Consider the following 144,179-nt stretch of genomic DNA (forward strand, 5'->3'; position numbering starts at 1 on the left):
CCTTGTTATGATCCAATTAAGTTTGGAGTCATTTGTTTCTTGAACATAGCCTAGCTATCCTGACTCCTCAACTAGGACTAATTGAGTGCATTTAATGATATTAAGCTCAAAATAGATGCTTTGTGGCTACATGCTTTGGGGTGCCTCATTTCCAAAACTGGGTCCCACAGAGGGCTAAAGTTGTAGCAAGCATCAGTAGGATTCAGTGTTGGGGGTGGGGAGGAATTGATACTAGTGGATTTTTTTCTTTTTAAATATCTAAGAAAAAAAATCAAACCTGTAGCATCATGGGATAATTTATCATTAAGAAATGGTATGGCATTCCTGAGAATACTGCTATTGAGGGATAATATTGAGAATAATCTATTGGTGCTCTCCTTACTTCCCTCTTTCCACTCCAAAGTTGTACTTAAAAAACATTTTTTTTCAAAGTCGTATTTTCAAATCAAATTCCATCTCTTCGGCCTTTCGCCTCTCCCCCCACCCCAGGCAGCCAGATATGACCAGTCACCTTCTGTGCATGGACAGAGGCACTAAAGACAAGAAAATAAAGGTGGCATATTTGAGTCTTGAATTCAAAATATACTGGTGAAAAGTAGACAATTGTAGAGGTAGTGAAAAGCAGACTCGATAGAAAGAACTCATGGGATGGGGAGAAATATACTGGGAAGGATTGGGAGGAATTGTTTGAAAGGGATGCAGCATACAAGCGAGACACCATAAGTCCCCACCAGAATCAGCACAACCTGAGGTCCTCCAGAAGCCAAGCACAGGTTCATCTATGTTGCCTGTTGTGGTCCAAAGAGGACTACTGATGGACAGTCATCAGTATAGTGCTTGCCAATCATCCAGCAGGAGTGGTGGCCATCTGTGCTCTGAGATTTTTTTCAGGGCCCCTCTCTGACTCACCACAAGTAGGTAACAGCCCAGATGCTCAGGAACCCCCTGGATTATAGAGTGGGGTGTGGACGCTTTGTAGAAGGTAGGGTAGTGTTGGGGGCTTGAAGAGAAAGTTCCTGCTTGGACGAAGATGGGACCCAAAAAGGCCAGCTGGAAATCTCCCAGCATGTCCCTATTACCCAGAAAGTTACTTCCTGCTGATGCACAGATGAGAATGTTTAATCTGCACTTTGTAACAAGGGCAGAATTTACCCAGGTCTGTGTTCTGTATTTTGTCTTAAAACATATTTTTTGTCTTAAAATCTTAATTTGATCCAGGAGAACTGAAAACATATTATCACATAAAAGCTGGTACATGAATGCTTATAGCAGTATTATTCATAATAGCCAAAAGTGGAAATAACACAAATGTCCATCATCTTATGAATGGATAAACAAAAAGTGGTATATTCTTCACATAATGGAAAATTATTGAACCATTAAAAACGAATGAAGTACTGATTCATGCTACAGCATGGATGAACCTTGAAAACATTATGCTGAGTGAATGAGCTAGACATAAAAGATCACATATTGCTTAAATTCCATTTGTAAGAAATGTCCAGAAAAGGCAAACCCATAGGGACTAAGTAGATTAGTGGTTGCCAGGAGCTGGGGGCTGAGGGAAGTGGGGAGTGGCTGGTAATGGGAATAGGGTTTCCTTCTGGGGTGATGAAAATATCCTGAAATTAGTGGTGATAACCGCATGGTAACTAAAAATCATTCTAAAAGCCTGTGATATATCTTGATAAAAATTAATTTGTAATATTTAGTTTTGATTGCATGTAAAAATATTTATACTTTATAAACATGTTCTCTGTGGATCTGAAATTGAAAAAAGAGTTTTAAACAAAAAGCAGTCTTGATAGCTCACAAACTGTGTCAGTCTAAAACAAGCAAAAAGTGAAATGCTTCAAAGTGAAAATGAAAAATCACAGACTTTGTTTTCTGCAAAAAGAAGGAAGTGAGCTATTCAGGATGAAATAATTGGATTTTAGAGAAGCCTGCTTCAGTAGTCCCCAAATATAGCAAAGCACACTGATCATATTGTTCTTCATTTTCTGGAAAATATGAATTTTTTCAGATTATAATGTATTAAAGGCAAAATTTCAGAATAGACTGTATACTCTTTGATCAGCAACCTTGTTGCTGATATTAAGCAGGCTCACAACTTTTAAAAAGTCACATAAGAAAATCTGGATGAAACAAAATTGACTTTGAAAGTCAAAGAAATGGTCTCGATTTGTTGATTCTTAGCATAAAAATGACTTGTTTTTGGCTTTATTCTAAGACTAATAAGACATGCAAATCAAATTTTGATCATTGGCTCAATTAATTGATCTGTGCGACCTATTTTTTTCTGTCCTCACGAATATAGTCTATGCATTTTATCTCATGACTTCTAATTAATATCCTGTCAGTAAATTATACTTGCAAAAGTGTTCTGCAGTTAAGCAAGTTTGGGCAGTCTGCTGTGGCATCCTTCTCTGCACACCTTCACACCAGAAAGCTATATTTAAAAATAGGTTATGCTACAGGAATGAACAATCCCAAAATCTCGATTGCTTTTTTTTTTTTTTTTTTAAGTCTATTTTGAGCTCACATTCCGTATCTTAGGTGAGTCAGCAGGAGTCTCAGCTGGCAGTCAGCATGGCAGCAGTTAAGTCTTCATGTTCACCTCCACAGTTTCTTTGGAGGGCACTGCAGTGTCTTGCATGGGCAGTTACATGCACCGTGCAAAAGAGCACGTCTCTCACATTTCATTGGCCAAAGCAAACTACATGACCACACCTAATTTCCAAGGGGGCAGAGACCTGCAATTCTACCTTGTACCCTGAAGGAAGAGAAGCCAACTATAAACAGCCCTAATATCTACCCTCTAGTCCACTCACTGTCCAGTGGAAGTATAGCCCAAGCCCCAAATGTAATTTCCAGTTTACTAGTAACAACATTTTTTTAAAAAGTGAAAAAGCAGGTGAAATTAATTTTATTTTTTTTAAACGTTTATTCATTTTTTTTGAGAGAGAGAGAGAGAACGAATTGGGGAGGGGCAGAAAGAGAGAGGGAGACACAGAATCCGAAGCAGGCTCCAGGCTCGGAGCTCTCAGCACAGAGTCTGACACGGGGCTCAAACTCATGGTGAGATCATGACCTGAGCCGAAGTCGGACACTTAACCGACTGAGCCACCCAGGCACCCCTGAAATTAATTTTAATAATGTATTGTACTTAAACCAATTTATCTAAATATTATTTCTAAAATATTTCAACAATATTATTATTAATATTTCAACAAATATTTCTCAATAAGAAATTGAGAAGTTTTATCCTTTTTTTTGAACCAAGTCTTTCAGTTCAGGTGTGTATCTTACATTTGCAGCATATCTCAGCTTGTACTACCATATTTCAAGTGCTCAGCCACATGTGGCTAGGGGCTGCCTTACTGATGGCACAGTCTAGTGTTTATGGCTTGTGAACATAGCCCTAAACACTACCACAAGCTTGAATTTCCTTGAAGAGCTTTGTTTTAATAACAAAAATTAATATGTATATTTTAGTATAAAATAACATCTTATAGATTATTATTGCATAAAAATTGTTCAGGAAAAATAAGCCGTGTTAATCCTATAGCTCTGCTTCTTGCCAACATATTACCTTGAACCTCAGAAGGACTGGACTCGCACCTGGAGATTTCTGTTCCAGTTCCAGGGGATACTGATTAATTGGAAGGCTTTACATAAATCATGTGGCCTTACTGAGCCTCAGTTTCCTCATCTGTAAGATGGCATGCTTAGATGAGATCATCTCGAAAGAGCCTTTTAAAATCTCACATCTGAAGATTCTAGTTAGGACAACATGGGCTATCATGGAAAGAACTGGAATTTTTTTTTTTTTTTCCAAGAAAAAGGGACCTCTTGTACGGTAGCCTGTAGAGTAACGTGCTTGGCGCCACTTTTTTCCAAGGAGGAGAATCGCTAGCCATCTAAACTCCATCATTACTGAGCAGCCATTGGCAAAAGGAGGCCTTGCAGTCCCCTAAGTCAAGTGGCACAGGCAGCTTCTGAGAACTTAGGAAGACTTGCCTTTGGTTTAGGTTTAGTTGGCAGCGAGTGCCTGTAAATGGGGTCTGATGAATCCTCTCTTCTGTCATTGCCATTGGAATCCCACTGGGCATTTCACCTCAAGGCAGGGAAAAAGTCCAGTGTCTGTAAGATTAACAATCCACAGGGTGTTTCCAAAGCCAGAGTATTTCAACATAAAGGGAGGGGGGGTGGGAAATGAAAACTTCCTTCTTTCACTCCCTGGGCAGTAAACTAGTCTGGTTGAGGATGAAGCTAATACCTGAGGATAGGACCTCACTCCTGTACCTTCAGGGGGTTATTCACTGCGGTGGTCTTGATTACTCTTTGGAGGGATGTCCTGCACAGCAAGGAAGAGCTTGAAAGGGCCTCAGGCACAGGCTCTGCACAGTCCTGAGTTGCCTTGTTGCCTGACGTGTTCTTCAGACAAGGACACATCAGCTTCTTGCCTTTTCTCCTGTCGATTTTTAGAGCAACAGCAATGGCAACAGAAGTGTCTTCCTGTGGTCTGCTCTGAATTCACTCACAAGGCAAATTTCAGTTCCTCTAATTATTCTAAGTTTCTTCTCACATAAGACACCAGGATTAATTAGCAGAGTTCATTTACTGTCACTTGTGCACTTGGGAGTAAAGAATTTAGAATCAGGTCACTAGGTGAATATAATTCATTATGATATGGCAGGGCAAAAGGGATTACTTGGCGATATCAGCTATGGTATTTTATTATATGTCAATTGAAGATGTATAGTATCTTCTAGTCCCTTTCTTCAAACCCATGTAAAAAAGATACATTGAGTGTTTTTATGAGAATCTCTGATTTAAACTGTTGGTCTCTCTTTAGATCAAGGAAGTGAGAAATTGCAAACCGAAAACTTCCTGCTTAAATATTTGGACTCCAGAATCTGGGCTAGGACACCGGGATTTTGAAGCTTTGTGCAGAAACTCTAAACTTCAACATTTTTCTTACCCCTTTGGGCAGGAATTCATACCCAGGTTGAGTTTCCCCTTAAGAAATGGTCCTCATGTTTAAAAAAAAAAACAAAAAAAAACATGATAAAAGAGGACAAAAGAGTGTCCAGTTCAGCTTTCCTTCCAACTGAAACATCTTATCAGTAAATTCTTACATTCCTGGATCAATTTCTGGTGAGTGAGACAAAATGAAGTATGCAATGTGAGTTCAGGTGAGGTGAAGTGAGGGTGTTTACTTGAAAAAAACACCTGTGTTTTTGTTCTCTTACAGCTGGGTGTTTCTTTCTGGCTCTGTGTGCCACACAGGACTAACAGAGAAGGCTGGTGCTGCATTAAATGCTTGATGCATGTTGACTGGTTCTGATTCTTGCTCCGGCATTTTTGGTAACCTTATGTAGAAGATATGTCAGGACCTCCTGAAATAGAAGATAGGCAAGTCATTGAGGGTTACATCAGGTCTTCTGCTGGCCCATCTTCAAACCCGGGCCCACAGGCCTGGCCCTTGTTGGTTAGAGACCATCATAGGCTCCCAAACGCCACTTGCCTTTCCTGTCGGTCCCATCCCTGGTGTCATCCCAAGCCCTTCCCCACCTCTGACACCTGTGACCGCCCGGAATATGCTGTGCACTTTCTGACACCTGAGCTGTCACTCTTGGTATTCTCTCTGATTGGATACTCTCTTCTTGTTATTGGTTTTTCAGTTTGCAGCCTGAATATCTCTCCCCTTATGAAGTCCTTCTAAGATCCCTGCCCCCACCTGCCACCCTTCGAAAGTAACTGCCACTTCCCTTGTGCTTTCAAAGCACATTGATTGTTTCTCTCTCTCTCTCTAGTCTACCACATGGCTTTGACAGAGTTCAGGACAGCTTCCCCAAAATATAGTATCTTGTGCATTGAATATTTTAAAGTGAAGGAATATGAGAAATGGCAAGTACAAGAACTCTCTGACCTTCCCCTGAAACAGATCATAAGACCCTCATGTGAGAGGTGCCTTCCCTAATCCTGGAAGAAAGGAGCATCCTTATCTCTTAAGAAGAGGAACACCCAGAAGAAACTGAAATGGGTCTTACTAAGTTCCCCCCAGTTTACTACTCTTAGCTCATACCCTTGTCCTATCACATTTCCCTACAACTTTCCTCTGTTCATCCAACTGAGCTTAAAAGCCCTCAAGTTTAACCGCTTCTTCTGTCCTCATTTCCTTATAGAAGGTTCCGGTGTCATGTAAAACTTACATAAATTTGTATGCTTTTCTCTTGTTAATCTGTCTTTTGTTACAGAGACCCAGTTGGGAATCTTAAAGTGTACAAGGAAAGATAGTTTTCTTCCTCTACGGTTTCATAGTGTCACATGGCCTTAAACACGTGCCTTACTGCACCTCGGTTTCATCATCTGTAAAATGTGAGCAGAAACAGTGCCTCCACCATAGGGCTCTTGTAAAGACATGAAACTTAGCCCTAGCACAGTACCTGGCACACAGTAAGAACTCAATTAATGGCTGCTACTATCCTTATTACTGTAATTATCATCATAATTATTAATGTCACAGAACAATGTGGAATAGTGGCAGAATACCACTTGATCGGCAGGGTTTAGTGGGAGGACTGAAGCGACAGTATCTTCTAGCTCTACTCCATTCCTTTTTAAGAACTTTTTATTATGAAAAATTTCTAATACAGACAAAAGTAGGAGGCACAGTATAACAAACCTCATTACCCATCTTCAACAATTATCGATATTCTGTCTAATTCTTCATCATCAAGATAAGCATACTGTTTTGTATACCTAATACAGTTGTTTTAACCACCAAATTAAAAAATTTCTAAATATATCATAAACTGTACTGTACAAGATATTACTTACTATATAAGTAATGGAACAAGACCATGCATTTGTACTATTCTCTGCAGTTTATTAAAAGCTCTAATAATATTGAAAGAATATTACTCTTTCAATAAACCCATGGCTTAGATATCATTAACTTCATTTTACAAATGTGATCCTGAAGCTCAAAGAAGTTGAATGCCTCCCTATATCAGTCAGCTTGGGATTGTCATAACAAATACTATAGACTAGATGGCTTAAACAATAGAAATTTATTTTCTCACAGCTCTGGAGACTGTGAGTCCAAGGTTAGGGTGCCAACATGGTTAGGACTCTCTCTTCTAAACTTGTAGGCAGCCTTCTTCTTGCCATGTTCTCACATGGGAGAGAGAGAGAAAAGCAGGGAGGGAAGGGGGAGGTGGGAGGAAGGGAGCTAGAGCAAACTCTCTGCTATCTCTTCTTATTAGGGTACTAATCCCATCATAAGGATCTCCCTTCATGACCTCATCTAAATCTAATCACCTCCCAAAGGCCCCGTCTCCAAATGCCATCACACTGGCGATTAGGGCTTCACCATATGAATTTAGTCAGGAGGGACACAGTCCAATCCATAGCACTCCTCCTCTCTCTTTCAAGGTCACGTGGCTCATAAGTGGCAGAGCAAGAAATTAAACCCCTAGTTTTCCAAATCTTGAACTCTTTCTTTCCCTGAAACCAGAGGCATTTAACATTATTTTGAAAGTAATTTAGTCAGGACTTTAACCTGTTTTATTGGCTACTTCTTATGACAGACACCCCTTAATTCATTTACCTGGCTCTTGTGGAAATTGGATTTGAGAACATTTCTTCCTAGTGGTAATTTCTTTACAGGTACTAGATAACAGATCCTGGGTAGAGCCCAGTCGGACACTAGGGAGTTGCCAGAAGACCTTCAGGTTTTAAGGTGTGCAGTAACTTCAGAAATTATTAATATCATGGAAAAAATGAAACTTACAGAAATTGAGGTTTTGGTTCTTTATTTGAGCTATTGAATGTAGTGTGATTTTTTTTTTTAAACCTCTTTGATATAATATGGTTTTTCTTGGTAACCAGTGAAGTTTAGGAGAGTTTTGTTTTTCTCTTTCATAAAAAGCAGGGAAGCAATGATTTTATTTTCCTGGGGACTTTAATCTCCATAAGCTTTTTACCTCCAGTTGAATATAGTGATAACTGTTGTAATTAGAGTGGAACCAGAGGTTGTCCTTTGCTCTTTTTGTCTCCTGTAGATTCCTGCTGCTTCAGATTTTAGGATTTATTATTTTGTTGCTTAACTGTTATGTTTTGAATGTGAAAAGTGACCTTGAAGAGTTGAGTATTCTTAAAGTTTTAACTCGTTTTTTTTTTTTTTTTAATTTCTTACTCTATTCCTAAAGAGAGAAGAGACCAATTTGTTTTTCACTTTAACACATCGTTGGAGGTTATTTCTGGAATATTCCAGGGAAGGTTTAAGAAGATGTTGACATAAGAGAACCAGAATCTTTTTTTAGAAGTCTGATGAACAACGCAATTGCTAATAATAGAACGAACTCAAGGTTCTGAGGAGGCCTAGAGAGAGAGGCTCCCTATTCTGCTCCCTGTATGTACTGATACACAATCTGGGAAATGCTATAAGCATTTTGAGATGGTTAATTTTATATTTTAACTTGTCTGGGCCACAGGGTACCCAGATATTCGGTCAAATATTATTCTGGGTGTGTCTGTGAGGGTGTTTCTCAATAATATTAGCATCTGAGAATAGCAGGTTGCCCTCCCTAATGTGGGTAGGCCTCAACACATCAGTTGAAGGCCTGAAATGAATAAAAAAGCTGAGTAAGAGAATGTTTCTGCCTGACCACCTTTGAGCTGGGACACTGGTCTAATCCTATCTTCAAACTTGAAACATCAGCTTTTCTTTGGTCTTGAGCCTGCTGCCTTCCAGACTGGAACTTACACCATCAGCTCTACTGGGTCTCCAGCCTGCTGACTGCAAATCTTGATACTTGTTGCCCTCCGTAATTGTATGAGCCAATTCCTTATAAGAAATCTATCTATATGTCTGTCTATCTATCTATCTATCCATCCATACATCCATCTATATATCTATCCTTCCATCCATGCATCTATCTATCCATACATCCATACATCTTATTGGTTCTGTTTTGCTGCAGAACCCTGACTAGCACACTTCCATGTATCTCCTGTGGTAGCTTTATAAAGTGTCAACTTGATAACGCTGAATTACATTTTCCAGAATTTTCTTCCCTGTATGTTGAAAGTGGATCACAAGACACATTCTGCCCCAAATTTGGGAGCAGCAGCCATATTGCTTTCATGTGCAGGGGGCGGAGTTGGGGGATTATTTGGGCAGTCAGTACAGAGGCACCATGTGCTGCTGCGGCTCACACCTTTTTGCTACTTGCTGGCCCACTTTGTTGGTGTGGCACAGCAGCTGGGCCTGCAGCTTTTCCTTGCCCCTGGATCCTTCTTTGGCTGAGCCAAGCACATGGCTAGCTCTGTGACAAAAGGCACCAGCTACTACTGCAGGACACCTGGATTCCTGAACTTGGACGCAGTAAGTGACGTTGGTTTTAGTCCATCTTCATGGGCTCTGGATTACACTCGCAGGTTTTAGTTTGTTCTTCATTTTACATCAGAGTTTCTAAACCTTAGTACTTTTATTGACATTTGGGTCAGATTAGTCTTTATTGTGGGGAATTTTCCTGTGCATTCTAAGATGTTTAGCAGCATCCTTGGCCTCTACCCACTGGATGCCAGTACCCCATCCTACAGTTGTAACAACCTAAAATGGCTCCAGAAATTGTCAAATGTCCCCAGGACAGGGGCTAAGTGGGGTGGGAAGGGGGTGGGGCAGTGTTGGCCATGAATGAGAACTGCTGCTTTATATACATCTTCCCTTCCCAACTACCTGTGGATAACTTTAGGGTCTAACACCAGACCCAGCGTCTTACAGAGACTATACAACTGAATCCATTATTGCAAAGGTGAAATCCCTAAATAAATTCCTCATTGTATATCTCTCCTGGTGGTATATCTCCTACCGTATAACTCTCCTGCTTCACTGATCAAATTCTGAGTAATATCCTCCTTAGAATTGGTTGTGTCTTCCTGAATCTCTGGGATGATTCACTCATTTTCCTCATCCCTTTATTCCAACAACTTGCCACACCCCTCGGCACCCTCCCCTCCCCCCGGAAGAATGCTGCCTTGGAAAAGAGATGATCGGATCTGTAGGAAGTGTGCTTGGTGCAGAATCTAGTGTAAACTCTGATCTTTGCACTGCCAGGGCTTCCAAGGAGCTGGAGCTAAGGCAGAGCTGTGGAAAGTCTCAATGGGATTCAGAACCACTAGGGATTTTATTGCTTTATTGAGAGTCTAAGCCTAGAGGGAATAGTTACAGGCTCTGTTCTTAAAATCTTTCAACATATATATTTTTTCAAAGTGATTTATAAGAAGTATGTTGTATATTTGAACCAGTGAAAATAATTTGCTGTTCACCTAGTCTCTAGCTCCAGGAAACTTAGTAGAATGCAGTGTTTTATATAGAAATAGAAATTGTCAAAATCTAAGATCAAAGCCTTTATTTTCTGGGTAAGAAATTCCCCTTGAAAAACTGGTGAGAGTAAGATTGAGCGATGATATAATGAAGTCTATAAAAACCCAAAGGACAGTGCTTGGAGAGCTTTTGGCTTGGTGAACACATGGAGATTTGGGGAGAGTGGCGCACCTGGAGAGAGCATGGCAGCTCTGTGACCTCTTCCTGCATAACTTGCCTGTACATCTCTTCCATCTGGCTCTTCCTGAGTTGTATACTTTTATAATAAGTCAGTAATCTAGTAAAAAAAAAAAAAGATTGAGCTATAATAAAATCAAATCTATTCATTTTTTTTCTTTTTAAATTTATTTTATTTTATTTTGTTTTTTTAATTTACATCCAAGTTAGCATATAGTGTAACAATGACTTCAGGAGTAGATTCCTTAGTGCCCCTTACCCATTTAGCCCATCCCCCTTCCCACAACCCTTCCAGTAACTCTCTGTTCTCCATATTTCAGAGTCTCTTATGTTTTGTCCCCCTCCCTGTTTTTATATTATTTTTGCTTCCCTTCCCTTGTTCTGTGTTTTAAAGTCCTCATATGAGTGAAGTCATATATTTGTCTTTCTCTGACTAATTTCGTTTAGCGTAATACCCTCTAGTTCCATCCACATAGTTGCAAATGGCAAGATTTTATTCTTTGATTGCCGAGTAATATTCCATTGTATACACATACATCACCTCTTCTTTATCCATTTATCTGTCAATGGACACTTGGGCTCTTTCCATACTTTGCCTATTGTTGATAGTGCTGCTATAAACATGGGGGTGCATGTGTCCCTTCGAAACAGCACACCTGTATCCCTTGGATTAATACCTAGTGGTGCAATTGCTGGGTCATAGGGTAGTTCTATTTTTAATTTTTTGAGGAATCTCCATAGTGTTTTCCAGAGTGGCTGCACCAGCTTGCATTCCCACCAGCAGTGCAAAAGAGATCCTCTCTCTCTGCATGTTTGTCAACATCTGTTGTTGCCTGAGTTGTTAATGTTACCCATTCTGACAGGTGTGAGGTGCTATCTCATTGTGGTTTTGATTTGTATTTCCTGGATGATGAGTGATATTGAATATTTTTTCATGTGTCGGTTGGCCATCTGGATGTCTTCTTTGGAGAAGTGTCTATTCATGTCTTTTGCCAATTTCTTCACTGGATTATTATTTTGGGGGGGGGGTGTTGAGTTTGATAAGTTCTGTATAGATTTTGGATACTAACCCTTTATCTGATACGTCATTTGCAAATATCTTCTCCCATTCTGTCGGTTGCCTTTGAGTTTTTCTACTTGTTTCCTTCACTGTGCAAAAGCTTTTTATTTTGATGAGGTCCCAATAGTTCATTTTTGCTTTTGTTTCCCTTTTCTCTGGAGATGTGTCAAGTAAGAAGTTGCCGCGGCCAAGATTAAAGAGGTTTTTGCCTGCTTTTTCCTCTAGGATTTTGATGGCTTCCTATCTTACATTTAGGTCTTTCATGCATTTTTAGTTTATTTTTGTGTATGGTGTAAGAAAGTGGTCCAGGTTCATTGTTCTGCATATCGCTATCCAGTTTTCCCAGCACCACTTGCTGAAGAGACTGTCTTTATTCCATTGGATAGTCTTTTCTGCTTTGTCAAAGATTAGTTGGCCACATGTTTGTGGGTCCATTTCTGGGTTCTCTATTCTGTTCCATTGATCTGAGTTTTTGTGCCAGTATCTACTTTTTTTTAAGTTTATTCATTTATTTTGAGAGGGACAGAGACAGCATGAGTGGGGGTGGGGCAGAGAGAGAGAGGGAGAGAGAGATTCCCAAGCTGGCTCTCCACTGTCAGCATGGAGCCTGATGTGGGGTTCAAATTCATGAAACTGTGAGATCATGATCTGAACCAAAATCAAGAGTTAGACACTTAACTGACTGAGCCAGCCAGGCACCACAAATCTATTCATTTTTAAGTAAGTGTTATGAACCTGGCACTGTGTCTGAGGTTGAAGATCTAGTAGTCAACCAGACAGACAAAATTTCTGCCCCCATGGAGTATACAGTGGTGTAGGAAAAACATGTGTTGCACAGATAATCATATGGCCCAAGTTGTATGAAGGAACAGTGTGAGAATCTTAGGAAAGGCCAAATATGGATGGCAGGGGTGGTGAGGGATGGCTCTCCTGAGAGCTGAGACATGAATGGAAGAGAGTTCCAAGCAGGGACAGGAAAGAACTTAGTCCATTTACGAAACTAAAGAATGCCAGAATGGCTGGAGTATGGTGAGCAAGGAGGAGAGAGGAGGGCGTGAGGCTTCAGGGGAGGGAAGGGATCAGATTACTTCAAGGTTTGGAGGCTAAGTAAGGAGCTTGGACTTTACTCTTAGGGCAGAGTCACTAAAGGGCTTAAAGTCAAGAAGTGGCACAATCTGATTTATAATTTTAAAAGATCTCTCTGGCTGCCACATGGAGAATGGATTAGAAGGAAGCAAGTGTGGGAGGTGGGAGGACAGGCATGGGACTGTGGGACAGTCCAGGAGAGTCCAGAGGAGAGAGGATAAAGGCCTTGACAAGAATCATGGCAGTGGAGGTAGTGCAAAGTGCATCATCAGGAAGTAGGTTGGATACAACTTTGCATTGACTTCAGGGTGAGCAATGTATGAGAGGGAGCTGTGGAGGAAAATACCTGGCTTTTGCAATCCAGTGGGTGGTGGTGACAGAAAGGAAGGTGTGCTATTCATATCATTGCTGCTTTCACATGACGTTTATACCATGAGAATCAGAAGAATCAGCACTCATTCGTATAAACTCAGTGCTGAATCGCTTTACAAAATGGCAGTCTGTAATATGGATACAATATCAAGAAAAACACTAGGGCATTTATTCTTTTTATCTGTTGGTTTTTTGGTCAGTTATATTCAAATGAGCCTTTAAAAATTTTACTTTAGGCTTTATTTGTCAGTTGCAGTTTTTCAGCACTCATCCAAAGATGGACTTAGTAAAACTCAGTTTTGAAAGGTGGACACCTTCCCACTGGGTACCCACTTCTCTCATCCAGCCCATTATCCAGAGATGGGAAGAAGAATAGTGTCCAGAAGAAAACCACAATGGAAAGGATCAGAGCCCCTGATGGGCCTTCTGGCTGTAGAAGGGAAAGCAAAGGCATTGCCCAGTGCTACAACACCTAAACAGGGTAAACCTGTACACATAGTCATTCTGTGCTGTTTTTGCAGAGTGATTCAAGAGCACATAGTTTGTACCACAAAGCTTCCACAAAGTTTAATACTGTGGTTGGATCCACTTGCCAAATGTTTATGCTACATGTACCGGTTGGTAAAAGATGAAGTATCACCAGAGAATAATGAAAAGGAGGGCACAGGCTGGGACAGAGAAGTACAGAAGTAGGCAGTTCCAGGATTTGGCCCAGAGACTCAATAATATCGTCAAAGATTCAGACTTTTTGTGTCTTTCTGCTCTGCCATCCTCAAGGATGAAGGCTTGCTTTTTTAAGTTTGTCAACTCATGGTCACAAATTGCTGCCACAGCTCTGAACATTACATCCCAAACATCTGGGGATTTGAAGTAGGAAAGAAAGGGATGAAAGAGCTCTCTTTATCAGAGAGGAGAATGCTTCCCAGATGTGCCCCAACTGAGTTCCTCATGTATGGTAGGACGACATGGCCACCTGAAGGGGCCAAGTGACTGAAAAAATGAGTTTCTAGAATTGCCATAACTGGCTTAGACCCATTGTGATTAAACTCCTGGAGCTAAAGACACTGTCATTATTAACAAAACCAGAGTTGTATTAGCAAGAGGCAGGGAGGGAAGAGAAGACAATGGCTTTTATAGGCAATGAATAAAATTTGCTACAGTTCCTTTAGAAAATACATTTTAAATAGAGTAATGTGTGTAGGTGTGTAATAAGTTAAAATTCCCTCAAACTTTTTTTAACAGTCCAGCTTTTGACAGAAAATGATCTTTTTTTCTTTTTCTTAAAAAAACCCCACACATTCATTAATATCCAACTAATATTTTATGAGCACCTATTATGTACCAGACACTAGGTTTACAGCAGTGAGCAAAACAGACACAATCCCTGCCCTCGCAGTACTTCCATTTCAGCAAAGGAAGACAGATATTATACAAAATAATTATATTTCTAGTTTTTTTTTTTAACTTTTTAAAATGTTTATATTTTTGAGAGAGAGAGAGAGCACAGGGGAGGGGCAGAAAGAAAGGGAGACAGAGGATCTGAAGCTGGCTTTGTGCTGACAACAGTGAGCCCAATGCAGGGCTCAAACTCATGAACCATGAGATCATGACCTGAGCTGAAGTTGGATGCTCAACCCACTGAGCCACCCAGGTGCCCCTGTTTTATAGTTTTTTCAAAGGCTATAAGTCCTATGAAGAAAAATTGGGCAGGGAAGTAGGATAGGAAATGATGGGGCATGCAATTTTTAATTGAGTGACCAGGAAGATTTCTTTGGGGAAATGACTTTAATAAAAGAGTAAATTACATAGTTATATGAGGTGGAGGGAGAGGGAGAAGGAGTAGTCCAGGCAGAGGGAACGGCAAATCTGAAGCCCTAGAGTCCACGGCGTGTCTAGTGGTTTAAAAACAGGCCAAGGGGCTGGTGTGGTTGGAGTGGAGAGAACATTGGGAGGACAGTGGGAAATAAGTGGGGGCTAGAACTTCTAGGGCCACATATGTCATCTAAGGATTTTAGCTTTTGAGTACAATGCAGAACTATTGAGTATATAGGGAACAAGAATTGACTTACATTTTATGAGTATTATCCTGGCTGCTGTGTTGTAATAAACTGTAGGGGTGGACAAGGGTAGAAGCAGGAAGAACAGTTAGGAGGTTATTATAATAATTGAGGCCAGATGATGGTGGCTTGCACCAGGATGGTAGGAGTGGTGCTGGTAAAAAATGGACACAGTCTGGAGATACTCTGAAAGTTAAGTCAAAGATTGGAGGTAGATTAAATATGGATAAGAAAAAGAGAGGAGTCAAGAATGATTTCAAGGTTTTTAGCCTAAGCAACAAGATAATGGACCTCCCTTAAACTGAAAAGTGGAAGGTGTTGGTAGATAAAGTTTTGAGGAGAAGATGACTAGCCAGTTTTGAACATGTTGAGTTTTGAGGTGCCCCGCAGATATTTAACTGGCTGGATAGCAGTCTGGGATCTGGGGAAATGTTAGGTTTGGATATGTATATTTGAGTGTCATCATCATATGGAATTTTTTTAAGTTTATTTACTTTTGAGAGAAAGAAAGAGAGCACAAGTGGGAGAAGGGCAGAGAGAGGGGCTGGGGGGGTGGTGCGGGTGGGGAAACACAGAATCCAAATCAGGCTCCAGGATCTGAGCTGACAGCAAAGAGTCTGACAAAGGGCTCAAATTCACAAACCATGAGATCATGACCTGAGCCGAAGTTGGACACTTAACCGACTGACCCACCTAGGTACCCCTATCGTATGGATTTTAAAGTCGTAAGGTAGTTGAGCTCACTGAGAAGACACTGTAGATCAAGAAGACCTGAGGACCAATGACTGACTGGTACTTGAGTACAGGAGGAGCCAGTAAAGGGGACTGAAAAGTGGCCCATGACATAAGCAGAAAACCAAGAGTCCTAAAAGTCAAGTGGAGGAAAGTGTTTCAAGGATGATGCAGCAATCAGTACATAAAGTAAGATTAGGACTGAAAACTGACCATTGGCTTTACCACCATGGTGGTCATTTGGTGACCTTGACAAGAACAGTTTGGGTTGGTGGATGGGGTCAGAAGCCTGATTGCAAAAGGTTATGAGAGAACTGAAAGAAGGGACTAAGAGTCAGCAAATACAAGTAACTCTTCTGAGGGATTTTGTTATAAAAGGTAGTAGAGAAATGGAGTGGTAGGTAGATAGAAAGATCAATGGGAATCAGAGAATGTTTGTTTGTTGTTTGCTCTTAGGATAAGATAAATAATGTATGTTTTTGTGCTAATAGGAGTGATCCAGTAGAGGGGCTGGAATTTAGACACCAGAAAAAGTACTGGCCTTGGATAGAGGTCATGGAGTATTAGGAGGGAAGGCAGAGTACATGGGAACCCATGCTTATTGCTTGGTTGATGTGATGGAGGAAATTTGCAGGTCTCTCTTGTTACTCTATTTTCTCAATGAAAAAGGTCATTGGCTGAAAATGTGAATGGGAGAGGTGGAGCCAAACACTGAAGGACAAAGAGGTATGAAATTGTCGTGTAGTAGAGTAGCTGAAGAAAAAGACCAGGGAAATGTACAATTGGTGGGCAACATTACAGTCCTACTTGGAAGTGTGTTTGGGACCCACAACTATATGGTCAACTAATCTTCGACAAACAGGAAGGAATAGCCAATAGAAGAAAAACAGTCTCTTCAACAAATTGTGCTGGGAAAACTGGACAGCAACATGCAGAAGAATGATACTGGACTGGGGCACCTGAGTGGCTCAGTCGATAGAGCATCCAACTTCATTTTGGCTCAGGTCATGGTCCCAGGGTTGTGGGATGGAGCCTCACATCTGGCTCCATGCTGAGCATGGAGCCCACTTGAGATCCTCTCTCTTGCTCTCTCTCTCTCTCTTTCCCTCCATCTCCCTCCCTTCCACTCTCTTCCCCTCTCCCCTTGTGTGCTCTCTCTCTCTAAAATAAAATAAAAAAATAAAACTAAAACATGAGTTTCCAAAAAAAAAAAAAAAAAAAAAAAAAAGAATGAAACTGGACAACTTTCTTACACCATACACAAAAGTAAATTCAAAATGGATGAAACACCTAAATGTGAGATAGGAAACCATCAAAATTCTATAGGAGAAAACAGGCAGCAACCTCTTTGACCTCTGCTGGAGCAACTTCTTACTAGACACATTGCCAGAGGCAAGGGATACAAAAGCAAAAATGAACTATTGGGACCTCATCAAGATAAAAAGTTTCTGCGCAGTGAAGGAAACAATCAACAAAACAAAAAGGCAGCCTATGAAATGGGAGAAGATATTTGCAAATAACATATCTGATAAAGGGTTAGCATCTAAAGTCTGTAAAGAACTTATTAAACCTAACACCCAAAAAACAAATAATCCAGTGAAGAAATGGGCAGAATACATGAACAGACACTTTCCCAAAGAAGACATCCAGATAGCTAACAGACACATGAAAAGATGCTCAGCATCACTCATCATCAGGGAAATGAAAATCAAAACCCCAATGGGATACCACCTCATGCCTGTCAGAATGGCTAAAATTAAAAACACAAGAAACAACAGGTGTTGGCAAGGATGCAAAGAATGGGGAACCCTCTTGCACTGTTGGTGGGATTACAAACTTGTACAGCCACTCTGTAAAACAGTATGGAGGTTCTTCAAAAAGTAAAAAATAGAACCATCCTATGACCCAGCAATTGCACTACTAGGTATTTACCTAAGGATACAAAAATACAGATTTGGGGTACATGCACCCCAATGTTTATAGCAGCAATCTCAACAAAGGAAAACTATGGAGAGAGCCCAAATGTCCACTGACTGATGAACAGATAAAGAAGATGGGGTATATATACAATGGAATATTACTCAGCCATGAAAAGAATGAAATCTTGCCATCTGCAACAATGTGGATGGAGCTTGAGTGTGTTATGCTAAGTGAAATAAGTCAGAGAAAGACAAATACCATATGATTTCACTCATATGTGGAATTTAAGAAACTAAACAGATGAACACATGGGAGGAGGAAAAAAGAGAGAGGGAAACAAACCATAGGAGACTCTTAAATGATAGATAACAAACTGAGGGTTGATGGAGGGAGTTGGGTGGGGCATAGGCTAGATGGGTGATGGGTATTATTAAGAAGGGCACTTGTTATGATGAGCATTGGGTGTTGTTTATGAGCGATGAATAACTGAATTCTACTCCTGAAACCAATATTGCACCATATGTTAACCAACTAGAATTTAAATAAAAATTTTCAAAGAAAAAAAAGGAAGTGTGTTTGCTCTGGCCATTTGTTTTAATGGCATGGATGCAGGTGCAGAGCAGGCAGAATTGGATTCAACCCAGCTCTTTGAGGTTTTGCCAAGGAAGAACAACAAAACAAGAGAGGGGGACAAGGGAGTTGAAGATATATGAAAGATGTGATTACAATTATTGATCATGGAATTCCAGCCGGGTAAGAAGGGAAGTGAAGATATGAAGCAAGGTGACAGAAAATTCTAAGTTGTAGGAACAATGAATTTTAGGTCATAGGGGGTAGAAGCATTACTGGAGTTGAGACCTGTGGTAGGCAGAATAATGTCCCCCTTACCCCTCCCACCCTAAGATGTCCATGTCCTAATTCCTAGAACCTGTGATTATATTCAATTGCATGACAAAGGGGAATTAAACTTGCAGATAGAATTAAGTTTGCTAATTAGATAACCTTAAAATAGGAAGATTATCTGGGTGGACCCCATATAATCACAGGATCCTTATAAATAGAAGAGGATGATAGAAGAAGAGTCAGGACAGACATGACTATAGAAAGTGGTTAGGATGATATGATTTAACACGGACTCAGCTTGCCTTTGATAGTTTTGAAGGTGCAGAATGAGACATGAGCCAAGGAATGCAGGTGGCCTCTTATAGCTGGAAAAGGAAAGGGATCCTATCTAGAGCCCATAGAAAGGAACACAGTCCTGCCAATATCTTGATTTTAGCCTGGTTTGATTCATGTCAGATTTCTGAACCACAGAACTGCAAGGAAATAAATTTGCATTGTTTAAGATGCTGAGTTTATGATAACTTGCTACAGCAGTGATAGAACAATAATCTAGGATACTAGAGGGAAGGAGCTAGACATTCATAAAGTGAACTTAAGATTTTAGCGGGTTTATGGTTTTGGTAGTGTCAAGGTCAAGGATGACGCCATAGGTGGGGGTCTGAGGGAAGGTAGTCAAGAGATTATTGAAAGAACATACCTCATAGAACTAGACAGTTCAAAACCAAAATTGTTTCCATATATAAGTCAAAATTAAATAGCAAATTGTGAATGTATTAGAGTTTGGGACTTGTTTTTTTTCACTAGCAGGCATACCCAGCAGAATTTTTGGCCCTCCCATTCCTGCAGCTGATCTTTATTAGTGTTTACTGCTCACTGGTATAAACTGTGCTGCTCAGAATTGGATTAGTGGGAGATCTGGTCTAAATTAAAGCCTTAATAAATGAGCACTGTTTACATTTCCTCACACCCGCCCTTCTCCACACACACATCAAATTATTCTGGAAATGAAATGCAAAATAAAACAAGGAGGGATTCTGTTCTTCATTAACGTGTAATTATAAAATGCTGGGGCTCCCCTGCTGGGTGGAGAAGCAAAGCCCATAGCAAGGGTGGGAACACTTGAGGGTGGGACATTCTTCCTGGCTTGTAACTATGGGTGAATTATTATTTTCACATCTTTACAAAGAGATGGATAAAAACGAGGACTTAGATAAGAACTGTAGTCCCCTCCTAGAACCATAATAAGACAAGGAAAACAAGAGAACAGAACTGTTTGTCTTGCAAGACTAGAACCAAATAGTCTAAAAGACGATTTGATTTGATTTGATTTGATTTGATTTGATTTGATTTGATTCGATTCTCCTGAATTCACTATTTTTTTTAAATAAACTACAGCATTGATAAGTAACTTCTCATAAGCTTTATTCCCAATCTCTGAGTACTTAGTCTTTTCTGTAGAAGAAGCAAAAATGATAGAGATGCTCTCAATTTATTTCAGTTTATTTTAAAGATATTTGGAGTCTCTGAGCTGAGAGAGGAGGGTGAAAGGTAGCACAGCATAGGGCTAAAGCTCCGGATCAGACAGACTCAGTATTCCAGGCTGGCTGTGTGGAGGAAGTTGTGCTTTCACAGGCTCATCTCTCTCTGTGTTGAATGGAAATGTCAACAGTTTAAACAGCCTCACAGGACTATGTGAAAATTTGATAAGATTATTGATTAAAACACAAACCAGTAATAGATATGCAAAGAATAAAAAGAAAAGAATCCAAGTATACCACTAAAGAAAGTCAGTAAACCATGAAAGAGAGCAAGAGAAGAAAGGGAGAAAAACTACAAAAACGACAAAATAAATAACAAAATGGCAATAGGTACACATCTATCAATGATTACTTTGAATGTAAATGGACTAAATGCTCCAATCAAAAGACACAAGATGACAGAGTGGATAAAAAAACAAAACTCATCAATATGCTGCCTACTCATATCAGACCTAAAGATGCCTGCAGATTGAAAGTGAGGGGATGGAGAAACATTTATCATGTAAATGGATGTCAAAAGAAAGCTGGAGTAGCAATATCTATATCAGAGAAAATAGACTTTAAAACAAAGTTTGTAACAAAAAACAAAGAAGGACACTATATAATATTAAAAGGGACAATCCAACAAGAAGATATGACAATTATAAATATTTATGCATCCAACATGAAAGCAACCAAATACATAAAACAGTTAATAGCAAATATAAAGGAACTAATTGATAATAATACAGTAATAGTAGGGGACTTTAACACCCACTTACATCAATGGACAGATCATCCAAATAGAAAATCAACAAGGAAACAGTGGCTTTGAATGACACACTGGACCAGATGGATTTAACAGATATATTCAGAACATTCCACCCTAAAACAGCAAAATATGTATTTGTTTTCAAGTATGTACATGAAACATTTCCAGAATAAATCACATATTAGGCCACAAAACAAGTCTCAACAAATTCAAAAATATCAAAGCCATGCCATGCATCTTTTCTGACCATGATGCTATGAAACTAGAAATCAACCACAAGAAAAAATCTGGAAAGAGCACAAATACATGGAGGTTAAATAACATGCTACTAAACAATGAATGGGTCAGCCAGTAAATCAAAGAAGAAATAAAAAATTACATGGAAGCAAATGAAAATGAAAATACAATGGTCCAAAATCTTTGGGATGCAGCAAAAATGGTTCTAAGAGTGCAGTTTATAGCAGTACAGGTCCACCCCAAGAAGCAAAAAGAAATCTCATACAACTTAACCTTATACCTAAAGGAGTGAGAAAAAGAAGAACAAATAAAACCCAAACCAGCAGAAGAAAGGGACTAATAAAGATTAGAGCAGAAATAAATGATATAGAAACTAAAAAAACAATAGAACAGATCAACAAAATTAATAAACCTCTAGCCAGACTCACAAGAAAGAAAGAAAGAAAAGAAAGAAAGAAAGAAGAAAGAGAAAAAAAAGAAAAGAAAAAAGAGAGAGAGGACTCAAAGAAAGAGGAGAAATAACAACACCACAGAAATACAAACAATTGTAAGAGAATATTATGAAAAATTATATGCCAACAAATTGGACAACCTAGAAGAAATAAATTCCTAGAAACATATAACTCACCAAAACTGAAGCAGGAATAAATAGAAAATTTGAACAGACTGATTATTAGCAATGAAATTGAATCAGTAATCAAAAAACTCCCAACAAACAAAAGTTCAGTACCAGACAGCTTCACAGGTGAATTCTACCAAACATTTAAAGAAGAGTTAATACCTGTTCTTCTCAAACTATTCCAAAAAATAGACGAGGAAGGAAAACCTCCAAGTTCATTCTGAGGCCAGCATTACCCTGATACCTAAACCAGATAAAGACAACACAAAGAGAGAGAGAGAGAGAGAGAGAGAGAGAGAGAGAGAGAGAGATGATTACAGGCCAATATCTCTGATAGATGCAAAAATCCTCAGCAAAATACTAGCAAACCAAATCCAGCAATACATTAAAAAAAATCATTTACCACGATCAAGTAGGATTTATTCCAAACATGCATGGGTGGTTCAATATTAGCAAATCAACCAGTGGTATACATCACTTCAATAAGAGAAAGGATAAAAACCATATAATCATTTCAATAAATGCAGAAAAAGCATTTGACAAAGAACAACATCCACTCATGATAAAAACCCTCAATAAAGTAGGTTTAGAGGGAAAATACCTCAACATAATGAAGTCTTTATATGAAACACCCACAGAAAACATCATACCCAGTGGGGAAAAACTGAGAGCTTTTCCCCTAAGATCAGGAACAAGACACGGATGTCCACTGTCACCACTTTTATTCAACATAGTACTGGCTGGAAGTCCTAGCCACAGCAATCAGACAATAAAAAGAAATAAAAGTCATCCTAATTGGTAAAGAAGTAAAACTTCACTGTTTGCAGATGGTATACTATATATACAAATTCTAAAAACTCCACCAAAACTAAAACTGATAAATAAATTCAATAAAGTCACAGGGTACAAATCAATGTACATAAATCTGTTGCTTTTCTATACACTAATATGAAACAACAGAAAGAGAAATTAAGAAAAACAATTCCATTTACATACAATTGCACCAAAAGTAATAAAATACCTAGAAATAAACTTAATGAAGAAGATGAAAAGACCTGTACTCTGAAAACTAAAAGATTGATGAAAGAAATTAAAGATGACACAAAGAAATGGAGAGACATTCCATGCTCATGGATTGGAAGAAAAAATATTGTTAAAATGTCTATATTACCCAAAGCAATCTACACATTTAATGCAGTTCCTATGAAAATGCCAACAGCATTTTTCACAGAACTAGAACAATCATAAAACATGAAATTTGTATGGAACTACAAAAGACCCCAAATAGCCAAAGCAATTTTAAAATAGAAAAACAAAGCTGGAGGTATTACAATTCCAGACTTCAAGTTATATTACAAAGCTGTAGTAATCAAAACGGTATGGTACTGGCACAAAAACAGATATAGATCAACAGAACAGAATAGAAAACCCAGAAATAAACCCACAATCATTTGGGCAATTAATCTTCGACAAAGGAGGAAAGAATATTCAATGGAAAAAAGACAGTCTCTTCAACAAATAGTGTTGGGTATACTGGACAGCTACATGCAAAAGAATGAAACTGGGCCGCTTTCTTACATCATACACAAAAATAAATTCAAAATGGATTAAAGATCTAAATGTGAGACCTGAAACCATAAAAATCCAAGAAAAAAACAGACAATAATTTCTCTGACCTTGGCCACAGCAGTATATTTCTAGGTAGGTCTCCTGAGTCAAGGGAAATAAAAGCAGAAATAAACTATTGGGACTACATAAAAATAAAAGCTTGTGCACAGTGAAGGAAACAACAAAACTAAAAGGCAACCTTTGCGAATGACATATCCAATAAAGGTTTAGTATCCTAAATACATAAGAACTGATATAACTCAATACCTAAAAAAAAAATAACAATCCCATTAAAAATGGGCAGAAGATATGAATAGATGTTTTTCCAAAAAAGACATACAGATGGCCAACAGACACATGAAAAGATGCTCAACATCACTCATCATCAGGGAAATGCAAATCAAAACTGAAAAAGATATCTCACACCTGTCAGAATGGCTAAAATAAAAACACAAGAAACAAGTGTTGCTGAGGATGTGGAGAAAAAGAAACCCTTGTGCACTGCTGGTGGGAATGCAAACTGGTGCAGCCATTGTGGAAAACGGTATGGAGGTTCCTCAAAAAGTTAAAAATAGAATTATCTTATAATCCAGTAATGGCACTACTACATATATATCCCCCGAAACATAAGAACACTAATTCAAAGGAATTATGGACACCTATGTTTACAACAGCATTATTTATAATAGCCAAATTATAGAAGCAACCTAAGTGTTCGTCGATAGATGAATGAAGAAAGGAGAAGTGGTATGTATACAATTAAGCCATAAAAAGAAATTAAATCTTGGGGCGCCTGGGTGTCTCAGTTGGTTAAGCGTCCCACTCTTGATTTTGGCTCAGGTTATGATCTCACGGTTCATGGGACGAGCCCCATGTCAGGCTCTGTGCTGACAGTGAGGAGCCTGCTTGGGATTCTCTCTCTCCCTCCCTCTCCACCCTCCCCCCTGCTCGCATGCTCTCTCTCTCTCCATCTCAAAATATATAAATAAACATTTTTTAGAAAGGAATGAAATCTTGCTATTTGCAACAACGTGGATGGAGCTAGAGAGTATAATGCTAAGTGAAATAAGTCAGTCAGAGAAAGACAAATACCATATGCTTTCACTCATATGTGGAATTTAAGAAACAAAACAAATGAGCAAAGGAAAAAAAGAGAGAGGCAATATAAGAAGCATACTCTTAACTATACAAAACAAACTGATGGTTATGGGAGAGGTGGATGGAGGGATGGATAAAATAGGTGAAGGGGATTAAGACTATTTATCATAATAAACACTGAGTAATGTATAGAATTGTTTAACTAAATTTTACACCTGAAACTAATATAAAACTGTATGTTGACTATACTAGAATTAAAATAAAAATCTTAATTAAAAATTCATCAAAAATAGATTATTGATGGAAAAAAAGTGCTTGCACAGTGCTTCAGGAATGGAAATGGTTATCATCATTTCTGTTCTTGGCAGTGAAAATGGAAAAGAGATAGGAAGAAATCTGTGTCTTCATTCCAGTCTCCTTTTCCCCCAAACTGGGCCATCTCTGGTTTAATTTAAAACTTTGCATGTTGGGGCGCTGGGGTGGCTCAGTCGGTTAAGCGTCTGACTTTGGCTCAAGTCATGATCTCGTGGTTCGTGAGTTTGAGCCCCACATCAGGCTCTGTGCTCATAACTCAGAGCCTGGATCCTGCTTTGGATTCTGTGTCTCCCTGTCTGCCCCTCCCCTGCTGTGCTCTGTCTTGTTCTGTCTCTCAACAATAAAAAAGTGTTAAAAAACAAAAATAAAAAAATAAAAGTTTGCATGTCACCTAAAATTTGAGTCTCAATAAGTCACTTCTTTCTACAATGCTGTACCCAATTCTGAATAAGAAGGGTTTTCTTCTTAATTCATATGATGACAAATGAGGTATTTGTAAGGGCACTGTGTTAGGAAGACATATTTTTCCTTAAAGACCTTATAAATGTTCTTCAAGGATGAAGCTACACTTTCACTAGCTATGTGTAGTTATTTAAATTTAAACCAATCGGATTAAATTAAAAATTCAGTTCCTCAATTGTGTTAGCCTCATTTCAAGTGCTCAGTAACCACATGTGGCTAATGGCTACCACACTGGACAATGAACATTACTTCATTACAATGAACACTGGGACATTTCCATTACTCTACTATTGTGTTCATCCTAACTGGCTTAAGCTTGTGGTCAGTAAACACAGGAGAGAAGGTGAGAGATGGGGACACAGTGTTCAAAGACAAAGTGGGAAGATAAAGAAGAGAAATTTTATCAGTTTCATAAATTTGTGAAGAACTGGTCTTTCATTTTGTTGTAATAAAACTACTAAATGCTGAACAAAATTGACCATAAATTGCCTTTGGAGGGTCTGAGAAGGAATGTGCAACAAATATTTTTAAGTTCTTTTTTTTTTTTAATCTTTTTTTTTTTTTAGTTTATTGTCAAGTAGCTAACAGAGAGTGTAGTCTTGGCTTCAGGAGTAGATTCCCACGATTCATCACTTACATATATCACCCAGTTCTCATCCCAACAAGTGCCCTCCTCAATCCCCATCACCCACTTTCCCCTCTCCTCCACCCCCCATCAACCCTCAGTTTGTTTTCAGTATCCAAGAGTCTCTTATGGTTTGCCTCCCTCTCTGTTTATATCTTATTTTTCCTTCCCTTCTCCTATGGTCTCCTGGTAAGTTTCTCAAATTCCACATGAGTGAAATCATATGATATCTGTCTTTCTCTGACTGATTTATTTCACTTAGCATAATACCCTCCATTTCCATCTGCATTGTTGCAAATGGCAAGATTTCATTCTTTTTAAATGCTGAGTAGTATTCCATTGTGTATATATACCACATCTTCTTTATCCATTCATCAGTTGATGGACATTTGGGCTCTTTCCATGATTTGGCTATTGTTGATAGCACGCTATAAACATTGGAGTACATACTTTTAAGTTCTTGAAAATTTTATTGTTGTACTTTATTTTTAATAAAATAAAGAAATTCATTCATTTATTCATCAAATATATTTTGAGTGCCTCCCATTTGCCATGTGTCAGGTAAGGGAATGAGTGAGCCATTTAGCTATCTGAGGGAAGAGTGTTCCAGGGCTATGGGGGGAAAAGTAGATCTAGATAAGTAGGATCAAGAATGTGGAGGTGGGAAATAGACTGGAAAGAGAAGGTAGGATTGAATAGATTGATCAAAGGAGGCACCTCTGATTGAGAGAAGGGGAGATTGAGCAAGTCTGGAAAAAGGTGAAGGAGTGAGACTACCTAGTGTGGCTACCTAGAGGAAGTGTTCTCAAAGGCATGGGTCCTTAAACAAGGACATGCCAGGCTCAATCAAGACCGAGGAACTGCACAGGCCAGTGTGCCTAGAGCAGAGTGAGTGAGGAGAGTGAAGGAGATGATGCCTGAGAGGAAATGGGGGAGATGGGGCAGGTCATATCCAGTTTTATAAGGCACTGTTAGTTCTTTGGTTTTTACTCAGTGTGAAATAGGGAGTCATCAGATGGTTTTATGAGCAAGACAGACTGGTCTGACTTAGGTTTTAGAGTCTTCTGGATCCTGAGTTGAGATAGTGGTAACTTGGACCAGGGTGGTAAAAGGAATGCTGGTGAGAAGTAGCAGATTCTGAATAGAGCTGACAAGATGTGTTGACAGATTGGATGTGTGGTGTAGGAGAAATACAGGAATCAAGATGATTAAAATTTTTGGACTGAGCAACTTCAAGGATGGAATTGCCATCAACTGAGATGCAGAAGACTGTAGAGCCAGTTTTTTCTTTCTTGGTGGGGAGGAGGAGATGAATAAAACATTCAGTCTTGGGGGCACCTGGGTGGCTCAGTCGGCTGAGCATCCAACTCTTGATTTTGGCTCAGGTCATGATCTCACGGTTTGTGAATTTGAGCCCCACATCAGGCTCTGTGCTGAGTATAGAACCTGCTTAAAATTGTCTCTCTCATTCCCTCTGCCCCTCTCCTCTGCTCTCTCTCTACAAAAAAAAAAAAAAAAAAAAAAAAAATCAGTTTTGGACATGTTGGGTTGGAGATGGCTTAAGTAGTGAGGTTGGACAGATGGTTGTATATAAGAATATGGATATCCCTCCAAAAATAAAATGTTTGGAACTAGAGTAATATAAAATTTGACAGAGTATTTAAAGAAACCATATAAAAGGTAAATCTAATTATCCACTAAATTATCAAAATCATTCATAAACATGGAAATACTGCATGTCTGGCTATGAGTGGAATCCTTTCCTCCAAGGTGTTTGCAATTTGCTTGAGAGTAAGTGGAAATAATAATAGTTATGTGCTGTTTTTATGTGAATCCTGAATTTTATTGTCAAGGTCTGCACAAAGCACTGTATACATATACTGACATTAAGCAACATGTATTCCTGTCTTGTTGAGAACAATAGCCGTGAGTCACATGTTCCTCAGAGCACTTCAAATGTGACTAGTCCAAATTGAGATGTGCTGTACTTATAAAATACACATCTGAGTTCAGAGATTTGATGTGGAAAAAAAAAAAAAGAATGAAGAATAGCTCATTAGTAAACTTTAAAATAGTGATTACAAGGACACCAGGGTGGCTCAGTTGGTTAAACATCTGACTTCAGCTCAGGTCGTGATCTCATGGTTTGTGGGTTCGCTCCTCGCATCAGGCTGTGTGCTAACAGTTCAGGGTCTGGCGCATGCTTTGGATTTTGTGTCTCCTTCTCTTTCTGCCCTTTTCCCACTCACGCTCTTTCTCTCAAAAATCACAAAAAAAAAAAAAATTAAAAAAGTAAAATATTGATTACATGTTGAAATTATGTTTTGGCTACATTGGGTTAAATGAAATACATTATTTAAACTAGGCACCTGTTATTCACCTGTTTCTTTTTACCTTTTTTTAACATGACTACTAGAAAAGTTAAAATTACAAATGTGATCTGCATTATGTTTCTATTTGACAATGCTTCTCTAAAGTACATCCCTTAGGCTTAAAACTTTTAAAAACAAATGGCTTTTCTTAGGAAGAAAGTAGTTTCTGTTTTTTGTTTTTTCCTTTTTAATCTTTATTTTTGAGAGAGATAAAGTGTAAGAGGGGGAGGGACAGAGAGAAGGTGGGACAGAGGATCCAAACTGGGCTCTGTGCTGACAGCAGAAAGCCCAGCACAGGGCTCAAACTCACAAACCATGAGATAATGACCTGAGCCAAAGTTGGATGCTTAACTGTCTGAGACACCCAGCTGCCCCTCCCCATTGTTTCTTCCACTGTGAAGAAGAGGATCCAGAATCATTAGTGACATGGACTGTATCCTCTGGGAGGCTTCCCCACTGTAGCAGGAGGCTCTGAAACCTGTCCTAACACTGAAGCCCTATTACAAGATTTGCGATTGGTTGATTCCCCCACAATGACCAGATTGAAAGTGGTAACGGTGTCCGATGTCCACATTGTCTGACTAAATGCTCCTGGTATGTGACAGAAGAGCTGGTTTCAGGCAACTCCTAGACAGCAGCTCACTGTGTCCCTGAATAGACAATGAAGGTTGGGGCTGCACCTCCACAGCTCTCCTGTGTGGCTTGACACCTCCACACCAGCTCAGACTTGCAAGATAAGAGGGAAGAATGGTTCTGAGAACCCCTGGGAAGTTGGGGGGAGGAGGGGACGAGACCCCTGCTGGTCTCTAAGAGGCATTCTAAGAAAAGACTTCACAGAAAATCAATTGCTATCACTTAAGACCTTTAACTCACTATATTCCATTGTAAACTTAGTTTTTTCTTGGAAGGGCACAAAGCAATGTGTGAAAAATTGTATACTGTTCCTGTGGTGTCTTTGAAGGAAAGTTTATAAATTCCTAATATGCATTCCTGTTAGTCAGGAGTCTCAAAGAGAAGAGGGTGTCAATAAAAATCATCCACAGGCCAGATGATGGTTTTTGAAGCAGGAAGAAAGGGCATTGTTGGAACAGAATGATATGGGTTCAGGAAAGATGAACTGAATTTGAAGAAAGGAAAAGTGTTGAGGTGAAACACAAAGCTGCCCACCCCCAACCCCGCAAAGTTTCTGAATAAGTCTCCCTGGCCCTTTTCACGCTTTTGCTTCCCTGTGGCTTGAGGCTTTCATTCTGCAGGGGAACCAAGGAAGGCTTTCTCCTGGAAAGACCAGACCCTGTTAGTTCACGGACTTCCTCCTTTTACTCTGTCTGCCCCTAATACTCTTTATTTTTAAATCTTTTTTTGTATGTCAGCCACTTTCCCCCAGCATGCCTTGTGGTCAACGGCATGGTTTCTAGAGGCAAAGCCTGGAGTCTAACCTTGGTCTGTTACTTCCTAGCTGTGTGACCTCAGCAAGCTGTCTAATCTCTCTGGGCCTTCCTTCCTCCTCTACAGTTGAGAGCCCTGGTAGTCTCTGCCCTGTGGGTGGCTGTGGGAGGGAATAAAGTAGCATGTATGTGTTGGGCTGAGGGTCTGAAAGTGCTCAGAAATGTTAGCTATTATTATAATTATTGTAATAAAAAATTGTGTGTAATTTTAGGGAACAAACTATAAAATAAGCATGTCTATAGTTCATAGATATTAGAATTTCAGATTACTCAATTTGTCTATTTTGGCATAAGGCATTATCAGTCTATATCAGATACTTGGTTTATAGGCACGTAGGTTAGCCAATTGGTCATTTCTTAGGTGTGGATAATTAAGAACAGGGACAGTATACTTCTAATACACACACACACACACACACACACACACACACACACACATGCACACACCATCCCTTCCTATATTAAAATAGCAGAGTGTTAATATAATAAATCACTAATTCCCAAACATTTATATATGGTACAAAATGTAGCTGGATGCTACCAGATGGATTTAAAAAGCAAGCCCCCTACCTAGCTGGGGCTGAGGAAAAGTTGTACATGCATCCATATGGAATAAGGATCTCTGTTTCCTCCTCTGTAATGGTACTTTCTAGGGCTCTTATGGCTCATTAAAGGGTTAATGGGTATAAATGTTACCTCAGTGGCTGGCATATGTTACTAAATATTCTTAATATTCTTGCTGTTAGAAACTCCTGACTGACTGATTATAACTGGTTTCTCCCAGAGCCACTGGCTGCATAGACTCAAGAGACTCTGGAATGAGCATCTTTGGTATTAGGTTGCAGTCCTGACTTGGCCCCAAATCACTCATGGGAGCCTGGGTCTGAAGATTACAGAAATCCATGCCTACCTCTAGACTCCTGGAATGTATGCTCTGGGGAAACCTGAGAACATTTCCTGCAGGTCTAACTCAAGCCCGCACGGGTCAAGCTGTCTGAGGTCCCTCAGCTTGTGCTTGCCAAATTTAGGCCTGTAACACAGGGAGTGGGTTATCATTTGCCTATTAAAATCTTTGCTTTGACTTTCCAGAGATGGGCTTTGTCACTATACAATATTTTAGCAGAAAGAGTGCATTATGGATCATCGGAACAAAACCAGGCCAAAATCTTCAGTCTCTGGTTGGACCTTTATGGACAAAGGAGAGGGGAACTCTTCATTCCTGTCAGCTCCTGCGTAAAGTGAGCAGGCTGGGAATAGGAGTAAACAAAGGGCCTGGGAGGTCCTCGAGCTGCTCAGTGGCAGCCGACATCGGGGCAAGTGTGATGACTGGATCAGATGGGGCGCAGGGGAGGTGAAAATCATGCTCTGTGGGATCTAAAGGGAAAGCCGTCCGCTCTCTGCAGAAGACAAGCTGCAAATTGAAACGGTTGAGTTTGAAATTAGGCTTGTCCTCCTTTTCACCCTGGCTCTTGTTCCAGTCCCCTCCTTTCCTTGGGGCATACTGGGAGCCAGAAGGAGAAGGGAGGGAGTCTGGACAGAAGGTGGGGGGGATAGAACTGTGGCAGTAGTGGACCCTGGCTGGCAGTGCCTACAAGGGAAGGGGGTGAGAACAAAGTAAGGGGGAGCAAAACAGATTGGAACAACATTCATTTATTAAGAGATTTGTTGGAAGAATAAATATATAAAGCACTTCCTATGTATTTTCTCACTCTGTCAGGGGCGGGTGTGCAATGACCTCCATTACACAGGTGAATAAAAAAAGACAGAAAGCTTAAGGCACTTGCTCAGTCACAGATGCACTAGGTTGGAGAGCTAGGTTTCAAACCAAAGACAGTCATCTCCCAATGGAGGCCAGAAGGGGGAGCTCTGATGCCCTGCCACTCCTTGTCACTTGCACACCCACCAGGGAAAAGAAGTACTTTGCAAGTCCATACTACTTTAGCAACTACTTTACCAGCCGGGCTGGGGAAGAAGAAAGATTTCCTCCTTGCCCAACAACAGCCCAGCCAACCAGAAACTGTCCCAACCAGCCGAAGAAGCCACTGTACGTGGAACTCCCAGTTTACTTTTTGTTTGTATGGACTTTTTGTTTGTTAACAGCCCCTCCCAAGGCCCCCCCCCCCTTTCTCTAAAAAAGCCTGTTCCTTTGCTTTGTTCTCCACCTGCCAATGGTTTTGCTGTAGATCATTTGTCCCGAATTACAATTCGTCTGTTATTCCTGAATAAACCTTTTCTTTTCTTTCCTTTCCTTTTCTTTTCTTTTCTTTCTTTTCTTTTTTCTTTCTTTCTTCTTCTTTTTTTTTTTTTTTTTTTTTTTTTTTTTGCTGGTAAAATAGCTGACAATTTTATTTTTAAAGTCCACATACCCAAGACAGACTCTGCTTTTCTTTCTCTCAGGAATGACTTGATCAGGCAAGAGAACGAAGAAGGAAAAGAAGGGGAGTGCCAGTATATGCCAGACACTGCTAGGAACATCGCCTATGTTATATCCCTTAACCCTGACAAGGCAGCAAGGCCAACATTTTAATTTTTTTTTAACATTTATTTATTTTTGAGATAGAGAGAGACAGAGCATGAACGGGGTAGGGTCAGAGAGAGAGGGAGACACAGAATCTGAAACAAGCTCCAGGCTCTGAGCTGTCAGCACAGAGCCCGACGCCGGGCTCGAACTCACGGACTGCGAGATCACGACCTGAGCTGAAGTCAGATCCTTAACCGACTGAGCCACCCAGGTGCCCCAAGGCCAGCATTTTATTTTTTTTATTTTTTTATTTTTTTTATTATTTTTTTTAAGGTCAGCATTTTAAATTCCATTTCATAATGAGAAAACTGAGGTACGGAAATGTTTAGTGTGTAGGGAAAAATTAATCTCACCCAAAGAGAGAGGTCTGGCCTTTGTCTCAACTCCTGGCAAGATGGTGTTGGTGTACATTATATACCCTGATTGCTTCAGAGCTTTGTTTTTGATGCTCTAACCAAGATTTTGTAACTCAAAACTGTGCCCTCTCTCAAAAAGCACAGCTTTTGTAAAGGAAAACCTTGTTATTTTGTCATGAATTTCAAAGGCCTGCTTAGAAACTCAAAAGGCATGGAATCAGACTTCAAATTCTTTGCAGTCACCATCTGAGGCAGAAACCCACAGGCCTCAGCCTGCCCTCACCATGCAGTGAGGATAGGGGAAGGTGTAGGGTGAGAAGAAAGTCACTACTGGGTATGGAAAACAGCAGTTAGTATATAGGTATATACATATACATATATACACATACACACACACACACATATATATATATATATATATATATATATATATATATATATATTTGAATGTTTATTTTTGAGAGAGAGAGCATGAGCAGGGGAGGGGCAGGGAGAGAGAGGGGAAGAGAGAATCCCAAGCTGACAGTGCAGAGTGCAATACAGGGCTCAAACCCACAAACCATGAGATCATGACCTAAGCCAAAGTGTGACACTTAACCGACTGAGCCACCCAGGCACCTCAGAGTAGCTAGTATATTAAAATAATACCCCCTCTCTCCCATATCTAGCAGAAAACATCCCAAAGAAACCAACTCTCCCCACATCCTCCATGCTATGGCTTCTGAGATATACAAATGTCAAACTTTGGATGCAAATGGTCACATCCAAAGATTTTCTCTTAATCTCACTTCCTAATGGACAGAAAGACCTGTAGATACTGTCTGTTGTTTTCACTGCCCAATAGTATTTCCTAGGAAAACAACAATTTTCTTATAAAGACAAGAGTGGGGCACAGTTCCGGAAAGTAACATAGATTTTTTCCTAGCTTTTTCCCCTTGAAGTAAGGATAGTTAGCAATTATCAGAGCACCTCACAGTTCAGGCTTGAGAAGCTACTGAGCCATTTCAGTTGCAAGCCCATGTATTAGCATCCCCTGTGGTTACATGCTCTTTTTCCTTAGGCTAGTTAACCCAGTTGATTACTGCATGTTGCTGTTGATGTCAAGGTTAAGTCTTCAGTCTCCACAGGGTCTAATTACCTTTGCTGTGTTCCAGCCCTTTCTAAAATACATGCACTTAGTCACCAGGGGGATGAGGCAATGTAATAGGTTGAAACAAAACTTTCTGAGAAATTCCAAGCCTTTGTGAGGGAAGAGGCAAGAAGACACATGTTTTCCTTTTCTGGAAGCCAAATAACAAATTTTGGAAAAATTACAATATTTACCTAATTTTTTGCTTTTCCCCAGCATTTTAAATTTTTTAAATTTCAGACATGCAGAAGAGTTGAAAGAATTTTAAGTTAGCACCCATGTACCCATCACTTAGATTCTACCATTAACACTTTGCTGTGTGTGCTTCATCACACATCTATGTACCTATCTACCCCTCTATCGGTCCCGTAAACCTTTTACACACACACACACACACACACACACACACACAGACACACACACAACATATATGTGTGTGTGTGTGTGTGTGTGTGTATCTTTTTTTTTTAACTTTATTTATTTTGAGAAAATAAGAGAGAGTGCAAGCAGGGAAGGGGCAGAGAGAGGGAGAGACAGAATCCCAAGCAGGCTCTGTTCTATCAGTGCAGAGCCCGACGTGGGGCTTGAACTCATGAACCCAGTGCAGAGCCCAACATGGGGCTCAAACTTACAAACTGTGAGATCATGACCTGAGCTGAGATCAAGAGTCGGATGCTTAACCAACTGAACCACCCAGGCACCCCAAACCATCTTATATTTTTGATGCGTATTGAAGAAAGTTTCAGCAATCAGTATACTTCACTTCAAAAAATTCTGGCATATTATTAGTTTTTCCTGTTGTTGCTATAACAAATTGCCATAAGCTCAGTGGCTTAAAATAACACAAATGTATTATCTTACAATTCTGGAAATGAAAAGTTTGAAATGGGTCTTCCGTGGGCTAAAATCAAGATGTTGGCGGAGCTGTGTTCCTTCTGGATGCTTTAGGAGATAATCCATTTCCTTGTCTTTCGCAGCTTCAAGAGGCCACCTGCATTCCTTCACTCATGACTCCTTCCTCCATCTTGAAAGCCAGCACTATAGCGTCTACAGATCTCTCTCAGATCTCTGCTTCTACCATCCCATCTTTCTGACTCTGACCCTCCTGCTTCCCCAGAGAAGGTACTTTGTGATTCCATTGCACCCATTTGTATAATCTAGGACCATTTACCCATCTCAAGATTCTTCATTACATCTGTAAAGTCCCTTTCACCATGTAAGGTAGTTGTATCAATCTGGTTGGGCTGCTATAACAAAACACCAGTGACTGGGTGACTTTAACAATAGAAATTTATTTTTTCAAAGTTCTAGAGGTTGGGAAGTCCAAGAGTGAGGGGTTGGTCAATTTGGTTCCTGTAAGAGTTCTCATCCCATCTTGCAGATAGCTGCCTTCTTGTTGTGTCCTCACATGGCTAAGAGAGAGAGCTCTCTGATGTCTCCTCTTATAAAGGTGAGTACCTAGTCCTATCAGATCAGGAGTCCCCATCATGACTTTATTTAACATTAATTACCTTATTTTAGGCCTTATCTCCAAATGCAGCCATATTGGGAATTAGGATTTTTTGTGTGTGTTTGGGGAGATACAATTGTCCACAGCAGTAACATATTTGTAGGTTCCAAGGATTAGGACATGGACATCTTTGGCGGGGGGCATTATTCTATCTACTACAGCATGTGCAACTTTTTCATTTTTTAAAAATGTTTATTTATTTTTGAGAGAGAGAAAGAGCATGAGGTGGGAGAGGGAGGGGCAGAGAGAGAAGGGGACAGGATCTAGAGCAGGCTTCAGGCCCTGAGCTGTCAGCACAGAGCTGGACATGGGGTTTGAACTCACGAACCATGAGATCATGACCTGAGTCAAAATCAGACACTTAACTGACTGAGCCACCCAGGTGCCCCATCTTTTTCATTTTTAACACTCTCTAAGGCCAGTCAGATGAAAATTTGGGAGTCAACATATAGGTAGAAACAAATATTGATACAAAAAGAAGTCTAAGGACTAAGTCCGGGGGCACTTCCGGAGATGAAGGAAATAAGGAAGAATCAGCAAAGGAGTCTCAGGAGGAATAGCTAGGTGAGGAAGAACCCCAGTAAGTGTGGACTTCTGGGAGGCAGAAGAAGAGAGTATTTTTAGAAGGGGCTGATCAACTGGATGTCACTGCTGCTGATAGATCAAAGAGATGAGGGTTGAAACTTGGCCACTGGTGCCTTGGTGGGGTAATCAGGGGGAGTGCTTGGCTAGAGTGGGAGAAGAGGAGGAGAGGACCTGGAGAAGGTACAGTTGTGAATGGAGGAGAGGAGAACACATCAAATAGCTTTCTCAAGGAATTCTGATAAAAAGAGGAGTAGAGGAAGGGATGGTATCTGATGTCATCAGCACTATCAATTTCATATATTTGCACATATATTTGCAAATATATGACCAAATTTTTTCATGAGCTCCAGAAATTAGAGAATAAAAGAAGGGTAAAGTAAGAGTCTGCAAGTGTTTCATTTGTAAGTCATCTCTACTGCCCCAATTTAGCAGGGAAACTTCTGAAAGAATTCAAAGGGCACTGATGCCCTGAATTCTGATAGTATTATCAACACTCTTTCCTTCTTCCTTCCTTCTTTCCTCTTCCCCTTCTTTCTTTCATCGTATTTTTTACTCGTTTATTCATTCTTTCCTTCATTCATTCCACAAACACATATAAGCCACTCTACCTTTGACACTTGGATCCACAAAAGGGATTAGTATGAATTAGCTAACTGTAAAAAATTCTTTCCATTTTGAACTGAAATTTTTCATTTTTTATCTTCTCCGATACTTGAGAATGAAGATATTCTTAAATTTCAAAACCAGTTGGTTTTATCTGCCAAAAACGCACTCCCTGATTTAGTTGCAGACGTTCCTCTAAATAATTTTTCATGCAAATGTCCCTATTATATAGTTTTTAGGAGTAATTTTTGGAGAGCAAACACTGGGCAGCATTATGCAAATAACTTAGATCATAAATTTCATTCACTTAAAAAGATAATCCATTCTTTTTTGGTTTTCAAAACTTCCCTCAGAAATGAATGGGGAAATTTTATGAATTTTCCTTTTTTTCCCCCCAGGACTTCTCATTTCTGAATCTAATTCTTTCTTGATTTTCCCCAAATCCAGAATCTTCCTTTTCCCCATTCATATACCCACACTATTTGTTTTTGTTTTTGTTTTTGCATTTCATTGTGTCTTTTCCTTAGTCTCCTTGTGATTTCTCTGTCCCAGGCATGTCTGATAATGATACACATGCCTAAGAAGACTGCTTCATATTGTTCTTTTAATCATTCTGTTCCTACCAGTTCATTCCTTCAAGTCCATTCTGTGATTAGAACAATCTCACTCTCCTTTGCTAGGATGATTTTCTCACATTTTAGGATTCCCTCTCAGAAGCTTAACAATTAAACTATTTTACTGGAAACTTCCAGGTTTAAATAAAGAAAAAAAAAGAATTTTTACAACCTTGATATTCACCTGGCCAAATGTTATATGAACACCCAAAACATTACATTCTGGTCTGGACACACATCTTAAGATGGACAGTGACAATTAAAATATGCCCATTGGAGAGTGATCAGGAGTTTCAAAGCCATGACATAAGGAATGACTGAAGGATTTTCGAATGTTTTGTTTGGGGAAAAATAAGTCTTAGGTGGGAGTGAGGCTTGGGGCAGTCAGAGATATCAGATTGAGAGAGAGTTTGATTGAGATGGTGACTACCACTATGAACCAAATTGGCTGGCTGTCCCATAAGAATATTGGTAGTTGGGATGAAGGGAAAGGGCAGTACCCTGAGAGGCACCCAGTGGAAAACTGGGTGTTTTTAAGCTTGGTCGTTGCTATAGCTCCCAGGTAGATCCCAGAAGCAGAGGTGGTTAATAGTCTCAACAGACTGAAGATAAGCCCACAGCCAAAAATCATGGAACAATTTAAGAAAAACAATTACTGTGAGAGAATAACCACAAACAGAACAACCGAAATCAGAAAAAGACCTATTGATAGGATATGAACAAGAATCTTAATCCTAAGTAAGACATTCCAAATATGAAACAAGAATTGGTGGTTTCAACCAAGGATACTGGCTTTAAAAAATGTAATTGCTAGCCAACTTTGGTTCAGGTCATGATCACACAGTTCATGGGTTCAAGTCCCATGTTCCATCCCTGCTTTGGATTCTGTGTTCCCTGTCTCTCTGCCCCTCCCCCGCTCACACTTTGTCTCTCTCTCCCACTCAAAAATAAATTAATGTTAAAAAATATAATTGCTGAGGCGCCTGGGTGACTCAGTCGGTTTCTCCCTTTCTCTCTGCCCCTCTCCCACTCACACTCTATCTCTCTCTCAAAAATAAACGAACATTTAAAAAAATTTTTTAATGTAATTGCCAAAATAAAGAATTGGTTGAAAAGCTGAATAGGTGCCAAATGGATAGAATGTAGAAACCAACCCATATGTACACATTTGAGTTTGGTGTATATAGCACCATCATAACTTGGTAGGGAAAAGATGGATTATTCATCTGTAGTCTTTAGAAAACTGACTCACTATATGGAGAAAACTAGGATTAAATCTCTACCTTGTCTACACACAGAAATGAATTTTAGGTAGGTTAAAAGCCAAATATGAAAGACTTAGAGCAGGACACCTGTGTGGCTCAGTTGGTTAAGTATCTGACTCTTGATTTCAACTCAGGTCGTGATCTCATGGTTTGCGGGATTGAGCCCTGCATTGGACTCTGTGCTAACAGCATGGAGCCTGCTTGGGATTTTCTCTCTCCTCCTCTCTCTGCCCCTCCCCCTGCTCATGCTTGTGCACACTCTCTCTCTTTCAAAATAAATAAATAAACTATACAAAAGAAAGACAAAGCCATTTATCTATTAGAAGAAAATGTATCTTTTATGAAATTGGAATGGAGAAGAATTTCTTAAGATGTCAAAAAGTAAAAACCATACAGGAAATAACTGATGAAGTTAATGACACCAAAATTAAAGATTTCTGGTACCATAAACAAAGTCAACAGATGGGTGATAGACTGGAGGTGACAGAGCGGTAATAACTTACAAGGAAGTGATACATAAAATATACAGAGAATTCCCACAAATCAGATAAAGAAAAGAAAAGAAATGGATAAAGGAGATTATAGCAGACCCTGCTGATGTCTTGCCCACATCCCTTGGCATACCTCTGAGCTCACCCGCAGCTGTGGTGAGCCGATGGTTCCCTGCATCACACAAGCTTCCTGCCTCAGCGTGGAACCTCTCTCGGTCTGAAGGTTCTCTGAGGTACTGTGGGGCACCCTTCATTTAGGTGCAGTGCAAACTGGAAGTTCTGGTGGCTGAATACCCCCCAGGAACAGCTCTCAATCAATGAGGACCAGGGGGTGGTATATAAATAGCTCAGCTTCCCCATTTCTTGGTGGGACAATTCTGAGGAATGTTCAGCACACTTCCTCAGAGAGTCCGCATCAAGACTGAGCCTGGTTGCCTACTCATAACCTACCTTTTTTGTTTGTTTTTTGGTTTTTGGTTTTTCTCCTTTGTCTCCTTGTTCTTACTCCTTCACTTGTGCTTCTGAATAAATGACCTTCTCTCATGAATGGATATTCTAGGCAGGGAGACATAAAATAAATGTGAAAATATGCAATCTGTCAGGAGGCTAGATGTGCTAAGAAGAAAAATAAAGCACAGTAAGAAGGAAGAAGCCAAGGTGGGGATGGGACTGTTACTTTAGACGGGTGGACAGGGAAGGTTTCTCGCTGAGGGATATTTGAGCAGAGACTGTAAGGATTGAGGGAGCATATAGCAGGTGCAAAAACCCTGCAAGTGGGAGTGCTCTTGGCCTGTTCAAAGAACAGCAAGGAGGCCAGTGTGGCTGCTGCCTGGTGAGCAGCAAGGAGGAGAGTGAGGGAGATGAGGTCTTCAAGAGAATAGGGAAGGGAAGGCAGACCATGGAGGGCCTTGCAGGTCTCTGGATTTCCCACCCCCCCCCCACCCCCCAAGTGATAAAGGGAACTTCTGCACACAAGTAACATGATTTTACTTTTGTCTTTACAGGCTCCCTCTGGCTTCTGTGCAGCAAAGGGACAAGAGTAGGAGCTGGGAGCCTGTAGGATACATACAGGTAAGAGAAGGTGCTGGGTGGGACTGAGGTGGTGGAGGGTAAGGAGGAGTGATCTGACTCGAGATGTATTTCAAAAGTAATGTTAACAGCCTTCTCTGAGCCCCTCATCAAAACCAGGTCAGATTCCCTTGTTATATTTTCTCACTGAATCATTGACTTGGCGTTCATTCCGTTAGTAATTATATATTCTTTGTGTGATTGGGTGGCGAGATAACATTTGAAACTACTTTCTGTCTCAGGGAAAGAATAGACCGCTCAGAAAAAGGAATCTTCTCTTAGATTTTGAGATTGAAAAGTTTAGGCCCTGCCTAGAAGGGCCTGGCAAAGATAATAGGTTTGGAAGAATATAGAATGAGGGTCATCAAGACCTCCTACCTTCAGAATGAGCTAAGGATTGCCCAGGTCAGCAGCTGAGGAGAAATATGGAAAGGTAGGAAAAAGATCATCCCAAAAGACTGAATTTGTGCCATTTCTCCTAAGCCAAGGCCTGAAGGAAAGGAGGGAACAGATATATAGATATATCCATATGCTAGGTTTAATTAATGTCTGTGTGCCCAACTGAATGGTGAACTCCATCAGAGCGGGTGTATCAGTAAAGGAACATTTCTGGCTACAAGTAAAAGAAATGTAAAGAGTTCTATGTTTGGTGCTGATACTGGTTCACTACTCAGTGATATAAAGGATGGTGTCTCAATTATTTTCTTTTTGTCTGTATGATTTTCCCTCATGGTTGCCATTACTCCAGCTGTCATATCTGTATTCAGTGCAGAAAGAAAGGGAAGGTATGGCTCAAGCTATATCTATCTCCCTTTATTAGGAAGGTCATGGCTTTTCCAGAAGTCCGCCAACATATTTAGCTTTATAGTTTTGTATCTCACTGGCCAGAACTAAGTCATACAACCTTACTGCAGAGGGAAGCTGGGAAAGTGGGGAAAGGAATTGCCATTATTATCAGAGACCCATAATGATTCATCAGCAGTGACTGGATACATTGCTGCCCTGAACAAAAACCGGGGTTCTGTCAGCAAGGAAGAAGGGGCTCACTAAGAGTGTAAGTGAAAGCAGAGATAATGACTGAGTTTATATGCCCAGTACTCAGCACATCTTAAATGGAAATTCAGTTCTAAAGCCAGGATTTAAGGTATAAATTTCATACAGTTAAAATTGCCCTTGAACACTTCCTTAGAATTTTGCTATGTTGGAGGCCAACATGCCATCTCTTTAAAAGACTACGCTGTCATTTTTACCCTAACATTGGAACGGATCACTATTTCAGCAGGTGAACTAGCTAGTTTATGTTAATGCTTCAACAGTAGGATCTTTAAATAACAGCATCAACCTCAATGCAGCAAGATACACTTATTCTAAGAGGCACAGGGAACCCCTCTCCCTAAGCTCATTAAATAAACTGGTAGGTAGAAATGAACTCACTATTTAAATAGTCATCCACATGCTAGGAAGCAGATGGTGTAGAGGTACGGTTCAGAGCCTGTCCACCGGAGACAGGCTGCCTAGGTTTGAAGGTCTGTTCCATCACTGACTACTTAGTGTCAGACTCTGGACAAATTATTTAACTTCTGTGTGGCTGTTTCCTATCTGTAAAATGGTGATAACAATGGCGCCAACCTTGGGGAGGTTGTGAAAATTAAATGAGTTAATACTGGTAAAGCCTGTGTGTCTGGCCCATTATAAGTTGTGCAGAAGGTTTAGCTATTACTATTGTTGTTACTCCATAGTTGTGTTAACTTCTGTTAAATGTGCATATGATGCCACTCCCAAGTAGAAGGTATTCAATAAATATTTGTTAGGCAGAAAATTACCAACTTCAGGGTCTAGGTTACATCAAGGAGACTTCCCTTAGGCAGAACCCCAAGTGTTGGAAGAAAGTCTGAATTACAGCTAAATTGACTGTCGCACGAAAGATGTTGCTTGCAATTTGCCTCAACTGAAGCCAGTTTGCACCGTTTCCTCCCACTGCAGCGAGGTTTATGGGCTGTGAAACTATCTCTCATAATTCATGTAGGTAACATCTACTGGGCCTCCACTGGACCCAGTGGGAAAGTGGAGGAAGCCCGGAATAACTAGACTAGGGCATCACCTGCAGGACTCACTCAGCTGTAGGAAGAGACCAGCAGGAGGTGACTAAATATCCAAATCTGTGTCCATAAGAGAAGAGCAGCTCAAATCCCACCCAGACTGACATTGCTCAAAGCAAGTACATCTGGTAGGGACAACGTGGTCCTGATGCTTCAAAGCCAAGGTGGGCAAATCTATGCAAGCTGTCCTACATTTCCCACTCTGGCATGTGTGCAGTTTCATGATGAGCTTGGGCATGGCCCCAGAGCTCCAAACACCTATCAGCAAGTGATCAGAGTTCACACTCAATTACCATCCCAAGTCTGGGCTTAACTATTCGCAGAGTGATGTGGGTGGCAATGCTGGTAGGCATCAAGGTCTCATTTATTTATTCAATCATCCTGATATTGAGGAGATAGAAATATGTGCCTAGCACTGTAGTAGGCTTTGGGGACACAATAGTGAACAAAAATAGGCATAGTCTCCACACATTAAAAACCAGCTAAACAGGGACACCTGGGTGGCTCCGTCAGTTAGGTGTCCGACCCTTGATTTTGGCTCAGGTCATGATCTCATGGTTTGTGGGTTCAAGCCCTATTTGGGATTCTCTCTTTCTCCCTCTCTTTCTGCCCCTCCCCCCCAAAATAAATATACTTAAAAAAATAAACATGTAAATACAAATTGTAGTGAATGCTACTGAGGGTCCGGGAGGCTAGAAATTAAGTCACTGACCCCTCCGCCGCCCCCCCCCCATTCACATCCCTCCTTGGTTTAGAAACTAAGAGACACAGAAGTAAAGGAGATAGAGATAAAAATGTCATCTTCATTGCTGTTCAAATGAACATGGCTGAGGTATAGCCAGCTCAGCTTGTTAATGTTTCCCTCCTAAATTGGACGTATCGCCCTTCTGCCTCAAAACCTCAAGCAGCAGGGGTGAGCCTGACCCATCAAGCCTACCTTGCAAGCATAGAGGAGTTTAGAGAAGCAACCTCTTCTGGTGTGAGGAATAGGGCCAGGCGTGCCCAGTTCCTTCTCTCAAACCCACCAGTCGGAGGAGTTGTTGCTCCTCCACTAGGGGTGGGATAAGTGGTGACACATGTTAGTCTAGTAGAAGTCCTTTTACTTGGAAACAGGAGGAGTGCAGAGTAAGCGATCCATGGCCTCCTCCACAAGGGCTATGATAGGCAAGTAAAGGACACAATGAGGGATTCTAGGAGTTATTCAGTTAGGATCTGGATGTTGGAAAGGCTCCTCCAAGTGGGATATTTAAAATAAGCCCCCAAGCAGTTTGGTTCCAGAACCTAAACCATTTACCTTCAAGAATAGATCTTCAGGGCTTACTTTTAAGAAATTGGTATTCCCCACCCCCCCAAGAGTAATGACACAGTATTGAACAATTTAAGCATGGGATCAAAGTAACATGATCAGTTTGGCATTTTCAGAAGCTTACTCTGCTGACTGTGAGGACTGGAGACAGACAAGAGGCAGGGTTGCAAGCGTTAGCAAATAAAACTACAAGATTCCCAATTAAATTTGAAATTCAAATTAACAATAGGTAGGCATGCCCCAAATATTCTATGGGATATACTTAATACTAAAAAGTGTTTGTTGTTTATCTGAAACCAGTGCTTATCAGTTGCCCAAGTTTAACTGGGTGTCAGTGTTATTCGGCAAGCCTGGCAACGGGAAGACACAGAGAAACCAGGTAGGATCTCATCACAGAACTGGTGATGATGGAAATGAAAAGATGGGGTGGATCCTACTCCTGTTTTGCAGGAAGACTCTTGGTAATGAATTGATGTAGTGGGTGAGGGAAAGAGTCTTGGGTCAAGGGTGACTCAGACTCTGGGTGAGCCTTTGGATGGATAGAGATTGCAGTATAGTCAATGTCACAGAATGAGAATAATATTAGTTTTTACATTTCAATCTGCCATTGTCTTGTAAAGCTGTGCACCCTATGTAGTCATGTTTATTACAATACTTACCTGTTTATTAACTAACTTCAATATAACCTGGTATTGAACCTGAGACAGAGGGAAAAGGCTTGTGTACTGCAAATAAAAGTAGCATAAACACCTTGTGGTGTTAGCATTGCCATACCTAATATGACATTGCATGTGGCTGAAAAAATTATTAGAAGCCTCTAGGCTCATAACACAATGAAATTAGTCCAGAGGTGAGGGGAACACTGACTGTGTCACTCTGGGAAAGTCCCTTAAGGTCTTCTGGATTGTGTAATGTGATATAAATGTAGCCTCCCCTATACATGGCTGTTATGAATGTCATGAATTAAAAATATAAAAAATCCTTTAATAATATTCCAACACTTATGTATAAAATATTTGTGTCCACTCCTCCCCAAATTCATGTGATGAGGCCCTAACTCCCAATGTGATGGTGTTTGGAGATGGAGCCTTTGGGAAGTAATTAGGGTTGGATTAGATCACGAGGCTGGGGCCTTCATGATGAAATTGGTGGCCTTATGAGAAGAGGAGGAGACCCTCCACCCCATGTGTCTCCACAAGCACACAGAAGAAAGGCCATGTAAGGACACAGTGAGAAAGTACCTTGTTGCAAACCAGGAAGAGTCCTTGCCAGAACTTGGCCACACTGGCCCCCTGATCTCAGTTTTCTAGTCTAGAGAAATGTGAGAAATAATTTTCTGTTGTTTAAGCCATCTGGCCCATGGTATTTTGTCATGGCATCCAGAGATGATTAAAATAGGTACTATTATTTTTACAAAAGTAATCAGGTGTAAGCAAACTAGAATTTTAACAGTAAAGTAAAACCTCTTGCTATTTTTAGTCTTCAAGTGAATGTTCTGAATTTATAAGCTAGGCCACCCCTCACATACAGTCTCAAGTCTTGAGGTAAATTACATTTCATGTATTTCCATGTCTTCTCCTTTTCTTTCTCCCAAATGCACACTTTAAAGGTAGCTCAGTCAGTTGAGTGTCTGAGTCTTTTTTTTTTTTTAAATGTTTATTTATTTTTGAGAGAGAGAGAAAGAGAGACAGAGTGTGAGCAGGGGAGGGGCAGAGAGAGAGGGAGACAGAATCTGAAGCAGGCTCCAGGCTCTGAGCTGTCAGCACAGAGCCCGACGTGGGGCTCCAACCCACAAACTGTATGATCATGACCTGAGCCAAAGTTGGATGCTCAACCAACTGAGCCACCCAGGCACCCAGGTGCCTGAGTCTTGATTTCAGCTCATGGGTCATGAGTTCAAGCCCCGCACTGGGCTCCATGCTAGGCGTGGAGCCTACTTAAAAAAAAAAAAAAAGTAGGGGCACCTGGTGGCTCAGTCGATTAAGCATCTAGCTCTTGATTTCAGCTTTGGCCATGATCACAGTTTGTAAGCTTGAGCCTGGGTCAAGCTCTGTTCTAACAGCATGAAGCCTGCTTGGGATTCTATTTCTCCCTCTCTGTCTGCCCCTTCCCACACTTGTGCTCACTCTCTAAATAAATAAATAAATAAATAAATAAATAAATAAATAAATAAATTGAAAAAATGAAAAAAAAAAAGTAGTCTTAAAGGAGATGTCACAAAGGTGTGTCAGGAAGGGGAAAGGGAACTTGGTTGCTAGAAACCAGGCTAGCTAAACAGTGCTAGGTGTTCAGGGGCTGTGTGGATTGTGCTGACTACATATATGTGAGCATCAGGGGCATTTCTCTTTTAGCCTCAACTGGAAAACTGGAACATCCAGCCCTCCAGTCAGAAATCTGGCTCTGACATCAGTTGTAAAAAGATGCTGAATAAAGTACTAAACCAGTAAGGCTTTCCATTACTTGAAAACAGAGAATTTTTTATATAACTGGGAAGTCCAGGGGTGGATATTACTTCAGGCAGGGCTGCATCCAATAAGTGGAATTATGTCATTAGCCCATTTTGAATCTCTTTCTTTTGTGCAGTGCTATTCTCACTTATTTTTCTGCCTCTGAGTGGGCTCCCTGCAGGTACTAGGAAAGAGGTACTTGGGCTTGAGAGAGCTCCATGTTCCTATGTCTCAGGGAACTACCCCCAGGCAGAGAAAGGTCCTCTGTTTTCCACCATCCATATGTAAAATCCCATGGAAGGAATCTGATAGCTCTGCTTGGGTCAATAGGTTCTGTTTGACCAATTACCATGACCCAAGTAGCAGGGTACTCTGATGTGCAGCCCCACCAGAACCATATGGAATAGGGAGAGGCAATTCCCCCAAAGAAAAATGGGATCTGTTATAGGAAGAGGAGGGTACGTAGTGGGCAGATCAAACAGCAGATACCCACTATCCACTACATACCTGTAAGGACATAGTGACATGTGACGTTTATCCACAGGGAAATTTTTATAAAAAATTACTTATGAAGGATGCCTTCTGAAACATTGTTTGTAATGAAGGAAAACTGGAAACAATTCCAAAGTACACCTTTAGAGAAATGGCCAAATAAATGGTTACATTCATACAGTGTAATACTAAAAAGAAATTACAAAGGAGGTAGAATTTTATTTACTGACTTAAGAATGTGATTTTGATATATGCTAAGAGGAAGAATAAATTGCAAAATATAAATTTTACAGTATGTAACCGTATGTAAAATGTGCAGTTTTGATAAAAAATTAATATTTAGAGAAATAACCCTAGTGGCATATGCCATCCCCCACCAAATTACTCTTCCTTGTGGGAACTTATTATTGGATTCTTTTTTTTGTGTTAGGAACTTTTGAAAGTATGACATTTTACATAAGCATATATTACTTTTATAGTTAAGAAAGATGAAAAAATCAATATGGACGTTTAAAAAGTGACAGCTTTGGGGCGCCTGGGTGGCGCCGTCGGTTAAGCGTCCGACTTCAGCCAGGTCACGATCTCGCGGTCGGTGAGTTCGAGCCCCGCGTCAGGCTCTGGGCTGATGGCTCAGAGCCTGGAGCCTGTTTCCGATTCTGTGTCTCCCTCTCTCTGACCCTCCCCCGTTCATGCTCTGTCTCTCTCTGTCCCAAAAATAAAATAAAAACGTTAAAAAAAAACAGTTAAAAAAAAATAAAATAAAAAGTGACAGCTTTATTGAGCTATAACCCATGTATCAGAAATGCATCCTTTTAAATATACAATTCAGTAGGGATTTTTTTCGTATATTCAGAGTTGTGCAAACATTACCACTGTCTAGTTTATTACCACTATCAGCACATTTTCATCACCCCAAAAAGGAACTCCATAGCCATTTGCAATCACTAGCCAGTCTCCCCTCTTCCACAGCATCTAGAAAACTCTAATTTACTTTCTGTTTTTATAGATTGCCTATTCTGGGTATTTCCTACAAACGGAATCATGCAACATGTGGTCTCTTGTGTCTGGCTACTATCACTTATGATAATGTTTTCAATATTCATCCATGTGATAGCATGTATCAGAGCTTCACTCTTTTTTATTGCTGATGAATATTCAATTTTATGGATGTACCACATTTTTAAAAATCTGTTCATCAATTGATGGACATTTGGATTCATTCTGTTTTTGACTATTATGAATAACACTGCTATGAATATTCATGAATAGGTTTTTGTGTAGACATGTTTTCAGCCCTCTTGGGTATATACCTAGGAGTGGAATTGCTGTGTCATATGGTAACTCAGTGTTTAACTTTTTGAGGAACTGCTGAAACATCTGCCACAGTGGCTATACCATTTTACATTCCCATCAGCAATGTATAAGGGTCACAGTTTCTACATATCCTTGTCAACACACTTTATTGTTTGTTTTTTAATTTTAGCCATTCTAGTAAAATGGCTTTATCCACATTTTACAGAAGACGACATCCATGTTTTCTTTGGAGAAATGTCCATCCAAATCCTTTGCCTATTTTAATAATTGGATTATTTTCTCTCTCTTTTTATAAGTTTATTTTTATTTATTTTGAGAGAGAGATAGAGAGGAAGTGGGAGAGGGGCAGAGAGAGAGGGAGACAGAATCCCAAGCAGGCTCCACACTGTCAGCACAGAGCCCAATGTGGGGCTCAAACTCATGAACTCGTGAGATCATGACCCAAGCCGAAGTCAAGAGTTGGACTTACACTTAATCAACTGAGCCATCCAAGCGCCCCATGGTTATTTTCTCTGGAGAGGGGCAGAGGGGAGAGAGAGAGCAAGAGAGAGAGAGAATCTTAAACAGGCTCCCTGCTCAGCATGGAGCCTGACGTAGGGCTGGATCCCATGGCTCTGGGATCATGACCTGAGCTGAAATCAAGAGTTGGATGTTCAACCGACTGAGCCACCCAGGTGCCCCAAGGGTTATTTTTTCTTTATTGTTGAGTTGTAAGAGTTTTTTATGTATTCTGTATGTAGGTGGAATATTGTCTCCTATTTTGTGGATTTTCTCTTCATTTTCTTGATGGTGTACTCTATTTTTCCTTTTGTCACTTTTACTTTTGGTGTCATATCTAAGAAACCACTGTCTAATGCAAGGTTATGAAATTTTACACCTATCTTTTATTCTAAGAGTTTTAGGGAGATGAAATGATATTTCATTATGATTTTGATATACATTTCCTTATATGACTAATGTCAATGACTAATGACATTGAGCATCTTTTCATGTATTTGTTGGCAATTTGTATATCTTCTTTAAAGGAAAGTCTAGGGGCGCCTGGGTGGCTCAGTCGGTTAAGCGTCCGACTTCAGCTCAGGTCACAATCTCACGGTCCATGAGTTCGAGCCCCGCGTCGGGCTCTGGGCTGATGGCCCAAAGCCTGGAGCCTGCTTCCGATTCTGTGTCTCCCTCTCTCTGTGCTCCTCCCCCGTTCATGCTCTGTCTCTCTCTGTCTCAAAAATTAATAAACTTTAAAAAAAAAAAAAAAGAAACAAAGAAAAGTCTATTCAAGTCCTTTCCCCATTTTTAAATTGGTTTGTTTTTCTTTTGTTGTTGGTTTAGAGAACTTCTTTATATATTCTGGATATAAATCCTTGTTGGATATATAATTTGCAAATATTTTCTCCAATTTTGTAGATTGTCTGTTCACTTTTTTGATGGTGTCATTTGACAGGCAAAAAGTTTTCATTTTTATGAAGTCCGATTAATTTATTTTTTCTTTTGTTGCTTGTGTTCTTGGTGTCATATCTAAGAAAGCCTTGTCAAATCCAAGATCATTGAGATTTATACCTATGTTTTCTTCTAAGAGTCTTATAGTTTTAGTGCTTATATTTAGCTCTCTTATCCATTTTGAGTTAATTTTTGTGTATGGTGTGAGGTAAGGCTCCAACTTCATCCTTTCACATGTGGAAATCTAGTTGTCCCAGCACCATTTGTTGAAGGATAGTAAGCACTTTTTGACACATGGTTTTTGTGGCTGCATACTATTCCATAGAGTATTACTCTTTGGGTACACATTCTTCCCTCACCTAGTGGTATTTTACATATGCATATAATTTAAACTTTTCCCACATCTTTCTTTAAGGAACTTGTGCAGCTAACAGCTCTAGAAAAAGCAACACCTAGAGATTACATGATCATTACCTTTGGATATGGCTGATCAGACCACAGGTAGACTACTTAGCCAAAGCTGAGTCCATCAGATTTTTCCTTTGGGAATTTGACATTAGCTCCTAAAACTATGTCTGTTATATTTATGGATATGGGTTTAAGGGTAATATAAACTCTGGAGGTTGAGGTTATTACAATGAAGTCTGTATAGAGAGGACAGAAGAAGCTGGCTATAAAACAGAAAGAAATGCTATAGATACATTTAAAATAGAGACTATGTGAAATGGAGAGGTTTGTGGTGTGGTAACTGGTAACTGTCCAGTTCTCATGAAGCCCATAAGATCTTCTCCTTCCTTTGCTTCCTCTCTTTTTTGAAATTAATTTGAATGGATGTCTGCTTCTTTGCAAACAAACTTTCCCTAAGACAGGCCTTTTATTGATTAGGAATCTTGGTTTCAAGAAACAGAAAACTTAATTTAACTGGAGTAAGCCAAAAAAGGACTCTTGTTGGCACACATACCCAGAAAGTCCAGGAAATAGCTTGATCTAGGAACTCAAAAACATCATCAAGACCTGGTTCTCTTCATCCTTCAGCTCTACTGCCGACAGTGTTCACTTAATTCCCAGCTTCTTAGGAACTCTTGTCTTCAATCATTCAGACTATCAGTAGTCTCAAAAAAAAAAAAAAAAAAAAAAAAGAAAGAACTTATTCCCTAGCTCCTGTACAAATGTGAGACTCACTCTGATTGTGACCATATTGTATGAGTCATGGCCCATCCCTAAACTAATTCCAAGGGGGATCTGCCACTGGATCTGAGTCATATTTCCACTCCTGGTGCATAGGGAAACCTCATTGGAACCACATTGACTGAAAATGAGGAGGGAGGTTTACATAAAATAAATTCTGAATTCTGTTATGAAATAAAAGGAGAAATGGATGCTGAGTAGAGAAAAGAAAGAAACAGCAGAAGTTCAACACAGATATTTCGATTAATTCTATTATTTTACTTATGCAAACAGACTTGTACATTAATATTTGTTGATGTCTCTCATTATTTCTTTAGGATATTGTTTCAGTTCTGTTTGTGCATTACAGACCATCCCAAACTTAGTGGCTTAAAATAACAACATGATTTCTCACTATTCTGTGGGTTTATTGGGTTCAGCTGGGGAAATTCCTTGTGATATAGCCAAAGTCACTTATGTGGCTGCATTGAGCTCTTGGGCTGCATCGTCAAAGACAATCTCACCTCCTCCATGGTTCTACATGTGTCTTTCTTTTTTTCAATCCATAGTGAAACCTGAGCTTCTTTGTAGTATGGTGGCTGGCTCACAAGAAGGACAAAGTGGAAACTACCAGATAAGCCTTTTAAGACTCAGGCTTGGATGTCCCAATGCATCACTCTTTTTTTTTTTTTTTTTTTTCCTTTCTTGTTAGTCAAAGCAAGTCCTAGGGTCTGCCAAGGATTCAAGGGGAGAGGGATATAAATATATACATCTAGAAATGGAAATACTAAGAGAAAGAGTATGCATATGTTAAGACTCATGATGCAGATTATCAAATTGTCCCCCAGAAAGCCTCCTCCAATGTATAACCACAACCCCCAAGCAGCGTATAAGAACATGCTTTTCACCATGCAAATGCCAACCCTTAGCAGTTTCATAGATTTAAAGACAAGAGTGTGATTGTTGTTTTATTAATGTTGAAGAGTTTCAACTTTTTCGTATACTTATTGGCCATGAAAATATTTTAAATATATATGATATCAAGAATTACAACACAGCATACATACATGTACCACCGTCTAGTTTAGTAAAAAGCGTCTTGCTATAAAATGTTCTGTGGGTCCTTCCTTGTTTCCAATCCCTTCTCTCCCCCCCAAAGTTAACCATTATTCTGGATTTTGTGTTTACATTCTCTTGCCCTTATTTTTTCAGCTCTACTGAAGTATTATTGACAAAGTTGTAAGATATTTATCTTTTAAAAGATGTTTAAAACATGATTTGATACATATATGAATTGTGAAAGGATTCCCTCCATCAAGTTAATTAACACACTTATCACTTCACATATTTACCTTTTTCTTTTTCTTTTTTAAGTTTATTTATTTATCTTTGAGGGAGAGAGAGAGTGCACGAGGAGGGGAGGGAGAGAAAGAGGGAGAGAGAGAGAATCCCAAGTAGGCTCTGCACTGCCAGAGCGGAGGCTGATGTGGGGCTCACACTTACAAACTATGAGATCATGACCTGAGCTGAAACCAAGAGCCAGATGCTTAACTGACTGAGCCACCAAGGCACCCCTATATTTACCTTTTTCTTAATGAGGCTTGCCCTTATTTTATTATATCTTTTATAACAGCTTTTCTGAGATATAATTCACATACCATGCAATGAATTTATTTAATGTGTGTAATTGGATGGTTTTTAGTACATTCAGAATTGTGCAACCATCACCACAACAAACTTTAGAACATTTTTGTCATCCAAAGAGAAATCCTAGGCTCTTTTCCCCTTACTTTTCCATTCCCTAACTTGCCCTGTACCCTCCTTAGGCAACTATTGATCCACTTTATGTCTATTTAGATTTGCTTATTTGGGGCATTTCACATAAATGGAGTCATACACCACATGGCCTTTATGACTGGCTTCTTTCACTTAGCATAATGTTTTCAAGGTTCATCTACATTGTAGTCTGCATTAGTACTTCATTCCTTTTTATTGCTAATAAGATTTCCTCGTATTGATAGACCACATTTTATCCATTCATCTGTTGAAGGGCATTTAAGTTGTTTCCCTTTTTTGACTATTATGAATAATGCTGCTATGAACACTTGCATATGTATGTTTTACGTGGACTTGTTTTCAATTCTCTTTGGAGTGTTTCAATAACTCGAAGTGGAATTTCTGGGTTATGTGGTAATGCCGTATTTAACCTTGTGAGGAGCTGCCAGGCTGTTTTCCAATGTGACTGAACCATTTCACGTTCCCACCAGAAACCAGAGGGTTTCAATTTCTCCACATCTTTACCAATATTTGGTATTATCTATCTTTTTTATTATAGCCATCTTAAGGGTGTGAAGTGGTATCTTGTGGTTTTGATTTACATTTCTCTGATGGCTAATAATATTGAGCACATTTTCATGTTCTTATTTGTCCTTCTTTTGTGATGGTATAAGCATGTTTATATTTTTAAATAATATATTGATTAACTTTACATATTTTGAAGTTTGTGTTAATGGTTTCTTTATGCAAATTTGATTTATATAGGTATATATTAAATTTGATACTTTAGAGGTTCATCCGTGTTGATGCATGTTGCTACAGTTTATTTTTACTTCTGCATAAAATTTCATTATGTGTATCTAACACATAAGAAATTGTTCATTCTTTTTTATTAAACTTTTATTATTTTTTATTGTTTACTTTTGAGAGAGAGAGAGACACAGAGCACGAGTAGGGGAGGGGCAGAGAGAGAGAGAGAGAGAGAGAGAAAGAGAGAGAGAGAGAGAGAGACAGAGGATCCAAAGCAGGCTCCATGCTGACAGCAGAGAGACCGGTGAGGGGACTCAAACTCACAAACCATGAGATCATGACCTGAGCCAAAATCAACCAACTGATCCACCTGAGACGCTCGACCAACTGATCCATCCAGGCACCCCAAGAAGTTATTCATTCTTCTATTGATGCACATTTGGGTTATGTCCCTTTTTTTTTTTTTTTTTTGCTATTATCCACAGGAAGCTATAAATATTGTTATACACAGATGCAAGAAGTTCTCTAGGGCATATATAGAAGTAGAATTGTTGGATCATAAGGTATACAAAATTTCAACACTACTAAATAATATCAAAGTTCAATACGTTGTGCCAATTCATACTCCCCTAACAGTACTTGAGAATTTCGGTTGCTCTATAATCCCTCCAACATTAGATGTTACCAAATGTCATCATTTTTGCTAGCCGGTAGGAGTGGTGTGGTTTTAATTTATATTCCCCTCATTACTAATGAGACTGAACATCTATTCACATGCTTATGGGACATTCATATTTTCTCTTCTCTGAGGTGCCTAAGTCTTCAGTCACTTTTCCATCTAAATTTTTCTTACTGATTTGTAGAAGTTCTTTTTATAGTGTACCTTGTTACTGATACTTTGTCCATTGTATATGTTGGAAACGTTTCCAAATTTTAGACTCTCTTTTTATTCTCTTTCAGTATCTTTTGATAAACGAAAATCCTTGGTTTTAATGTAACTAAGGCAAACTATAATCATATTATATGATTTTTGTGCCTTTTGGCATCTTATTGAAGAAATCCTTTCCTTACTTCAAGGTCATAAGTCTCTACTCCTATATTGTCTTCTAAGCGCTTGGCATATGTCTGTTTTTTACATTTAAGTATTTGCTTGACCTAGAACTGATTTTCATGTATAGTATGAAGGAATATGTATAGTGTAGAGTAGATAACCAACAGTCCCAGCGCAATAGAAAAGCCCATTCTTTACCCACTGGCCTATTTTGCCAATTCTGCCATGTATCTAGTTTCCATATATGTGCAGATCTATCTCTAGGCTCTCTATTCTGTTCCATTGGACTTTCTGTCTATTCTTCTGTCAATTATATAGCGTTTTAACAACTATATCTTTATAATATGTATTGACATGTGATCAGGCAAGCCCCCATCTTATTCTCCTTTTGGGGAATATTTTGGCTCTTCTTGACACTTTGCTTTTTCGTATAAATTTTTGAATCTAGGTTGTTGAGCAAAAATTAAAGGCTTGTTGCAGTTTTTGTTAAAATTACATTGATTTGGTAGGTTAATTAGGGAAATTGATAAATTCATAACATCAGATTTTCCAATTCACCTGCATAGTGTAATTCCTCTCTTACTTTTGTCCTTTTAAATATATTTCACAAAAGTTGTATAATTTTCTCCATTATGCTTTGCATATCTCTAGTACAATTATTTCTAGGCACTTAATGGCTTTTTAATGTTACTGTAAATGGTGTCCCTTCAAAATTATTCTTTCTAAATATTGATTATATATAGAAATTCACTAGACTGTTATGTACAGATTTTTGTATCCAGTGAACTGGTTCACATCTTTAATGAACTCTAATATTTTTGTGTAGGTTCTTTGGGCTTCATGTGTAGATATCATATCGACTATAGATACTGTTTTATTGTAAATCACATCCTAACTTTATTCTTTAATATTTTTTTTGTATTGGCTAGGACATTTAGTATAAGGTTGAAAATAAGAGATGATGGCAGGACTCTGTTGTTTTGTTCCCCTCCTGAACTTAAAAGGAATGTCATCAATATTTCACAATTAAGTATAATGTTTACTCTAGGATCTTGGTACATAACATTTATTGGTTAAGGAACTTTCTTTGTACTAATAGTCTGTTAAGAATGTTTATCAGAAATGTATGTTTAATTCTAGGAAATATTTTTACTATGTCTATTAAAGTGATTGTATGATATTTCTCCTTTAAAATTATCTTTTATGTTTATTTCTTTTTAAGAGATAGAGACAGAGTGCGAGTGGGGGGAGGAGCAGAGACAGAGGGAGACACAGAATCTGGAGCAGACTCCAGGCCCCAGCTATCAGCACAGAGCCCGACGTGGGGCTTAAACCCACGAACCCATGAACTCATGACCTGAGCCAAAGTCAGACACTTAATTGACTGAGCCACCCAGGTGCCCCTGACATTTCTCCTTTAAACTAAGATTATAGTTAATTATATTAATTGATTTTATAATATTAAACTAACCTCTCATTCCTGTGATAAACCTGCTTTAGTCATATGTTACTACCTTTAAAAAAATCTGCTTTCTGTATTTAGTTTGCTACTGTTTTGTTTAGGATTTTTGTATCTGTGTTCACGACTGAAATTGACTTTCAAAATTTTTTTCTCACACTATCTTTGTCAGTTTTTACTATGAAGATTATGTCATCCTCATCAAATTAGTTGAGGTATATTCCTTCTTTCTCTATACTCTGGGATATTTTTCACAGGATTAAGATTTTTGTTACTGAATGTTTGCTAGAAAGCACTGGTAAAACGGCCTAAGTCTGGTTTGTTTTGTGGGATTAAAAATTTTTGCTTAACGTTTGTTTATTTTTGAGAGAGAGAGAGGGAGCGCTTGCATGCGTGCACGTGTCCGCAGGGGAGGGGCAGAGAGATCGGGGGACAGAGCATCCAAAGTGGGCTCTGCAGAGAGCCCCCCTTGGGACTCAATGTCACAAACCTTTGAGATCATGGCCTGAGCCAAAGTCCGACGCTTAACTGGCTGAGCCACCCAGGTGCCCCTGTTTTGCGGGATTTTAAAGTTTGGCTTAGTTTATTTCATAGTCTTAGAAATATTCAAGTTCTATATTTTTTCTTGAGCCAATTTTGTTGTTTTCTATTTTTCTAGGAATTTATACATTTCATTTAAGTTTTGAAATGTACTGGCACTTTTTTCATAATGTTATCTTATTTTTTACTATATATTTTATTAGAGAGAGAAAGAGAATGAGAGAGAGGCAGAAGCAGAGAGAGAGAGAGGGAAAATCCCAAGCTTGATCTCACAAATTGTGAGATTGTAACCTGAGCTGAAGTCAAGAGTCAGATGCTCAACCAACTGAGCCACCCAGGTTCCCCTAATATTCTCTTATTTTAATAACAGAAGTATTTGAAATTATCTCTTCATTTTCACTTTTTAGACTTGTCTTTTTTTTTCCTCTTTGATCAATCGAACCCGTTTTGATCTTGTTGATTTTTTGATTATATATATTAATGTTTACTTATTTTTAAGAGAGCACAAGCAGGGGAAGGGCAGAGAGAGAGGGGGACAGAGGATCCGAAGTGGGCTTTGCGCTGACAGTAGTGAGCCCGATGAGGGGCTTGAACTCACAAACTGCGAGATCATGACCTGAGCCAAAGTTGGACGCTCCACCGACTGAGCCACCTAGGTGCCCCGTTTTGATTATATTTTTGATTGTATCTTGACCAATGTGTAGAGTAGTATAACTACTGTGGCAATAAAGATATAGAGTATTTTATCACAAAAGTGTTTTTTCATGCAGTAGCCTGTTCAACCTGAGATTTTGTAGTCAAACCCTCATCCACCTCTAAACCCTGTTTTTACTACTGATATGTTCTCTCTCCCTATAGATTTACCTGTTCTGGAATGCCATTTAGTTTAAATCTTACAGTACACAGCCTTTTCAGTTTGGTTTCTTTCACTTAACATATTTTACTCTTAATTTTACTCCATCTTAATTCCTACTGACTTCTGAAGCAGTACCTGTGTTTAGAAGCAGAAATTATTGCAGAAGAAATAACCAAACTATTAGTAACTTGCTGCTTTACCATCCCAAGGACAATTTCTTTAACATTTATGTATATTTCTATCTAGTTTCTTGATCCACTCTTTTGTCAATTTTTTCAATTGCCAAATTAAAATTTCAAATCATAAAAGCAATATGTACTCATGGTGACAATTTATACAGTGTTGAAGGGCTATAAGAAGCTGTCAGTTTCTTGAGTGTTTTTTTTAAATTTTTTCTAATGCTTTTATTTCTGAGAGAGACAGAGCGTGAGTGGGGGAAGGGCAGAGAGAGAGGGAGACACAGAATCTGAAACAGGCTCCAGGCTCTGAGCTGTCAGCACAGAGCCCAGCACGGGGCTCGAACCCATGAACTGTGAGATCATGACCTGAGCCGAAGTTGGACCCTTAACCGACTGACCCACTCAGGGGCCCCTTGAGTGTTTCTGAGGACATTTTATATGGATATGCATATATTCTTTTCTTCACGTATAGTATCATAATATACAAGCTCCTCTCCTTCTTATTTACTTAGTGCAGAGACTTCTGGCTATTACCAGTACCTGTTTTCTTGTTCTTCCTTCATTAAAAAGCCTCAGACTTTTAGCTTAGTATTTGGCTGCCCAGAATAAAGACTACCTCTCATACCTCCATTGTAAGAACACCTGATCCTGTGGCTAAATTCTGGCTGATGAGATGTAAGCACAAGTACTATGTGGAATTTCTGATATTATCCATTGAAAGATAGGTGGTCAACACTCTTTTCTCCTTTTTCTTTTATCCTAATGCCTAGTATGCAGATGTTGTGTTTGGAGCATTAGCTCCTGTCTTGGACCATGAAGATAAAGGCTACCCCATAGGGATGACAGAGCATGGACCTGGGGAGAATCCTATGTCCTTGAGGACTTCATTGAGCAGAGCTGCTACACTACCTTAAATGCCTTTCTCCAGACATTTACATGAGACAGAAATAACCCATCATCAAACAGAGTTAAAGAATCCAAATTTTTTTATAGAATCCAAATTTTTAAGCACTGACATTGTCAAATGTTTCTCATTTTTTTCCATAAAAGTTTGCACCATAGTGTTTGAAAGTGCCAGTTTCCACATATCTTAAGATGTTTTCAAATCTTAAAGGAAGATCTTCATCTTAAGATGAAGAGTAACTATACATAGAGTTGGTTTATTGTGCTAAATTTATCAAGTTAGTACAAAGGGAAGACTTTACTCTTGCTGGAACTGGCTGGCACCCCCACGACTCAGAAACAGACTTGTTGGCTGTTAGGTGGAGAACTGTAGCCTGGCTTTTACAAAGAAAATGCCCTTGGAGACCATCTGCTAACACCCCTCATTCCAATTTATAGCTGAAGACATTGTTTCGCACAGAGCTTCATGTTGCCTGACTTAATGAACAGAACACATCTGGACTGCATGGTCTGGGTGAATCACATCCTCTTCAGCCTCAGTTTCTTTGTGTGTAAAAGGAGACAACACTCAAGTCTCACAGAGATGTTATAAATATTAAACAGGCTCTCCTATAATATGTGCCTTACACAATCCCTGGCACAGAAATGCTCAAAAATAGCCCTTCCTTCCCCTCTGCTGCCTGCTCACTCAAGACTGTAGCACACTGTCTTCTGTGGGCTTCCAGCCTCAGCTGGGGTATGCTCATAAATGGTCTTAAAGGATGGTTTGCTGAGGCATTTGGCTCTTCAACTTTACTTCTGTATATCAGATCAGGTTTCTCTCCTGTAAAACTGCAGCGTTAATTCTTTTTTTTTTTTTTTTTTTTTTATAATTTTTTTTTTCAACGTTTATTTTATTTTTGGGACAGAGAGAGACAGAGCATGAACGGGGTTGGGGCAGAGAGAGAGGGAGACACAGAATCGGAAACAGGCTCCAGGCTCTGAGCCATCAGCCCAGAGCCTGATGCGGGGCTCGAACTCACGGACCGCGAGATCGTGACCTGGCTGAAGTCGGACGCTTAACCGACTGCGCCACCCAGGCGCCCCAGCAGCGTTAATTCTTAAGTAAGATCTTAGCAACTGTGATAAACCTGTGACTGGGAACTAGCTTTGGCAATGATGATAAAACAGATTTCCTCAGCAGGTGTTCGAAGCCATGTTTGGCTGAGTTTTTGTTGTTAATCCCTGGTTTCAAAGGAGAAAATGATCTGTGCCTGTCTACTTTGCTTGAGTGTCTGCTGAGGTCAGCAGAATCATATTAATTATTGAATTAGAGAAGTAGTGTCTTCCTTTAAATCTCCCTGTTCTGAAACTTTGTGTTTTAGAGTTTGGGTTTAGATAGTTTCTGAATTGGAATGGAGCTTAGGCTATGTGGAGCCTTACAGGTACAATTAGACTCAATGTATGCTTGTTTTATTATCTCAGTGAGTTGTCCATGTTCTTAACATCAGCTTTTCTTGAGCTTTCTTCTTTGGTCATCCACATCTGTATTTTCAAATTAGATGTCCTTTTAGGGTAGGCATCAAATTATTTGTGATTTTTGTCCTCTACAACACCTAAGACAAGTACTTTGTCTGTAACAGATGCCAAATGATTAAGTTAATGAATAAAAAAAAATGAATGAATAAGCAGACAAAAGCTTTGCTCCAGTTTTCTTTCTTAGATTAAATATTCAAATATGTCATAAAAGTCATAGAAATTTGTGGCCTTAACAGATCATAATCCCACCATGAGAGAACTTTCTTTAATCTCCATTTTTATGAAATAAGTGAGTTCTGTATCAATTAAGAATAGGTTCAGCAGAGACTGATAGTCTTTTGTTTTTTTTTTAACGTTTATTTATTTTTGAAACAGAGAGAGACAGAGCATGAACAGGGGAGGGGCAGAGAGAGAGGGAGATACAGAATTGGAAGCAGGCTCCAGGCTCTGAGCCATCAGCCCAGAGCCCGATGCGGGGCTTGAACTCACAAACCGCGAGATCGTGACCTGAGCTGAAGTTGGATGCTTAACCGACTGAGCACCCAGGCGCCCCATAGAGAGTCTTGAATAAGAGTGGCTTGAATAGATGTGTACTTTAGTGTAATCTCCTCTCACATAGTAGAAGCCCAGAGGTATCCATCCAGAAGTAATATGGCTCCTCATGATGACAGGCAATCAAGTTTCATTCACTTTGTGGCATTGCTGTCCTCAGTATGTGTCTTCTACCTTCATGGTCCAAGGTGACTACTCAAACTCCTGCCATCCTATTAGCAATTCCACCTGAGAGAAGAAATAATACACCCTCTTCTTTAAAGATACTTCCTGGAAGGTGCTTCTATCATTTCTGTTTACACTTCATTGGCGAAAACTCAGTCACATAAGGGTCTGGGAAATGTAGTCTTTATTTTGGGCAGCTGTGTGTCTGGCTACATTCTGGAGTTCTATTGCTAAGTGAAGAAGGTGTGAACAGATATTGTGGGACAAACAGGGTCTTAGCCATAGTTTCCCTTTGCTATTTGGATAAAGTATGAACTCATTGTTATGGCCAACAAATCCCTGACTGATGGAGTCACTGCTTGGTGTCTGGCCTCATCTTTTATTTGTACTTATTTCTACTGCTTGGCTGTTTTCTCCCTCTCGTTTTCTCTGAAGGATCAGGCTCCAGTCCCCCTCAGCACCTTTGCACATGCTCTTATTGCTGGGATTTAGGAATCCTAGAATAGGTTTTCTCTGTCCCCATGACAATTTCTTACCATATCTTGTACTTCCCCTTTATAGGACCTACCACAATTGCAATTGTAAATTGTCATGCAATTATTTGTTTTCTATCTATCTTTCCCACTATTCTATAAGTCATATGAGTACAGGGACTGTTTTTTGGTTCATGACTGTATTTCTAGAACCTCACAAAGCATTGGGCACAGATTGGGCACTTAATAAGTCTTTGCTAAATGAAAGAATGAACTTTCTAATGGAACTTTCTTATTTTACAGGTGAGATAGTAGTTTAACCAGAGTATTCAAGGAATCTGGATTCTAGGTTTTTAAATCAGTTAAAATGAAGGTTTTTAACTGAAGTTGAAAATATTTCTGAGATGTTATTAAATAACAGAAATTTAACCAAGTGAAATTTGAAGACCTAATTGACTTTATTTAATGATTCATGAATCGGGCAGCATCCCATCTAGCAAGTAGAAAGGAGTTCCAAAGAACTGTACAGAATGGAAGGTTTTTAAAAGCAGAGAAGGGGTGGGATAAAAATCATCAACAAAAATAGAATTATTTCAGTCAAAGTCACCTTCCTTTGGGGGACAAAAGGGCCCTATTAGGTAGATTACTGGAAGGTGCTGACCAGGAAATTCTAGACTAAACACTTAAGATTGTGTTCCTAAGGAAGATTGAAACTCCAGTTAAGTTAGGTATTAAGCCCTGGTTTAGTGGCATGGGCCTAGCACAAGTGACTCCATTTGGGGCCTGTCATTTTCTTTTTAATAATGTTCTGGACTAATTTCTTGCCTTGATAAGGACATTGCATCTAACAATATTTATTTATTCTTCCTTTGATGGTCAGGATCTTTACATGTATAAGGGTCAACATTATAACCATTGATCAACACTGAACAAAACTAGAGATGCAGAATGAGAAAGAAATTGCTGGAATCTGCCCTGACTCTGGGATACAGCTTGGACACTTGCTTTAAACAAAGGTGCTCAACATTAGCCTGTTTTCGTATCAATCACCTCTTTCTCCCAGAGTAGGGTGCCAAAAATTTCTAGTGATTGTGTTTTCCAGTTGATGGAGGATTTATTTTATGCAGGAACTGTTACCCTTGTTTTGAAAGAAAAAAATAACTTTTAAAAGTGTCAGTCATATGTTGGGGCTGTGAGTGACAGTCATGTCTGAGTTCAACAATTCTTTTTTTAAAACAGTAGAGGAAAATGGCATTTCTTGTCATCCTCATCTTTAAATATCAGCTGCTAGAATCAACAGGAAGAAGGGAGGCCAGGAGAAGGATGGTGATCTTTGGAATACCCTGAATTCTGGTGATGGCCCAGAAGCTTACCAAATATCATGGTTTAGAAGTTTAAATTGCTTTGAAAGCTGTGAGTCTCAGTTTTTCTGGGATAAAAGACTTCGATGGATTGAGGAAACAAAATCTTTACATTTCTCCCAGGTTCCTCAAATTACAGTATTTTTTTTTTTGACATTTGCTTAAGGTTTTAATTTAATAAGACATGTCTGTCATCTTTAAAGAGTTTAGTATTTTTAATCTTTTTCTTTAATTCCCTGTAACTAAAAATGGACACTCCCCCCCACCCCCAAGCATTTAAAGTTTAAAGTAACATTTCACTGTTATATATTTTCCCCAAGGTCAGAGTCTCCTTTGCTTCCCCCAGTACCTCACTGCCTCTGTCAATGTTGGCATCTCTCACCTTTGAAATACTAGAGAATTAGCAAATCACACAGCTAAAAGTAGGAGATGAAAGGATGTAGAAGTAAAATGTATGATGGTGACAAACTTTAATTTGAACAAAAGCCAGTTCTATTCCCAAGCTGTTCCCAAAATAAATTATCATCTAGAGAAATTTAGTCGTCAAAGTCTAAACACCAACCAGGAGTAAAGGCTAAAATTTTATCCATTTAAAAATGTTACTTCACAGTGTATATCAGCAATTAACACTTCAGATGGGGTTGGTGTAGTTTAAAATAGGCACCTATCTCTTCTAGTTAAGAGAGTACTTGTCGACCTCATCTTAGTAGGGAGGTTTGAAATGATAGGGACAACTAAGCTTTCAGGCAAGGTAACTGTCAGTCAATGAATGTTCTAGCTACTTAATATTCAGTACGATATGATCAGGTAGAAAGGCAATCAATCAAATAGGGTGTCAGCTGGGGGTAGAAGAGAAAGGTGGAGAGAAGAAGTTCCCAGGGCAATGACAGGATACAGGTAGTGTCATGGCTACAGTGTTTCTGCCCAATGGGGAAATCTATTTTAGTCTTGGATGCCAAAGAGAAAGTGACACTTCCAGTCACGTAAATATTAAACAGTACCTCCCTTTGACCTGGCTGGGTGGCAGATACCACCCAAATGTAGGTGGAATAGAAAAGAGTCTTGCACAGCTCAGAATAGAAGAGTCTTGCACAGTACTGCCATTCCTGGGAGAGTAGGTAAAGCAGGGAGCCAGCATTTCTGGTAGGCAGAGCTTATCAAGGGAATCAAAACCTTCTTAACAATACTATGATGAAAGCACAATTCTGTTTCACAAATAGAAATAAGGAAGCAATCAGGGCCAATTCTGAGAGGATGGGTGGGAACAGAGCATGGGGCTCACAATAGAAAACCAGTGCACCATGGAAATTAAACAAGGGGGATGCTCTGAGTGCCACTCAAAGTAAAGATTGGTGGTGGTCTACGGACTATTGGTTACCGGTCTGCAACACAAGAAACAGAGATTTAGAAAAAGCATTCAGAAAAGATTATAGGAATTTGATATTGCTGCAACAACCAAATGTGGTCCTGGATTCTTGTCATTCATCTTGTACCAGAGTTATCATTTTGTTTTGGTTGGAGGCAATAAGAAAACATGAGAGGTATACACCTGAGATGATTCAAGCCATGCAGAAAGCCATGGGATTCTTGGCTAAATGTGTGGGTATATAAGAGTGAGACTAAGGACAGGTATGAGCCCAAGGGAGCAGAAGCAGGGTAGAAGAAACAGTGTACTTTTCTACTTGAACGAGGTATAGACCTGTTTGAGTGTTGTCAAATTCACACGTAAGTCATGTGCGGTGTAATAGCTTAAAGATTGTTTTGTCAATTTTAACCCAAAAGCATATAAAATCTACAATCCCATTGTTCACCATAAGATAATTTAAATTTACTACTTAAATGGTTAAATGGCTAGAACTGGCTACAAAAGAATTATGATGGGACCATAATTTTTTTAGTATAATAGTGATTCTCAATATTAATCCCACCTACATACATGCTTACAATGAAGCATGTGCTCAATTTTTGTAATTCTTTTCCTTTATCCCTTGATATATTTGTCAGACAGCTATCTGAACCACGTGGTCCTACTGGAATGTTTCAGAAAAAATGCTGTTACTTGGAATGGTCACAAATGGATGCTTTAAACCCTTCTGGAATATTTCTTTACCTAGTGAGACTGAGTTCTAGTGAGGTATGCCACAGATAAATCTTCCCAGTCCTCTGCACTTGAGAGGCTTACATTTCTTCCTCAATAAATTACAGTTTATAAAAAACAACCACCTACATTATCAAAATTTATGGCTTTGTTCCTGGATTCCTATAACTTATCTTGTAATAGCACTATGTTTGAGTTGAAGGCAACAAGAAAAACATGAAGATATACATCTAGATTACTCATGCCATACAAAAAGCTGTACATCTATTGAGGGAAACCGTTGCCTGAATGGATGAGTATTTAGGAGTTAAACTAGGGACAGGCATGACAAAGCCCAAGAGAGAGCAGAGACTGGGTGGAAAAAACACAGTTAAAGTCAGAAGAAGTGTATTTGATTCTTGTGCCTACCTTTCAACCAGCTGTGTAATCTCTGGCAAATAACCTAGCTTTTCTATGCCTTAATGTTCTCATCTATGAAATGGAAAAAACTTGCCTGGGCTCTTGTGCAATCTAAATGGGAGAATGTATGTGAGTTGACACTGTGACTGCAGGTGATGTGAGAGTTAGGAATTAGGGGATAAACAATGGCTTAGAACAGGACAGACATTTTCTGCAAAGGGCCAGATATTTGGCCTAATGATGAGATGAATGTCCTAATAAAAGTTTATTTATAAAACTAGGCAGCAGGCTGGATTTGGTCCAACTTACAAAGTTTGTCAGCTTCTGAAACTAGAAGCCTAGATACCTGAATTCTGGTCTCGACTATCTTTTTAGCTGGCCAGGTGACCTTGTGGAGTTATGTCTAGTTCCTGAACCTCTGTTTCCCCACCACCATTGGACTGTCCTAGGTGTTTTCAATGCTGTGACATGGGGAAAAGTGAGGCAGAAGACAAAGAACCTTGTAAAAGTGAAAGGATTTGAATGAACATTTTGATTAAAAATGAAAATTATTGTTGGGGCTCCTGGGTGGCTCAGCTGGTTAAGCGTCTGACTTTGGCTCAGGTCATGATCTCAGTTTGCCAGTTGAAGCCCCACATCGGGCTTTGTGCTGACAGCTCAGAGCCTGGAGCCTGCTTTGGATTCTGTGTCTCCCTCTTTCTCTCTGCCCTTCCCCCACTCACACTCTGTCTCTCTTTCTCAAAAATAAATAAACATTAAAAAAAATTTAAAAATATATAGAAATACAGAAGATAAGATGAAAAATTAACTGAAATGTAAGTACAGTGTGAGTAGGGGTAGGAAGAAGCTTAAAAAGCAAAGAATTGTGTGACTTCTTTATACCCTAATAGATCAAACAGAGTAATGACCTCAACCTCCCTGCTGTCAGGAAATCCCCCTTAGCCCAAGACCAGATGTTGGTCTGGATATCAGGGACTTGACTTCCTTTGTCCCCCAGCCACATGAGCAGAGCTTAGGGTCTAAGTGAGAGGGAACCAATAGCAAATGTCTCAGTGCCCCACACATAAACCCTCCCTCCCTTTGCCTGCATGGGGGGCAGGCCAGAAGTGCAGGGAGTTAACTTTCACAGGAGCTGCCCTGAACCAATCAATGGGAGATGGGATTTGGTGGATAAATACCTCTGCTCCTTCTTTTCTGAGCCAATTCTGAGATGTTTTCTATACTATGCCCCAGATATTCACACAGGTTTGAGCCCCAGATTCCTATAGCAGTAAACTCACTAGCACACCCTTTACTGGCTTCCTTCTCTTGCCTATCTTACTTCCCCTCTCTCCCTTACCAGTGCTTCCTGGGATGACCTCTCCAATAACCTACTAGTAACCAGGTCTTGTCTTAGGATCTGCTTCTTGGGAAACTCAAAAGAAGACTAAGCCACACAGATAGATATACAGCCATTAGGAGATAGCCAAAGACTTAAAGAGTTGTCTTCATAGGCAGGAGCAAAAGAAAGATTCCTTCTGTCTGACCACCATGGAGCACAGGGTCTTCTAGAAGAAAATTAGAACTTGCTCACAAGTCAAGGAAAATTTTAGTTGTGCAATAGGTGCTGAGTTCCTTCTCTGTGTAAGAAAGCTAGTCCTCTGTGGCCACAGAGATGAGAAGAACACAGTCCTGTCTGGCTAGGAACTTACAATTTGGTTCTTTCAGGACAGCAAAAAGACTTTTCAGCTAATAGACCTCTTTTTCAGTTCAAGTAAAAAAAAGGGCTTTTCTGTGAATCTTCACACTTGTTTATGGTTCAATATATGGTCCTATAGAATGTCTCTGTTTCTGAAGCTCTTCTGGCTTTAGCTTGTTTCTGGACTTTTGCCTGTGCTTTTCTTTCTGCCCAGAATACTCATCCCCATTCATTTTGCCTGGTTCCTCACTCAGCACTCCACATCATTTTCTATGGGAAACCTTCCTTGACTTCTCTAGATCAATGTGAGTATCTGCTTTTACCATGTTCCTACAGCGCCTTGTTCTTCTACTGTCATTGCACCATCAAATTGTATTTGATTATAAGAGGTCACAGTCACAACTTATTTATATCTTTATCTCTAGTGCTTAGCACAGGGATTGGTGTGCTTAATAAATATTTGTTTAAAAAATGAACAATATGCTTAATTGGTGGAGGATCCTAGGGCTCCACAATAGTTTATAGAGCAATTTTTAAGGAGGATAAGTTGATACAGAGGTATCAGAAGACCACTCATAAATGTCCATATTCTTTTTACTCCTCACCTACACATATTCAAAGGCTCTAGGCCAAAGTTTTTAAGTACTAGAATAGTAAGCCTCCACTGGAGTGATAGGCTAGCCTTCATATATCCAACAGGAAATGTTATCTGTCCATCCGTCTATCTACTCATCCATTCATCCATCCATCCATCTGTCCAGTCAGCCAGCCAGCCAGCCAGCCAGCCATTCCCTCTATCTACCTATTTATCAAAAAATTATTGAATTCCTGTTCTCTTTCAGGTATTATGTTAACCACTGAGAACATGAAGATATCAGATCCCTGCACTTTACACATTAAAAGTCAGCCCAATTGAACAAATAATTAAAAGCTATTGCAATAAATGGATCAATAGAGATATTATGAATAACTTGGAATACATAGGGCAGGAGCTGCTACACTATTATGGTTGCATTTTCCCCCATTCTCCCAACAATGTATAATTTGTTCACAAATGTGGCTCCAGGAGTCAGAGTTACCTCTTATCCGTGGCTAAATGCTTGGCTGTGATGTCACCTGCTTCCCACATATATTTATATATTCTTCCTCACTCCTTCTTATCTTTATTAGGAGAATATTCTTTGGAGCCTGGAATCTGATGTATAACTAAAGGTTCACACAGGGTGGATGGAGTAGTGGGGATTTATCTCGCCATCCAACGCAAGGAGGATATAGTGATGCTTCCACTGACCCTATCAGAATTATCTATCTATCTATCTATCTATCTATCTATCTATCTACCTACTTATTTAGAGAGAGCATGGGGGAGGGACCAAGGGAGAGGGAGAGAGAGAATCTCAAGAAGGCTCCATGCCAACACAGGGCTTGATCCCATAACCATGAGATCATGACCTAAGGTGAAATCAAGAGTTGGTTGCTCAACCAACTGAGTCACCCAGGAGCCCCCCTGCCCATTAGAATTATTTAGCTTCTTTCCTTGACTTTCAGCTACCTACCAATTTCTATTAAGTCTCTTCTTGTTGGGCCCATAGAATATACATTAATAGCAATACATGCATTTGCATAGTGTTTTATACCTTTTTAGGGACTTCATGGAATTTAGGATTGAAAAAACATTGGATGTCATCATTTATTTTCTTTTCAAAGTTTTATTTATTGAAGTAATCTCTACACCCAATGTGAGGCTTGAATTCACAACCCTGAGGTCAAGAATCACATGCTCTTCTGACTGAGCCAGCCAGGTGCCCCTAAGTGTCGTCATTTAGTTCAGTTACCCATGTGATGTTCAAATCCTTTTTATAGCATATGCTGAAGTCTACCCATTGGCTTCCAGGATAGCCTCCTCTGCCTCCTTGATCTGGATCCACTCTTTACTGCAAGGCAAACCAGGCTCTTTGGAAAGTAAATGCCTACTTACCACATGCCTAGAGTCTCCTGGTTCTCAGATTTAGTTCTCAAATTCTCTGATCCCATCTGTTCCATACCTTTCTTTTTACTTTATTCTCCCAATACCCTCGCCTATCTCTTGACACCCTGACCCCATCCTTCCAGGACAACCCATCATTCAGACTCTCTGCCTTATTCCTGGGTAGGGGGCCACAGTAGTCCTTGGGTAGAACCCCTCTGTTATAGTTACTTCGGTTGATATAACAAATTATCCCAAAGTATAGCAGCAGAAAAACACCATTATATGTTCATAGATTCTCTGGGTCAGGAATTAAGACAGGGTGTAGCCGAATTGGCTGACCCCCTCCTTCACAATGTCTGGGGCCTCAGCTGAGGTGTCAAAGGATGAGAAATATAATCTTCTCAAGTTTCATGCACTCACGTGTAGCAGTTGATGCTGTCTGGGAAGCAGTTGATGCTGTCTGTTGATGATGTTGACTGGGAAGACTTAAGTATCTAGGAGGACTTAAACAATAGCTAGAAGATCTACTGCATGTAGTGTTTCTGTGTGGCTGCTTAGCCTCCTCACAGCTTGGTGACTGGAATCCAAGGAAGAGAACAATGAGAGAGAGGGAGCCATGCAGAAGATGTATAATTTTTATGACCTATCCCCAGAAGCCACATAGGATTATTTTCTCTGATGATCAAGATAGTCACAAAGATCTTCTTACATTCAAGGAGCAAGAATATAGGCATTCATCCCTGATGTAGGAATGGTAACATCACATCTAAGAACATATGGGATGGAATATGTATTAGTATGACTGTCTTTGAGAAATATAATCTGCCATATCTCCCTAGTTCCCAATGGCTATTTTTCTATGCCCTGCCCCAAGGAAAGCTGCATGACATGGACAACATCATGGACACAGTTCTGTAGTAGCCAATATTCCTTTGTCATAAATAAAAATCTATTACCAAAAACATCCAAGGAAGATAGAACCCTAAGCTCATCTTGGCCTACCAGTACAACTAGATAACACCCACATCAGTATAAATAACCCAGAAAATGACCCAAAGACTGGCAGAACAGACTCTCCACAGCTAAATGTAGAGAAGAGGGAACATTGAAGAGGGAAGGAATAGTAGAGATGCCATCAGGAGCTAACTAGATCTATGGGAGTGTTCATAGGAGGGAGGGATGTCATGGGCATGGAGAGGGGAGAGAAACAGACCCTCTTACCAGGAACCCCAGGCATGGGGAGTTTGCACAAGCAAGATGAATCCCTGTAACATTTGGCTTTGAAAACCAGGGAGATGGGGCACCTGGGTGGCTTGGTCGGTTGAGCGTCCGACTTTGGCTCAGGTCATGATCTCACGGTCCGTGAGTTCGAGCCCCGCGTCGGGCTCTGTGCTGACAGCTCAGAGCCTGGAGCCTGTTTCGGATTCTGTGTCTCCCACTCTCTCTGCTCCTCCCCTGTTCATGCTCTGTCTCTCTCTGTCTCAAAAATAAATAAACGTTAAAAAAAATTAAAAAAAAGAAAACCAGGAGACATAATTTCACTAACTCTTACAGTCAGTGGGGCTTAACACTTGGAACTTTAAAAATTGGTGAGATTGGCTCTGGGGGGGGGGCAGCCAGGAGGGCAAGAGGGAACTGAGTCCCTGCCCTTAAAGAGACAGCACAACAAACAGCTCTGCGGAGATACAACATAGAAGCAGCAGTTTGAAAAACACCTGGGATAAATGGGAGGGAGATTTGTTTCCTAATCTCAGAGTACATGCTGGAGGTTCAGGAATCATTGGGAGATTTCTCTAAGAACAAAAGAGCTGGCAGATGCCATTTCCCTTCCCTGTCCCCCAGCCTGGACACACAGACACCAGAGGGAACCAGTGCAGTGCCAAAAGTTACTACCTAACTTGTTACTGTGTGCCCTGCCCCCACATTCTCCTGCAGACATACCTCCTCCAGCCCAGCTTCAGGTTCCCTCTTATAGTCGACCCACCTTGCTAACCTTGCTAACCTTGCTAACACCACATACCCTGCCTGCATGGTCTTCTGAAGATATGTCCCCTCCAATATACCCTTGGCTTGAGGCCATCCAAAGTGGTGCCACAAGCGTGGCAGAGTGTAAGCAGCCTTGACAGAGACCAGCATCACTCCTAAGTGACTCCTTCCCTAGGAAGAGGGGGAGATAACCACACACATCAGTTGGACTACAGCCCCAGCAGTGGGCTGGGGGCAGATATCTGGTCTGATTGAAGGCCTCACCCACCAACGTAAGCTTCTCAGGGGATAACACAGGGAAAGTGTCCTGCAGTTTGCTGCTACTGCATCTCTGGAAAACACCTAGTCTGACTCAATTCAAGCTCAAGGAAGCCCCAGTCTTGTCCATTAATACTACAGAGACCAAACACTTCCCACAACAGGCAAGAGAGCCACTGCAGATGACTAGACTGAAAGCAAAAGTGGCTCAGCCTCAGCAGTAGGGTGCATGCAACACAGGTGACACCTCTGAAGCACCAGGTTCTGGTGAACAGGGGACATTTTATTGAAGGGCACTACAGAATCTCTTATTCATAAAGTCACTACTTTCAAGAGCAGGAGATATAGCTGAATTTCCTAACACAGAGAAACAGAGACAGAGAGTAAGACAAAATGAGGAGATAGAGGGATATGTCTTAAATGAAAGAAAAGGACAAAATCAGAGCAAGAGAACTAAACAAAATGAAGATAAGTAATGTACCTGATAGAAAAATTAAAAGTAATGATCATAAAGATACTCACTGGACTTGAGTGGAGGACCTCAGTGATATCCTTAACAAAGAGATACAAAACATAAAAAGAACCAATCAGAGATGAAGAACTCAATAACTGAAATTAAAATACACTAGATGGAATAAATAGTAGACTAGTGGAAGCAGAAGAATGGATCAGTGACCTGAAGGACAGAGTAATGGGAACAGGAGAGAGAAATGATAGTAATAATAGTGATAATATAATATAATATAATATAATATAATATAATATAATAATAATAATAAATAAAAATAGACTTAGGGAACTAACTCAGTGACACCATCAAGTGTAATAACATTTGCATTGTAGGGATCCCAGAAGGAGAAGAGAGAGAAAGGGGCAGAAAATATATTTGAAAAAATAATAGCTAAAAACATCCCTAATCTGGGAAAGGAAACAGAAATCCAGACCCAAGAGGCACAGAGATCTGCCCCTCAAATCAACCCAAAGAAGTCCACACCAAGGCACATAGAAATTGAAATGACAAAGAGTAGTGATAGAGAATTTTAAAAACAGCAAGAGAAAAAGAAAACAGTTACATACAGAAGAAAACCCATAAGGCTATCAGCTAATTGTTCAGCAGAAACTTTGCAGGCCAGAAGGAAGTGGCATGATATATTCAAAGTGCTGAAAGGAAAAAAAAAAAAAACTGCAGCCAAGAATACTCTATCCAGCAAGGTTGTCATTCAGAACAGAAGAGATAAAGAATTTCCCAGACAGACAAAAGTTAAAGGAATTCATGACCACTAAACCAGCCCTATAAGAAATGATAAAGCAGGGGAGAGGTGGCTCAGTCAGTTAAATGTCCAACTTTGGCTCAGGTTGTGATCTCACAGTTCATGAGTTCAAGCCCTGCATCAGGCTCTAGAACCTGCTTCAGATTCTGTGTCTCCTTCCCTTTCTGCCCCTCTCCTGCTCATGCGCTGTCTCTCTCTCTCTCTCTCTCTCTCTTTCAAAATAAACATTTAAAAAAAATTTTTTAAAGTGATAAAGGGGACTCTGAGTAGAAAGGAAAGACCATAAGCAGGAGTAAGAAAAGTCTGAAGCACAAAAGCAGTAAAAGTAAGTATATCTGCAAAAAATCAGTCAAGAAATTCACAAAATAAAGATTGTAGCATATAACACAATATACCTAAAATGTTGGGGGGGTGGGTGGGGAGTAAAGAATTCATTCAAACTTAAGTGGCCATCAACTTAATATAGACTGCTATATGCATAAGATGTTATGTTTAAACCTAATGGTAACCACAAACCAAAAAACAAGTAATAGATACACAAAAAATAAAGAGAAAGGAATCCAAATATACCACTAAAGAAAGCCAGCAAACCATGAGAAAAGAGAGCAAGAGAAGAAAGGAACAGAGTAGAATTGCAAACCATGAGAAAAGAGAGCAAGAGAAGAAAGGAACAGAGTAGAATTACAAAAACAACCATAAAACAGAATAACAAAATGGCAATAAGTACATACCTATCAATAATTACTTTGAATGTAAATGGACTAAATAGTCCAATAAAAAGACATAAGGTGATAGAATGGATAAAAAAGCAAGACCCATCTATATATATGCTGCCAACAAGAGACCCATTTCAGACCTAAAGACACATGGAGATTGTAAGAGAAGGGATGGAAAAGCATTTAGCATGCAAATGGAAGTGAAAAGAAAACCAGGGTAGCTTCGCAAAGAATACAAAAATACTAATTTAAAAAGATATATTCGGGGCGCCTGGGTGGCGCAGTCGGTTAAGCGTCCGACTTCAGCCAGGTCACGATCTCACGGTCCGTGAGTTCGAGCCCCGTGTCAGGCTCTGGGCTGATGGCTCAGAGCCTGAAGCCTCTTTCCGATTCTGTGTCTCCCTCTCTCTCTGCCCCTCCCCCGTTCATGCTCTGTCTCTCTCTGTCCCAAAAATAAAGAAATGTTGAAAAAAACTTTTTTTAAAAAGATATATTCATCCCTATGTTTATTGTAGCATTATTTACAATAGGCCAAATTATGGAAGCAGCCCAAATGTCCATCAATAGAAGAATAAAGAAGATGTGGTATGTATACAAAATGGAATACTACTAAGCCATAAAAAAGAATGAGACCTTGCCATTTGCAACAACATGGATGGAGCTAGAGAGTATAATGCTAAATGAAATAAATCAGAGAAAGACAAATACCATATGATTTCACTCATGTGTGGAATTTAAGAAAACAAATGAACAGAGGAAAAAAAAGACAAACAAAAAGAGACTCTTAACTATAGAGAACAAACTGATGGTTACTAGAGGGGAGGTGGGTGCAAGATTGGGTGAAATACGTGATGGAGATTAGAAGTGCCCTTGTAATGAGAACTGAGTGGTGTGTGGAATTATTTAATCACTATATTATACACCTGAAACTAACATAACACTGTATGTTTTGCTTTTTTTGTTTTTTTAATGTTTTTTTCAATATATGAAATTTATTGTCAAATTGGTTTCCATACAACACCCAGTGCTCATCCCAAAAGGTGCCCTCCTCAATACCCATCACCCACCCTCCCCTTCCTCCCACCCCCCATCAGCCCTCAGTTTGTTCTCAGGTTTTTTTTTTTCAACGTTTATTTATTTATTTTTTTGGGACAGAGAGAGACAGAGCATGAATGGGGGAGGGGCAGAGAGAGAGGGAGACACAGAATCGGAAACAGGCTCCAGTCTCTGAGCCATCAGCCCAGAGCCCAACGCGGGGCTCAAACTCACGGACCGTGAGATCGTGACCTGGGTGAAGTCGGACACTTAACCGACGGCGCCACCCAGGCTCCCCTGTTCTCAGTTTTTAAGAGTCTCTTATGCTTTGGCTCTCTCCCACTCTAACCTCTTTTTTTTTTTCCTTCCCCTCCCCCATGGGTTTCTGTTAAGTTTCTCAGGATCCACATAAGAGTGAAAAATATGGTATCTGTCTTTCTCTGTATGGCTTATTTCACTTAGCATCACACTCTCCAGTTCCATCCACGTTGCTACAAAGGGCCATATTTCATTCTTTCTCATTGCCACATAGTACTCCATTATGTATATAAACCACAATTTCTTTATCCATTCATCAGTTGATGGACATTTAGGCTCTTTCCATAATTTGGCTATTGTTGAGAGTGCTGCTATAAACATTGGTGTACAAGTGCCCCTATGCATCAGCACTCCTGTATCCCTTGGATAAATTCCTAGCAGTGCTATTGCTGGGTCATAGGGTAGGTCTATTTTTAATTTTCTGAGGAACCTCCACACTGTTTTCCAGAGTGGCTGCACCAATTTGCATTCCCACCAACAGTGCAAGAGGGGTCTCATTTCTCCACATCCTCTCCAGCATCTATAGTCTCCTGATTTGTTCATTTTAGCCACTCTGACTGGCGTGAGGTGATATCTGAGTGTGGTTTTGATTTGTATTTCCCTGATGAGGAGCGACGCTGAACATCTTTTCATGTGCCTGTTGGCCATCCGGATGTCTTCTTTAGAGAAGTGTCTATTCATGTTTTCTGCCCATTTCTTCACTGGGTTATTTGTTTTTCGGGTGTGGAGTTTGGTGAGCTCTTTATAGATTTTGGATACTAGCCCTTTGTCCGATATGTCATTTGCAAATATCTTTTCCCATTCCATTGGTTGCCTTTTAGTTTTGTTGGTTGTTTCCTTTGCTGTGCAGAAGCTTTTTATCTTCATAAGTCCCCAGTAGTTCATTTTTGCTTTTAATTCCCTTGCCTTTGGGGATGTGTCAAGTAAGAGATTGCTACGACTGAGGTCAGAGAGGTCTTTTCCTGCTTTCTCCTCTAGGGTTTTGATGGTTTCCTGTCTCACATTCAGGTCCTTTATCCATTTTGAGTTTATTTTTGTGAATGGTGTGAGAAAGTGGTCTAGTTTCAATCTTCTGCATGTTGCTGTCCAGTTCTCCCAGCACCATTTGCTAAAGAGACTGTTTTTTTTCCATTGGATGTTCTTTCCTGCTTTGTCAAAGATTAGTTGGCCATACGTTTGTGGGTCTAGTTCTGGGGTTTCTATTCTATTGCTTTGGTCTATGACATACTACTGTATGTTAACTACACTGGGATTTTTTTAAAAAAATCTATTTCCCTGGCATTCTTCTCAAATGAGTGAATACATACCTCAGATGTGGTTCCTCCATTTCAGATTAGGAAAGGATGAACATACCTTTTGATCTAGATCTAGACTCCTTTTAATCAGCCCAAGTCGTCTTTGGCTTTTTTTTTTTTTTTTTTTTTGGTAGTCACGTGGTACTCTTGACTCATATCCAGCGTGTAGTCAACTAAAACTCCCAAATAATTTCATATGTGTGGCTACTAATCCCTTGTCCTTGTTGTGTACTTGAACTGGAATTATTTTTAGGCCAGAGTTCAAAAATTTTCATTTTCTCTGTTAAATTTCATCACATTAAATTTATCCCATCATTCCAGCCTGTTAAATGTTTTGGGATATGGAGCATTATCTGGTGTATTAGTTCTCTCTCCAAAGCTTCATGTAGCCTAAACATTCTATTATGCCATTAGGGCTTATATCCAAGTCATTGATAAAAATGTTGAATACACATAGGATTTTTCATTTGATGTATACATCAGAAAATCAACCAAAGCCATCCTGGCTTTTGAGATGAGGGCACTAGAACTCAGAGAGGTCCAGGGATATGCTCACAGTCGTATTAATAATAGATGTGACAAAAGAGGAATTTGAACCTATGTTTTCTGCTCTTTCTGCTATACTGGGATATTCGTCCTGCCCTGGATGCTTGCCTAAGGAGGGGATGGGGAAGAGCAAACAAAACATAAGCTATGACTAAATACAATTAGAATGATAAAAATGATGGGCTCTGACAATGACTTGTGGGAAAGATAGCATAGGACATTTCTTTTTTTTTTTAATTTTTTAATTTTTTTTACGAGAAAGAGCACGTGCTCACAAGCAAGCGGGGAGGAGGGGCAGAAGGAGAGAGAAAGAGAATCCTAAGCAGGCTCCACACTTAGCATGGAGTCAGTTGCTGGGGTCTATCCCATGACCCTGGGATCATGACCTGAGCTAAAATCAAGAGTCAGATGCTCAATCAATTGAGTCACCCAGGCATCCCAGCATAGGACATTTCTTTCTTACTCTCACTTTCTACCATTGCGCATTTTTTTCTCCTTACCTGCAAATATCTGTATTTCCAATCTCAACTTCAGAAAGCTATATCCTGAGCTGTCTCCTTGAACCACAACCCACATGAATACCAATCTCTTGCAAGAAGATGTTACAGTGCAAAAGTGGGAAGGACCTACTGTATCTGTCAAGGTCATAGTGAATCAAGAATGAGCCGAGTAGGTAGAGTGACCAGCCAACTGTGTTTGCCTCAGATAGTCCTAGTTTTAGCCCTAAAAGTCGCCGGAAATCCCTCAGTCCTGGAAAAACAAGATGTTTGGTCACCCTATGAATAGTTCAGTGCAGCATTTTGTTCTCCAGTCTTCTCTTTAATGGTGTGACAGAGTAAAGATGACCACAGAGTCTTTGACACCCTTTCTATTGAGAAGTGGGGCCTATATTTCCTTCCCTTAAACCTGGAAAGTTCTTTGACTATATAGGATACAGGGGAAGTGATGCTGTACCAAGTTTCCAGTTCAGGCTTTAAGACACTGGCAGCTTCCACTTTCCATTTCTTAGAACCTTTTCTGTTGGAGCCTCGAGCTACCATGTATGGAGTCCAGTTACTCTGATACAGCTCTGCTGGAGGAGTCACAAACAAGCACTCCTGTCAATGGTATCAGATGGACACAGCCTTCTATCCATCACCATGGTGCCAGATGCATACGTGAAGCTGTCCTGGACCATGCAGACCAGGCCATATGTACCAACTGAATATCACCACTGAAATCACCAAGTGATCTCAGTTGACGGCATACTGAATAGGAAAATTATGCTGCTGTGTTGTATTCAAATTCCTGGCCCACAGAATCCTAAAATATAATAATAAAATGGTTGTTTCCTTAGGTGCTATGTTTAGGGGTAGTTTGTTATGCAGCTAGAGATATCTGAGGTGAATAAACCATACCTAAGTAAACAGATATAAATAAACCACACCTAATTTTTTATTCACCATTATAAACAGTAGTAGCCCATCTCCAAATTAACATTTTACTTAAGATCTATGCCATCCTTGCCCAACCTCAGCAAGCCTCTTCTGGATGGGCAAATGGTGCAAGGTGAGCTGAAGTGCTGGCTTTGACTACCTACATCCATTCTTCTTGAACCACCTTGGCATGCCATATTGGCACATTTCTTTCCCTATGATGCTGGCTCATCTCTGTGCCATATGCTCCAAAGTCTCCTTGTTGATGAGATTTACATCTTTCATTCCAGTCTTTGGCATTTTGTTGGCAATAACAACCACACCCTGTAGGGCAAAGTCTCCACCAAGTGAATTTTCATGCAGCCTCACATTTATCTAGAGCAGCAAACACTTGACTGCTCCTTTCCAGTGTGGCTCCATGATAGAAAATCTGATTGATGAAACTGTACATTCCTGGAGGGCAAGGGCTGTGTTTTAAGTGTCCTTGGGTCCCAATAGCTTCTCTTCAGATGAATGGACACATTGTCACCATGCTGGCAGCTCCAGTTAGTTTTGCTTCTGCTACTTCCTTTGCTTATTATTATTTTTTTTTTTTCACTTAAGCTTGTACAGGGTCTCCTTATTCATAGAAACAATAGGTCTTAAAGAGCAGAGTCTACTATTGTTAGCAAGGGATTAGAAAATAAGGTAACAAAAGGATTCTGCATCAAGTTTGAGACCTCTCAGCTGAATAAGTTGCTTCTTATTTTCTCCCACTTGAAATCTTTGAAGATTCTTAGACAATGGGATAAAGGAAGGTGACATAGGTATTCATTTGTGATGCATTGGGGTGTCAGGAGAAAATGTCAGGGATAAGGCTCACAGAGTCAGCGGGTAGTGTCAGTTATGTGAAAAAAATATTCCCTAAAGAATCTTGGAATGTTGGATCTTAAATACAGAGAACAAATTGGTGGTTATCAGAGGGGGAGATGGGTGAAATAAGTGAAGGAATTAAGAGTACATTTATCATAATGAGCTCTGAGTAATGTATAGAATTGTTGGATCACTATATTGTATACCTGAAACTAATATAACACTGTATGTTAATTATACTGGAATTTTTTTTTTAATTTTTTTTTTCAACGTTTATTTATTTTTGGGACAGAGAGAGACAGAGCATGAACGGGGGAGGGGCAGAGAGAGAGGGAGACACAGAATCGGAAACAGGCTCCAGGCTCTGAGCCATCAGCCCAGAGCCCGATGCGGGGCTCGAACTCACGGACCGCGAGATCGTGACCTGGCTGAAGTCGGACGCTTAACCAACTGTGCCACCCAGGCGCCCCACTGGAATTTTTTTTAAATAAAATTTTAAATTAAAAAAATAAAATAGTATTTAAAAAAAAATCTAGGAATATTGGAGCTGTAAGGGACCAATAAGGAAAAAGAGTGTAAGAACATCGTGACATAGACAGTGGTGGAGTTAGGACAAGGGCATTAGTCTCTAGCCACCTTGTCAAGTGCCTTTGACACTTCACTGTTATAATAAGGTTTCCAGGTCAGGATGAGGGAGCCACATTCAATTGTCTCTCCATTTTCTTTCCAAATCCCATTGAAATTATGACACAGAAGTTCCAGAGGAAATAAACCCCCAACAGTGTGGAGAGTAGGAGCAGGTTTATCATTACATGGGAGTTACTAATGAATGTTTGGATGGCAGATGGTGAACAGGAACACATTGGCAGGTAAACATATGGAGGAACCCACCACTGTTAGGATGAAGACTGTGGTTCAGCCTGGAGCCCGTCTCCCCCAGGAGCCCCAGAAATGCTGGAAGCCTCCAGTCACCAGGTAGAGAGAGTTAACATGGGAGGTGGGATAAATTGTGCAGGAAGTGTTAATTGGAAGGCTGCCTGTGGTGAAGCTGTGCCAATATCCCCACCACCACAACCACTCCCCATGGAGCTACAGGAGAACTAGCAGCCACAGGTTCATCCCCCAGGCCAAACCTGGGAGCACTGTTAGCTACAGATGTCACAGGAGCTGCCTGGGGAGAGAGTGAGGCCTTCCAAAGTGGAGGACTGGAGTCCCAACGCAAATCCCCTCCAGATTCTGGTGCTTTGAAGGAGTTCTCAGTAGTGGCCAGCACCCAGTCTCACATTCTTGCTGTGTCCTCACATGGCTTTTTCTCTGTGTGCTTCCATGTCTGGTGTCACTTCCTTTTCCTATAAGGACATCAATCCTGTTGGAGTAGGGCCCCACCCTTATGACCTCACTGAACCTTAATTGCCTCTTTAAAGGCCTGATCTTCAAATACAGTTGCATTCTGAGGTACTGGGAGTTAAGACTTCAACATACAAACTTGGGAGAGACACAGTTAAGTCCATAACACCCATCCTTAGAACAGTTGTTGAATAGACCATAAGATACCCACACAATGGTATACCATGAAGTTGTAAAACCGGAAAGTATGAGGAAATTCTCTAAACTGATATGGGACAAATCCAAGACATATTCTTAACCAATAAAAAGCCAAGTGCAGAATATTTTATGTGTTATCTAGGAAATGTAAATACAAGGTTATAAGTGTATATATGCGGTATAATATTTGAATATTTTCTAAAAATTGACTGTTTTCATATTGGGTTACTGACCAGATCTAGTAGCAGTCCTTCAACCTTTAGTCCTTCCTGATTAATGAATCAACTAATTACCATACTTTCTTCCACTTAACTGAATTTTGATCTGTGGGCCTTCTCAAAACTTAAATTCTAGTTAACCAAAATTGTATTGATCAAATGATACTTGCAGTTGGTTGTCACTGTCACAAAATCACATGTATGAATGTTTTTTTAAAGGGCTTGGTAGATGGTATGTTTAGGATTTAGGAATGCTTTAGGCTACAAGTAACAGAAAACTCAACTTACGAGTTGCTTAAACAAATAGAGGTTTATTTTTCTCTGTAACACTCTCCCCAGGCAGCTCTGTAACAGAAAACTCAACTTACGAGTTGCTTAAACAAATAGAGGTTTATTTTTCTCTGTAACACTCTCTCCCCAGGCAGCTCTGTATCAGCAGCCCAGGATAATGCTTAATACAGACAAGCTCTTTCTTTCTTTTCTATCCACTCAGTCATTATTAGCATGTTGGCTTGTTGCCTCATGGTTGCAAGATGTCTGCTGAAGTTCCAGGCATCATATCTGCATTTAACTCACAAAAAAGAAGGGTAAAAATGGGGCACCTGGGTGGGTTCAGTAGGGTAAAGGTCTGACTTTTGATTTCAGCTCAGGTCATGATCCTGGGGTGGTGGGATCCAGCCCTGCCTTGAGCTCTGCATCGAGCCCCTCATTGGGCTCCCACAGAGTCTGCTTAAGACTCTCTCTCTGTCCCTCTGCCCCTCTCCCACTCGCACTCACATTCTCTCTCTCTCTAAACTAAAATTTTTAAAAAGGATAAAACAGTGATAGCCTATTCTGTCCCTTTTAATCAGGAAAGCAAAGCTTTTCTAGGATTTCCCAGTGAGGTTTTTATTATATCTCATAGCCTAGAACTAATCATATGGCAACTTTTAGCTGCATAGTAGGGAAACAGGGTTGCCACAGTTGACTTAAATCAATCAAGATTCATCACTTGTGGCTGGATATATTGCCACTCTAACAAAGATGGAATTCTATCAGTAAGGGTAACCAACATTTCTGCCATACATAATTTTAAAGAAGGGAAAAGTGAGAGACTGCTTTTCCTAGTGCAAATCCATCTTTATTTCAAACAAACAAAACACAAGCAAACTCATAGATACAGGAAACAAAATGTGGGTTACCAGAGGGGAAGTGGGAGTGAAATAAGAGTGAATGGGATTAAGAAGTACAAACTTCCAGTTATAAAATAAATAAGTCATGAGGATATAATGTACAACATAAGGAATATAGTCAATTATACTTTAATAACTCTGGATAGTGACAGATGGTAACTATACTTATTATGGGAATCATTTCATAATGTATAAAATATCAAATCACTATGGTGTACACCTGAAACTAATAGGATATTGTATGTCAATTATATTTCAATAAAAAAATCCATCTTTCTTTATTTCCTCTTGTCACCTTTATTTATTTATTTTTTTACCTGCCATTTTTTAGCTAGACTGTGAGCCACTTCTGATTCCTTTTATCTCTTTTCCCAGTACACATTTTTAGGGACTCTCTTCCCAACCAGTCCTGCAATAACTCTGCCTTCCTCACTCAAACCCACCTAGTCAGCATATCCTTTTTAAGTAGATAACTCTCTCAAATCTGTACAGTAGTGAGGGAAAAGGAGAAACTTGAACATAACCAATAAAACAGCAAAATGATTTTTAAAAACCTAATTTCCCACCTTCACAAAATAAAGCATTGTCAGAGCTGGTGCTAAAATGGAAAGATTGGTGAATGTTGCCCGAGTTTGGGTTCCCCAGGAAACCCTGGGACCAGGAACTGAATGCAAGTAGTTTATTTGGAAGATGGTCCCAGAAAACATGGGAAAGGGAATGGAAAAGTGGGACAGGGAGGGGGAAATTCTTATGAAATATGAATCCAGGATCACTCTAGGCAACCAGAGCTTAATCCCACTGAAGAACGCCCTATCAGTGTAGAACATGCGTCTCAGAGTTGTCACACCTGAAGGGAGAGGGAGCTGGGGTATTTATCCTTCAAATTTCCTTTGTTGTTGGCTGAAGGCTGCAGCAGGGGTGTTGACATTAATTTCCCAGCACTTACGGACTCCTGGGTTTGGGAAGAGTGAGTTTAACCACCCAAATAAGCCCTTAAATGGTTGGAAAGTCAGGCAGTTGTGCGCTAGAATGGTAAGGCCAAGAGGGCATTAGGGGCAGCTGCCATAGGTGTACTGTCTTGTAATTCTCAAATCCCATTGCTCATTGGACATGATAGCTATGAAAACGAATGGAAAAGAAGAACTTTTAATAATATGGAAACAGAATCATTGAGCATTGGCTGCTACTTTGGGATTTTTAGAGTTTCGTAAGACTGCAAGAATAGAGAAGAAGATTGTCTAGTCCTCCCCACAGTCAGGACACCAGTCCAGGGAGTACCTGGCACAAAGCTCCACTTATGGAATCAAATAAGAACTGTGACTCGAGCTAAGATAAAGAGCACTTGTGTTTAATCTGCTCTAAACAAACATATCTTCATTTCTAGTGATGCTACAGAAGACAGTGGTTGTCGTCTAAAAGGCCAGAAGCTTTTTGCCACCATATGGCTGGCTTGCTCAAGCCACGTAGAGAGGCAAGTTGCCTCTGGAATCCTGGGATCATTAGGACTAAATTGGCCAGGCCCCAGTGCATATTCTGTTCAATGACTCTGCACATTTGATTACTGAAATGGGGAGCAGGACTTGAGGGAACAGATTTTGATAAGGGGTTCTATGTTCAGAATAAATCACATTGTGCAACGAAAGAACCATTTTTCATCTTAGACCCACTCTGCATGCAGGGCTTTAGTTGAGCTGCCCTTGGATGACCTCTTAGGGCTGCCTACTGCCTCTGCCCTCCACCTACACTGTGCTCCAGTGACTCTGGCACATTCCAGACTCCAGATGTCTCTCAGGCCTCCATGCCTTTATCTCTATTTGTTCCTAGTTAAAGCCTTTCCATCTCTACATCTGACTCTTAACTGTCTTTCAAGGCCTATTGCAAGCATCACTTCTCCATAGTTTTCTTCTTCCTCTTTTCCTTCCCCATCTTCCATTTCTTAAAGTTTGAGTGTCCTCAAAAGCACAACTTATGACAAGGACTTGGAGACAGTTTATCTGCCCAAGTAAAGGAGAAAGTGAGATAGGAGGAAAACCAATGAAGTGTACATCAGTCAGTGGATGACTGCTGTGGGTTAGGGCTCAGCCCTACCAGAGCCCTCTGAGTGATTACATAGAATGAGCCTTGGAATTGGCCCACTAGATGTTTTTATCCCTCATTGTTTGAGAGTTACTTCTAAGGGTGGTAAATCCCCTGCGCTTCCAAGCTATCCCAAGCACAGGTTGAGTAAGATCCACACAGGTGCCCCAGGAAAGCTCTTCCACAGGCATCGTTGCAGAAAGGCTCAGGTCTGGAGGGGGAACGCTGTCAGCACGCACAGGAAATGTCTACCACAGCTTAGGTGGACTTCAAGTGAATATAGTAGGTACTCAATAAATGTCACTTGAATTGGATTATTCAGAAATCATAGTGGAAAGTAGACAGGAAGGCATGGCATTGAACAATGTCATTTTGAGAACAGCATTTCAATTATGAAGGACGTAGGGACAGATGGAATGATCGTTTTGTACAAACTGAGTTTGTCAGGAAATCGTCAGGAAGAAAGAAATCATGTTGTAAAACCACTCATATGCAAGCTCTCTGCTTTCCCTTGTTTTAGGATTAATCATGAGTTTTTAGTAACTCTACACCTGCATTTTTAAATATAATTACAAACCAAATTAACCTTCAGTTCTTACCCTTTGATGCAATGCTAAGGAATGGTTTAGAACACAATTTAGTCTCTGCCCAGCATATATTGAAAATAGCCCTACGTAGCTGTCAAAGCATAAACAACTCAGGAGGAAAGCATTGCTGTGGTTTTACTGAACAGATGGTCTGATGACGTTGGTGTCTCCAAATTACCTGCAGCCAAAGCAGATGGAAAAGCGAACATCACAGCCCAAGCTTGATGGCAGGCGGGGAGTCACGGAGAACTTCAGGGAAGGAAAGTCACATGGAATGCTTTCTTTCTTTCTTTCTTTCTTTTTTTTTTTTTTTTTTTTTTTTGCTTTGTTCTTAGGTTCTTCAGGGAATCTTGTCCAATTCACAAATTCCTCGAATAAATAGCAAGAATTATTTCAGCTGATCCCACGAACAGCCACCACCAAGACAGGGCTGGAAGATGGTATATGGTAATGTTACTGCCACTAAAAAGTGAGATTAATTCTAAAAAGAAGTTATTCAACGTGTAAAAGTATTATCTCTATGAAAAGAAACATCTCAGAGCTATAATTGAATATGATAGTTCTTTGAAAAAATCATCATACTGGCTGCATATTTAGCCCTGGGCACATTGTAGTTTGTGGGATTTACATTCCATCTTGCTTCAAGAGGCTGCATTATAATGAACATTTCACCCGGGACTGACTGCACAGCCCTTTATCTCTACCCATCTAATTTCCTTGTTTAGTATTGTGCTTTCACCTTTTCTTGCCCTGCTGGTGTCCCAAGGCCTTTATTTCTTTATGCAAAATTGTCGGCTTCAAAAAGGGATGCATTCCAGCCTTAACTATGGATGGGCCAATCCGTGCTGTATTACTTGAGTCCAAGATTTGAAATCTTAGAGGCAGAGTCAGAGAGTTTTCTGTTTACAAATGAAGAAGTAGAACTTTGGAGATTCCACCCTTGTTCGAGGGCTGAAGTCACTAAAGAGAAAACAAGAACCCAGAGGTCTACTCTATGAAGCCACATGGCCTGCACAGCTTTACAAACCCAAGTGCCCCTAACCCACCTCTCTCAAGGGGTACAGACCATAAGACAACTGGTTTATATACTTCAAACTCAAAGGGAACTCAGACCTGAGAAACATTTCTAATGTATTTTTCCACATCACTCCTGTCCAGTTTCATGGCAGGTTATCAGCATACAAGGTTGTTTTGGTTTCAGTTCTAGGAAACAGACTCTGAGGCAGGAATCTGAGTGCAAAGAATTTTCTTGGGATGTGATCCCAGGAAGCAAAGATGGAGGGCAGAGGAAGTGAGACAGGGAAGGAAAAAAAAAAAAAACAAAACATGCCTTAGCATATCCCAGCCAAGAAGTGAGGGAATTGGGGTATGTTTTCTCCAACTCCTATCTGTCATTACATTGAGAGCTGCTTCCAGGGGGCATTAGCTCTCTTGTACTTTTGGAACTTCTAATCTGTCCCAGTGGGGTGAGAGAAAGCCCTTGAGTGGAGAATGACTGATTCTCACAGTAGACTGCATTGAGACAATGAATGCCACACTGTGGGGGGATATGAGCAGAGCATAGCAGCATTTGCTGTGGTCAGATTGGGGTTCACATCTGAATCCACTGACCTGATGGATGACCTCAAACAAGTTACCTCTCTTCTCTAATCCTCAGCATCTTCATCTGTAGGATGGAGAAAAATACCATCATGAGATATTGTGAGTAGTAAATGAGAAATAATACATGTAAAGTGCCTAGCACAATGCTTAATACAGAGCGGCCCTTGATATGTGTGCTGTTACCATTAGTGTTATTTTCCTTTCTTGTTTCAAGATCCTGGGGAAAAGATAGAATTTAGGGTCACAGTGTGTTATTGCATTTAGAGACGTTAACTAGCACTTAGATCACTCTCCAGATTTCATAGAAGAGGAAGCTTGAGGATGAGATAGGAGACTGTGCAAGGTGGGGTATGTCTTCACTAGAGGATGGCAGAGCCAGACCTGGACACTGGGGCATCTGGTTCCATGTGTGGTGCTCTTTCCATCACCCCAGACTTAGACTGTCTCCTTCAAAACTGTCCACAGACTATAGATCTAGAAAGAAGAGTGAATTGTAGTCACATCCTGGGGTCCCTCACAGCTTTGATAAATTAGCAGCGGCTGTCTGTAGGGCTGTGTTGAGAAGGATTCTGGTGATGAGGTGAATTGGGCAAATGAATGTGATTGAATTTCCAACATCTGCCATTGATGTGGGCGAGCATGCTGGCCATACGTATGCTGGTCCTGTTGGTGTTAAGGTAATTGAGAAAGCTGACTGCTGGGCTTGGGAGTTGGCACCAAAAGAATGAAATAGCCATTTTATTTGTTGGTTGTATCACAATAATAATGCACAGTCATTGTGGAAAAATTCTAAAGATATAAATGAGAAATTAAAAATTACCTCTAAGTGTTGCAGGGAGTATGGCCGGAGTCTCAAAAGAGGAGTCCGCAAAGTGCAGTTAAGTGAAGGTCCTCATACTTGAGTGGGAATGAGGCCCCGACTCCAGAATGAAACTTCTTTTTATTAGTATAATTGCTAAAGACCACGTGCATAAAGTCAGCTAAGCAAGTGTGTTAATCAATCTAATGGTTTAGCTTTTCAAGGTTGAATTTCGAGTTAATTGGTTTCTATAACACTAGGAAGGGTCAGGTGTGAAGGAGGATCCGGACAATGTTAATGGCTCTATCCTTATGAGCAGCAGTCGCCTTCAGCTGTGTAAACATGTCCTAAGGCCTCGCACCTTCTCCAGCCCTTCCCTTTTGAAGTCTTTTCCTTTGATGCTTCTCTCCTGCATCTCCCACATCTAAGGTGTAGCAAAGAGGGGAACTGATCTCTGGAACGGAGTCTCTGTGCTCAGAATCAGATGACCTGGGAGCAGGAAAGGAAGCTCAAAACAGAGATTAATTGAGGGTCTGTCTGTATATAGTCATTGATATCCCCACAACTGGATGCAGAACAGCAGACAGCCAGGCATTTAATCCCAAGAATTTCTTCCCCCAAAAAAGAATGGAAAAAAAAGTCAGATTTCCCCGAGTGGATCTACAGATTCAATGCATTTCCAAGCTAACAAACTTCATGAGGGTTTTTCATAGAATTAGCAAGCTAATTCTAAAGTGTATCTAGAAGAGTAAGGGACCAAAGATGGTCAAGGCAGTTCTGAAGGAGGAGAGTAAGAAAGGGAGACTTGGGGCACCTGGGTCGCTGAGCTGGTTGATTGTCCAAGTCCAGCTCAGGTCATGATCTCATGGTTTGCAAGTTCGAGCCCCACGTTGGGCTCTGTGCTGACAGCTCAGAGCCTGGAGCCTGCTTCTGATTCTGTGTCTCCCTCTCTCTGCCCCTCCCCTGCTCGCACTCTCTCTCTCAAAAAATAAACATTAAAAAATTTTTTTTAATTAAAAAAAAGAAAGGGAGACTTAACTTGCAGATAACCAGACTTATTATGAAGCTATTGTAATTAAGACAATGTTGCACTGGTGCTGCAGTAGACAAGCTGATCAATGGAATACACTAGAGAGCCCTAAAACAGACCTATGTACATATGGAACTTTGATATATGATAGGAGCAGTTTGGCAGCGAGGGAAGGAGGGATTCTATCATAAGTGGAACTAAAAATATGCTTATCCAATGGATAAAAATGAAACTGGACCTCTGCTTTACAACATACCCCCAAATACCTCCAGATGAATTAAAGTCTTTATAAAAGCAAAACTTTAAAATTATTAGTAAGAAATACAGAGTGGGGTGCCTGGGTGGTTCAGTCAGTTAAGCATCCTACTCTTGATGTCGACTCAGATTATGATTTCCTGGTTTGTGGGATCGAGCCCCGCATGGAGATTCTGCTTGGGATTCTCTCTGTCTTTCTCTCTCTCTCTCTCTGCCTGTCCCCTGCTTGTGCATGCTGTCTCACACTCCCTCCCTCCCTCCCTCTCTCTCTCCCTCTCTCTCTCAAAAATAAATAAACATAAAAAAAGAAATACAGAGTAATATTTTCTGACCTTCAAGGAAAGAAAGGATTTCTTAAAGAAGACATGAAGAGTGGGAAAGATCAGAATAGGAACATCCCAGCTCTGGCACTCCCACCATGCTCAGTCATTCCCTGGAGACAGCTTGAGGAGAGTGTGGCCTCAGTGGGAATACTGTGAAAAATCCCAAGTGTGTGACAGGTTCATCCCGGTAGGCTTTCTTGTGAAGATATCTGAATGGCACATTCCCATGGCTGCCCCGTGCCAGGATTGAGATAAACTGGTTTCATCTGAACTCTGATAAATTCTGATGAACTATCTTGAGGATAGCACTCTACTGACCCAACTACTTACTAGTACAAATGTACCAGGGAGGGTTTTCCTTATAAACTACAGAACCTTCTTTAACGAGTTAAGCAGAAGTGGAATTTGTTAAAGGAAATTCAGGCAGCTCACAAAATCTCTGGCAGGACTAGAGAGTGCAATTCAGAGGGCCTGCAGCCTGCCCAATCCCCAGATGATCCCTCAGCATCGCTTCACTGGAAATCACCTGGGGCACAGATACCATGGACTACACCACAGATTTATAGAATTTCCACCCCTGCAGGCTCTGGCAGCTGGATATCTCTGTCTCCAACAGGGCTTCTGTGTGGTTCTGCTTCTTACAGCTTCAAGTCTCAGATGGGAGCCTCTAACTGAGGAAACCTGAGTTGCATGCCTCAGCCTGGGTCAAGCGGAAGCTGGAAAACCAATTTCTGTTTTACATGTTGCCATTTCATTTCTCCCCTTTTATTCCTGAAGACGTGCATGCCACATTAAGTTCCCACATTTTTGGATTATTTTTTAATAATTGGGTTTTGTGCTAGTTACTTTTCATACCAATAGGATTTCGGCTGCACAACTCCCTAAGTAAAACTATTCCAAAACCCCAAGTTTGGATTATTTCAGGTGCAATAGATGGCCCCAGCCTTGGCACATGGGTTCTTGTTAGCTTTTTTCTTAGAAAGTGGCTTTTGGGGCACCTGGGTGGCTCATCTGGTTGACCGTCCAACTTCAGTTCAGGTCATGATCTCACGGTTCATGGGTTCGAGCCCTGCATCAGGCTCTGTGCTGATAGCTCAGAGCCTGGAGCCTGCTTTGGATTCTATGTCTCCCTCTCTCTCTGCTCTTCCCCCACTTGTGCTCTGTCTCTCTCTCTCTCAAAAATGAATGAACATTATTAGAAAAGAAAAGAAAGAAAGAAAGAAAGTTGCTCTTTCTGAGTTTGCCCATAGATTTGAGTATATACCTTACTTTGGAGCACAAGTTCTTTGTTCACAAAGAGATTTGCTGCACAAGTCTCCATCAGACACTGGCTCCATGACAAAAGTATGTTTACTTCATGCAGTGACTGGAAGATTTGTGAAGTGAAAGATTAGAGAAGTACAGTCCAAGAAGAGGTACGTGAGGCAAATTGAAGGGAAATGGTGGTAGATGGTGTTATGGGCACAAAGTCATCCCATCCCAGTAAGCGTGGTCTTTTGTCATGTCACTTTGCTGCTCCTCCATCCAGAGGTATAGTCTATACCCTCTTAAAACTGGGCTGGACATGTGACTTGCTTTGACCAATGGAATATGGAGAAAGTGAGACTCCAAAGCCCAGGTCTCAATAGGCCTTGCAGCTTCTGCCTTTGCACATGTGGAGCACTGCCCTGTGGCCACTATGTTATCAAGAAGCCCAGGGGCGCCTGGGTGGCTCAGTCGGTTAAGCATCCAACTTCGGCTCAGGTCATGATCTCAGTTTATGAGTTCGAGCCCCGCGTCGGGCTCTGTGCTGACAACTCAGAGCCTGGAGCCTGCTTTGGATTCTGTGTCTCCCTTTCTCTCTGCCCCTCCCCCACTCATTCTCTCTCTCTCTCTCTCTCTCTCTCTCTCTCTCAACATAAATAAACATTAAAAAAATTAAAAAAAGAAGCCCAGATGAAGGGCCACATGGAAGGGGAGGCCAGCAGCCTAACTTTTCCTGCTGGGTCTAATCCCCAGCTGACATTCCATGAGTGAGACTGATGTAAGACCCAGTCAATCCCCAGAATTATGAAAAAAAAAATGTATTCTTATTGTTTTGAGCCACTCAATTTTAGAGTAGTTTTTTATGCTGCAAGGGGCAACTAAAATAGATATAATCAAGGTCTACTCAGATGGTAGAAAAACAAGGTAAAAAGTAGATGGAGAGTTTATTTTTCTAACATGTAGTGGGTGTCTAGCTAGGATATGCCAGTCACCTTATGTATAGAATTCATTTAATCATCCTAACAGCTTTATGAGATAGGCAGTATTATATAGGTGGAGAAAACAAGGCACAGATTGGTGAAATAACTTGCCCAAGGCTGGTAAGTGACAGGTTGGAGACTTGACTTTGTGTCTGCCTGATTCCAAAGTCCTTGCTCATGACCATACCAATACCACTGGCACTTATAACAAACCAATCCAGAATAATCAATGATAAATAGAGACAGAGAAATAACACTCGAGTTTTATAACTCTTTCTTTCTATGTGTATTTCCTAGCTAAAGAGAACTTTCATAAGAAGGGAAGAATGATTCTCGAAATGATAACCCACCTTCCTAGTCAGGCTTCAGTTTCAATAATTCCTTCCTTGAATTATTATTTTATAAAAGATGGATGTTGTAAGACTGACTTGGGTTATAAGAAATAGAAAAATGGGAAAATGTAAACACACTTGTGAAAAATGAACAGACTTGCATATACTAATAATTCCTACCAAGGCGGAATGCCTTCTAAAACATCACTGACATTCATTCATTCAACACAAGTATGTTGAGTAATTACTAGGTGCCAGACATTGTGCTAAGTGCCAGGAAGACAAATGTGATCTGTTTCTAGCATTCAAGTGTTGTGTAGTCTAGTTAGAATAGAAAATTAAACAAAAGCCCAACACATGAATTTTCTAGTCATTTTTCTAAAATTAAAAAAAAGTCAGTGATCTAAAGAAAAAAAGTTGCTTTCAGTTGGTTTTCTAATTAAGTGATAGAGTTGTACAAATTAAGGTGTTCTTACCAATCTCCCGTATGACCAAAACCTATGTGGTTATATACCATGTGTTTATTTCATTTCCAGTGAATACTAACTACTCTCCCAAATTTATAATCCAGAACTTGGTAGGAATTTATTTTTTCATGGAACCATAAAGAAGTCTCAAGTTATAGATGACTCTAGAAGAAAATAATTCAGAAATTCCTATAAAGCAATAAATTACCCTCCACCTCTTCTTTTTTGCCTCATGGATTGCATATAAACACTCTAGCTTAGAACTATATCCGTAGCTGATGAGTATAACTTTTTAAATGAGGACCATATGAGAAAATTGGCTTCAGAGGCATGTTCCATAGTAATGGGCAGGGATTATTCTAACCCCTGCTGAGTAGACTTGCACATGTTCCTTGCCTTCTCTTTGCCTGCGTTCCCTTATCTATAAAGTAAGGCCATGGGATGAGATGATATCTGGAATCTTCCCCAGATGTAAATTTGTATGTTTCTTTAAAGAGCTCTTGTTGGCTATTGACTGTTTTCTCTAGCTACCTGTGATATCTTCTTTGCAAATCAGAGACAAAATTCCTCAGGATTCCTATCATCAGCTTAATTTTATTTTTTTTTTTATCTTCACTTGGAATTTAAAATGTTTTGGAGGTGCCTGGGTGGCTCAGTTGGTTAAGGGTCCAACTCTTGATTTAGCTCAGGTCATGAACTCATGATTCATGAGCTCAAGCCTTGTGTTGGGCTCTGCGCTGACAGTGCAGAGCCTACTTGGGATTCTCTGTCTCCCTCTCTCTCTGCCCCTGCCCCCCCACCCCGCCACTTGCTCTGTCTCTCTCTCAAAATAAATAAATAAATAAATAAAATTTTTTTAATGTTTTGCAAAGCTGAATTTCCTATATTGTTTTGCAGGATGAGGAATATAGATAGTGTGTGTGTGTGTGTGTGTGTGTGTGTGTGTGTGGTGGTGGTGGTGGTAGTGTGGTTGTCCTTTCGAAGGTACAAGAGAAGATGGGCACAGTTGACCACAATGAGCCTACTTATTAGAATTTGGGAATTTTGTGAAATGTCTGGCTTCAGTGTTAGCCGTCTGCTGGGCTTATATCGCCCACCCAGCAGTACAACACTGTAAACACTGGGATCTTCCACGAATATTCTTCTCTGTCCCTGGGTGAAGGAGTTTGGTGTTCAGATATCTCTCGATTCTGATTCAGCACCAGCTAGTTATGTGAATGAAGAATGGCTTCCTTGATATAAGCTTCAGTTTCTTCATCAGTAAAATAAGCTGCTTTAGTAGATCATGGGATCTACTTAGGTGCATTTTCACACCATTTTAAGAGTTTAGATACATTTAGGTTAGAATAACACATTTAGCCCCAAAATGATGTTAGCATGTAATATACATATGTTCGAGTGCACTTTAGTGAATAAAAGAGAAGTTACCTGCCGAAACATGAATGACCAGGAATCATCACAATTAGTGCCTTGCCTGTAGGACCTTAGTGGTATCCCGGAAGTTGCCAGTCATGCTCCATGCTGCCCTAACTGAACACCAGCCCTGTCCCCTTTCACATCTGTAGCTGCAGGAGCCACACCATCACTGCACTCCCAGAAAATAACTTCTATTATTACAGGCAGAGGAGGAGCCGAGATGGCCTGGATGGTTCCTCTCTGTGAGCTTGTCCTCCGATAGTGGACCTTTATACAATTTTTAAGATAATGAGTTGAGCTGATGGTATGAGACATGTGGAGCAGGTAATCTAAGGCAGAGTCTCCCACCCTTGATACTACTGGCATTTTGGGCTGGATGTTTCTTGGTTGTGTGGCCTTTCCTATGGATTGTAGAATATTTAGCCCCTACCTGTCACATGCGCACAGCACCCCTCCCCTGGTTGTGACAACCAAAAATGTCTCCAGATTTCACCAAATTTTGCCAGAGTAAAATCAGTCTCCATTGAGAACTAGTCCATCCAAAGGGGAATACCCTTGTATGTGTGAACTTCCACATTCTCAAAAGAGGTCTTTGAAACAAAGAATTGGGTGTGGGTAGTCTATTTGGGAGGTCATTTCAGGAAGTTTTGTGAGGGACTGGGGAGGTGAGTCAGGGAAGAGAGGGAGGAAAGCCAATAAAGGGTGTGCTAATGAGCAGGTTACTAGTGTGAGTGGTAAGAGGCCAGCTTCACTGGGGGCCTCTGGGACTGTGCAGAATACAGCTAAAAATGGCCTCACTGAGGAGCACAGAAGCTGAGGCATTTGTCCTCCATGAAACCATGGGGCAGTATGACCTATCCTGACTCATTCCATCCCCAGAATTTTTCCTTTGATTCTCATCCTTTTTAGTCTTATGATAGCAATGCATGTCTTTTTTAACTTTAATGCCCGGTTAATAAAATATTTGTTTTAAGTCTACCTTTTGAATGTTCAGACCCTCCAAGGTAGCTGGGCTAGAAAATCTTCAAAGCTCTCCCCAATATTCAAGGACTATACCTGGTGATTTGAGGCCAACCCTGAGGAAGCTGATGAATAAGTAGAAAGCACAGCTTGATCCAGAGGTATGGGGGTGGAAGGAGAGGCACTCAGCCTTTATCTTGCAAATTGAATACGGAAGTAATTGCAAGAGAACAGGTAAGACTTCCCACATTGTCAGTTTTCACTAAAGGCACTTTTGTAACCATGACTTCACTTCGGAATTGACATTGCATTGGCTCCTCTGACAGCCTTAAAGAGATACCATCAAGACATTGTCACATAAATTGAACAATTTAGACAGAGCTTAGGCGACAATAGAATGAACTTCACCTGGAATGTGCTGGGGGCAGAGGAATGAATTCTCAGAAAATCAACTCAGAGCCAGCTCAACCTTCCTGCATCTCCTTCTCTCATAACCCACCTTAAACCTGTTATTGAGCTGCTTATCAGTTCGGAGCATAAGGAAGACATGTTGAGAAAATCAAACTTTAACATAAAAGAGAAATAACTGCTAATCATCTCAGCAAATGATAGACTGGTGAGTTTCCCTTTTTTGTGTTTTTGGGGGTTTTGTAATGGCATTTGTTTTCTTAACATTAAAACTGTGTAAGATAATCTCTTAAGGGGTTATATTGCTTTCTGGCAAAGAAAACTTTGATATACAATCACTGACTTGGCCATAGCTCTTGATTTTCTTCCAAGGAGTTCAAAGCACTTTCACTGATGTGGTAGCATCTTATTTAGCTTTGTAAACTTGAGGCAGAAGAAGAGAGGGAGGATGGACACATGTGAGTCTTTATTTGTCCAGTGTGGATATTAAGATAACAGAAGATAAGTGGCTTGGCCAAAGTAACCCAGAGAGTTCTGAGCACTCTGACAAGAGTCTCCCAAGTCTTAGGGCTGTATACATCCCACAGATCTGGTCACAGCCCTAGTGGGATTTTGTCTTTAAGAAACCTGCAAGTAGGGGGGTGCCTGGGTAGCTCAGTTAGTTAAGCATCTGACTGTGGCTCAGGTCATGATCTCATAGCTCCTGAGTTTGAGCCCCGCGGTGGGTTCTGTGCTGACAGCTTAGAGCCTGGAACCTGCTTCAGATTCTGTGTCTCCCTCCGTCTCTCCGCCCCTCCCCTGCTCGCATTGTCTCTCTCTGTCTCTCTGTCTCTCTCTGTCAAAAATAGATAAACATGAAAAAAGAAAGAAAGAAAGAAAGAAAGAAAGAAAGAAAGAAAGAAAGAAAGAAAGAAAGAAAGAAAGAAAAGAAAGAAAAGAAAGGAAGGAAGGAAGAAAGAAAGAAACCTGCAAGTAGGAAAATGTGTCTGAGACTCTGCATGGAAAGCTGTGCCCAGCAGTTTGAAAAATGCACCGCTAGGCCAGATTCGAGGTCTGTGGCATGATTCGTATCCTGACCAGAACAAAGAGCAAAGATTTAACACCAGCTGAGGCTTTATATTTTTTTAATATTAAGAAACAGAAAATAATCACCCCTTTTCCTGCCAACTATGGCAGTGCAAAGACCAGCCCAGCCCACCTTTCTTGAAAACCCATGATCTGCTTTTCAAGGGGAAGATGAAAGCGCCAGGAATAGACAATGGTTCTGAAACACTGGCTGACTTTTGAATATTCATGCCTATTCTAATGCAAATGAATATTTCAAATTGAGCTGTTTTTGAAAAGGTGCTGTTGGAAATGTATACACTTATGAAATTGCTTTTCTAGTTCTGCAGATCCCCCAGAATGGCTTCCTTGGTTTATTTATAGTTCTCCTAGAAGGTTTCCCAGGTGTCAGCCTTGGGCTGGAGTTTCAGCGGGTTTCTTTTCCACAAAAACTAGGGCTACAGTTTAGCCTACCCCCCTCAGAAAGTCTGGCTTTGTTTAGTTGGAGCCTGGTCTGATAGGCCCTCCTTGTCCTGCCAGCAGCCAAAGAGGCTTATCACACATCAGATTGTTTTTCCTTTGAGGTAACCTCACACCAAAGCTCAGTGTTCCCTGAAGAACAAAGAGAGGGTGAGAACGTGCCAGTGCTTGGAAGCATCAGATGGTCAGGAAGTCAGGAGGCCTGTTTGGGTTTGGCTGACTTGGCACCAGAAGGGTCTCACCGTGATGGGCATTGGGTGTGGTGTGTGGCTGTGCCAAGTCAAAGGACTCGGAGGAAGACACAAAGACCTCGTGGGCTGATGGAGACTTAGAAACCTCCAGAGCTCAGTGAGCGTTCAGTCCCCTCTGGGAGAGCCTTGGGAATTCCTTCCCATTCAGGCTGGATGCAGGAACAGTAACAGCTGGTCAAGCCCAGGAGGAAGATGGGGGGCTCAAGGAAGGTGGTCATTGCTGGAGGGAAGAAATAGGTCATTGTGAAGCCAAGGTCAGTTTCTGAACTGTCGTTCAGAAGTAGGAGGAGTGAGCCTCTGCTTCAGATGCCTGCAGAGACAGGGCAGAGAAGCCCTTGTCTCAGGCCAGTGGGGTCTCTTTGGAGGAGAGGGTGCTCTCGTAAACCTTTAGTTTGCCTGGGCTTCTTGCACCACTCCCAGCACCCATCGTGAAAGGTCACTGGTGTGGCCTCTGATGCTATTTCTTGAGTGGAGTATACCTTCTCTCCTGCCAGTCTTCCTCTCTCCAGTCCAGCCCTCCATCCACAAATACTCTATGGTCACTCTTTCTCTGTGCCCACGGAGAGGACCCTGATTTACATTTACTCAATGAGTACTAAACTTGCCAGGCCCTTTGTGGGGCTTGGGGACATGAGGTGACTCCAACATGATCTCTATCTGTTCAGTGCTTCCAGTCTATGTATCCAAACATATTTCCCACCCCCAATGTGTCTCTCTGTCCCACAATTATTCTCACCACCATTTCTTTTCCTGAGATGTTTTCTGAAGTGCCCTCCCCTTGCAGCTCCAATTTTGCAAACCTATGCTCACTTCAGAGATATGTAAGTGTTGCCTTTCCATTCAGCCTCCCCTCGGTTTTCCTGTTCCTGCTGATTCTTGTAACATATTTGTTCTGTGTGATTTAGCATATAATTTTAAGTGGCCTTACTCTGTCTAGTGACTATTTTGGGGTGTGTAAACTAGTCGTCTTTGAGGGGTGGAGTCATATGCTGTCCTGTACTGAATCTCTTCTTAACTTCTGTTCCCACACCAGCACTTAGCACAAAACTGAGCACGTACTAAATAGCCAGTAAGTACTGCCGATTATTCAAGTCAGCAGGGCCCCAGCGTCATCTGGTCAAGAAGAGCAGCTGTCCTTAACATAGACCCTGAAAATGATACACGCGAAGATATCTGTGACTCATAACTAAATGGTAGAAAACATATTTACATAGAGAGCAGACCTCATTCATTTGCCTCCAGGTCCAGGAAAGTTTCTATTTCATTAAAAAAAAAAAAAAAAAAAAAGTTACAAGGGTCATCAAAGTTGACCGTCGGGAGACCTTTGGTAAATCACTTAAACTTTCTGAGCTTCACTTTCCTTGTCTACAAAATGGGAATCATAACGACACCTAATAGAGAGGCTGGGAGAATAAATTAGATCATGCATATAACCCATTTATCCCCAAATCTAGAAAAGAGTAGATATTCAACAATGATTGCTCTTATAGTTATTATCATTGTTATTGTTCCATCAGACTAGCATTTTCCAAAGTCTAGTAAGTGGATTATTTGGTGGTACATAAGGTAATTTTAGGTGCCTCACTGATCGACTTTTAAAACATTCTAGTGTGTGCTAGGAAAAATATTATTTAATTACATTTATGACATGATGGATATTATTTCTACTTCAGTTATTTATTGCTGCGTGACAAACCATCCCTAAACTTAGTAGCTTTAAACAACAGTGATGTACTATTTCTTCTGATTTGTGATATGCATTTAAGTTTTTTTTAATTTTTATTTAATTAAATTTTTTTTAAATTTACATCCAAGTTAGTTAGCATATAGTGCAACAATGATTTCAGGAGTAGATTCCTTAGTGCCCCTTACCCATTTAGTCCATCCCCCCTCCCACAACCCCTCCAGTAACCCTCAGTTTGTTCTCCATATTTATGAGTCTCTTCTGTTTTGTCCCCCTCCCTGTTTTTATATTATTTTTGCTTCCCTTCCCTTATGTTCATCTGTTTTATACCTTAAAGTCCTCGTATGAGTGAAGCATTTAAGTTTTTTGTGACTGGTTCAGCACAGGTCAGCAGGTCAGTTCTGTTCTTCACTCACATGTCTGGCCCCTGATCTGGGATGGCTGGAAAAGTTGGGGTTAGCTGGGAATCTCTCCTTCTATATGATCTATTTAGCCAGGCAACTGACCTTCTTCATATGGTGGTTCAGGGCTCCAACAGCAAGTGTTCTGAGAGGACAAGTCCCACTGTGCAAGTGCTTATCAGGTGTCTGCTTGCATCATACTTGCTAATGTCGCATTGGCCAAAGGAAGTCACATAGAAAGTCCAGAGTCGGTGTGGGAGGGACTGCATGAAGGTGTGAATACCAGGAGGTGTGGTTCATTGGGTGCCACCAATGTAGCAGTCTTCTATACTCATGATTAACCCAGTGACTCACAGCTAGTAAGTAGCCAGCTGAGATCTGGAGCAGTGTGGTTCTAGAATCTGTGGTCATAACCACCAGGAAATCTCCTCAAGCCGAGTGTTTCAATCATCTATCTCTCAACGTGTTTACTTAAAGCAACAAGCATCTTATTATGTTCATTGAGTACATGGGCCGTGAATTCAGTAGGTCACAGCAAAGACGGCTTATCTATACTTCACCATGTATAGTCCTAGCTGGGATTCTCAAACTGCTGAGAACTGCCTGAGATGGTTCATCTGGGGTTGGGGTTCTCACTGTCTGCTAGGTTTCTCAGTTCTCTCCTACACGATCTCCCCACGTGACTAACATCTGAGCTCCTTCATAGCAAGTGGTCTCAGACGAGTCAGATTTCTGGCATGGTAGCTGGCATTTCTTTAGAGAGCAAGGTAGAAACGGCTTTACCACTACCATGCTGTATTAGTCAAAGAAAGTCACCAAGCCAATCTAGATTTAAGAGAAGGAGAAATGGACTCTGCATCTTGACTGGAGAAGCGGTATAAACGTGCAGGGAAGGAAGGAAGGAATTGATAGCAGCCATATTTAGAGAGTTTCTACTGCAGTATGCTTAAGGACTAAAATGTGATCACTAATTTAAGGTTTTGATGTTTTTGTTGTATTTATAATAGACTCTTCTTTAAGATCACTTTTAAGTTCACAGCAAAATTGAGACGAAGGTACAGAGATTTCTCATACACCTCCTGCCCCCAAACATGAATAGCCTCCCCTATGGTCAATATCTTCCACTAGAGTGGTATATTTGTTACAATTGATAAAACTACACTGACACATCATAATCCTCAGAAGATCGTTAGGGTTTACTCTTGGTGTTGTACATTCTGTGAGTTTGAACAAATGTATAATGACATGTATTCATCATTATAGAGTCATACAGAGTATTTTCACTGCCCTATAAATCCTCTGTGCTCTAATTCACTCCTCCCACCCCCTAATGTCTGGAAGTCACTGATCTTTTTACTAACTCAATAGTTTTGCCTTTTCTAGAATATAATATAGTTGGAATCATACAGTAGGTAGTCTTTTCAAATTGGCTTCTTTCACTTAGTGATAAGCATTTAAATTTCTTCCATGTCTTTTCATGGCTTGAGAGCTCGTTTCTTTTTAGTGCTGAATAATATTCCATTGTCTGGATATACCACACGTTATTTATTCATTCACCTGTTGATATCTTAATTGCTTTCAAGGTTTTGGCAATTATGAACAAAGCTGATATAAACATGTGTGTGTGGGTTTTTGTTGTTAGCAGTTTTCAACCCCTTTGGGTAAAAATACCAAGGAGTACAATTGCTGGATAGACTTTTTAAAGGTTCTAAGGTTAGTCAATTTGAAGAAAAAACATCAAGTAATAACATTCAACATTAATATTAAATAATATTAAATCGAACCATGTGAAATTTCTGATTTTGTAGATCACACCTAAATATTTTACACCATTCAACTTAATAGTACAGTGATCTCAGAATACTGCAAAGGCTTTCACACTGATATGCAAAGAACTGAAGTTTGGGAAACATCTTCTAATTGAAGTATGTTATCTTTTGGTGACTTTATTTCTTCGCGTGTCTTTATTAGACCAAAGCATAGAAGATGCTTATTTGGACAGGTTGTTTTGTTGGTGGTGGTGGTGGTGGTTTGGGAAAGGGTTGATGTGGGCTGCAGTGTATCAAGTGCCTATTAAACATATTCATTCATCAAAACGTCCTTGGCCCAAAGGACCACAGTCTTTCTAGGTCTGCTGCAAATCAGAAACCTGAGACAGCTGGCAGGCCCTTTGATTTTCCTGGGGAGAATGCTTGATTCTTTTTGATTTCCAATAACAACAGTATTTCCCACATTATCAGATATATCAACAGAAACCCCATCAACTTGGTGGGACATTAAGACCATTTTCTCAGACGAGTTGGTACAAGAAATCAGAAAATGAATCATTGGGAACTTTTGGCCATATAGAGTATACATCTGAAAATACTGTTCTACCAGAACAAACTACCCAACAATTGAAGAGACTTTGTCTTAGGCTGGCTTCTACTGATGAATCAGAACTTCAGATATGTTGGGGGTCTGATTTAGACACTTTACAGAATTTTATTTTGTATTTAGTCTCCGTCAGATTAAAAACATTTTTTTTCCATCACCACTGTGGTTGTTTTTCAGCCTGGCAGTCTACTTTAATGGAAAGATTGTAACCAAATTGTGTAATTTTGCCCTGTGGATTTCCAATAAAAATATTACAATGTTGTTTGAAGGTTTGGAATTAGTAAAATAATGTTAAGGCTAACTTTCTTTCATCTCAATTCTTTCAGAGTGAAATTTGTAAGAGAAAATTTTTTGTTCAGAAATAGCATCCAACAGATTTGAAGTTCCAAATGGAGTCAGCACCAAGTCCAAAAACAAAACAAAACCAAACAAAACCTCGCAAAGCATTTTCCAGTAGGATTTCCTGAAGGAACACTTCAAAAGGTCTAGATATATCCAAGACGGCTGAAGTCACACGCCTGCTTTCAGCCTCAGGAAATGTACTTGTCTCACATTCTCAGTAGCTTCTCAAGTTATTTTAACTGTTCAGCCCTGACAGTTAAATAAAAACTTGATGATAGAAGAGGTTTCATTATGTGTGCAAACGTGTTTTCTACAGCTAATCAGTGAATGGCAGACTAGGAGGTATTCAGAGGCCCAGAACAATAATGTCAAAGCTAATTCAATCCCTCACAGGTCAAGGCTTGTGACCATGGCTGAGCCTTTGTCAGACACACAAATACATACCACCTCTCTTTGCACATAAAATCACACCTTAAAATAAGTGGGCATTGATTTCTCTTGCTCCCATCTGCATTTAATTTTTTTTTTTTAACGTTTTTATTTATTTTTGAGACAGAGAGAGACAGAGCATGAACGGGGGAGGGGCAGAGAGAGAGGGAGACACAGAATCGGAAGCAGGCTCCAGGCTCTGAGCCATCAGCCCAGAGCCCGACATGGGGCTCGAACTCAGGGACCGTGAGATCGTGACCTGAGCCGAAGTCGGACGCTTAACCGACTGAGCCACCCAGGCGCCCCTCTCCCATCTGCATTTAGCTTGGGCTCTTTCTCCGAGAATAATGCAGAACTACTGTCACCCTCGCCCAGACAGTGACACTAACATGCTTCTTTCTCCCACAACAATTCAATAGCACATCCCAGGATCACATGCTTAGTACTCTATCGTGACAGGTTGAATTTTAATATCACAGTATTTTTCTCTCATCTGAACACCCAGAAGATGCGTCTCTTCATTTAAGAACCGTCTTTTCAGGAATATAAATTTATACTCAAATTTTGGATCCAGTTCTCAATCTTTCTTATTCCTGATGTAAGTTAAATAGGCATGATATATTTTATTATGATTTCCTTTGGATCATTCAAATGATCTTAGTTTTAATAACGCCTTCATCCTCTCTCTCTCTCTCTCTCTCTCGAGAGAGAGAGAGAGAATATGCAGAATAATAATATTCTTCAGAAATTGCATATGACTGATTTTTTTTTCTAGTTAATGGCAAGTATAGCTAAAATTACCTAGTGAACAGTGGTTTTCTTCAGTTGTCTAATCTGAAAACACCACAAAATCTATGGCCATACCACCCCGAATGTGCCTGATCTTGTCTGAAGAACCTCACAAAGAAAAATATCTGTAATTTATTATTATAAACATATAAGGTGGAGTGACCTTGCATGCTAAATTTCCAATTAAGAGATGCAAATAGTCACATCCTGTTTCACAATACTAGCCATCTGTTCCCAAGGCCTGCAGGTTCTCCTTCGCTCAAAGAAACATTTAAGTGAAAGAGAGAATCTAAATTAAAATTTAGGTTTTATAGCCAGTATCAGATTAGAAAACACACCACATATATTTTAGTAGATATAATTTTATTACTTTAAAATTATTTTATTGCTTTTATAAAAGGGTTGCAAAAAGTTCTCTTTTTAGTATTCAGAAATTGTGAAGTAGAACATGAGAGTGCTCTAGAATTTCTCAACCCCCATACCCACCTCAGAGATAGCCACTTTAGACTCCTTGGCATATATGGGTGTATATGTGTTTATTATCCCTTTGTGTTTCTTACGTGAATCTATTGTTCATCTCTTTGCTTATTTGAAAAGGTATGTTGTACTTTTTTTTCTTTATTGATTTCTAAGAGCTCTTTATGTATGATACTAAACTGCATTAGATTTGTAGGTGAGAGTGAGACTAAATGTGAGCAGTAAACAAATCTTGAATAAACAAGAATAGGAATAAACCCTCTATAATCAGCATCTTTTATGCAAAGTACTTAATGTATGCTACTTTTATAAAACATGTTGCCCTCATTGTTAGGGAATGGCCCTTTCAAAGACTGGATACGGTGATTACATATCACCAACACCTTGGCTGTGTTGTCTTGGGGCAACAAGGTTTAGAGTTGGTCTCTATTTCCTGGCAGAAATTGCCTGCATGGTTGTGCTTTATAAAAATGCATGGTCTCTCATCACAGAGTACAGCATGAAATAGTTGGGGGGATGGGCAAATGAATTTTCCATGGAGAAACATGGCAAACACTGCTTCAGCCATGTGATCGAGGTTGATATCTACCATAATAAGCCATGTTGATGACATGCAGCTTTGGTATGATATGATGAGAATGGCACTTTATTTCTCTAGTCTTCCTCCCTGAAACCAACCATATTCTAACCATGAGAAAATCCTGAGACAAACTCAAATTGAGGGACATTCTGCAAAATATCCTATCAGTAGTCCTCAAAACCGTCAAGGTCATTGGAAACAAAACAATCTGAGAGACTCTTACAGTCTAGAAGAGCCTAAGGAAACATGGCAAGTAAATGTAAGGTGTTATCCTGGATGGGATCCTGAGATAGAAAAAGAGAATAGGTAAAAACAAAGGAAATAAAAATAAAGCATGGAGTTTAGTTAATAATAATGAATCATTATTGGCTCATTAGTTGTGACAAATGTACCATAGTAACATAAGATGCTAATAATAGAGGAATCTGGGTGTGGGATATATGGTAACTCTCAGTACTACCTTGGAAACTTTTTTTTAAATCTAAAACTATGCTAAAATAAAAGTTTGATAAGAAAAAAGCAAATGGAGATATTTGAATTGGACCATTTCCCCAATAAAACCATAAAATATTCAACTCAACTTCAACTAGTTGAGACTCTAGATAACCCCAATGCTGCCCTTGAACCTATCAGTCTAAGAGCAGCAGTAACAAAACAAAATCTAACTTGAGGTGATTTTCCAGGGAGGTAGTGGTTAGCAGTCTTCAGGACTACATGCCAAACCAGTAAAAATACTGAACTGGTAGAGAATATAGAGATATTTCTACCAAATCATTTCATTTATGAAGGAACCAAGGCCCAGACAGAACAAGGCATATACCCCAGCTCCTATGAATCCTGACCTGGAACCGAATTAGGAACCTCTTTGCTAATTCAGTGCTCATTTTCCTCCCTCATGCTTCTTTCTACACCTTTCTGCTCAACATAAAAGCCCCTCCAGTTACTGACATTCTTTTGTTTTCTCTTCTTTTGTCCAAAGATCTAGGGGAGGGCCACATATTCTCCACACAGTGTATAAAAGACAGCAAGAGAACACATGAAATCTGGGACCACATTGAGTGGGGTCTGAATCCCAACTTCCTTATTGCCTCTGGTTCTGTTTTCCTGAACTATAAAATGACTCCAGTAATCCCTTATCTCTCAGGATTAAGTGAGATCCTGGATATGAACCTACTTTGGGGTTGCCTGGGTGGCTCAGTTGGTTAAGTGACCAACTTCGGCTCAGGTCATGATCTCATAGTCTGTGGGTTTGAGCCCCGTGTTGGGCTCTGAGCTGACAGCTCAGAGCCTGGAGCCTGCTTCAGAGTCTGTGTCTCCTTGTCTCTCTGCCTCTCCCCTGCTCACACTCTGTCTCTCTCTCTCTCAAAAATAAATAAAACATTTAAAAACAAAAAACAAAAAAACCCTACTTTGGAGCCTGGTCATGGTAGGCCCTTGATAATTGAGATTCCTTTCATGAGAATATGTGTTTGTACATACCAACAGCAGCAGGCAGGATGCCATGGGCCTTTACGTAGCATATATGGGTTGGTAATCATTGTATTCATGGAAGCTTTCCCTGACCAGGACTTTTCCATGTGTGTAGACCTTCCTCCTCACCACAAATTGTTCTCCACCAGAGTCACAGCCAGCACGTGGAAGAGACTGTACTTTTTTTTTTTAATTTATTAAAAAAAATTTTTTTTGTAGTGAAGAGACTGTACTTTTACATGGCAAATTAGTTCATGAGGCAGCCCCTTCCTTCAGGGTCCTGTGAGACAGCAGCCTGAATGAATACATCATCATTAGGATAAATTTTTTAAATTGTAGGCTGGTAGGAATGCAATTTGGAGCTTTGAAATGTTTAGCTCAGTCTCTAAATATTACATTGGGATTGAACTGTCTCTTGTCCCCAAAGCTGATGAAAACTGAGATCTGTTTCAGATGGCATTTAACAAGGTTATTCTCTGTCTTTTTTTTTTTTTTGCCTTTTAAAAAACAAAATGCAGGTAGTTCAGTCTGTGAGTGTTCGTGTGGCCTGCCTTTGATAGCCAGCCTCCTTGACCCTCACCTATCAAAGACACAGCCTAAGAAATGTGGAAAGACAAACCATTGTTGGACAGTTGGTCAAGTTTAAAAGATTTTTTAAAAAGTAATGAATTAGCAGCTTTCATTGTAGGGTTCTTGGAAGCTACTTCATCTTAGTTTAGATTCCTTCTAAAGCACTCTGCCACCAGGACTTGGTTGCAGGTAGCTTATTTGCGAGGTGACCCCACAAAGCAGAACTAAAGGAGTAAGGGAAGAGAGCAAGGCTAATAAAACGTGCATGAATGAATGGATTAATTTCTGTGGGTCTCTTTCTGAGCACTCTCTAAGAAACCGTGTTAACTGCATGTCAAACATGTCTCAGAATTTTCCCACTGGAGAGCAGAAGACTGGAGCATTTACCCACTGACTTCTGTCCTCCATTGTTGAAGATGGCTTCTGGCAACACCAAGTTGTCATCACATCTATGTACTTTTGTGTGTGGCTGCATGACCTTCACAGCCTCAAGGAAGGTAGACCAGACAGACACTGTAAAGTGAGCTTGATGTTGGACTTGGGTTGTGGGCATGGAACTGTCAGCTACAGCTGCACTGAAACCAGATGGAATAAGGGACTGTGGCATGGTGCATTACAGCATCTGCTACTCTGGTACATTCTAGACTATGCTCTCCAATACAATAACCACTAATCACAGTTAAATCAATTAAAATTAAAAATTCACTTTCTGGGGCGCCTGGGTGTCTCAGTCGATTGAGCTTCCCACTTCATCTCGGTCATGATCTTGCAGTTCTTGATTTCAGCTCCGCCTCGGGCTCTGGGCTGACAGCTCGGAGCCTGGAGCCTGCTTCAGATTCTGTGTCTCCCTCTCTCTGCCCCTCCCCCACTCACACTCTGTCTCTCTATTTCTCTCAAAAATAAATAAACATTAAAAAAAATCACTTTCTCAGGGGTGCCTGGGTGGCTCAGTCAGTTAGGCATCTGACTTGATTTCGGCTCAGGTCGTGATCTCGTGGTTTGTGAGTTCAAGCCCTGCATCATGATGATAGTGTGGAGCCTGCTTGAGATTCTCCCTTTCCTCTCTCTGCACCGCCCCCCTCAAACTCTCCACCGCCCCCCTCAAAACAAATAAATAAACCTTAAAAAAAAGTAAAAAAAAATTCACTTTCTCAGTCACACTAGCCACATTTCGAGTGCTCAACAACCAAATATGGCTGGTGGCAATAGTATTGGACAGAGCAAATATAGAACATTTCTCTCATTGCAGAAAGTTCTATTGCACTATTCTAGAGTGCAGCTTCTTGGGTCTCTTCAGTTCTGTAGGCCCTGACAAGCTTGTATGGACTGGATATCTATTAGTCAAGATATACTAGGCTTTGCTGCAGACAAAGGTTGTGTTAGACATACTGCACATCTAACACAGGATCCAGATTGAGAGAAAACCTACCATCTGGAAAATGGCCAGTCACCATGGCAGAAGGGGAGAGAGCTCTTTGGGTCATGTACCAGCAACTCATGCCCCAGATCAGAAATGACATTCACAACTCATTGGCCAGAACAAATCATGTAATCCCACCTAACAACTCTACAACTAGGAGTTTCAGAGAGAAAGACTGGCTATGAATGAGCTGGCCTGCTGACTAGCTCTGTTGGCATGATTGTTTCTTCTTTTACTTATTCATACATTTATTCAACACGTATTTGATTACCTGCTGGGCATGGTAGTGAGTCAGGGTATGTATATAGATGAATAATCAGGCATGATTCTTGCCCTTATGGAGCTTACCTACCATTTGCTGGTAAATGACCATTAAAAGAGCAATTACAACTAAGGGAGATAAGTATTCTAATAAGGAAAGAATGAGATACTTCAGTATCAGCAAGGCAAACAGTTTTCTTGCATATTAATGAGATAATTAGAACTGTGAGTATTTTGTCCAAGTTAGGGAGTCCAGAACGAGCACTGAGATAGGAAAACAAGCGCATCTGTTTACCCTTCCCTTCCCTTCCGTTGTACCTTTGTGCCATTCCTTAACAAGATCCAAGAGAAGTGTTAGGCTAGCCCCTGTTAAGCAATGACCATGACTCCACATACGTTGGGCAGGTGCCTGGAGGTTGCATGGGAGTCTGCCTACGAGGGCACACTGGCTCCTGCTCACAGATTCACCATGGCACTCAGCATTCGTGTTCCTGACACAGAGCTTGTGCTGGGCAACAGGCCTGGGAGCCAGCAAGCCCTTCTTGATTTTCCCCTAAGGAGGTCAAATCAGACCAGCCAAGAACACGGGGCCACCTGACTATGTCTTCATGGCTTCAGGGTGGAAGAAACAGGGAGCCGTGGCAGGGAGGTGCTTCCTGGAGCTTCTCACTCTTTCAGGTTCTCTGTGGATATTGGGACCCATGTCCTTATCTACTGATCTACCTGTCCTCAGAATAAGACATGTGGCTAAATGTCACAGTTCAGTTCCTGTCATCTGGTTTAGGGGATGTCTACAAAGTGAAAGTTTATTAAATTCTATTTGTCAGTGACATACCTTTTTCTTTGTCTTCCACATTTAAATCCGTCCATTTAAAATAGACGTGTGTGGGGGCGCCTGGGTGGCTCAGTCAGTTAAGCATCCGACTTCGGCTTAGGTCATGATCTCGCAGTTTGTGGGTTCGAGCCCTGCGTCGGGCTCTGTGCTGACAGCTCAGAGCCTGGAGCTGCTTCGGATTCTGTGTCTCCCTCTCTCTCTGACCCTCCCCCGTTCATGCTCTGTCTCTCTCTGTCTCAAAAAATAAATGAACGTTAAAAATAAAATAAAATAAAATAAAATAAAATAAAATAAAATAAAATAAAATAAAATAAAATAAAATAAAAATAAACGTTTGTGGAGGCAGCATGTTGGCTAAGTGCATGGACTCTGGGTTTTGCCTCATGGGACCTCCTGGGACTTCTGCCACTGAACATGTTATGTAAAGCTCCATGCCTCCATTTCCTCACCTATAAAATGGGGGTAAAAATTTTACCTACTTCATATGGCTGTTGTGAGGATTGGTGAATAGAAGTAAAGTGCTTAGGAAGGTGCTAGGCATATAATAAACACTCAGATGAACTCGTATGCTATTATCATCAGTGTTGTCACTATTTTCATTACTGAGCACCTGCTGAAGTGATCAGCAGCACACTTATTTTGTGCTTGGTCTGGGGGAGATACAGAATCAGCCCAACAGCTGTGCAGCCTGGTGGTTAAGATGATAGCTCTGTGCCACGGCTCCAGGTCTGGGCTCTGTAACCTACTGGCTGTGTGACTCTGGGTAAGTAACGAAGCTCTCCAGCCTTCATCTGTAAAATGTGGATAAGGAACTCCCATGTCTTTCATAGGGATTGCCTGAGATAACGTACGTACTTCAGCATTTAGCACTTAGGGCACACGCAATACAATTTGGCTATGGAGGTAATTATAGGGAGAAGAGAAGAAACTTGGTGGATGCTGGATGAACAAAGACAAGCACACAGTGGATGGTTGTGTTTGAGAAATGCTGGAGAGTGGTAGAAGCCAAGGGTCCCAGTAAGGAAGCGGTGATCTCAAGAAGGTTTCTTGTAGGAGGCGTCATGGAACCTAGGCCTTGAAAGATGGATAGGAATTAATCAGGCAGGGAAGGACGGAGGGAGCATTTTGGGTAGAGGGATGGGCAGGCCTCAAACACCAAGCTATCTCATCTTATTGTAGATGAGTAGACAATAGGCAGCCATTGCAGGATTTGAATTGGGGACTGGCCTAGTCACTGGGATCAAAGAAGGAAGTGGAGAGGTAACTGCACCAAGCTATGGGGCCAAGTGAAATGTATCTTCAATAGAGGAAATAAAAGTGCTAATGGTGGCATTTAGAGCTCTTACTATGTGCCTGGTACTGTCCTAAACACTTGGATTAATTCATTTTAATTAAGCTGTTCCATTGGATGGGTTCTCTTATTACTCCCAAATTACAAGTGGCACAGAGAGGTTAAGTCACTTTCCCAAGATCACAAATGGAGAAAGTCCAGATCCAGGATTAACCCAGACAACTTGGCTCTGAGCCTGGCTCTGTACCTGCACTTTTAAGATGCTTACACTTTTGGGACGCCTGGTTGGCTCAGTTGGTTAAGTGTCTGACTTTGGCTTAGGTCACGATCTCAGGGTTTGTGGGTTCGAGCCCTGCACTGGATTCTCTGCTGTCAGCACAGAGCCTGCTTCAGATCTTCTATCCACCTCTCTCTCTCTCTCTCTCTCTCTCTCTCTCTCTCTCTCTGCACCTCCCTGCTCTCTCTCTCTCTCACTTTCAAAAATAAATAATTTTTAAAAAGATGCTTACACTTTTGCGAGCATCAGGGAAGGAGAAGGGGAAACAATATACAGAACTTGAGAGATGTTGCTGCTTGAAAAAGGAATGATGGAAGATGTAATTTAAAGTACAGCCAAGTGTTTGTCTTGGGATAGGGGAACCTTTGTTCTCTGCAACATGAAAGAGAAACCATAAGTAGAAAGGGGCAGTGAGAGATGTCAGCCGTTGAGGGGTCTCCTGGGAAACAGCTTCAATGTTCTACTCTCAGAAGAGCTTAGAGGGAAGTGGCAGATGGGTGGTACTCTTTTAGGGGCTCATAAAGGGGAAATGGGCTTTTGAAATAGTGTCCCTGACCACATAATCAAACAATTTTTTTGTTGTGCCGGGCTAGGCATTCTCTGGGATAGCAGTGTAGCTGGAATTGGACTGGCTGGATTCTAGTCTAAGCTCTGCGAATCCTAGCTGTGTGACCTTGAAAATGTCTCTTAACCTCTCTGTGTCTCAGTTTTCTCATTTGAAAAATAGGGTTACCTACCTCATAGGATTGCTGTGACGATTGGATCTGTTAGTTTATGGAGAGGGCTTAGGGCTTAAGACAGTCAGCACTGTGTAAGTATTGGCTATTCTAATTCTTGTTCCTCTTTCCCCTACAATCCCAGAAATCTTGACATCCCACAACAGAGAAAGGGAATGTAGCGGCTCATGTTCTGAGCCTCTCAGGATGAGCCCCACAACCCAGTGGCTGGAGTACAGGGATATTCATGAAATGTGTACAGAATGAATCTATCTTGGTCACCTAACTCTCCTTTCTAGTGCGAAATTCCAGAACTACTGTGGAAGCCTTCAGATTCAAATTCCTACTTGGAGAACAAATGTGTTTAATAGAATTGCTCACTAATAAGATACCAAGCCCAGGGGAAACTGGGAGGCTTTAAAAAATACCGGACAACCTACAAAGGAACCTGGCTAATCTGTGCTTCAAATCACAGATGCTGCCATCTCCTCATCAAGGTTTCAGTTGGTTTAAAAGCCTCCCCCCACCCAGGTTTCCCATTTTAGGGCAGACATTGTGCTGTACAGAATTCTTATCTTTCCTGCCCCTCTCCCCCATCCAGTAACATTAGAGTTTCAGATCGCCATCAAAACTGATGATCTGGGGACAGGTGATTTATAAACAAGCCTTTCTGACAGAGCAAGGTGAAGACAATTCCATTTTAATTTGAGAGCACACTGTGTTGCATTTTAAGATGTAACACACTCAAGTGATAATAAATTCACTACTCAACAGTGTTTCTCACTCAATCTGTCAGCATCTCAGGTGAGATGAGTGTCAGAGGTACCCTCTTTTGATGCTGGGAATCATGGTTAGAGGCCCCTGTTCTCCTATTGGCCTGGGTCATTGGGATTGGTAAGATTCAGGGTAGTGGCAGAGACATGCCTCCAACTCCATGGCATACACTCCTACACTCCCCTGGCTCCACAGGCTTATTCCAGTCATTAAAGATCGCTTGGATTCACAGATCCCCCTTTTAAACACACATACCTAGGGGCGCCTGGGTGGCTCAGTCGGTTAAGTGTCCAGCTTTGGCTCAGGTCATGATCTCGCGGCCCGTGAGTTCGAGCCCCGCCATCAGGCTCTGTGCTGACAGCTCAGAGCCCGGAGCCTGTTTCAGATTCTGTGTCTCCTTCTCTCTATGACCCTCCCCCATTCATGATCTGTCTCTCTCTGTCTCAAAAATAAATAAATGTTAAAAAAATTTTTAAATAAAATAAAATAAACACACATACCTATTCACCTTGTGAGAATTCTCGCTGGTTTATCTTCTGCCACCCAGTTGAATCAGAAACTCCAGGGGTACCTGAATATCCTGAAGTCAGAGGGCAGAGATGAGAAAGGAGAGTGGAGAGAGGAGATGGGGAGGTTCCCAGAAGCATTTCACCTTCTCTGCAAACTTCCCCAGGATCTTGGGGTCCTCCATTGCTGAATGCTACTAAAAGATGGCCACTGGGGAACTTCATACAAAGGCTGCAAAAATATGTGCCTAATTGAAGGAAAGGGCATTTTCATTTCTTTAAAAATAAGTCACTTTGAGATGCAGCTGAAACCAAGGAAGCATAAGGGATTGGCGGCCACCACCATAAGCTAGAATTAGGCAGGGATGGGTTCTTCCCTATAGGTTTCAGGGGGAGCATGGCTCTATTGACACTTGAGTTTGGACTTCTAGCCTCCAGAACTGTGGGACAATACATTTCTACAACTTTGGTACAAAATCAATCACTCAGAGGACCATTATTTATTGAAAGGGCTTATCAGAGGTTCTTAATCTTGGCTATACATTAGAATCACCTGGGGGGACTAAAAAACTCCAATGCCCAGGCCACACCTTTGACCAGTTAAACCAAATTTCTGGAGGCAAGACCCAAGCATCAGTATTTTTTTTAAAGCTCCCCAGATGCTCCCATGTTGCAGCTGACATACGTAGTGTTTGCCATGGGGTTCATGCCTATGAATATACTTAATCTTTGCAACTATCTTTTAAGAGAGGTGCAGACATTGTTCTCATTTCACAGATGAGGATATAGAAGCACAGTGAAGTCCCGTGCTTTATCCAAGATCATATAGCTGGTAATTTCCAGGGTGTGGATTTGAGCCCAGGTCATCTGGCTTATAGCCAGCAGGTTCATTTCCTCTCATGATGTGGGAAACACAAGTTCTTGGCAAAGCCCCATACTGTAAAGTTGCCATGGAGCAGGGGACAGAGAGCTTGTATCTGCTTTCCGAGAAGCCAAGTCAAAGATCTTCCCAAGCAATGCCACATTTATAGTCAGTGATTTTTAAAAATTTCTACTGGGAAGTTCAGACTTTCCCGTTCCTCCCACAGACTGTCTGAGGGCAAAATTTTCAACCTTTCCTTTTCTTCCCCACATCCACCCAAAAACCTGAGAGCTAGACTCCAGCCGGAATCAAGTGGAGAGAGGGGGGAGTTTGTCAGTTGTGTCTTCTATTTGTGATCGAGGTCCAGCCCATCAAGTTGAAGTCTTACTGGCACATGTTGGGGTGGAAGCCCCATCATATGCTCATCTAAAATTAGTCTTCTGTTTTATTTGTCAGACTGAAAGTCTGAGGAAAGAGGATGGGATTGGAGGGCACACTGTATCTGGTCCCAGTTCTTTGCCCAGATGAGCCCTGGGCCTCTAGGTGAGTGACACCACTTCTCTCTGGGCTTCTTCCTTAAGACGAAGAGAGCTGGATTCCATCTGAGGTCACATCTCAGTTCAGCCAAGAGACATGTTTTGTTTGGCCCTCACAATGCTTTCAAATTTTTTGAATTGATTGCCAACTTTTAAAAGTTGGAATCATTTACATAGTCTAGATTTCCTTGTTGTTGCTGCACTGGGTCCTATAGGGTAACCGTGGGCTGGAGTTGAGAGACAGCACTCTCTTCAGATGGGCACACTCTCCTCAGGTGTCTCTCTCCCCCACCTGGCCAATATCACTGTTTACTTACCTGTCTGGCCCCTGCAGGGACTGGAAACCAGATAATCTCCAAAGTCTCTGCCAGAGGTTGAGATTCCTTTACTCATAGGGTCTTCACATCTGTGAGGCAGGGATAAAGTCTTAAAGATTCAGGCTCAGTCAATATTTTCATATAGAGATGGGGAGAGTCAAAGTAAAACTAATAAATGGTAATGTTCTCTTGCCTGTGTTTTATCGTTAACCTTGGCACATAAAATTTACAATGTTTGGCATACTCCCTGCACATTTTTATATTCTGGCTCACTTTTTGAAGGCATAAACAAAGACAAAACAAAAGCCATAAAAGGTTATGAAGAAATTGCACGGTCAAGAAGAGAGAGGACACCAGGATAATGTGTTCTCAGAAGGACAGTCTGAAATTACAGAAGAACTACCTGTTCTTCAAAACAAGATCATCTGAAGTAAATTCCAGGAAAATCTGTTAGGTGTGTGTTGAGTCTGATGTTTTTACACAGACCATATTCAATAAAACTCGCTTCTCTTGATGGGATATGAAGTTCTCAGGGAGCTGGGCTATTTATTTAGCCCATAAATTGCACATACATTTAAGAATCATTGACTCTTGGAGCTCTTCATACGGGCCACTAATAAAAACATAGCTGGAGGCAGATAGGTGATTTTCAGTCTCTCTGACCACTCACAACTTTGTTTTATGCATTGCTTTTATTTTTTACTGGGCTATATATGAAAATGAAAGTAATATATGCATATAACAAATAGAGTAGAAAGATACGAAATGAGACATAAGTTGTCTCTTCTCCTTATCTTATTTTTTATTGTGGGTAAAATATACATAACATAAAAGTTACCATCTTAACTACTTTGAAGTATACAGTCCAATAGCGTTAAGTATATTCACATTGTTGTGTTTTCTCCCTATCTTAACCCTGATGTTAACTACAGTTATATTCTTTTGTGTCCTTTCAGAAAATTATGTGCACATTCTTTGCTATTAATACAAATGCACTTTTCCACATAGACCAATCTTGCTGGTTCTTTTTAGTGGCTGCAGAAAATTATCTTTTTATGGATAACCATACTTTGCTTAACCATTTTTTTTTATTAATGCCAAAAAGAAAAACCTATAATGGACATATTTGGTGTATGTATCTTGGTCTGTGGCCTATGCCCACGTATATCTTGTGGGTACATTCTCAGTAGCCCATAACCCGAGACGTTTGTTTGGTTGGTTGACACTTTTCTGTCTGAAAATGGGTATAGCTTGCATAGTAAGAGTTTTTAGATTAGAATACTTACCATAAACTATAGTGGCATAAAAAATAAATTGAAGCAGTAACCCAGATTCCGGAATTGGATGAAGTCTAAATTTAGGCCCTGCCAGACTGTCTGTGAGGCTTTGGGAAACTGGCTCATTACATCACTTGCCTCAGCTTTTTCATCTGAAAAGTGGGAAAAATAATAGTATCTGCCTCTGAAGGTTGTTGGAGGACTAAATTAATAGTACCTAGCCCATATTAAGCACTGCTTGCATTAGTTACTATTTTAGGTCTCTTCTCTTTCATCATAAAGTTTGAGCCTAACATTTAAGGGGCGCCTGGGTGGCGCAGTCGGTTAAGCGTCCGACTTCAGCCAGGTCACGATCTCGCGGTCCGTGAGTTCGAGCCCCGCGTCGGGCTCTGGGCTGATGGCTCAGAGCCTGGAGCCTGTTTCCGATTCTGTGTCTCCCTCTCTCTCTGCCCCTCCCCCGTTCATGCTCTGTCTCTCTCTGTCCCCCCAAAAAAATAAATAAACGTTGAAAAAAAAATTTAAAATATAATAGCTTATGGGGCACCCAGGTGGCTCAGAAGGTTAAAACATCGGACTTCAGCTTAGGTCATGGTCTCACAGTTCGTGAGTTCAAGCTCAGCGTTGGGCTCTGTGCTGACAGCTCAGAGCCTGGAGCCTGCTTCAGATTCTGTGACTCCCTCTCTCGCTGCCCCTCCCCTGCTCATGATCTGTCTGTCTGTCTCTCTCAAAGTTAAATCAACATTTAAAAAGTTAAAAAAAATAAATATAACAGCTTACAAGATATTTTAAATGTTAAGATTTTAAGATGACAGAATTTTATTCTGTAATTAAATTGCCAAAATATTGGTAAAATAGACAAAAATCCATCAATATACAAAAACTGCTCTATGAAAGGCCTTCTCACATGTATCCAATCAATTTTTGTTATTCTCCATTTCCTTAGGAGTACTTTGGATTTACCTTTTTTTTCTTCTTCTTATATTTGGCATGGAAATTCCACTTATTTTTTCCTGAACATACTCTAGGTCAAATGAAGCCAGAGCCCAGGAATGACCTTTTGAGAGAATGGTTCTTTACACACCATAAATGTCTGCAAATCTCTCCTGTACTTTGCCTTGTAATCTTGATTTTGCTTTACCTGAAATGATTGCTTTTCTGTTACAAATGAAGTAGAATCAAAAGAATCCCTGTAACATCCTTGTCCCTCAGTTGCCTTGACTTGTGTGGGTGGGAGGAGAGGGATGCAGTTTCACCAACAGCCCATCTCCCTGGGGAGCCGCTAGATGCCTGCCTGGATCCCAAAGATCTTACTTGTATCCTGGAGTCCAAACCACCCACTCTTTATCCTAGGCTAGCTCTTCCTCGTTTTAGCCTTACAGAAACCTCCTCTTGTCACTCTTCATCACTGTAATTAATGATCTTAAAAAGAAAATCCTAATAAAGGATGGTTTGGTAAGCAATAGCAACATTGGCGGGGAGAGGTTATTGGCAGAAGAGATGATAAGGAGGAATGTGGGACAGGTCTTTGTGCAGGTGGACTCTGTCCAGTGCAGTGTCTACAGCAACTCTTGAATGAGTCCTCATCCTAGAGACTCTTACACACTCTTAATATCAAAAGGTCCCTTAACTTCTGCACCGCTTTGTGACCACAGGAGGTCTCTCCACCCTAGGTTGTCAGGTAGTAGAAAAAGATACAGTCACTAAGTCCTCAACTCTAAGCAGTCCTGGGTCTTGAGAACATGCTGAGATGGTGAGGATGTCCTTTTGGAGGGTTTACTCTGAAAGGTCACAGAGAATGTAAATATTTGTTGAGTACCTACCATGTGCCAGACTCTTTTCTAGAGTACCTGGAAAGGCAGTGAACAGAATAGAGAAAGTGCCTGTCTTCCAAGGAGCTTACATACCAAGAAGGATAGTTATAAACAGATAAACATCCAATGTGTTTGATAATGGGAAGGTCTATGGAAAAAAAAAAAAAGTAAGGTAAGAAAAGTCAAGAGTAGCAGGAGCAAAAAAAAAAAAAAAAAGAAAAAAGAAATAAAAGACCTCATATTGGAAAGAAAGAAATAAAACTATCTTTATTTTCAGATAATATGACCTTGTATATAGAAAATTCTAAAGAATCTAGTAAAACATAAGAACTAATAAAGGAGTTTAGCAAGGTTGCAGGATATAAGATATACAGAACAAAAATCATGGGAATGCAAGCTGGTGCAGCTACTCTGGAAAAACAGTATGGAGGTTCCTCAAAAAATTAAAAATAGAGCTACCCTACAACCCAGCAACTGCACTACTAGGTATTTATCCAAGGGATACAGCTGTGTTCTTTCAAAGGGACACATGCACCCCAATGTTTATAGCAGCACTATCAACAATAGCCAAAGTATGGAAAGAGCCCAAATGTCCATCGATGGATGAATGGATAAAGATGATGTGGTATATATATACAATGGAGTATTACTCGGCAATCAAAAAGAATGAAATCTTGCCATTTGCAACTACGTGGATGGAACTGGAGGGTATTATGCTAAGTAAAATGAGTTAGTCAGAGAAAGACAAATATCATATGACTTCACTCATATGAGGACTTTAAGAGACAAAACAGATGAACATAAGGGAAGGGAAACAAAAATAATATAAAAACAGGGAGGGGACAAAGCATAAGAGACTCATAAATATGGAGAACAAACAGAGGGTTACTGGAGGGGGTGTGGGGAGGATGGGGTAAATGAGTAAGGCGCTTTAAGGAATATACTCCTGAAATCATTGTTGCACTATATGCTAACTTAGATGTAAATTTAAAAAAATAAAATTAGGGTGGGAGGGAGAGAAGGGTGGGTCGATGGGCATTGAGGAGGGCACCTGTTGGGATGACCACTGGGTGTTGTATGGAAACCAATTTGACAATAAATTTCATATTTAAAAAATAATAATAAAAATAAAATTAAAAATTAAAACAAAACAAAACAAAACAAAAATCAATTGTATTTATTTACTCTTACAATAAACAATCTGAAAAGAAGTTAAGAAAACAATTCCATTTGCAATAGCATCAAATAGCATAAAATGCTCAGGGATAAATTTAACAGAAGACTTCGAAAACATACCCTGGAAACTATATAACATTGTTGAAAAAATGAAAGAAGATCTTTAAAAATGGAAACCGTCCCATATTCATGGATTGAAAGATTTAATATTGTGAAGATGGCAATACTCCCCAAATCAATCTACAGTCTCAGTGCAATCCCTATCAGAATTCTAATTGGTGGGGTGCCTGGGTGGCTCAGTTGGTTAAGCCTCTGAGTCTTGACTTCAGCTCAGGTCATGATCTCACAGGTTCACGAGTTTGAGCCTCACATCGGGCTCTGCACTCAGTGCAGCGCCTGCTTGGGATTTTGTCTCTCCCTCTCTCTCTGCCCCTCCCCTGTTCACGCTCTCTCAAAACAAACAAACAAACAAACAAACAAACAAACAAACTGGGAAAAAAAAGAATTCTAATTGGCTTCTTTGTAGAAATTTGAAAGCAAAAGTTCATGTGGAATTGCAAGGTCCCTGGATAGTCAAAATAATTGTGAAAAAGAAGAACAAAGTTGGAGTACCCACTTCCCAATTTCAAAACTTACTGCAAAGCAACAGTAACCGAGGCAGCAAGGTACTGGCATAGAATAAGCATACAGGTCAACTGGATAACCATAGCAAGGGAATGCACTTGAATCTTTACCTCCCACTATATGCAAAACAAAACAGAACAAAACCAAACCTTAAAATAGATTAAAGACTTAAATTTAAAGCCAAAAACTATAGGACTCTTAGAAGAAGACCTAGGGGTAAATCTTCTTGACCTTGGAATTGGCAATAGATTCTTAAACATGACATCAAAAGCATGAGCAACAAAAGAAAAAATATATAATTGTATTTCATTAAAATTAAGAACTTTTGGATTTCCAAGAGCACCATCAAGAAAATGAAAAGACACTAATAGAATGGGAGAAAACATTTGCAAATCATATATCTGATAAGGGACTTGTATCTAGACTATATAGAAAACTTACAAATGAATAATGAGAAGACAAATAATCCATTTAAAAAATGAGCAAAGGATTTGAATAGGCATTTCTTGAAACACACACGTGCGCACACACACACACACACACACAAGTGAACAATAAGTATATGAAAATAGGCAGGTTGCCTGAGTGGCTCAGTCGGTTAAGCATCTCAATTTTTGGCTCAGGTCATGATCTCACAGTTGGTGAGATGGAGTCCTGCATCAGGATCCATGCTTTAGTGTGGAGCCTGCTTGGCATTCTCTCTCTCTCTCTCTCTCTCTCTCTCTCTCTCTCTCTCTGTCTCTCTCTCCTCCTCCCCTGTTCTCTCACTCTCTCGAAAAAAAAATAAATGAACTTAAAAAAAAGAACATGAAAAGAGGCTCAATTTCATTAGTCATCAGAGAAATGCAAAGATATACCACTTTACACCTATCAGGATAGGTATAATTTTAAAACCAGATAATAACAAGGGTTAGCAATGATGTAGGTAGATCAGAAACTTCATCTGTTACTAGGGGGAATGTGAAATGGTGTAGCACTTTGGAAGACACTCTGGCAATTCTTCTTGAAATTATTAAATTATAGAGTTACCATTTGATCTAGCAATTCCCCTCCTAGATATATACCCAAGAGAAATAAAAACATGTTCACACAAAAATTTATACATGAATGTTCATAACAGTATTATTCGTAGCAGCCAAATGGTGGAAACAACCCAAATGCTCATCGATTGATGACTAGGTAAACATAATGTAGTATATCTATTGAGTGGAATACTTATTCAGCTATAAAAAGGAATGAAACACTGATACATGCTACAACATGGAAGAGCCTTGAAAACATTGAGTTATAGAAGCCGGTAACAAAAGACCACATATTACATGATTTTGTTTATAGGAAATCCAGCTTAGACAAATGCAGAGAGACATTAAGTAGATTACCAGTTGTTTAGTACTTGGCCCAGGGCTGGAGAGTATGGGGAAAATTTGAGAGTGGTAATTAAAGGGCATGGAATTTCCTTCTGAGGTCATGACAGTGTTCTATAATTAGTTGTAGTGACAGTTGCACTACTCTGTGAATATACTAAAAAACACTGAATTATGAATTTTAAATGGGTGAATTATGTATCAATAAAGGTGTTACAAAGAGAGAAAAGAACAGAAGGAAGAAAAGCCAGAGAGGAAGAGGGAGGGAAGGAAGGAAGGAAGAAAGGAAGGAAGGAAGGAACGAAGGAAGGGTGCCAGCATCAAAATTTGCAGAAGAGCCAGAAGCTTAGAAGAAAGAAAGAAAGGGGGAAAAAAAAAAGAATTACAAGGGTGGAGGAGGTGGAGTTATTTCTTGGAGGGGTTGTGTCTTGAAGTCCTCTCTAATAGAATGACATTTATTTCAGGTGAGGCCTTCAGAAAGGGAGGGAATGAACTGTATGGGTGTCTCGAGAAAGAGAGTCCAGGTAGAAAAAATAGCAAGTGACAAAGGCCCTGTGGTAGGCATGTGTTTACTGCATTTGAAGGGCAGCAGGGAAGCCCAAGTAGTAGGAGCAGACTAAGTAAGGAAATAGGGGGACAAGAAGAAGAGGTTTAAGGAATAGGCAGGACCAGGTCAGGTAAGGCCTTATAGACCACCACGGTGAAGACTTTGACTATTTACTAAGTAAAATGGAGAGTCATTCACAGAGTTTTGAGCAGATCACCTACTCTGATTTCCATTTTACAAAGATCATCCTGGCTGCTATGTGGTGAACAGACTGAGGGATGGAGTGCAAAGGAAGTGTCACGGTCAGGGTGGATGCCACTGATACAGCCTAGGTGAGATGCCTTTGTGTCTATATGTTGTGCTTTAGTTTCTCCCTTAAAATTAAGGAGACAGGACTCAAGGTCTGTAGACTGCACAAATCATTTAAAAGCAGAATTGTGTGGAAAAAGTGTGGACAAGTGACTGCTCCCCCAGAGTGCATAAAGCTGCTTGCTTTGAATTTCACTTCCACATCCACATGATATTGTGTAAGTATCTGTTGGATGTCTGTCTCCCCCATGAGACTAGAAGCTTCATGGTTGTCAGAGTCATGTCCAATGTGTTCTCTGTTATATCCCTAGTGGGTAGAACAGGGTCAGACACAAAGTACGTCCTCAAAGAAATACTCATTGAATCTCCATTCTCCAGCCTCCCTTCCTCTCCATTCTCCAGCCTCCCTTGAAATTATTTGTGGCTGTATGAATGTAGTTGGCCAGTAAAAAGGGAGCAGAAATAACATGCACCGAGTTAGTTAATGATTGGGGTGTATCTTTCATCACTCAATTCTGCTGAAATGCTCTTGAAGACCGTAGGTTCCAGATGGCATAGCCTTGAGATGGAATGGGACCACCTGCCTATGTAAGACTTTGCAAGAGTAAGAAACAAACCTTTGCTGAGTTAAGCCAACAAGACTTATTTTTGCAGCAGCTAGTTTCATTACCCCAATCCATTTTCCATTTTTTTACAAGAGCTTCACAATACACACTACACTGTCAGATCATTTTGGATAATGATAGTTGGAAGTTGACCATTGCCCCTCAAGTGTAATTTTCCTTGCTGTTGTCTCCTTACAGAGTGAGATAGTTTATGCTTTTTCAACTATTCCCATCGCAATTGGAATCACCATAGTAGAAGAGCGGCACATTTCATCATTTGTGGAAGGCGCTCTGTAGTTGGACAAAACGCCCTCCTGATAATAATGGAGGCAATCTAGTCAAGTTCTAATAAATGGGGCTGGACCTCCTCCCATAATTTTCCCAGTAATTGGAGGCAAAATGTGAAATCTTCATTCAGCTGGGAAAATGGGTTGGCAGCTGTTTGGAAGAGATGAGCATTGACTGAACTTCCTTTTAAATGTCTCTGGCTTGATTTGTTCATTTCATCTTTTTATTTTTCCACTCAACTTCATTCTCACTTTCTCACTAGCCAGAAACTAGTCTGCAGGATCTAGAAATAAAATGGAGAGAAAGCTGGTTAGGATAATCAAGATCATATTCTATTTTTAACACTAAATCGGCAAACCCACTATTTTTACCCATTATACCCTGATTAAAAGAACACGCTTAGAAGATCAATGAAAACAGCTTGTTTTAGTAGGAAATTGAACCTGCAGGCAGGACAAAATTCAAAAGCTCCTGAGAGCATCAATAGAGCTCAATGTTAGTCTTAGTATCAACTATTTACCCTGTACTGATTCAAGTTCTGTGTAAGACTTTTTAATTATAATAGTAACTGCCACTTTTGAAAAAACTTGTATACCTTTCAGCCCCACAAAATAACTCACTCAGTTGGGTTTTTTTTATTTTACTTTATTAATTTTTTTAAATATTTATTTATTTATTTATTTATTTATTTATTTATTTATTTATTTATTTTTGAGAGACAGAGAGAGGCAGAGCATGAGTGGGGAAGGGGCAGAGAGAGGGAGACACAGAATCTGAAACAGACTCCAGGCTCTGAGCTGTCAGCACAGAGCCTGACGCAGGGCTCGAACTCAAACTGGAGATCCTGACCTGAGCCAAAGTCAGACGTTCAACCGACTGAGCCACCCAGGCTCCCCTACTTTATTAATTTTTTAATGTTTATTTATTTATGAGAGAGAGTGTGTGAGCCAGGGAGGGGAGAGAGACAGACAGACAGACAGACAGACAGATGGAATCTGAAACAGGCTCCAGGTTCTGAATTGTCAGCACAGAGCCCAATGCGGGACTTGAACTCACAAACTGTGAGATCGTGCCCTGAGCCAAAGTCAGACGATTAACCGATTAACTGACTGAGTCACCCAGGCAACTCTCACTCAGTTGGTTTCTAAAGAGCAGGTGGTTGCTAGGTCAATTTGACATGGAGGTAGTGCTGGTAGCCTCAGGACTGTCACCAGGGCACAGAGGGTAATCCCATGTCGCAGTAGCACTCCACACCTGGCACTCAGCTAGGCTGCCGTTCCTCTCACATACCTGGGGGGTACTCAGCCTTGGAAGCTTTAGCTTCATCAGCTTCAAGGTAATGCCACCACTGCTCTAAACACGTATTATCATCCTTCCATTGTCCAGAGAGTTAGATACCATTGAGAACATTTTACAGGCCAAGAACCTAAGGCTCATGGAGGTAAGTACCTTTGCCCAACTCCGACAGATAGCCAATAGTGGGGCGAGCTGAGATTCCTACCAGCCTTGCCCCTTGCACGTTAGGGTTTATAGCAGTTAGGTCCATTGGTTTGGTCTTTCTGGTTAGAAGAGGACTTGGGACAGCAGAGCAAAAGCTTGGGCAGAGAAAGCAATAGAGAACCTTGATAATTCTTCCTCACAGCCTTTCTCCCATGGCCTGATTTCCTATCAACTGAAGAAAGTCTACTTTTCTTCACAGGCATATTTGTTTATTCTTTATGAATTTTCCCCTTTCAGTAAGGTTCTTGGTGCAAAGTTTGCTTCCTTTGCTTGTATAGAATCATTGGGGGAGATGTGCCCTGACGCCAGACCCAACAATCACCCACACTCCTGGGGCTCCACTAGGTGCTGAGGCCAGTGTGATTTGGCCTGTTGCCCTCCCCACCTCCGACCATCCCAGAGTAGGCTTACATTCTCTACCCCACATCCCTATCATGATCTTATTCACTCATTCACTCATTCACTCATTCAATAAATAATTACTTGTCAACTTTGTAACTAACACAATAATAAGAACAGCTGGGGACACTCAGTCTCCCTTAATACCAGAATATTCCATAGGAAAAACAGAATAGTGCTCTTCTATGATGGTCAGTGTTATGTTAGCTTGACTCTGCCATTGTACCCGACTGTTCAGTCAGACACTAATCTAGGTGTTGTTGCAAAGGGATTTTGTATATGTGATTAAAGTCCATAATTAGTTGACTTTAACTAAGGAGACTGCCCTCAATATTCTGGGTGGGCTTGACTCAGTGGAAAAGCCTTAAAAGCATAACTGAGGTTTCCCTGAAGAAGAAATTCTACCTATGAGCTCCAGCTCCTGCCAGCCCCTCTTGCTAGCATACCTAAAGATTCATGTGTATCCAGCCAGCCTTTCCAATCACATGTGCCAATTCCTTTCTAAATCTCTTAATATCTATCTCCTACTGGTTCTGATTCTCTGGCTAACCCTGACTGATATATACTCCTTGATAGCCATGAAGTAATCTGTTTCAAGCATACTCATTTTCTTCAGCCTTCGGCTTTAGAAAAAAGACAAGAGTAATGTCAACACTGGCAAAGCAACTTGGTTAGCCTCATTGGTGATCTCACTCACACTGAAATCTGAGCCAGAGGTCACTGTTTTAGGTGACTTCGAAGTTTCTGGGAATGGGTACAAAGCAGGGATGGAATTCAAGATGGAAAAATCAGATGCCATTCCATTGCTAGTCCTGGTTTCATAAGACACCAAGAAGCCATGGGGCTATGAATAGCAGGTTTAACAAAGTCATTGCTCCCCCCCAACAAAGCAAAATGTATGGCACGAAGTGTGGATTATACCAGAGAAGGCCCATCTTAGTTGTTTTTAGGTTTTTCCATTTTAGACATTAAAGGTGTCATCTGTCATTAAGACCTTCATGGGAAACAACTAAGAAATGGTGCTGTTTTCCAGACACTAAAAACCCAAGTTTCCATTTCTTGGTGTGTAAAATATGCGGAGGGGACTTCCCCAAGGTTTTCTCTGATGCCAGTATCCTATGATTCTCTTTGATAAGCCTAATAGCGTGCGCTATGAATTAGAGTGGTCTTCACAGTAAAAAGTACTTCGTCATGGATTTGGGCGGGCTCAGAGAATGTGAATTACCAAAACCAGCCTTATCAGAAGGCCTACTCCAATGTGTGGGGGCTATAGCTCCCTAACGCTCTGCAAGTCTACCTTCTGAGAGGCATTTGCACAATTATGGGAATCCTCCGGAAACTGAAAATTCTGCCAATTACTGTTTATCACAGTTTCTAGATTTGCTTTTCCAGCACCAGATTGTGAGAGAAATACCTTCCTGGCTGAGACAACATTGGTTTTCTCAGATTTTCAGTGAGTGAACCTGAGACCTGGGGTCAATATATACAGAACCTTCTAGGAAGTGAAGATCTGTGTGAGGGAAAGGTAAAAAGGGATCCTCCAAATTTGGATTGAGATTAGTTTGATTTGAGAAATGAAAAGTAATCAAGAAAACTGATTAACTAATTCTTTTCACATCCCTCCCTGGAGGCACATGGGGGAAAAGGAGATCAATGTACCTAAAATCAGGGCAAATGCCACCACAGAAAGTGGCTTCAAGTCTCTAATGCCACAAATATCCCAGGGAGGCATAAATAATGTAATTTCTTTTTTTTTATTTTTAAAAATATTTATTTTTGAGAGAGAGAGAGAGAGAGAGAGATACCGAGTGTAAATGGAGGAGGGGCAGAGAGAGAGAGAGACACACAGAATCCAAAGCAGGCTCCAGGCTCTGAGCTCTCAGCGCAGAGCCTGTTGCGGGGCTAAAACTCACAAACTGTGAGATCATGACCAGAGCCGAAGTCAGACGCTTAACTGCCTGAGCCACCCAGGCGCCCCAATAATATAATTTCTAATCAAGTATTCAGCCCTGAAGTCCAATTATATGATCAAAATGTTCTGTCTGTGCTTCTTAATGGGCAGGGGACCTCCAATCCATCTGTAGACTGAAAAAATAACTTGTTTCACAGATTTTGTGTAACTTGTTCCCAAATGCATATAGACAGTATGGTAAGGAACAAACTACAAATTAATTTTAAAAGCCTTATGAAATCCTAGTGGTTTTCAGTCTTTCGACCACTGAGACCACCTCAAGTATAACTACTTGTACACGGGGTCCTCAGCACAGTTTTTGACTTTGAAAGAGGGCCCTCTGAGTGGAAAGCACAACCCTGGCCTCCACAGACCTCTGCTCAGGTGGTGCCCTCTTGGCCGTGGGAGGGAGAAGAGGCTTTGCAGTGCTAGGCTCTGCCCAGCCTGCCCGCCCTCGGCTCCATGGGGTCCTGCCAAGCCCACAGTTGCTGTTCTGTCCATACACTCCCACGCCCCAGTTGTCAGCAGTGAAAGACATCCCCAGCTGTCCCGGGTAGGAGTGGACACAGAGAGAGGCGCCTGGGCCTGCTTGTGTGTGCGCCTTAACCTTTGAAGCACAGTCCTGCGTAAGGGCACGGCGATTTCATGAGACTCTGTCTGGAGCTTTAACTCAGCGTTTTTCCTTTTCCTTGTTTTTGTTTTTTTTTTTAATTTTTTTTATTTTATCTTTTTCTTTTCTTGCTGGGCTGTTTGCGTTTCCTTCAGCAGAATGTGTGGTTCCCATCTCATCCAGCAAATCTAAGGTAATCTCAGTTTTGTTTCTAAAAATGTCATTTTCTGCTCTTTTCCCCCACCCCCTATCTCGTGTCTGGAAAATACGGATATTTAGCAACGTAACATGTGGAGATTCTCTTCCTGATGCTTCCTTTTAGAATTACCGAGTCCAGATCTGAGTCAACAAAACACTCATCTTTCAGTTTTTAGCTCTGATACGAAATTTGATAAACGAGTTAAGCATACATTACATGAAGCAGATTGTGAACCACTGCAATTTTTTGGCTGCATTTTTTTTTTTTTTTTTTTTTTTGGTATGGGAAAAGCATGACACTGAATTTTGGATATGCTTTCCTATTTCTTCAACGAACTCTAACCGTTGTTGTCTGTTAAACCCAGGGGATTTCGAACACTGATACATCATGTTTTCAGTATGACTACACATGTATCTGGAAATGTCCTAGCCTTCGTGTCATAAAAGCACCCATCATTTCTTGCTGCAGGTACCTCAATATTGGAATGGTCAGTTGTCAGACATTGTGTTTTTCCCATTCTCAACTATTCCTGAAACTTAGCTCAATGTATTAAGCTGATTATGCTGCTGTCAGATGGATTTCCTGAATTGCTGGTATATCAAGTACTTTGCTTGCTTTGCTTGACATCCAGCTTCTATTTATAGCCAACAGATGATCGGAAGCCAGGGTCAAGGGCAGTTGCTGTTTGGTCAAGCCCAGCTGTTGAATGCTGATTGGTAATTGGCAAGGTGTGGTGACTGCCATCTGGCTGTGCCGAGCCCTGATAACACTGCCCCTATTTATTTAATTCAAGCAAAAGCAATTAACTTCAGCTTTGCAGAAGCAAAGTTAGTTAACTATTTTGGACACCCCAGCTAGTCAAGTGGGTTCTCAAGTTTAGACACAAGTTGAAAATTAAGAACAGCACCGTCTGAAGTCACGGGGTCTATCACGACGCACTTTGCCTTTCTATCCTATGTAGGATTCAGAGACAGAAGCATGTATATCTCAATCCCTTTCTGACAAGTAGCATTGAGTACTTTTACAGACCATAAATGAGAAAACTGACTTCTGTAGCTCAGAGGGATGAATATTTTCATAGCTCTCCAAGTACTGAAGAGAGAGATGTATTGTTTCAATCATATGAATTAGCTTGGTATCAGAAATTACACACATGCTACAATAAATCAGGCAACAAATAAATATACATTTCAGGGGGAAATAGAGCTCAGGTTATTGGAGTTTTTTCATTCACTTATTTTAGAGAGAGAGAGAGAGAGAGAGTGAGGGTGGGGGGAAAGCAGAGGGAGAGAGAGAGAATCCCAAGCAGATTCCACGCTCAGTCCAACACAGGGCTCGATCCCATGACCCTGGGATCATAACCTGAGCCAAAACCAAGACTCAGATGCTCAACTGACCAGCCACCCAGGCGCCCCTCAGGTTTTTGTTTTTAATTGGTGGATTATAGGTAATGCTATTGTGTGTACCTGCATTGTAGGGATTGAGGTGCGAAAAATACCTGCTCTGGTAGTTAAAACTTTTTCTAGGATCGATATGCACAAATCCACAAGATTTGTGCAGATCCTGCTTTGTACTTGCAAATGACTTTCCCAATAATTTCAATCATCATTAATCAGCAGGCATTGTATGAATGACAGATGCTGTGTAACATCTAGTCCTCGACACTTGATATTCCATGGTCATTGCCCTCATCTGAGGACTAACAAAGCCCAGAATCATCTTCACCATCTTTCTGAGGGCGTGAAGGATCCAGGCAGGTGTGTGCCAGGGATCCTTCCATCCTTCCCTTGGAGAGTTCACAGGGAAATGGGGCTCCTTGACTAGAGATGCGTATTTTACTTTGAGGATAAGAATTATAAGTTGCCTTGCTCGTGTAACTTATTTGAAGCTCTCAGAATATTTGGCATTCTCAAGTACAGAGACTCTGTTTTTAAGGGAAGTGACATGAGTCACTAAGAGTATTCACTTTGGGGCCCATTAGCCCACAGTTGAATCCTTGCTCTGCCACTTACTCTGTGACCTTTCTTAACCTCTTGCAGTCACGGTTTCTTTATCAGTAAAATGGAGATGGTGAGAGATGGGGGCCGCCCCTGCCTTGCAACGTGTCATCTCCCACTCTGGATTAGCCAAATCACAAGTTGCCAGCTGGGGAGCTGGGTGTGTTACTTCTGGGTCCCGAATGTGTCTGTGCCTGTTAGGAGCTCAGAAGCTCACTTGGGACTGAGCACAGATAAGATGGGTGCCTAGGGCATCTAGCTGCTGCCCACCCATTTCTCTCCCATTACTCTTACATAGAATCTTGCTAACGACCACTGTATGGGTGCATGTAGTGGGCCTTTGCCTAATATTTATTAGTTGTGTGATTAATTTAAGGACATCTCTAATAAAATCCCAAATGTCCTTACTGTTAGTCTCTCCAGGTATGTGTAGGAAGTGATTGTGTTTCTTTTTTTTTTTTTTTTTTTTTTTTTAATTTTTTTTTTTTTTTCAACGTTTATTTATTTTTGGGACAGAGAGAGACAGAGCATGAACGGGGGAGGGGCAGAGAGAGAGAGGGAGACACAGAATCGGAAACAGGCTCCAGGCTCTGAGCCATCAGCCCAGAGCCTGACGCGGGGCTCGAACTCACGGACCGCGAGATCGTGACCTGGCTGAAGTCGGACGCTTAACCGACTGCGCCACCCAGGCGCCCCAAGTGATTGTGTTTCTGAGTTTTGATATGAGAAACATCACACACAAAAGAAAACCCAAACCATTATTTGACTGATAACATATGTTTTCCTATAAAGTTCTTGAAGACATAATTCATAGAAGAGGCAATACAAATGGTGCATGAATATGAAAAAATATTTTTATTTCGTTGGCAATTTTCTTAAGACACAAAATCAGAGAACAATGGAATCTAATGCTCACCTATGAAACTGGCAGATTTAAAACAAGGAAATTTACAGCTAGAGAGGGTGCAGAAAGGTGAGCAGTCCCACTCATGCCTGGTGGGAAATTTGGTATAATCACTGGGAAGCTATTTGCCAACAGGTAATAAAAAGCCTTTACAATGTTTGTATCATCCAATGTAGTCATCCATTTTAAAGAAATAATATTTTTAAAAAATGAACAATAAGTTATATTCAAAGATGTATGTTGCAATGCTATAATTTTAAATAGGAAGAATTAGAAATAAGCTTTTTATAACAAAGGATGGTTAAATATGCTACTTAGAATGAAATTACCATTCTGGCATTAAAATAAGATTTTAGTAATGATCTGTAACCATACCTACCATTTATGAAGAGTTTACTGTATGTTGAGCCTCAGGCTAAGCACTTTGAATATATGTTATTTCTTTTAAACCTTACGACAGATTAGCAACCTCCTAACTTCCCACAATTTATTTATAATCTCATTTAAATTTATCTGACAAATTAGAAAATTGAAAAAAATGTTAACGTGGGAGAATGCCATTTATATTCTTTTCAGCAATAATAAAAAATAATAATAGTAATAAGCGTACAAAATTGCATATAGTTTTAGCTCAATTATGTAAGTAGAACAACACCCCTCCCCCAATAAGTAGAGACAGGAACTCCAAACTGCATAAAATGTAGGTTGTGTTGTTGCAAAGTTCCTGAAGCAGAAGTAGATGACAGCTCATTCCTGATTACCTTCCATCCAAACTCACATTATCCCAGGGCTGTGCATGTTTAGTGAGACATTTGCCAAAATATTAAGAAGGGCTCTCTCTGTATTGTCGCATCATGGGTCATTTATGCTTCTCTGTATTTTCTAAATTTTCTACGGTGAGCATGTAGAAGTGTCACATAAAAAATAAAATGCTTCTAAAAGTTAAAACGATGTAACAGCAATTTGTCTTACTAATTTTTTTGATAAGTGGGCAATTCCTTCTTCTTTCCTCCACTCGCTTGAGTTCTGATAGCTCAGTAATTTAAGCAGGAAAGGGAAAAGGCAAAGCTCAGTGGTCAGCCCGGGGAAACAAGAGGCGTGTCTCCCTCCTGGCCCCGCGGAGTGAGCCACGTGATGCTTGTGGCAGCTTCTGTGGTTGCATATGTTACAAGTGAAAAAAATACCACAATGAGATTGGCAAAGCCTTGGGCATTACCCAACCTCATGTAGCCACCGAAAATGCTTAAAAAAAAGAAAAAAGAAAAAAGAACAAAAGAAAGACACTATTAAGGACTAAAGCCCCTTTTCCATGTTCTCTAAGAACAGAGAGGCTCCCCCAAGTCAGCATGGGAGGCTGATTAGGAGACCGTCACTCTCTGAGAAGAAACAAGAAGTAAGTAGGCTCAGATCCCCCTTCTGCTGTTTGCAGGATCTTTGAAGACTAAACGAGTAAATTTGAGGTGGTCCCGCATCTACTGACTCTGAGGTTCTGAGGCTGGCCCCAGAGCAGGGTGTGCCCTCAGCACCTGCAGAAGCCCAAGCAACAGGGGGAAGGTCTTGGCATTCTAAGCACTGGGGAACCCCCGCCCCCCTGGGGTGGGATGCCAGACTGGTTGGGCCCCACAGGAAGCACCCTGCTTTTGTTGAGGTGGCTGTGCTTAGCAACAGAGGGCCCGCCCTTGTTTGCTGGGGCTTTCCTGCTGGGTTCTGTGACTGGGTGGCTAAAAGCAGAAGGCTCAGAGAACCCCCAGCCCCTGGCTCAGGCCAGAGGGCTGAAGTTAGGTTGAGTTCAGAGAAGTGTTAAGTTGTTCTCCCATCCAGGGGCCAGCTGAGCAGCTGGGAGGGAAAAATGCCAAGTTCGTGCTTCCAGATGGGCTCCCGGCAGCATAACGCTAATTTTTCAAGAAGTGCCTCACATTTCTTCAGAGCTACTGACTCATTCATTCAGCTGACACTCAGTATTCTTATAGGCCTTGGAGAAACTCAGAGAGGTGAGACACCATAGCTGCCCTCCATGAATCCGGGGTGGGGGCAGAGAGTCAACAAGCCTCAATGGTGGACTGAAGACCAGACGACTGTGGACACTCTTTGGAGAAGAATCTCACTGAAGCCACAAAGCAGGAAGTGACAGTGGCAATCTGGGTCTTGTCTTGGCAGTTCTCACTTTAAGAGGCATAAGAAACACCTGAGGATATTGCTAAAATGCAGGTTCTTTCTTATTCAACAGGTCTGGAACAGCCTGAGATTCTGCATTTCTAACAAGCTCCCAGGTGATGACAGTGCTGCTGGCCTGAGGTCCATACTTGGAGTGGCAAAAACCCTAAGTGATAACTGAGAAAGAGCTGGCCACGTAGGAAAGTGGGAAAGGGTGTTCCTAAGAGAGGGAGTATCCCATGAGGGCCAATTCGGGAGTAGGGAGGTTGACAGAAGTTGAGGTTTTGTTAGATAGCCTTGAAATGGCTTGCCTTTGATTCTATTAGGGGCTTAATTCACTCTTTAAGACTCAGCCCCAAACATAGTGTTCCTAGAAATATATTCCTAACACAAACTTGACATGTGTTCTTCTGCTTAAAGGTCTCGTTTCCTTCGTAATCCTTCCCTGCCATGCAGGTAATAAGGCTCTCACAGCTAACCTGGTGGTGGATGATTAGTCACTATGATTGAGTTCAAGTCCTAGGCTATGAATCCCCTAGGAACCTCTTCCACTCCACACTAGCACAGTGCCTGATATCTATGAGCAGCTAGTGTTCATTATATATTGAGTTTGAAATGAATGAAAATTAATACCTCAGATTGGGTTTAGCAGGTGAGCAGAGGGATTAAGGGCACAAGCACTGGAGTTAGAATGCTTGGGTGCAAATCCTGGCTCTGCTCTGTGCTAGCAGCATTGATCTAGGCATATCCTGCGACCTCTCTGTACCTCGCCTTACTCATCTGTAGAGTGGATATGACAGTAGTTCCTGCCTCAAAGAGTTGTGAGACTGCCATAATGCATGTACATTACTTCCAGCAATTGTAAACATTCAATAAATGTTACCTGTTATTTTCATTAAGAGCTAAAGTTGACATTAGCCAGCTTGACCACATATTGACCGGTTGGTACACTTTGGTGAGGATCTCTCGATTTGTATAAAGTAGAACTTACAAGTAAGCATCATTTAGTTTTGCTATGCCTGCCTTTCAATGAGCATATATAATAACTGTACTATTTTTCATAAAGTTTTTCCTTGAATATAAAATAGGAAAACATGTATAAAGACAGAAATGGGCATCTCGACAGAATACTTCAAGTGGGACCCGTAGGTGTGAGTTGGTTTCAGAAGACCACCCCTAGTTATTAGGGAATGTCATGTGGGAGAATTTTATTCTATCTCCCTCTAAGATCACCTGAACTGGGCTTCTGGAATTCCAGCAGACCATAAAAATAGAAATGCTTGGTCAACAGACAGCCCATAGGTATAGTCCTAGCTGAAACTGTGTATTATATGGGTGAGAAGGGTTAGGAATCTCATGACATCACTACTCAAAACATTGTGGAATACTTACAATTTAGAGTGGTTATTGAAAAGCTCTGGGGCTAATACTATCTACCTTCTTTTCTTTTTTGTCTGTGAATACTTAGGCATGTACTATCCAATACAATATACACTAGTCATATGTGGCTATTTATATTAATAATGACAAAATAAAATTAAAAATTCAGTTGCACTAGGCACATTTCAAGTGCTCAAAAGTCTCATGTGCCTAGGAGTTAACAAATAGGACAGCACAGATAGTTATAGAATGTTCTATGGAACACCACTGAGTTAGTAAGATTTTTACTTTAAGTTGCAGATTGTAATGAGATACCCAGAGATGGCAAAATCCAGAACTCATGAAATGAGGATATTGCAGAATTGAATACAAAAATTAGGAAATGTAAAGGGTAAGTTTACTTTTGGACAGTAAAATCTGACTATTTTTTTGTTCAACAGCTATTGAATAACTACACACTCTATGTGTAGCTCTAAACAAGGGGCTGTGGGGAAGATAGCAAAGTCGGCAGATGTAATTGCTGCTCCCAACTTGCCTCCCACTGAGTTGGATAGATGGTAAGTACGTGGAATGACATTAAACAGCAGTCCAAGGAAGTGTGTCAGAAAAAAACAAAAAAAACAAGAAACAAACAAACAAACAAAAAAACAACAACAGTGAAACACTGTGAGACCAGAGTGGATTTGATAAAAGACACAATGCCTGACTTTGACAGGACAGGAGGCACAAGTAGAACCAAGCCAAGGAGACAGAAATGGGGACAGCACCCTGGGAAAACAGAAAACAGATACTCTAGATGAAATAAAAATATTAGTAAGCTGTCAGATTGGAAATGGGACTGGGATCAGATTTTTGAAGGACTTGAATGCCAATTCAAGACGATTAGACTTTATCCTGCAGACGATGAGAGCCATAGAAGGATTGTGAGCAGGATACAATTATGCAGGTGGTATTCTGCCAATGTGAGTCTGGTCAGGGTTAAAAAAACTGGGTTGGAGGAAGCAGCCATCTCTGCTTGGATACTCTGCTGGTTGTGGGAATCCAGACAAGAGATGAGAAAGACCAGAAATAGGTCAATGAAAGGGGAAGTGGAAAGAGAGATGACAAAAAGGAAAACTTAATAGGTTTTGACTAAGTGGGAAACAGAAGTGGCACCAACATGGACAAAGATGGCTTACTGGCTTTGGACATTTGAGGTTTAGGAAATAACTGTTGATTTGCAATTTGAGAGGTAGCTTCTAGATGTAACTTCATTGGATCCTATCTCATACCTCCTTGAACTGCTGTTTAATGTTCTTCTATGCATTGAGTACTTCTCTAACTCCAGAGCAAGCAATTTAGGTCAGTGATTGCATTGGCGAGGCTGTGCTTTCTTTTTCAAAGCCTCTAGTTTAGTGCCCTGTAAGGACAAAGTACCCAGCTAGTGAACAGCTGTATTGCAGCAAACTATAAAGTCAAACCCTATTGTCTAAACCTACCCTTTAAATTTACTAGGGTAAAGAGAAGAAGGAATTACTTATTTGTTTTAAAATAAAAATCCTGAGTCCCAAAAAACAAGAGTCCAGGGCCAGATGGCTTTCCAGGGGAATTCTACCAAACATTTAAGGAAGAGTTAACACCTATTCTCTTGGAGCTGTTCCAAAAAATAGAAATGAAAGGAAAACTTCCACACTCTTTCTATGAAGCCAGCATTACCTTGATTCCAAAACCAGACAAAGATCCCACTAAAAAGGATAATTATAGACCAATTTCCTTGATTAACATGGACGCAAAAATGCTCAACAAGATATTAGCCAACCAGATCCAACAACATATTAAAAAATTATTCACACAACCAAGTGGGATTTATACCTGGGATGCAGGGCTGGTTCGGTATCTGCAAAACAATCAATGTGATTCATCACATCAATAAAAGAAAGGACAAGAACCACATGATCCTCTCAATAGATGCAGAGAAAGCATTTGACAACATATAGCATCCTTTCCTGATAAAAGCCCTCAAGAAAGTAGGGCTAGAAGGATCATACCTTGAGATCATAAAAGCCATATATGAAAAACTGAGAGCTTTCCTCCTAAGGTCATGAACAAGACAGGGATGTCCACTCTTGCCACTGTTATTCAACATAGCATTCGAAGTCTTAGCCTCAGCAGTCAGACAACACAAAGAAATAAAAGGCATCCAAATCAGCCAGGAGGAGGCCAAACTTTCACTCTTCGCAGATGACATGATACGCTATATGGAAAACTCAAAGGATTCCACAAAAAAACTGCTAGAACTAATCCATGAATTCAGCAAAGTTGCAGGATATAAAATCAATGCACAGAAATCAGTCGCATTTCTATACACCAACAATGAAGAAACAGAAAGAGAAATCAAGGAATCGATCCCATTTACAATTGCACCAAAAACCATAAAATACCTTTGAATAAATCTAACCAAAGAGGTGAAAAATCTATACACTGAAAACTATAGAAAGCTTATGAATGAAATTGAAGAAGACAGCAAAAAATGGAAAAATATTCCACACTCCTGGATAGGAAGAACACATATTGTTATAATGTAAATACTACCCAAAGCAATCTACATATTCAATACAATCCCTATCAAAATAACACCAGCATTCTTCACAGATCGAAAACAAACAATCCTACAATTTGTATGGAACCAGAAGAGACCCCGAATAGCCAAAGAAATCTTGAAAAAGAAAACCAAAGCAGGAGGGATCACAATCCCAGACTTCAAACTGTATTACAAAGCTGTAATCATCAAGACAGTATGGTACTGGCACAAGAACAGGCACTCAGATCAATGAAACAGAATAGAGAACCCAGAAATGGACCCACAAACGTATGGCCAACTAATCTTTGACAAAGCAGGAAAGAATATCCAATGGAATAAAGACAGTGGTGTTGGGAAAACTGGACAGCGACATGTAAAACAATGAACCTGGACCACTTTCTTACACCATACACAAAAATAAACTCAAAATGGATGAAAGACCTAAACGTAAGACAGGAAGCCATCAAAATCCTCGAAGAGAAAGCAGGCAAAAACCTCTTTGATCTTGGCCGAAGCAACTTCTTACTCGACAAGTTTCCAGAGACAAGGGAAACAAAAGTACAAATGAACTATTGGGACCTCATCAAAATAAAAAGCTTCTGCACAGCAAAGGAAACAATCAGTAAAACTAAAAGGCAACTGACAGAATGGGAGAAGATATTTGCAAACAACATATCAGATAAAGGGTTAGTATCCAAAATCTATAAATAATTTATCAAACTCAACACCCAAAAAAACAAATAATCCAGTGAAGAAATGGGCAAAAGACATGAATAGACACTTCTCCAAAGAAGACATCCAGATGGCCAACCGACACATGAAAAAATGCTCATCACTCATCATCCAGGAAATACAAATCAAAACCACAATGAGATATCACCTCACACCTGTCAGAATGGGTAACATTAAGAACTCAGGCAACAACAGTTGTTGGTGGGGATGCAGAGAGAGAGGATCTCTTTTGCACTGCTGGTGGCAATGCAAGCTGGTGCAGCCAGTCTGGAAAACAATATTGAGGTTCCTGAAAAAAATAAAACTAGAACTACCCTATGACCCAGCAATTGCACTACTACTACTTATCCAAGGGATACAGGTATGCTATTTCAAAGGGGCACATGCACCCCAATGTTTATGGCAGCACTATCAACAATAGGCAAAGTATGGAAAGAGCCCAAATGTCCATCGACTGATGAATAGATGAAGATATGGTGTATATATGCACAATGGAGTATTGCTCGGCAATCAAAAAGAATGAAATCTTGCCATTCGCAACTATGTGGGAAGAACTAGAGGGTATTATGCTAACCGAAATTAGAGAAAGATAAATATCATATGACTTCACTCATATGAAGACTTAAGATACAAAACAGATGAACATAAGGGAAAGGAAACAAAATAATATAAAAACAGGGAGGGAGACAAAGCATAAGAAACTCATAAATATGGAGAACAAACAGAGGGTTACTGGAGGGGTAATGGGAGGGGGGATGGGCTAAATGGGTAAGAGGCATCAAGAAATCATTGTTGCACTAACTTGAATGTAAATTAAAAAAAAAATAAACAAAAAAAAACAAGGAAAAAAATAAAAATCCTAAGGAAATGTTCAATTATTGTCATGAATAGAGGTGAATGCCTACAAAATGCCAGTTGTTTGCAAAATGGGGGTGGAAATACCTACCTCATAGAGTGTCGAGGAGTAAATGAGTTGCATACAAACTACCTAGCAAGTAGTAAACCATCAAGATGTGTCATTTGTTTCTAATCTAATGAGCTGAACAAGCATATGTGGGAATGAAAAAGTCCATACATAATTTTATGGCATCCACTATCTTTCCACTTACTCATTTACTGGGTGCCATAAAATGAGGGAAGTTCTACGGTTATTCTAGATCACTCCAGGCAGAATTATTAAAGTTCTTGTTTGCTCAATGAGGCAGAAGTCAGGGAGGGCCTAGCCCCAGAGATAATCACACACTCAGGTTTCTGGCTCACCCCTCACATGTTCCTGCCTCTTTTATTTACTCTTTGGCAGTGAGACCATTGTCAGTGGTGCATTGGAAGGAAAGACACATAATAATATTAAAGAAAATTTTCCAGAAAAGAACAACATGGCCATTTATATATGATGTGACTGATGTTTTTCGTCAGCACGAGAAAATCAGTGTCATTGCACTCAAATTCACCATGTCGACTACTGCCAGAACCTACGTCAGGTTGGGCCATGGCATCTAGGTAAATTCCACAGCCTCTTCCCAGGGTGCCTTTCACCTAGTTCTCCCTTTGGGTATCACAGTCAGATAAAGCTATTTAATAGATCACCTTCAACTTACAAAGAATCCCCAAGGAACCACTCTTACCTGAATAGGAAACCTAAACTCCACTGAGTGGTTTCCCTCTAAATATTTCATTCTCAATGTTGATTCAATCATGTTTTCTCATTTTCCAAGTGAACCCTTAGCTGTAGAAGTACACTTATCTACTGGATTTAAAGATCCAATACTCAGTTCCCTCCTGGGCTTGGCCACTCTCCTTACCTAGGATGACCTCACTGTTGCCCTCTGCTTTGCTAAATTTTATCATTCTTCAAGACATAGCCAAGACCTACTTCCTCCATGAAACCCTTTCTGGAGATTGCAGCCTGTAGGCATGTCCTCTTTTCCTGGACTTCATTTATTTCAGTGACCAAAAGTTTACATTCTTTGCCCCTTGTTTCTTACATGTGTTTTTCCAACCAGACTGATGTTAGCATGAACTGATGTTCATGTCTTGCCCTTTAAAACACATATGCTGGAGAGGATGTAGAGAAATGGGAATCCTCTTGCACTGTTGGTGGGAATGAAAACTGGTGCAGCCACTCTGGAAAACAGTGTGGAGGTTCCTCAAAAAATTAAAAATAGATCTACCCTATCACTCAGCAATAGCACTGCTAGGAATTTACCCAGGGGATACAGGAGTGCTGATGCATAGGGAGACTTGTACCCCAATGTTTATAGCAGCACTTTCAACAATAGCCAAATTATGGAAAGAGCCTAAATGTCCATCAACTGATGAATGGATAAAGAAATTGTGGTTTATATACACAATGGAATACTACTTGGCAGTGAGAAAGAATGAAATATGGCCTTTTGTAGCAACGTGGATGGAAATGGAGAGTGCTATGCTAAGTCAAATAAGTCATACAGAGAAAGACAGATACCATATGTTTTCACTCTTATGTGGATCCTGAGAAACTTAACAGAAGACCATAGGGGAGGGGAAGGAAAAAAAAAGTTAGAGAGGGAGGGAGGCAAACCATAAGAGACTCTTAAAAACTGAGAACAATCTGAGGGTTGATGGGGGGTGGGAGGAAAGGGGGGGTGGGTGATGAGTATTGAGGAGGGCACCTGTTGGGATGAGCCCTGGGTGTTGTATGGAAACCAATTTGACAATAAATTTCATATTTAAAAAATAAAATTTGATTATCTGTCTTTTACTGTGAAAAAACAAAAATAAATAAATAAATAAATAAATAAATAAATAAATAAATAAAACACATTAAGGTTGAAGGTAACATTTGAAAATCCTACCTCTGGTTCCGAGTTTTCACAGTGACATCTTGGAGGGGCAGCTGGGTGGCTCAGTTGGTTAAGCATCCGACTCTTGATTTTGGCTCAGGTCATGATCTCATGGTTCGTGGGTTCAAGCCCTGCGTCAGGCTCTGTGCTGACAGTGCAGAGCCTGCTTGGGGTTCTCTCTCTCTCTCTCTCTCTCTCTCTCTCTCTCTCTCTCTCTCAAAATAAATAAACTTAAAAAAAAACGTATCAAATTGACATCTTAGAGACTTGACCAAGGGACAGAGGCTTCTGTCTTCTTCCTCTTCCCCACCCATCCCCATTCTTGGCTTCTACAGAGAACTTCTGATTTTACACACTTGACATATTGAGTACCTGAGTAAACTTGTGTTTGAAGAAAAGATTCCTTAGCTAAAGTTGAGAACTATAGATTCCAGCGATTAGAAACATGGGAGTGAACTCACTACTTATAGTGGTGAGGAGTATTCTAGATTGACACATTCTCATTCATGATTATCTGAAAGTTGAACTACTCAGGACAAGTCAAGTAGAGGATAAGGCTCAGCCCTTGGGAGATCCATCCCCCCGGTAGAAAAAGAAATTTGTTCCTTTCAGGAAACTTTTCAGAAAAGTATAAAGAAAATTGAAGTCACCTCTAATACCACCACCCAGTAAGAAATATTGTTAATCTTAGTGTACTTTTCCAGTTTTCCAACCATACACACTCACATGAATATAATTTGTCATAGTTAAGATCATCCCATATGTTGAGTTGAGTAACCTCTTTTCACATACAATAATACCGTGATCGCTACAAATCCTCTTAAATGTATTTGTGATGGTTCATTATGGCAAGTTGGTTTCCCAGGAAGCAAACTCTGAGACGCAGATTGGCATGCAAGATATTCATTAGGGCATGCCCTTGGAATCAACAGCTGCAAAAAGGAAAAGAAGGAGGCAGGGCTAGATGCAGAGAGGGGATGAGCTCTGATATAGGTCCAATGAAAGTCTTACCCAACTCCATGGGAAACTGCAGAAGGGATGGTTCCGGAGCTGTCCTAGGTTGGTGTGAAGGGGATGCACCTTTAAATCCCTAGGGGGACCATTGACTGGTTTCAGTCTGCCCCCAGAATGCATGATTTTAGGCTAGGCATGATCTCAGGTTTTTCAGCCCAGGCATTCTTCAAAAAGAGCTCACAGCTGAAGCCCTCTTTGTGGTAGCATTCCCAGAAGCTATGAGAATAACTCCTTCATTCTGAAAGGGGAATCTGGACAGCACATCACAGCCCCCACTACACCCATAATACCATGCTATATGGTCAATTAACAATAATGGCTGAAATTGAGTACATACCTATGACAACATTGTGTTAGGTGATCTTACTTAGACCACAACTGCTCAAGAGGTGATAATTAATGCTATTCTCTAACTGGGTGTCACAGGTGATAAGTCGGGGAGCCAGAATTTGAACCCTAAGTCTTTGTTTTGGTAAGTACTTAAAAGAGTGTTTTTAGGTAAGAATTTAAGTTTCCAGGGGAAAATCTTACTGAGATTGAAAAGATAAGAGGTATGCAGTACTTTCCTTTCATCTCTGAAATGAATTAGAGGATGATTTTCGGAAATGGTAAAAATGATAGTTGGTAGCCCCCAGACTAGAAACACTTAAATTACCACATGAGGGCACAGTTTTAGAAGTTGTGAATAAAGGACAATAGGTTATTTACAACACATTCCATTCAAATCTTTTATTCAAAACACAAAACAGTAACTACAAGTAAATGTGGAACCTCCAACTCAACCTGTTCTCTTCCTGTTGCTATGCATGCAAATCATTATTTCTACTACACGTGAGAAGGGAGGGTAATGCTAGAGTTGCAAGTGACCATTCCAGATCCTTTTATGCAAAGAACATTTAATGTTATTCTTATTTTTGAAAAGTGTTTCAATTAAGAAACAATAAAAATTAATATTTTATTCTTTATATCAATATAGATGTTAGGATTGGAGGGGTTAGATTCAGCTTCCATTCTTACCATTTTACTTATTTTTTTCCATAAGCCTACCTAGATTTTTCATATTTTTATACAAAATCTTCCTAAAATAGACAAACCCTTTATCAAATTTTTATATCACTCTATTTGCCATTCTATACTCTTCTACACATGTTGCTTATTAATCAAAATGAATATTATTTCAGAGAGATTGCCTTTTTAAATTTATTTATCCCACTTAAGCTTCAGCACAAAAATTAAAATTCAGGGTCAGTTATTATTGCTGGGGAGTGTTCACAGCAATGTAATGTGGTTGCCAAGCAACCTGTGGGCGGGCATTAGAGGAAGAGAAAGCTCCATCAGCCAGCACTTCAATAGCAGTATTGGCTTTCATTTGAAACGTGCTAAATAATAGGGCCATGCAATTTGCCTCCCTTAGCCGAAGTTGCTTACTTTTCTTCCTGAATGGAAAATTAATCTGGTTTAGTGCCCGGTAACATTTGCAACCATACTTCTTCTGCCAGGCATTGGGGGGAAAAAGTGTTTCCTACTTTAGGAAATAAGGAAATTGAGTTTTTTTCTTAATGTCTTCCTTCCTTCCTTCCCTTCCCTTCCCTTCCCTTCCCTTCCCTTCCCTTCCCTTCCCTTCCCTTCCCTTCCCCTTCCTTCCTTCCTTCCTTCCTTCCTTCCTTCCTTCCTTCCTTCCCTTCCCCTTCCTTCCTTCCTTCCCTCCCTCCCTCCTTCTTCTTTTTCTCTTATTTCTTTTTTTGTTAAAAAAATGTTTTATTTACAGTCTGTTAACCCAGGATGAAGGCAAGAGATTGTAGAACTCAAAAAGAAAAGAGCATCCAGGACAGCATTTTATGAATTATAAATACCACTCATCTTCTAGAAAGCTATGTTTAATAGTCTTAATTTGTTACCTGCTATCCTTGGGCTTCTGAATACACACACACACACACACACACACACACACACACACACACACACACAAAGAGAGAGAGAGAGAGAGACAGGGGCGCCTGGGTGGCGCAGTCGGTTAAGCGTCCGACTTCAGCCAGGTCATGATCTTGCGGTCCGTGAGTTCGAGCCCCGCGTCGGGCTCTGGGCTGATGGCTCAGAGCCTGGAGCCTGTTTCCGATTCTGTGTCTCCCTCTCTCTCTGCCCCTCCCCCGTTCATGCTCTGTCTCTCTCTGTCCCAAAAATAAATAAACGTTGAAAAAAAAAATTTAAAAAAAAAAAAAAAACAAAGAGAGAGAGAGAGAGAGAGAGAGATTCATGCATCAGACTGCCAATATTGAATGCCTCAAGTAAAAGAGAGTTGTTCTAGACTGTAGGGTTGGGGTGAAGGTAGAAAGAGTCCCCTAGGGCCTGAGAAGATTTTTGAACTGACCTAGGCATCAGGCAAGGCTAGGGGAATTTGTCAAGAGGTCCAAGGGGGCTACATTTCTACTGCAGCTCAGAGTCAGCCTATCTCCTACTTGCCATCTGTTCACACATAAGGCTGAACATAGGCTTAACAGTGCTCCTAGCACAAAGTAGGTGCTCAGCAAACATATTGGCACTGCACAAATCTTCATGTGTGGAGCCTGGATACAGGAAATTCTCTCAGAACAGCGGCACTCACTCTTGGAGCTGTAGGGATGCGTATTTTGGGCCTCACGTAATTTCCTGTGTTAGGGGTGGAGAAAATGGACTAGCAGCCAAGGCTGGCAAGCTGCTCCTCACTGAATGTGAACCAGGCTTCAGCTCTGCATCATCAAAACTCTCCTATGCTTTTTTGCCTGTGAGTAATTTAGTTTTCATCTGCCTGTTTTAAGTTAGTAAACTATTGAAAGTGGGTTCAGTGTTACCTTCGGAATGACTTTAACGGAATTCCCATACTTTTGCAGATTTATAAAACTTGGTCCAGCCTAAGGATGCCAAGATACTAACTTGAGGTTCTCCTTTGAAAACACCTTTCCTTTTCTTTCTTCCTTTCTGCTGCTATTGGTAATTTAGATCTCCCACTGTCCAGGGCCGTGCACCAATCCAGCCTGCTAACTGGGCTTTCTGCTGGCAGACTTCTACTCACCCAGTCTTCCTACTGTGTCCTCACATCCTCCTTCCTTCCATGAGCTGTCTGTTGGCATAATCTTCCCCAGTTGTTTGTCTTTTCTCTTGAATACCACATTTGTCTGCTATTCCTTCATAGGGTCAGATCAGCTCTTTTCACAATCACAGACAACAGAACTCCCAGGTCAATGTGACTTAAAATGGGATCCAGGCCACCTTGGTGGTTTTTGTAGGTTTTCTCCAAGGCCTAGAAGCCCTGTGAGTTTGAGAAACAGTGCCCTGTAATTTTTCACTTGAATTCTTGAATTTTCCACTGCATAGTTCTTATATAGTTGCATTTTTGAACCCTAGATAGTGTTTTACATTGATTGTGTAATGGACAGTTACAGGGCAGAGACACAACCAGGGGAGAGAGAAAAGAAAAGAGGGCAAAGAGGAAGTTAGACATCCAAGTGGAAGTGAACAAAGGAGAAGAAGCAGCCATCAGTGGAAGGAGGGAGAAAGAGAGTCTATGATTCAGGAAGCCAGTCAGGGCCTTCATGAATGATCTTAGAGTAGGAAACATGCCCTCAGATGATTAAGAGGTAATGGCAGTGGAATAAGAGAATCCAGGATGCTGGGAAGACATGTAAGCCCAGCATAGAGGATTTGAGTGAGTCTTCTGGGCCCATTAGAACCAGCAGGCCCTGATGGGCAAGACAGGTCGTAGGAATTAAGATCCCTCTTCCCCTCACTCTTCCTCACACTTTGGACTTTTTCTATCCTTTCCCCATTTCTTGGATATTTTGGGGTATCTTACATTTCTTTTTCTCTTTCCTGAATCAATCAATCTCCTTCCCTCTCCCTCTTTCCCTCTCTTACCTTAAAAATGTTTTGCAAACTGTAAGTGTTAACTTATCAATAGGTCAGGAAACCAGTGTTGAAGGATATAACAAATATAAATAAAATTATATATATATAGTACATTAGTGTCAGCTATTGTCATCATATTGTGCATTATATCCCTAGTAGCTACTTATCAGATATAAATATACAAACTGGAAGTTTGTACCTTTTGACTATCTTCCTACAAATTCCCCTCTCCAGCCCTCCACCTCTGATAACCACAAGTCTGATTTCTTTTTCTATAAGTTTAGTTTTTTGTTTGTTTGTTTTTTGGATTCCACATATAAGTGAGATCACATAGTATTTGTCTTTCTCTGTCTGACTTATTTCACTCAGCATAATACTTTCAAGGCCCATTCATGTTGCACAATTGGGGTAGGATTTCCGAATTTTGTTATGGCTGAATAATATTCCATTGTATGTATATACCACAACTTCTTTATCCATTCATTCATTGATGGACCCTTAGGTTGTGTCTATGTCTGGGCTATTATAAATAATGCTGCTATGAACATGGGGGTGCAGTTATCTTTTCAAGTTAGTGTTCTAATTTCCTTTGTGTGTATACTCAGAAGTGGAATTGCTAGATCATATGGTATTTCTACTTTTAATTTTTTGAGGATCCTGCATACTGTTTTTTATAGTGGCTGTACCAGTTTACAGTCCAAGTGCACGGGGTTTCCTTTTGTCTACATCCATACCAGCATTCATTATCTCTTATTTTTTTTTATTATGGCCATTGTAACAGGTATGAGGTGATATCTCATTGTGGTTCTAATTTGCATTTCCCTAATGACTCTTGATGTTGAGAATCTTTTGATGTATCCATTGGCCTCTCATATATCTTCTTTGGAGAACTCTTTATCCAGATCCTATCTATTTTTTAATTGGGTTATTTGCTTTTTTGCTATTGAGTTGTATGAGTTCTTTATATATGTTGGATATTAACCCCTTATCAGATATATGGTTTGCAAATATTTTTTTCCATACTGTACCATCTATTTTATCTTTACTGTTCTATACACTCTAATAGTAATATATATCTGTTGAACAAAGTCAGACAATACAGGTGTATAAAGGAAAAACTCAAAGTCCTTTTCCTATTGCATCACCACCCTTTATGTCTCACTTAAGAAGACATTAGTAACTTTTTGACCTGTATCCTTCTAGATACAGGGCAGTGTTACTCAGACTTTATTATGTACATGAGTCACCTGCGATATCTTGTTAAATGCAGGCTCTGATTCAGCAGGTCTGCGGTGTGACCTATGGCTCCACATTTCTAACAAGCTGTCAAGTAATGCTGATGCTGCTGGCCCAGAGACCATACTTGGAGTAACAAGGGCCATATTGCTTCACTGTCCAATATAATAGCCACTCACCACATATGGATATTTACATTTGAATTTATTGACATTAAATAGAATGAAAACTTCAGTTCCTCACTCATACTAGGCACATTTCAAATGCTTGGTAGCCATATGTGGCTGTTGGTTACTGGATTGGACAGCTGAGATAAAGAACATTTCCATTATCACAGAAAGTTCAGTTAGAGAACATGAGGAGATCTCTCAAAAGGTCAATATAACACATATGTACATTTTGCTATGGTGTTGAAGAAGGGATGACTAAATTCACACAGATGTAAAATGAGGGTTTTTTGTTTTGGGGGGGAGAGAGAGACAGTGCCCATGAGTGGGGGAGGGATTGTGGGAGAGAGAGAGAGACACTTAATCTTGATCTCATGATGGTGAGATCATGACCTGAGCCAAAATCAAGAGTAAGATGCATAACCAACTGAGCCACCCAGGCACCCCAGGTTTTGAATAAAGAAAGCTGGATAAATATGGAAGTGCAGAAAGTGCCTCCCTGTGGACATCTGGCAAACTCAGTCCTGGGAAGGAAAGGGGTGGGGTGTATGAGAGCAACCACCTTTATGTGGGTGCCTCAGGAAGACACCAGACCAATGGTGCTTTTAATTTACCACTGGTTTCTGACCAATCTAATCAATCTGTTAATTAGACCTGTGACTCTGGAAGAAGCAGAAGCTGCTTCTTGGACTAACTACCTCATGCTTAACATCCTAAGGAAATAATCTCTTAGGATAGACTGGTATACAACAGGTTCTCACTGTGTAATTAAAATAGTGAAGAAATGGAAACAATTCACAGTAATAGGTACTTGGTAAACAGGTCATGCCACTATGTAACCATTAAAAATCAGGTTTCTAAGAATATTTACTTATGTGGGAACATACATAGATGAGAAATGAAAAACTGTATATCTCCAAAATTGTGTCTTTTATCTGTGTGATGGGATTGCGGGTGATTTTTATATTCTTCATACTTTCCTGTATTTTCCACATTGTTTATAATTAACATGTTATTGGGCTTTTTTTCTCT

This window comes from Leopardus geoffroyi, chromosome C2 (assembly GCF_018350155.1).
Source record: "Leopardus geoffroyi isolate Oge1 chromosome C2, O.geoffroyi_Oge1_pat1.0, whole genome shotgun sequence".
Taxonomy (NCBI): Eukaryota; Metazoa; Chordata; class Mammalia; order Carnivora; family Felidae; genus Leopardus; species Leopardus geoffroyi.